This window comes from Lytechinus variegatus, chromosome 19 (genome assembly GCF_018143015.1).
Source record: "Lytechinus variegatus isolate NC3 chromosome 19, Lvar_3.0, whole genome shotgun sequence".
Taxonomy (NCBI): Eukaryota; Metazoa; Echinodermata; class Echinoidea; order Temnopleuroida; family Toxopneustidae; genus Lytechinus; species Lytechinus variegatus.
In genome coordinates, this window is record NC_054758.1 from 13,254,731 (window position 1) to 13,398,909 (window position 144,179).

Below are 144,179 nucleotides of genomic sequence, written 5' to 3' on the forward strand. Positions count from 1 at the left end.
TCAACTTCAAACAACTTTAGCACAGAGTTAAACCATCGCCGAAGTTAAACCGGACTATACAAAATACGAACATTCGAGTTTCCTCGATTTCAATAGTTTTAATACAATGTTATATGGAGAAATAATAAATATGTAGACTTAACAGAATGGCGATGCGCCCATGACCGGAAGCGCCGTCGATTGTGAATCATTGGACGAACCACTCTCGCAATCAAGCCAAAACGGCATCAGGAATCCCCGAACTTTAATTTTTGCGACCATGAATATTCAAAAGACGCTCGATTTCAAACTATTCCCAGACGAAGTGATAATAAGCCTCAACCAATAGCGAGGTTCCCTCAGATTTGGGTAAAGCACCGTCTCTCGATGCAGCCCATAGGCGCAATATCGATTTGCGCTTGCCCCCCGGGTTATTAATTGATATAAATTGATAGATCGTCGCCACGCGAGACCCCTTGTACTAATCCAAAGCCAATCTGTAATTCAGCGACAAGCTCAGAAGATGGCCAGATGATGAGGTACATAAGAGAAGATTTATGAGAAAGAGAGAGCGATAATAAGAGCCAAGCTAAGAGGCTCGCTTTTATTAAAATTCTGAGCGACGCGCCGACAAACGATTACATGACGCGTGTGCCCTCGTCGAACGATCGCCAAACCTGTTGCATGCTCGGTCGGAATTTACTTTCGTTCTTCTTTTTGCTGCACGCTTTACTTTCAAAACCAGTATCACTAGCAATAACTTACTCCTCCAAGTTAAAAAGAAATCTCCGGAAACTCTTTACAGAAATAAGAAATTATAACTCTTTCCGTTTATCGGATATCTCGTTTTAACATTGAAATACGCATTTTATTCGATGCCATAATTTAACCTTATTAAACGATTCTCATTGAACAGACAAGGCATATGAATTGCCTGTGACAGAAAAGGCAAATTATCAATCAACATTTCCAAGATCTTCCAATAAGTATCAACTGCACCGTTCACATTTTGATCATCGTCCATTTCATAAGTTTTAAAGTGAGATAAGGCCTACATCTGTGTGGATTCCAAAGTATCGTACTTCGACGAAACTGAAAGAACCGGACGAAGTTGCAGACATTCACATCGGGGACCATTTACACCATTTCATCGAGTGTACAGGTTATATTTTAAACTGAAGATGTCACTTGTGGAAGAGAACGCGAAAAGCAGCGCCAAAAATGGTGATTTTCCTGGGATTAGCGCGGTGAAGCCCCAGACCCGGTTTACGGCGGGAAAACCCAAGCGCACTCCTTTTGAGAAACTCTCCAAGTCTTTCGATGAAGTGGTAAGATCCTACGAACTCTTTTTTTCTTGATTAGCGTTCAAACTATTTTCCTTTTTCCTTACTGATTTGAGACGCTTGTCATATTCAAAAATTGGAATTTGATTTATTTACTATGTATAATTGGTCATTATTGTTAATCAAACTTGATGAATGCACGTGTTTGAATGGTGGATTGAAGGATCATAAGAACACCATTACCGTGGCAAAATTGGGTATCAAGAATGTTTTTGTTTTAGGTCCTATAAAAGTCCGAAGAGAGAACAAAATGGAAAAATATGAATTTATTTCCTGTTTCTGACTCGACTCACCCCCCGACCCTTCGTTTCTTCTTCCCACTGACATCATTTCCAACCTATATATCTCTTTTTTTTCTCCATTCCCTCATTCAAGTCATTGCCCCCATTTTCATGCTGGAAAAAACACACTCTCAGCTTCTGTCGATATTCTCCACCATTTAATCGCTTCATTGTTTACCCATCAAAACTAATCACTACCCAAACAAATGAAGGTAAGCAGAGAAGAATAAACATGCATTTATTAATGTGGTAATTACTGTCGAATTTGATTCTTACACGTGGATCAACATTTTTCGCGAATGTCGTGTTGTTATTTTGAAAGCTATAATTGCCACTTACCATTATGCTATATGTTATCAGTGGCCATTGGTAATATTTCCATTTTAAAACTTCATTTACAGAAAGACTATTTTAACACAATACATTCAGGAAATCTCCCAACCTGGAAATCTTATATTTTTGTAGAAGAAGAAAAACAAGAAGAAGAAGAGACAGATGAAGAAGAAGGAGAAGGAGGAGGAGAAAAAATGGTGGAGAATGTGAAGAAGAAGATGAAGAAGAAGAATGTTGAAGAATATGAAGAGGAATAAGAAGAAGAAGGAAAAGGAGAAATAGAGAGATACGGAAAGAAAGAAAGAAAGAAAGAAAAAAAGAAAGAAAGAAAGAAAGAAAGAGAAAAGAAAGAAAGAAAGAAAAGGGGGTTGGGTAACCAACATATATTTGTTCCCCACTTCCGGTTCTGTTTAAATCTTCGTTGCATCAACCCAAAGTGGTGTAAATCACCCAACAAACAAACTTGATTAGCTCCTCCAACCACCAGGGCCGTATAAATGAGTCTTTAATGATCCCGCTCAATTCTTCTGCACAAAATGATGCAATATTCTCTTGTGTAACCTTAATTAAAGAAACCGATAACATTTAGGGCACCTGATGGGCACAGCTGTGGGTATATTTTAAGACCGAATCAAATAAACTATTAACTCCTACAAATCCACGCGATTTAATTAAACTTGCTCATTTAAAGACCGCTTTATTACAACTTGATCAAACATAGGAATGTAACAGATGTTGTAGCTCCAACAGTTACGTGTATTGTTTGTTTGGTTGTTTTTATTTGGTTCTAAACCCTATGAAACAGATTTTTGAATACCAATTTGTAATTGAACATTTACTTGGGAACGGAAAAAAAAATCCCAATTTTCTGATTAAAACCCCATCAAAACAGAATCCTTATACAAGTAATCTTTGCTGCCTTACTTGCCACCAAGTTCGAGTGACTGCATAGGAATCAGTAGAAACGGGCGACGCAAAGATATCTTAAGAGGGGAAGGGGTGGCAAAGTTACGAAATATGATTTTTTTTCTAACTTACACTGCTAAGATAGGGATATTACTAAATCACGATAACCAACGATAACCAAATGATTAAGCATACTCTTTTCAAGAATATTTTACTTGTTCCCACTTTCTTTGCCTTATTTGATCATGTGAATTCCTTGAAAATAAGTATCATACACAACCCCCCCCCCTGCCCGTAGCGCAACATGATGCCCAAAATAACGTTGGCAACAATCCTGACAATGTAAATGGAAAAGTGTCGTTCCACATACGTCATCCGAAGGAAAATCCACCATTAACTTCTTACGACTTACAGAATTTCTCGATCTTCGAACTTCTGGGCCCCGTCTTACAAAGAGTTACGATTGATCCAATCAATCGTGACTCTATGGAAATCCATCAGTGTCATAAAAATTTTCCTACAGGAAATGTGCAAAATTTCCTTTGTAAACGAAGAATTACACCGAACTGTCTAGAAATCAATGAATTTATGGATATACATTCATATCTAGAAAAAGATTTGAGCAAACGTGCATTTTACATGTTGACTTTGCTGGCTTTCCATAGTTGCGATTGATTGGATCAATCGCAAGTTTTTGTAAGACGGGCCCCTGGTCTTTCGAACCTGTAGGTTTAAATAATGCAGCATTCTGGATGCTTTCCACGACTCCGTGGTCGAGAGCCTCTTTGCACTTGACCTCGAACCGGCATTCGAATCCAAGACCGTGAAATCAGGTTCGAACGATCACGGGAATATTCGGCAAACCCCTGTCGGAAAGTTCAGAGGAATGGGATAAAACACTTCAAGGAACATCATCCTTGACTTTCGTTTTTGTAGACCGGTGTGGATGTCGTTGGAATTTTCTTTGGATTAAATGTCAGCGTATATGCATAATTCATTTGGAAGATCAATAGAATTGATTACCTTTTCTTCAGATGTTTTTTTTTCCTTTTTTTCACAATCTTGTAATTATAGTTGACTGCGGTCGCTTTCGGCCTCAAGAATTTCACTCCGAATATTGCGCGTTCCACGCATCTAGTGCACCGGCCTATAGTGGACAATCAATTTAATACTTCGGGCCTTTTTCATAAAACGTGTTATGATAACAAGTTAGCAATATCAGTTTAAATCTACTGAAATTGTTCAATCCGATTGGTCGCTAGAAAAATAGTTTTAGAAGTAGTGTATTATTCTTATAACAAGTCTTAATGCAACCCTATTTCCAGAATAACAGCAAAATGAATACAGAGTTTGAAATTTTAAGGAAAATATCGATTCATATAAGTTTTTAAATATAACATTACATTACATATTAAAAAGTAGTTAAATAAAGTACGTGAAATGATAATCATGTAACTTTACAACGGTCTAGTGCATGAGGAAATATTGAAAGGAACAGTATGCGAATCATGTTCCCTGATATGTATAAATTACGGGGTTCTTTGTCATTCATAATTTAAAAAAAAATGATAATATATGGTTATGAAAAAATATGCAAATTTATGACTATTCGATAAAGATAAAATATCAATCTACATGACACCAACATCTTATTATGTATAAATTATTTTGTTCACTGTTAATCATAATAAAAAAAAACATGGTTTAGAAATATAGAAAAAATGTGTTAATTTATGACCTGTTCACTCTTCGATAGCGATTACAAAAATTAATATCAATAAATAAAATATATATATATATATATGTAGTTTGTATATATAACACCAACATCTTATTTTTACTTCTCCCATTGACAAGTGTGTAATTCTATATTTAATTTCCAATTTTGACAGCTCGTAATTACTCTGGATACTTTTAAAGGTTGCTGATAATGCCAAGGTTGTTGACTTCAGTTCTTGGGATTAAAGCTAACCCAACTCAAATCTAATGAGGTTGCGTAATAATCAATAATGTTTGTCTATATTGAGCAGCTACTAAGAAAAGATTTGAATTTCAAATCAGGACAGGAGACCATATAGGCTGGTAATGCCCTTTAAGAACGTTTACATGATTATGAATTCGAGACATTTGACCAAATGCTGATTGCCATTTAACGACTGTTTGTTGATTAATAATAATAGGTATCAACGAAAAAAAAACAATATACAAAGTGATACCATCCCCCCCCCCTTCCTTCATAGAAGGTTTGCGGTTCAGTGAATGAGAGTTGCACAGATATCAACGCAAAAAATAATATAAAGGGATGTCCCCCCCTTAATAGAAGCTTCGCGGTTAAGTGGAAGTTGCATGTTCAGGACCGGGGGGGGGGGTATTATCAGAATGAGCCCATGCACTTACAGATGCAATTACCAAAGTCATTGCAATTTCTACCGCCTCCTTAATATCTGGGTGAAAGGGCAGACCTCCCCCTCCCTATATCTCAAGATCCTTACTAACCTTAGAATCCTCAATATTAAGTAGGTTAATCAACAACTACACAACAAAAACTATGGTGTTAACCGGTGTACATAGAGGACCACACCAGTTATTTTACACCGTTGTGAAATTATTAGTTATTTTGCTGTGTTTCTTTTTTCTCTACTGTAACAATGATTTATGGTTAATTGATTTTCATTTGTAGAATGTGAAATCACACTTGTAAGATAAATGTATGTGCAGACAGAAAGACGAATAAATATCTTATCTTATATCTTATATATCTTATCTTAAATTGACAGTGTTATTTTAACACCAATAGGTGTTATTGCAACACCATTGGTTGTTACATTTACACTATTTGGTGTTATGGTAAATCTAGAGGGTGTAATTTTAACACCTCAGGATGTGGTCCTCTATGAACACCAACTGGTGTCAGTTTCAACACCACAGTTTTTACAGTTACGCAGACGTTTTATTGAACGTTGATGATCTATTGTCGAAAGCCCTTCAGAACCAAGAAGCAATTAGTGAATCAAAACTGTAATTTTGTCCAGAACTCAGGGCAAACGACATTATTTACCATTTTTCATCAGCTCCGAATCTTACACTCTTAAGAATGTTGGGTAACATACTGTCCACACAACAATTGGGTAAAAATTTATCCAATTCTGGGTAGCTCTAAACCACTAATGTGTGTTTTGGGTGAAAACTACACAGTATTGGGTGAAAACTACTCAGAGTTGGATAAAAAAAACATTTTGAACAATTGTTGTATGGACAGTATGATGCCCAATACTTTAAGAGTTCTGCTGTCCCGGTTCAGCAATTTTCGACAATGACCTCTAAGGATTTCATTGCGATTTGACGAGCATTTTTAATAGATTATCAACGTTCCTGAAAGCGTCTGTGTAGTGTTACCACACACAGCAAAAACTGTGGTGTTAACCGGTGTACATAGAGGACCACACCAGTTATTTTACACCGGTGTTAAATTGGTGGTGTTAGTTTGTTTACACCTATAGGTATTATTACAACACCTATGGTTGTTACATTTACACTCTTTGGTGTTATGTTCAATCTCTATAGGGTGTTATTTTAACACCTCAGGGTGTGGTCCTCTATTAACACCAATTGGTGTCAGTTTTAACACCACAGTTTTTACAGTGCAGGTACCCCTCTGCCCCTGGTTTCGCCGCCCCTTTTATAGCAATGAATATCTAATACATTAAATCAGTTGTCAATCCAATTTTTGCAGTTCTTGGAGGAAAAAATGAATAAAAACTAATCTTATGTAATAAAATACAAAAAGAACAAGTGGGAAATTACATCATCAGTTTGCTCATTTAATATTCGTGAACTTCAGACATTCACAGAAATACTGCAAATTTTTCAAACGTCATAACTTTGATATTCCTTGTCCGGTTTTGATCAAATTTCCAGTGTTTTGTTCGAATAATTTTTCCTTATCTGTTCATATCATAATACTTTAGCCTGGATAATCCCTCAAAGCGGTATCTGATCTCAACCATTTTAAAAAGTCATTTTGAACTCTTGACTGTGAAGCAATATAGAGCGTTCTAAAGCGTGCCTATAATTAATCCTTTATGACACAGTTTGGAACTCATCTTATACAACACCATCATAAACTTTGCTTAACTTTATAACCCCCCCCCCTAACCCATCACCAGTCTGTCCTCCCCTTCTCTCTCTCTATCTCTCTCTCCCTGTCTCCTTCCCTGTCTGTCTGTCTTGCCCTCTGTCCCTTATTCTTTTTTTCTCCATCTCTTTCTCCCTTCCTTAACTACGTCACCCTGCTCACCCTTTCTTTTAATTAATTCCAAACCCAAACTACAAGCCATGCACCTTTGTTTGAGAATGATCCACATTAAATGTTCCGAGCAGTATTCATTTTGCCACCTTTCGGCCGGGCTCAAACCTTGATCTTTAATTGGAGAACATTAATTTCCATCGACGGAATGTTCCAGTTAATTTGGGTAATTTTCTTAATCGTTCTTTTGTTTTTTATCTCCATCTCCATGACCAGTTCGACATTGTTTGTTTGCTTGGTTTTGTTGTTGTAATTTGAACCTTGTCGCTTTTCATTAATTGACACTTCTATCTCTGGATATACATGTATGCAGGTCATTTCAGCGGAAATGATTGACCGATCACTTCTTCAAATTAAGACATCAATGTAGCAATAATTGATATATATGTTGTGGTTCTTTTTTATTATTTTTCCCTTTGACATTTTACAATATGCGTTAATCCATGATGCACGTCTTTAATACTGCATATTTATAAACAAGTATTTCGATTACTGTCTTCAACCAAACATAATTATCGTGAGAGCAAGAGAAATTCCGCGCTGGAAGAAATTGGCATAATGTACTTTTTTCAAATTTATTTCTCCACATGCTGCTGCCTCTTGCGTATATAATTATTTGCATTTTTTGGAGGGGGGTTACATTTTTATATCCATTGCACCAATCTGAATCAATTATGTTTATTCCATAATGCATTTTTTCCTTCACATTTTCAAAAAGTAAATGCTGGTCTCTATTTAGATTTCCTGTTTTCATTTCAATCATCATCGTCATACACCCAATACTATAGAATCTATAACGATGAGAAATTAGTTTTTGAATTTGATAGTGTCGAGTAATAATGTCATGTTTTTTTTCTTTGTACTAAGTGTCATCTAATTGTATTTGTTCATTTATATGTATGTTTTAAAGAAGAAATAAATGCACTGATTATATTCTTATCGTATGATTTTATTTGATTTTATTATTTGCTTCAAATGATATGAATACAAAGCGTTATATTTTAAATTTAATCTACCTGTATGGTCCAAGGGATAGGGCCTACTGTATGATCATGCGTTTGTAAAAGATGATAGTTTTCACAGCATTGTGCAATATTATATATAGCGATGTTTAAATCAAATTGCACTGGAATTAAACAGAAATATCATACTTTAAACAGAAATATCATACTTTCATTAGAAAATTAGGAGTTCATCAAGCATGCATATTCAACACAATTGTCCTTATAGACTCGTTGTAATAGAGAAAACGTAGTTTGCGTTCTTTCTACGCGGTGAAAATGGTTGTTTAAAACTCTATACAATACTGTTCGCTATTATGAAACCTCTGAATGAATTAAATTTCGTTGTTTAAGATTTTTTTTTAAAGGTTAAAACCGTTTAAACAACGATTCATATGGTAAACAATGTTGTATAAACAACGTGTTTTCTGTGTAGAAATGATTCTCCTAACACTTTCCATCGGCGGATCCAGGGGGGGTGCGCAGGGTGCGCGCGCCCCCCCTAATATTTGAGCGGCGCCGAAGGCGCCGCTCAAAATAAAGAAAATTAAAAAAAAGTAAAAGAAAGAAAAGGCGCCGCTTGAAAAATTAAAAATAAAGGAAAGAAAGGGAAAAGGCGCTGCTTAAAAAAAAATTATACACTGATATAACATTAGCAACAGTAAAGGAAAGACTATCCCCAGCAAAGCGTAATCATATCATCTTCCTTATTTTTTCTTTTAACTACCCTTTTCCCAACAACTTCGCCGGTAGCAGTGCGCTGCCTGCATAATAACTGGCGCCAATCAAGAATAATCAGCGCCACCTTAATCTAAATCAGCGCCGGACAAGAATAATCAGCGCTATTTAGTTATAAATCGGCGCCAGTCAAGAAAAATCGGCACTGCCAGAGTCTTAAACGGCGCCGATCAAGGATAATTATCGCCACCTAAATCTAAATCGACGCTGGACAAGAACAATCGGCGTCATCTGGTTATAAATCGGCGCCGGTAAAGAAAAATCGGCGCTGCCTGAGTTTTTAACCGGCGCCGATCAAGGATAATCAGCGCCACCTATATCTAAATCGGGGCTGGTCAAGAATAATCAGCACCACCTGGTTAAAAATCGGCGCCAGTCAAGAATAATCGGCGCCTCCTGGTTCCAGATCGGCGCCAGTCGATTATGGATTGCCGTTGCCTGAATATTACGTAACATCGGTAAAAATAATCAGTACTACTTGTTTAAATCGGCGCCGGTCAAGACAAATCGGCGCTGCCTTTGTCTTAACCGGCGCCACCTAAATTTAAATCGGCGCCGGTCAAGAATGATCAGCGTCCCCTGATTTCAATAAATAAGCGCCGGTAGAATAATGAAGAAGGGCCTATTGCTAACCAAATCTAGATCGGCGCCGCGGCCAAGAATGATCGTTTTGCCCTCCCCCAATAATTCCGCATGTGCAAAAACAATAAGATGGTAATGTTACACAGAAATCAGCAAACGAGATTGAGCTACACAACTCGTTCTTTATTAAAAATCGTGCTCAAATTATCAGATTGGAACATAAATATTTTCAGCTCGCGCTTCGCGCTCGCATCATTTCTGTAGCAAAACCCCATACTTTTCATGATTAAATAGGTGAATAGAATGTCCCGTTTTTAGTTCTGAACCTCAAAAGAACTCCCGCTTCGATTTGCAATAATCTTTTGTTGGATATAATCTTGTTCTTTATTAAAACGTACATTAAACTGTAATGTTTTCAGATCGAAATATCAAAATTTTAAGCTCGCGCTTCGCGCTCGCATGTTTTTTAGATACCCATCTTAATCATTGGTACCAAGAATGCTTAGAATATCAAGCTTTCTGGTCAGAATATAAGTAAATTTCAGCTCGCCCTCGGCACTCGCATTATCTGTGTAGTGAGATATGTATCCTCCTCATGAGTTACTACAAACAGTCCTAAACAGGCACCTTTTTCCTGTTTTCAGGTCAGTATACTTTAAAAATTTCAGCTCGCGCTTCGCGCTCGCATTAATTTGTCGGTGAAATATGTGTCTCTATCTCATGAGTCATGTATATCTATATGATATGAGTCATATATATATATATATATATATGCATGTGTGTGTGTGTGTGTGTGCGTGTTTTGACAGGGTCAGGCATTACCCCTTTTTCTTTTTCAACATTTTCTTTTATCGCGCCGGTGAAGTGCAAAAATATGTGCGCCGCTCGGCAGTGCGCCCCCCCTTTCGCCAAAAGCTGGATCCGCCTATGCTTTCATCAATTCTAATTGTTATCCCTTATAACTAACGTTGATAACAATATTTACCCGGTCCCCCCCCTATTCTTCCAATAGAACTTTGTCTACCCTACCCGTAAGAAGAGCTTGATCGAGGATGCGAGGCGGGAATCGACCCGCTCGTCGCTCGACATCACCTCGATGTCGTTGGCCCTCTCGAGTCCCGAGGAAAAGGACGACGTGTTTGACGACGCCTTCGAACCTCTCCAGGAGAACGCCATTCGTCGCTTCACTGTGACGTTCGCCAGCAAGGAAGACATGGGCTTCGGGTCCCTCTCGGAGGCGTTACGTGTATTCCAGGTTAGTTTATATTTACACACAATTAAACAGATTATTTAAAAAAAAATGCAAAATGCACTTTTGTCTCTAGTTTATAATGTTACATGAGCAAGACCCTCATTTATTGGAGTAGGATTAGGGAGTCATCAAGACTAGGGCTAGTATGACATTTTAGAAAATAAGCGAGCCGTCGACATGTCATCAACAAGATGAGTAACAGAGAGCTGGAGTAGCGAAATCTTTCATGAGAGAAGGTTCGCATACCCCCCCCTCTCCCTCCTCTCAATTCAATTATTTAATTTCCATTCAAATACAAAACATTTGGTCAACATTTCGAAATTAAACGACAAATCAATGAATAAGAAATGTGATGCTAAAATATCAATCATATTCCGTTTCAAATCACAGGACAAATGGGAAGACAACTTATGTATTATCTTGTTATTCAAAATCTAAAGCTATGCATTCTAAATATATTCTTCATATCAGCTCCGTCGTTGAGTCATCAAAGTTGAAATAGCCGATTATATTGACACCAAAATGGCTTAGGAAGAGAATATGGAGCATTTATTAATTTTTGAAACATATATTTGTAATCATGTTTCATATGAAATTACACTGCAAAAACTCCGGTGTTGATTTAACACCAGCCCGAAATCTATATATGTCCACGCCAGAGAAGTATTGAAACAACAACAGTTTAGAAATCAAACCCACGCTGTTTTAATTCTAATTGGTGTTTTATAAACTCCTATCTGGTGTTAGACCGAAACCAAACTGGTGAGTTTTAACACTTATATATAGATTACGGGCTGGTGTTACATCAATACCGCTGTTTTTGCAGTGTAACTTCCTGCTGCATAAAAAATGAATCTATTAAAGTGAAAAAAAACACATATACGAATTATTATAAAGAAGAAAAATGTGTCAGATTAACAATAACATAAACGTGAAATTATTTTGTTGAAGGATGAGGTTTAATGCTGAGCTTGATGCGTGGCGGAGTGGAATTTGTAACAAAAATGGAAAATTTTGATCATCATAAGATATCGGTCAAGTTTCTATCCTTTCTCAATGCACCTACAGACTGGTCATGCTGATGGTGACATTCCCACCACTTCCAAGCATCATTTAACTCCATGACATAAAAAAGGACATATTGCCCCCTTTTTCTCCCAAAACAGACCTCCAATTTGTATGAAGTGCAGGCATAGAGAGGTGCCTGAAAGGTGTAGCCTGCTTTGCTCTTGATCACTTCTTTATTTGAATGAGTCACGTGTCCCGGTCTGTCAGAGCTATCATCTTGATGGCCAGGCTAATTTCAAAGATTAAAGCCAATAAACCAGCGATTAATTTTCCCGATTTTTATTCTCAATTTGACGACGGGTATTGGTCGTTAGAGAGCGTCTATTATTACCTGTCCTGGGGCCCGTTGCAGAAAGAGTTGCGTTTAAACGCGCGTTAAAAAATCAATCGCAAGTCCCAAATGCGCGCTGTTGATTGGTTGAAAATCAAGTTACGCGTGATTTTAGAGTTGCGATTGATTGCAACTCTTTCTACAACGGGCCCCTGAAATGTCACATTTGCGGGTTTCGCGTGTCATGATCCCGAATTCCCTTTTCGCCCTCGATTATCGATCTCATTTTTTTTCTTTTTCCTTCATAATTTTTGCTAGTATGATATTGTTTATTATTTTGTTTACTAGTTACTCGGTTTGTTGCATTATTTGTTTTTTTCCTCAATTTCTTCAACCCTTCATTCCATCCTGTAAGTTGTCTTATCTTCCTCATTCTTCTATCTTTCTTGCTCAACTTTTCTCTTTCCTTTCTCCTTTCCTATCCCTTGTTTATTTCGTTCGTTCGTCTTTTATTCTCACCTTCCCTTCTTCCCTTTCTTTCTTTCTTTCTTTCTTAATTTCTTTCTTTCTTTCTTTCGTTCTTTCTTTTTTTCTGCTTTTGTTTCTTCTTTTTTTCTTTCTTTGATTATTTTTCTTTCTTTATTTCTTTCTTCTTTCCATCCGTTGATTGACCTTTTTAATAATTGCTTACTGAATTGTATGTTTTATTACTTCCTTATCTTTTTATTCTGTCCTAAATCGCATCACTATCTGCTCTTTTTCTTGGTAACCATTACATTTCCAACAATATGATCTTCTCTATCCCCAATATACCATCCCTCATCCCTTTGCCTTTTTAGTACATGTCATATTTATTGCGCCTTATGCATGTTATGTCAACGAAATGTCCAAGTCATCATTTTTTCTTATCATATATCCCATTCGGCTTCGTTTCTATTATAAATAGTTCTTCTTCCTATTGTATTTCTCTTTCCCTTACATACATGTATATTCATATACTACATTCCATCATTTGTTGATAACCTTTTTTTATTTGCTTGTCAAAAAAAATTGTTGATCCCCCTAAAATTTTTGGCTTCCGTCGCCAATGTACCTGCCCTATGATGCTTAACATATGATAACTTCAGTCAAATTGCTGTAATCCTGTAAACACGTATTTAGCAACGATGCAGTGGTGTAAAAAGTAGAGACTAATATTTCAGATTTATCGCAAATACAAATGACAAATTCTGACCTTCGTGAGTGATAAAACGTCTTGATTGCACGATCAACCCCTTTGCTCTTACAACATACTGGCGCCACCATGAATAAGCTTTACTGTCTTGTTAAAAAAGTGCAGACGTTATTTCCCAGTTCAATATGATGTCAGACTGAGGAATATTTGCTCTCGCCCAAAATGCTCTCTGCCATCTTCCGCCGAACGTCCGAATTTTAACCATGGCCACATGTTCCGCGAGATATTTTATTACGCCTAAATCAAACAGAATAGTTAGTTTTTTCGCGCTTGAACCGCGTTCATAACCACGAGCGGGCAATATTAAACGATAGCAACCAGTACTGTCCGATAAAATTGTCTATTGAATGGACGTCATCGTTTTCACTTGTTGCATGCGCATGCGCAAACTCAGTCACGTGGCGCCAATTTGAGACATAGCCATTTTCCGCGCCGTATACATTCGCATGAAGAGCAAACCTTACATTTCATACACAACTGCACAATGTGGAAAGGTAAAAACTTCAAAATTCGGTAGACCTCTTTTCTCCTTTTTCTCCCCATCCATGCCTAAGTCAGTTTTTCAGGCCTCTTTTTAATTAAATTGGAAGCTACTCTTCTTTCACAAAGCAAACATTCTCGAGCTACGATTGAGGAAATTAATAAACTTCTGCAGCGCGCGGCTGTGATAGTTTAACATCTGCACAAGATAAACGTCCCCAGTCCCACAAATAGCCCGCCGTGTCTCTTTCCCGTGGTAAATCTCTTTGAGGTTAAGGGCATATATATTTTCTCATTTTCTATTAAGCTGACGACCTATAACTGGCATCGTGGAAACTAATATTTGTATAGATATTTTCCAAACATTTCTTGTTATTCAAATAGCCTTACTCTCAAACGTTATTATTTTTATGTGTCTCTTCGAAATACAGCCTTCAATATAGGCCTATCGCCTAAATTGTTTAAAAGGTAATTTATACATTTGATCTTATTCATAGCATATTTGTTACGATATGTATTAAGATTATGACTCCGTATTTTCTCAACCTTGAGAATATCATAAAAAAACTATTCGATGCTTTGTCTTTAAAAAAATTCTGACTTCCTTACTTTCAAACATTGTTAAATTTGTTGATACGTGACTTCTCGTTATACATTGCGTAAGACTTGAGACATTTCATCTGATCATAACGCAATGAGCCATTTTAGAGCCTTGACTATTTTCTAATCGAATTATTATTATCATTATTATTATTATTATTTACACTGGTTTATTTGGTTTCTAAATGGGTTCCATGACATTTGCTCGGGTGAAAATTGCTCCGCTGCAAATTAATGGAACGAGCAACTTCAACCCTGGACTTAACACTGTACCCTTTCCTAAATCCAGTCCGAAACCTAACATAAAACCCCATTATTACAACCCTACCCTAACCCCGTATCTTAGACGAAATGAAGACCGGGGCAAGTGTCGTGTCACCTTTAAAATAATGTTCCACCTTTCTTCTGTTTCTCTTTGAACTTGAATTAATTTGACATATTACACTGTTAGAAAATTTATCCTTAAAATAAAATAAGTTCCTGCTGCAGAGTCTCGAGAACACCTGTAATCTTTTACCACATTGCGTAATTTTACAGGAAATTGGTATTTGGTGTATGGAATCTTACAAATTTCCTTGAATAAAACACCCTTTTCCCCTGTTTAAACAGACCTGTTCTGTTAAATTGCAGAAAAATTCCTGTTTTATGAATTTACAGAATGATTCTGTTATTTCTTTATGCAAAATCTTCTGTTTATTTTTTGTAAAATCAAGGTTTTTTTTACAGTGTAGAGTGAAAAACATAAATGGCGATCATAATTTCTATTTCTTTGACTTAGCAAAACAAAATGTTGCATTGCTCGTTAGTTGTTGTGACAACTCCATTATACACGTTTTTCTCGACAAGACATGCAGTATAATCTATAGGTTCTTCAGTTACATCCATGTCCACATACCTGACATATATAGGCTTAGATCATCATCGATCTTGGTGCCTTGCCGTAGTTCAAATTGCACTATGCTGTCAAAAATGATATTGCCAAATACGATGTAATGAGTGGTGTATGCATTCAGCACTATCATTTTGTTTATACTTTGGCATCTTTGCATTTCATACAGTCTGAGGTGTCTGGAATACGAAAGATGATGAGACAAAATCATGTTTAAAGTTTTAGTAAAGGGTAAAAAATGTGAACTATCCTCAAGAAGTATCACTAATCAAACATTGCAATGTTATAAAAGCGTAGCAGTCATTGAATGCATTGTTCGTCATTGGAATATGAAATATGGTATTTCTCCGGCTGTTAAAAGTTAGATTTAGATTTACTGACCCCCTTGCTAATGTTTTTATTTATGTTCAAAATTTGCCGTTGTTGGGGACTTACTGAACGAAAGTATAACTGACAGAGATTATATCCTGAAATTTTCGGCCCAGATGGAAAGGGAGATTAAAAGAAGACGATTGGAGGAAAACAAGTTGATTATGCTCAAAAACAATACTTAGAAGGTCCCATCCACACACACACACACACACACTTCTCACACGCACACACACACACACTCAGATGCTGATTTGTTTACTAGAGACTATTATCAGCTTCGAGAACATGATAAAGGACGGAGAATAGAGAAATCCTGGGTTAATATAACCATGGACCTTCAGAGTAGTCGGTCCATGATATAACAAAGAAAAGTCAGAGTAAGCGGAGACAAGATAATGTTAGATATACAGTACACACTAAGAAATGTTTGAACCCTAATGAAGCACTTGTGCCCACCTTTAGGGGTGAAATTTTGCACCCTAAGTGGCAAAAGGTGAAAAAATTCACTTTTTTATCATTAAATGCACCAAGAAATGCTCGCTCGTACCCTAATAGGTGCAAATATGAACCTGTTAAGGTGCATAGTACTTGACATTAAAAAAGGGTTCAAATTTGAACCTTTATTACATTGTTCAATTTCGCACCCTACAGGGTACTTAACATAGCTAAATGCACCCTCAAATGAGCAAAAGTACACTCATTAGCACCCCTTTGGGTGCAGCTATTGTACCAACCCGGAGGGTTCAAATTTGATCCCCTATTTCTTAGTGTGTATAATTACAACTCATATGCATTTTCATAAAGGGCTTTATAAATTTTGCATACCACAATTTATCATCAAAGAAACAGATTTAATGTGTTTTGATTTATTTGTTAATTTAATCTATTTTCAGTTGTTAACATTCAAATCAGAAATACCAAAAAATCAAAGCAATCGGAGATTTGGAGGAAGGGAAAGAGAGAGAGGGGGAAAGAGGGGATCGGGTCTATACACTCTAAAAACGAATCAGTCAAGAATGACTAGTTAATAGGGTCAGCTGGGTGCAACTGTTATTCTAGTCATATTTGACTATTTTCTAGTCATATTTTACTAGAACGGAGTTATTTCTGAGTAGAATATATAATGTCAGAAATGTGAATATCAGTGATTGCCATATCAGTTGCTCCTAGCTGACTACTGGTCTAGTCAATTTGACTGATTTGTTTTAAGAGTGTATTCTGTGGAAGAGACTTATACCCCTTCCTCTCAAACGAAAGTCATTTATGTAATATGCAACAGTTGCGTAATACAAACCTCATTCCGCCGTTTCGCAACAGCACGCCCACATCATACGCAACTGTTACGAGACTGTCCTTAATTAAACGTTTACGGTATATTTAGTTGGACAATTAACGCTGCTGACTGCGGTAAATATTTTCCCAAGTAATTTGCTTTTAATAAACTGAAAGTCAATAAACATACAAATCTTATCTTGACGCCTTACAACATGCAGTCTTGTGAAATTGTCGATGTGGTTCGACGTCGTTTTTCCTTGTTGCGATCTTTCCTGTTTGCAAGCACGACTGATTATAATCTAAAATGTAAAGTTTAATAGGGAGTTTTCGCAACACTACGCGGACGCTTACTGAAACGTCGAGAAAATATTGGCAGAAGCCCTTGATTACGAAGCAGCTTTAGGAATGTTAAAGGCTTTCTGGGAAAGTTTCATCATATTGAAAATACAAGTTATGGCTTTCATCTAGTAAATAAGATCGCATGATCGATCCTACAGTGTCATGGGCCCTGTTTCATAAAGGACTTGCAACTGTTGTAACTTTACCATAATGGCAACTACCATGGTAACCTTGATTTTGATTGGCTGCTGAGCCATGTTACCATTGTAGTTGCCATTATTGCAAATTTATAACAGTAGCAAGCCCTTTGTGAAACGGTCCCTGATCTTATTATCCTAGTTAGATAAAAGGAAATGAATAACATCTGATAAGTCTGACAACATTTTTTGAACCAACCGGATTTGAACCTCGTATCTACTGATTGCCTTCTCAGCGACTCTAAACCAGACCATCACTGGTCCATTACTCAATCACGATGAAATAATTATGAACAAACACCACAGTAAAACTTTTCTTTTAATCTGACTTGCAATTTTTCAATACAAAACCATGCAGCCTTTGTCGAACATCAGTAAATCAAAGCAGCAGTGTTGTCCTCGACTCTGAACAAACGACATAATCACTTTTTTTGCAAGCTCAAACTCTCAGGACGATCTGGTGTCCCGATTCACCATTTCGACAAAGACCACTAAGTTGTCCATTGTGATTTTACGGACATTTTCAATAGATTTATTGGTGTTGCAGAATCCATCCGCGTTGCAAATTCGTAAATTTGTTAATAGCTAGGGCATTTTAGAAATCACTTTGTAGACACTTTCTGTAGCGCAAACAATTCTTTTATCAAAAGCCCTTCATATAACAAGGTAGCCTTTGTTGAAAATCAGTGAATTAAAACAGTAGTGAAGTCCTTGACTCTGGACACACGACATATTTGCGAGCTTCGTTACGCCCGAATCTTAAGACGATGTGCTATCCAGCTTTCGACCTGTAATCTGTCCATTGAGATTTGACGCGCGCTTTCAATAAATTCTGAATGTTGCCGAAAGTGTCTGCGAAGCGATGATAAAATATGCTAATGTCGTTGAGGAAACGCAAACCGTCAATTAGGAAGAATCAGAACAACGAAAGTTAAAGTTACCAAAGTCCATCACGTTTCACAACAAAAATAACTATATGAACAACTGTTTAAGAGGCTTATTCAGTCGCTGTATGAAACTAATTTACATTTTCAGAGGAAAATACATGCAGTAATATATAAAATATGCCATCGGCTGCCTTAATTGCTGATACCCTGTTTGTTATGAATTATTCCATGGACTTTTTTGGTCTTATTTACGTTTTAAAAGGTTCTTTTCCACCCGTGTTGCCTTTTCTTGTCTCTGTCTGTTTACCCTGTTTTAAATGTATCGACTCTTTCATAATTATTTTCGTCATACATGTATTTGGGTGAACTTTTCATGAGAAATGTCGAAATAGCTTCTTTATCATCTGGGATTTTATTTTATGCAGGGGGTGAAGCGGGTGCCTCTTTAGAGACTGGGGTTCGTAAACTTATTATTATTTGTTAGACCGCAAGTTATTAACGTATGCCTATTCATACGATTTATTTTGCAGAAAAGAAAGGTTACCTTGACTCACGTGGAATCTCGTCCGTCCAACAAAGTTGAAGGCCAGGTTGAATTTCTCGTGCAGTGCGAGACGAAAGGGAGCTCTTCCAAGAATGTGCTTACCGCCCTCCAGAAAGTCGCTGAGAATGTTCGGCTCGAGAAAGAAGAAGTCACAAAGAGAGGTGCGGTCACTGTAGATTCTTAACAAAAAATTTGATATTGTCGTCCATTGACCTCTAACGCATGTCCAACTTAAATGAAAATTTCAGAGAAGTGGTCTGTAAATGAACCAAACAGTTTAAGGGGTTGAGCCTGGCGTATGGTGCGAACAACTGCGGGCGAAGTGATCGATAAAAAGTAGCCTTTTTAATACAAAAATTTGTGATACAGCCTTTCTCTTTTTCTCTCTTTTTTTTTTTTTGGGGGGGGGGGGTCCTTGGTCTCAAGCCCCAAATCTGTACTTCAGTGCCTTACAGACAGTGGCGGACCGTGACCCGGAGGAGACAATTGATTGGAGATTGGAGACAACGCTTTGTCTCCTCCGGGTCACGATCCGCCAATGCTTACAGACATCACAAAGGCGAGATGAGGAAGAAGCTTGGTACCTTCAGATCTGAAGTAAGTTTTTGATAATTGATAACTCAACCCCCTTTCCATTTTAAAATTAGCAAACTGCATCAAGAAATGGGATACATAATAGGATCAGCTTTCTGAAAATCGCCCCTTGATTTATAAATTAACCCGAGATTGTAGAATGCTTTTACCAGGCCAAACTGCTAACCTAGATCCTTTTTTCAAATCGTTTTCTTCCATAGGTCCATGGTTCCCGACAAGGGTTTACGAGTTAGACCGATGTACCCATCTTCTTTCGAACTACGAACCGGATCTTGATGACGGACATCCGGTATGACCTTTCAACTTTGTTAATTAGGAAATGATAACACCAAAAGCAAATGAAATGAATGATTTTTGTCTTGCTGTGTAAAAAGCTATTTCAGCCAACGCTTAGAAAATGGGAGACATTTATTGCATATTATTGACCTTTCACTTGGAAAAGTTTTTTTTCGTAATGTTATGGCCATCTCGAATGTCTTTGATTTTACATTGGTTCCTATGAGTGAATATTTCCCTTGGGTGTTAACCAGTTTTCCACGTGGTTATTAGCATTCAAGCATAATTCAATCATCTTTTTTATCTCAATTGGGCAACCCAACCCACCCCCCTTCTCCCCCCCCCCCCCCCTCTCTTTATATATATTATATATATCTCATTGCTATATTGGGTATTGACTTAGGTTCAAATAAACAAAATGTGTTTTCGTATCTTATGACTTGAAAAGTTTATATTTTGCATCGAAATTAATGGTCATTTTGATCATTTCATTGTTAGTGTCATCTTTGGGAGGCTGATAGTTTAATCATTGCTTGATGTCAGTATTGAAATCACTATAAAAAATAATAATTATTATCATTATTCTCATAATCATTATTATTATCATTCAATACGTTAAACAGGGATTTTGTGACAAGGACTACAGAGAAAGACGACAGCGGATCGCAGATATTGCTTTTAAATACAAACAGTAAGTTAAAAGGATTTTTTTTTCTTCAAAGATTTCTCAAGAAATGCAGAATAGGGAAATGCAACAATTTATTCTTCCATGTATTTTTCGTTATTATTTCTACCTTTTCCTTTCATGTATAATAATACACATGTAAATTCTGTACTGTATTTCACAGAAACTTAAAATGCAATTATTATAATGTGCATTGGCGGATCCAGGAAAGGGGGGGGGGGGTCAACATATTATAGAAAAGCATCCAAAATGAATAATATTATTGTGATTAGGGAGGTACTTTATGCTAACCATGCTTTCGGCATTCCCATTTTTCATTATGTTTAGCGGGCAGCCAATTCCTCGGGTGGAATATACAGATGACGAGCTTCGGACCTGGTGAGTTGATAATCCATGTAATCGCAGATGTACTAAAGAAACAGAATGAAAGAAAAATACAAGAGATAAATAGAGAAAGAGGAAGAGAGACAGAGAGAGAGCGTGTGTGTGTGTGTGTGTGTGTGTGTGTGTGAGAGGATGTGCGAGTGTGTGTGTGTGTCAGTGTTTTCTATAAGTATAGGATGGTGAGTATAGACAGTCCTTGGTGTAGGCCGATATGTGTGTGGGTGCGTGTGCGCGTGGGATAGGAAGAGAAGGAAGAGGGGGGGGGGGTGATAATTGCAATCCAATTGTGATGGTTTTTGCGGGAAATAATCTCAGGCGATGATTTCCTTATTTTATTTTCCCCAAATTTGTACAGTTTAGTTTTGCTCAATAGGCTTTAATTTGTACTATTAAGGAAGAAGAAGCCTTCGAGATTTATTTTATTCACATTGCATGGTCTAAAAAAAATATTTTCAACAAAAGATATGTATACTTTTCCATGTAAGGAGTGATTTCTCAATCACCATACATACATACATACATACATACATACAGCGCTTTTCCATTCACATGCTCAAAGCATGTTTTGCAATGATATGACCAAAAAGTCAATTCTGCTCTCCATGCAAGTGCGTACAAAAGATATATTTAAGGGGATATTATTGAGAAAACAGATATGTCTTTATTTAGCTAATCATCTTCTCCTTTTTCTTTAATGATCAACGTATAATCTGTGTCCATTGTAACGGCGTAAACAGTAGCCACGAAGATCAATAACTCAGTTTGAATTACCTAAGTGGATTTTAAATAAAGAACTACAAAATTGTAAGCTTAATGGAAGTATTTGGTACGGTAAAATGTAAAACAGTGCCACGTACATCTTACAAAGATTTACAATTGATCCAATCAATCTTAACTTTATGGAAATCCATCAGTGTCATGATTTTTTTCGACAGGAAATTTGCAAAATGTCCTTTGACATGTTTGAAAACAAACGCGAATAAACTAAATTGTCATGAAAATGATACATTTGTGATTATGCATCATATCTAGGAAACATTCTGAATTAATATGCATTTTAGATGTGGTCGTTGCTGGCCATTCAAAGTTGAGATTGATGAGATCAATCGCAACCCTTTGTAAGACGGGACCCCGATTTCGGTTATCATGGTTATTCCATTTTCTTCTCAGTAGTTTTAGACTCGTAGTTAATTTATTTGTTTTTCCTGTTATTCAATTTTAGAAACGAGAACATTTCAAAGTAAATGAGAATAACATGAATAAGGAGGGTCCCTAGAAAATAGACCTTAATTGGACGGCCTGCTTTCGTCGTCACAAGATAATAAATACTATCTTATATTTCTGTCATCTTTTATTTTCAAAAAGGGTTTATGGCGTTACGTAAAGATGAAATCTTAATTAAGTGAAAAAGATACGAGAATTGGGTCAGTGTATTACAGAGGGAAAATAGCAATATGTAGACTTGAACTATAAATCTTGTTTTGAAAATGTTTATCTCATCTGAAGCAAAATAATATGAATCACAACCGAGTAGATTATGGAGTACCTAAGGGTTCTATACCAGGCCCGCTAATATTCGTTTACTGGTTCATACTATGGTCAATGGCCACCTTATTCTTTGTCTCGTGAAATATTGTCTTGTCTCTCATGACTGTACGGGACAATGCCATTTAAATAGTATTGTGAAATAGAAGAAAAGAAATGTTCATAATCATGAAATGAAAAAAAATACCTAACTTACCATTGTGATCTCGATCATGAATGGAACTCGTATCATGCAGTTACCGCACCAAAAAAAACAATGCCAAACAGGGCATTGTTAAATTCAACATACTTGTTTTCCTTCCAGCTTTCTATACGCCAATCGTGTTTTCATAGAAATCGAATACAAATAATCTAGTCTTCGTCATAATACGTGCATTATTTCATTCCATGGGACTTTATTACCCCCCCCCCGAACTTCTGTTTAGGATTGCCACCTTATCTTCACTCCATTCTATTTTTCTCCATTTCCATCTTTCCTTCTTCTCTATTTCCTTGTCTTTTCCGTGCCTACCTTTCCATTCCACTTTCCTTGTATATCTCCGTCTATGAATATTCAGACAGTTGCCATGAGATACTATATGTTCGATTCTCGTAATCGAATATTATCGATCCCGGTAGTATAATTACAGCGCCACCTGTCGGCCCGGGGGAACAAACACGTATTTCTTGGTGATCGCGAACGGTCTGAGTGCGTAACAACGGGGTTATTTGAAATGAAAGGAATACGTAACGGAGACGAATCTGGTTCACAAAGTGCGGGAAAATTTGGCATGGATATTTGTACACAAGTAGTCGTCTGCTCGCTTTCTGTTGACCTGTTGCACCTTAAATGAAAATGAACCACCGGTGTGTGGTACTGATGAGACGATGGACATGGGTAATTGGCCGTGGTAGATCGAAAACAACAGCAAACAGTCGGCGAGATGATCATTTTCATTAACAAACAAGGATGACGCACGGTGGACCCAGGCAGGCAAGTGCAAAGAAAATATAATCAAAGAGTTGACAGCGATCTTACAACAAGCGTAGTAAAATTCTGGAGCTGAAGTAGGGGAAAGCGAATCCAGTCACATGATACAAAAAACAACAACAGCATTGATCACATGACAATCTCCTTGAAGGCAGGTTCGTGTAAAGAATCTTGTCTACAAAAAGTCTTCATTTCTCCCTCGGTCTATTTATCTTGCATGTGTTACACCGAACGTCAAGCAGCATTATGACGTCATCTGTCATGCGAACTTGAAGAGCAGTATGGAGTGCCAATATTCCTTTTGACAGGAAAATATCAATAGAAAGAGAGATCGTGCTTGAAAGAAGGACACATAGAAATTAAAGAAATAATTGATAAGGGCAAAAAGAATGAAAGGAAGATAGAAGCATTTAGAGGGTAGTGGCAAACTGAGCCAACCAAAAATGGAGGTTGTAGGATATTGGGCGTAGCAAGAAAGAAAAAGAAGCGAGCGAGCAAAGCGAAAATTCAGCCAAATTTCACCCTTTTACTTCTATTTTTGAGGGGTACGGGTGGCCAGAGTCCATAGGCGTTTTTATCTGTACGCTACTGAGTACTGAGAGAGTGACAAGAAAAACCTTAACACAAAAGATTGATTAGATAGATCCAGACAGAAAGTATCACCGCGCCTTGCATGGTACCCCCAAAATCACTATTTCTATCATTAATCTCCATATAGCAACACATCAGGCAAATTCTTCCCCTAGAGTGCTAAAACTGGAAAATAGAATAAGAGGGGATAAGGATAATGGAAATAAAACCAAAGTTTAATACTTTAAGAATGATGGGGAAATGCAGACAGAGAGGGGAAGAGAGAGAGAGAGAGAAGGAGAAGGGGGAGAAGAAGAATACAAACTCGTTTTGATGAGTAAAGTGGCTGGATATCGATTCGATCCAGACAAAATATAATTTTAGACACTTCAGAAAGATAAATGTCTTTCGTCTCAACAAGCAGCAAGACTTATCGTTATTAAACAAACGCAATTATAGTCCCCGGTTATTGTCGTTTTTGATGGTCTGTACGCGTCATCACGTGAAGATGAGTGCCCAATCAGCACACTTTGACGACTTGTGTGTGTGGGATGGTGTGTGTGTGTTTCCGCGTTATGGAGGGATGTGTGCGTGTGAGCATGCGCGGGTGGGGGAGCATATCTACTTTGGATGAAATCTTTACTATAGATATTTTTGGAATAACAAAACCAGTGATTGATTTCATTTTGCCAAGTCACTCATACAACAACATTAAAATGAGTAGGCTTTAGAATATCCCATGAATGACGGTGTTCTATACACAGTGTGAATACGTATAATGTGTGTGAGGGTGTGTGTGTGTGTGTTTGTGGTTGTGAGTGCATGTGTAAATGTCACAGGAGAACGTTCAGTTGAATCCATTTATATTTTCTTTTAATGAATATGTTTTACTATATAAACGAAAACTATACCACACAAGCTTTGATTGTTCTTGTTCTTGTTGTTTTATAACAATGCATACGGAGAATGTCATTTTTTAAAGATGAGATTTATAAACACTGATTGCAAGTAAGATTGCCCGCTAAACCACTCTTTATCAGTCTTGTATCGTGTACGGTGTCAGAGTGTTTTTCGTGCTTTATGATGGGGATGAATATTATTCAATGAAATCAATTACGATTTTTGAACAAGATGTTATTTTTTTTAATGCAAACACAGAGTGTTCACATGTTGTATGAATATTGTGTCGTAGTCTGCTAGTATTTAAGTCATTCAAAGAAAAGAACTCGACAATATTAAATATCGCCATCTCTGGCAGCAAATAAATATGGTCTAACCTTTGGCCCACCGCACCTGTCAATTGACGTGAGTCGCGTATCCATTGCGTTTATTTATTTATTCATTTATTTTTTATTGATTTATTCATTCATTCATTCATTTAATTGTTTATTTATTTATTTATGTATTTCATCTCTTTATTCATTTATTTTGTTTGTTTGTTTATTTATTTTGGTTGTTTATTTATTTATTATCTTTTATTGCTTTATTGATTTTTCAGCTCCTGAGGACATGAGGTGTTTGATGACTGATTTAATCATTTTTTGTTTTCTGAATAATTTACGAAAAATGATAATTGTTATCATATCACCTCTGTTTTACAAAACAGCGTAACGAATGGGTTTCAGCGGACAGAAACCTATTTCGAGATTAACACGTTTACAATTAAACTTTTCTTCTGGGGCTTGGAAAAGTAGGTGGTCAATATAATTTATTACACCATGCTAGGAGAAAACATAAGGTAATGAGTAAGACTGTAATCTTTATAAAGTGATGTAAAGATTGATTCATCCAGGAAAAGTCAAATTACGATGGAAAAATAAATCTTATCATCTAGACTTACTTTGGAACAGAGAACAGTTTCACGTCCGATCCGGGACGCTTCTTCAGCTCTTATGCAATCTTTATAGCGTTTAGAAGCATTTGTCTCATCTGTTTGTTAACAAGATCAAAGCAGATAACTACAGTTATCATTAACCCCCCCCCCCCCCTCCCCTCTGAAGGTAGGAAGTAGGACTAATTTGAATCAGTCCTTCGTTTGTTATTACTTGTTAATTAATTTATTTTCTATGAATCTATCATTGCTACAGGGGTCTGATATATCGTCAGCTGAAGGCTCTATTTCCTACACACGCATGCAAAGAACACATTGACGCCTTCAACGTACTTGAAAAGGAAGGACTTTACAGGTAACGTATATTAAATCAACCCTGAACACTTCCCAAATTGTAAGATACGCGCATTTCCCACTGAGCTTTGATTTTTTTTATAATAAAGTTATAGACACACTTGTTTTTTTTCTGTATTATATAAAATAACATGCATGTCTTAAAATAGCAAGACGTGTTTTGTAAACTACATATAATATGGAGGGAGAAATCATAAATGAAACAGGATTTTCACCGGATACCCAACAAAACTACATTAATAAAAGGGTACTCACATATCTCAAAGTAGGTTAGAAACAGAACGAGTCCTATGACACATCTTACAAAGAGTTACGACTGATTAGATTGTCTTGAAATATATGGAAATCCAGTAACGTCATAATTTTTCTCGAGTAAATTTGCACAATGTCCTTTGTAAACAAGGAGAAGCACTGAAATTTCAAGAAAACAATGAATGTATGATTATACATTGTACACAAAATATTTTGAACAAAACAGTTCAGACATTGACATTGCTGGCTTTCCATAGTTGTGGTTGATCGGATCGATCGTAAATCTTTTGTAAGACGGTGGCCCCGATATGGTCAAACGACCCCTGATTCGTAACCAGAATTAAACATTTCATCATGTTTTTTGATACCCAACAGCATGATAACAACGGTTACACTTCGTAATTCCGAAGGCTGTTTATTCCGAAAGTTCGTAATTCCGAAACACGTAAATTGCCTATACCACGATGTTCGTTAATCCGAAAAAGAAATGAGGTTCGTAATTCCGAAGGTTCGTTAGTCCGCAAACGAAATGAACAACGAACCTCATTTCGTTTCCGGATAAACGAACCTTCGGAACAACGAACCTCATTTCGTTTTCGGATTGTCGAACCTTCGGAACAACGAACCTTATTTCGCTTTCGGATGAATGAACCTTCGGAATATCCGAACCTTCTGAATAACGAAGCTTCGGAATTACGAATGTATACGGATAACAACCACCTCCATCTCCACCCCTGCTTCTCCTGCCGATACGTCTATTGCCAATTGGTCCACTCATCACATGGTGTACCTTCATTTAGTCTAATGCCCGTTCGTCTAACAACCATTTGGTCCAATAACCATTTTGTCCATGATCACTTCATCCAATCCCCAGTTTGTTTGTTTTTTCGTATATTTCGTCTTGTAACAAGTTGGTCAAAAAAACCTATTTTCTTTTAATACATTTCGCCCAATTAACACTTAATCCGATTAGACCAAATGTTATATAGATTAAAAGGCTATTAGACCAACTGCCTTTTATACAGAATGGTGTGAACGAAATGGCAATTAGACCATGAAGATAGTGGATGAACCGATGGTAGACCAAATGATAGCAGTTGGTAATTGGACGAATTGGCATTAGATCAATTGGAAATAAACTAATCATGTTGACTGGGCGAAAAATTAATCAGGCGTTCTTTTGATAAATATTAATTGACCGATTAAGTGATCCAATCCAGAAAACATATTTCATCAAAAGGATTATTGATCCAGGTTTTTAGTACATGATTTTATTATAAGGCCACACTATTTATGTTATTAGAGTAAAGCTTCACTTTAATGTATAATTTTTCTTCCCTTCCTAGTGAAACATTTATTCCACAACTTGAGGATGTGTCGAACTTTTTGAAAGGTAGGCAAAAGATATTTTAACACAAAAACTACGCCTATGGTTAGAAATTCTTGAATGTAATATAATTCTGGAAAGTCTAATGTTGTTCAAAATATCTAAATTCAATTTGCATTTACAAAGAAATACGCGCTATTGTTGAAACTTATGTTATTTCGACTGTTTATGTCAACATAAATAGTCTTTTGCATATTTTAGTTATGATTATTTTCTCATTTTTTTTACATACATTTGCTAGCTATGAATAATTATATTTAATTTTTTGTATCATTATCATTACTATAGTTCTTATTAGTATCATTATTTATTGTTATTATTATTATTATTATTTTTATAACAATTATTTTTGTCATGGTTGTGTTGTCGTAATAATCATGATTATTTTTTATTAGAATAATCATTATTATCTTGGTTTCCATTTTTATAATTTTCATTATAATTGTTTTTATTATAATTACTATGAATATCATCATCATCATCGTTGATATTATAATTACTTATTGGTGATGATTAAATTAAGATTGAATAGTTGAAATTAATATTGAAATTAACGTTTAATATCTGATAATACGTACTCCTTCTCTCCCTGAAAGGTAAAACGGGTTTTCAGCTTCGGCCTGTAGCTGGACTTCTTTCAGCACGTGACTTTCTAGCTAGTCTTGCTTTCAGGGTGTTTCAAGCGACACAATACGTGCGCCATTCCTCAGCTCCCATGCACACACCCGAGCCGTAAGTCCCCTTGATTCAAATAAGTGAAGTATATTATAAAAAAAATGTTTAAAAGAATTACATTGAAATAGGGGTAACATTGGTGTTTTGAATTAAATGGGATGTCTAGATTGAAATGCGTAATTTGCTGTATCAAACTGTTTTACTACTTGAAACCACTTTAAACTATTCGCTCTTAACCTATTCAACTTTTTTTTTTACTATTCAACCATTTGAAAATTAGAACATTCACATTTCCAACTGTTTAATCTGCTAGACCAATATTTGTAATAATATAAACTTTTTAATAAAAACTACTAGTTAGCCATTTAATTTATCTATATTTAGACAACAAGAGATGGAACGTAAAAGTTTTGGACTTGAAAATTCAAATCGCTTTTACTTATTAGGCCTGCACATTAAACTCGTTGAATCTGAGTTGAAGTGTTCTCGATAAAATGATGAAAATTGATTTTTGCATATTCATACGCAGAACTAAGAATAAACATTGTAGATAGATAATCAAGAATAGATTAAAAGAAAAAAGAAAATGATGATAAGTATATAATTGTTTTTCTCACAGGGACTGTTGTCATGAACTTCTTGGTCACGTGCCCATGTTAGCTGATCCAACATTTGCACAGTTTTCGCAGGTGAGTAGAATAAGCGAAATGCCGAGTCCATATTTTTTTATATATTCATCAGCAATGGCCAATTTGCATGCGCATGAAACTTAGATTAGATTTACCTATTTCCATTCAACGAAATTTTCAAAGTATAATCAAAGTAACAAAACATATTCGATATACTTAGCGTCAAAGCAAATGACTGTATTGCAACCTTTAATTTTTATACAATTACCCCAGTGGATGCGGTTGACACCAAAATAGAATTATAAGTTTTTGGAGACTTGATTAAAGAAAGATTTTGACTTGTTCAGGTTTATCTCATTGTTAATTGTTATGTTTAGGAACAATAAGAAGTAGAAATAAAAGCGCTCTAAATTATTATTATTTTTATTTCTATTTATTTTTTTTTTTTTTTTGGGGGGGGATGTGACTGTTTAAACGTGAGTTAATTTTTTAATACTGACTTATAGTGTTATATGAATATTTGTTTGTCAGTAACATGAGGCAAGTTGGAAAGAAATAAATATCTTTGACATGGTTTCTGGGAAACAATATGATGAAATCGTTCTGCATTTCGATCATTCCAATTTGTATATTATGCCCATTGTGAGCATGCGCAGACCGATATAATGCTAACTAAATGACTTCAGAATTTCCTGATTCCCATAGGCTTTGTACAGGGATCGCCGGGTTCCAGTTGGATGTGGGTTAAAAGTTCCCTATTCCCTTCCGTCTTGAATTCAAAAGATTTGAGATAACCCTATCATTTTCATCACGACCAAAGACTTATCAATTATCATGAAATAAATACTATTGCTTTTTAAAAATATCATAATTATGGGATGTTTTCGTAATAATAATAATAATAATAGTAATAATAATAATAATATTCAACATTTATATAGCGCTTAATACAAATGTTTCTATAAGCGCTACATATCATTACCCCGGCTTTAGCACGGCTACCCTGATCGGGCGCAACGAGCATTCAAGGAATTCCTTCCTACCGGGTACCCATTTACTACACCTGGGTTGAGAGTGGCAAATGTAGATAAACGCCTTGCCAAAGGACCGTATGCCTCACAAAAGATGCATCATATCACAGGCGCAAGTTGGGCATCATTTATTCTACAAAATAAACTGATGTATGTTTTGATTCATCCAGGAAGTCATATATCGATGGAAAAAATAAATCTATTCATCTGGACTTACTTGTTGAAGCAGAGGACAGTTTCACGTCCGATCCGGGACGCTTCTTCAATTCCCGCCAGTTCAGAAGAGCTGAAGAAGCGTCCCGGATCGGACGTGAAACTGTCCTCTGCTTCAACAAGTAATTCCAGATGAATAGATTTATTTTTTCCATCGATATTCTACAAAATGTTTATATATCTATTTTTCAGGAGATAGGGCTTGCTTCACTTGGCGTATCTGATGAAGACATTACACGACTCGCAACAGTAAGATAAAAAAAATTCTTTATTAAAAAAAAATCCCAATTATCCTGACTACTTATCAATAAATATGGGTAAAACAGATTTGCGATTATCTCTTTAGAACGCGATCTTGTATAGGCTTTTGTTGATTGTACATTCCAAATATTGCACTCACTTTGATTTCTTTTAAATATCAAATTTTGCTGAGAATTAATTAGAATTAATGAAAGTATACATGTTGAAACGTAGGATAAAACGAAGAACGCTGATTATATAAAACATCCATTTTAGTTTTACCCTTTTCAGTTCTAGCTATTAAATTAAAGGTGGGGGATATAAAGGTAATTTTTATGATGTTTTCTAATAATCTAGATTACCTATTGCGTCATTATGGATCTTACCCATGACCATGGAAATTTATTAGACTATCCTATATTAAGATAAAAGAAAAAATACTAGTGATTAACAATTTATCATTAATCCAATTGTAGAGAAAGTGCATCATGAATAGTTATGATTAAACGTAGATATTTGGGTTGGGTTTTTGGCATTTGGACTGTAATGAAGTGAATACGAATGACTTCACCTGATCGACAATTATAATTTCCATTCGTCTGTTTCTGTTCGCTTTTGTTTCCGACAGCTTTACTGGTTTACCGTAGAGTTTGGACTATGTAAGCAGAACGGTGAGACGCGGGCGTGTGGAGCTGGTTTGTTGTCAGCCTTCGGTGAACTACAGGTGAGTAAGTGATGTTTTTTTTTTAAGTTTGTAAGTGATGGTTTTGTTTCAATCTGTTGTCAATCAAAAAGCATTATTCAAGCAACTTTATCTTCTTCTTGTTTTAACCTGCTATTAATTGCCAAATTGTAGTAGTACGGTGTTGTAATGTGTAATGTCATTTATGCATTCCATGCTTGTTCTGTTTGGCTCAGACATGTCAGATAAGTCATGTGCGTCATTTATTCTATGTTTGTAGTAATTCCTTTCTTTTGAAAGATTTGAATCTTGAATAAAGTGATACTTTATTCTTTTACTACTTGAAAAGAAATAGTTTTATGACATGATGTTCAGGAATGCATAACGAACAATTCCAAATTTGACTGATTTTGTTCAAAATTTTGTTTAAAATTGACTGATTTCTCTACTTATTATTTGTAGTACGCCCTCTCCGACAAACCAGAGCATCGTCCCTTTGAACCGAACAAGACGGCCATTCAGGAATACCAGGACAAAAACTATCAGCCCATCTACTTCGTGGCAGACTCATTTACCGATGCACAGTCAAAGCTCAGGTGAGGTCGGAAAAAAAATATGGTAGAATTTCATAAAATAAATAGAAGTAGTTTTCACATCTGTTGGAAGTTGTTGTAAACTACTGATATCCCTGAAGGTAATTGGCTGAGAACAAATTTAACAGTGAAAATCACGAACCATTTGCCTCATGAAACACTACCATACTATTTGATTATGGTAATGGGGATGGGAGTTTCTGCTACCCTGTTGGCGTTCAACGATGTGAGGGATAAAGCTAGACGTCGATCTAGCGCTGCATGCGCACACTGAGTGGCTGCCGTGCCCATTGCAAGATCGACTGGGCAAAATGAATTTTTGGAGTATAAAAAATGGCTATTATCTGCATTTAGCAGCCTTTATCATACAGGTTTGTAAACTTTAATGCTTGTAAACTATGTAAGTTATCAAAAGCGAACTGCACAACACACAGTGCGGTCTCTCATTGACTGTGTGCTCCAAATAAAGTAGTCTTTAAAATATACTAATTTTAGAGGGTTGCCCCCTCTACAAGCTTTTGCTTTTCTTGGCAAGTCCTTCCGTTCATTTCTATTTTCTTTTCATAGATAAAATAATTGCAACAAATTGTAGTTTTGTTTAATTTATATTCAACACTTGTTACGAAATTTCATTGATTTGTCTTTATTATCGATTATATTGAATATGTATTGTTACTTTGATTGTTTTGAAAAAAAAAAATTGTTGAACGGAAATAAATAAATATAAATCTAAAATCTACACTTTGAGAAACCATTCATAATACAGAGAATAAATTAGCCAATAAAGTTGTTCATACAGAGAAAGAAAATCTACAGTTTTTGTAAGAAAATTACCTGTTTTCCTACTTGGTAACATAGTAAGTATATTGAGTGATGAATTAGCGTTTTATCATTCAATTAGGCCTATATTACAAGACTACATAGATCAGAATGCTACATTATGCTGGAGAGTGTGTGTGTGTTTGAGTTTTGTCAGACGTGTATCAATCAGAAATGATTATTTACGTCTGGGACCGACCTTTAATGTCACCATCCGAAAGACGTGACCAGGGCTCGAACCTCGAACCTCGAACCTCTGCATAAATTTGTAACTTCTTCACAGCTTGCATTACAGGCGCACGCCACAACGCCCAGGAGACAGATGTGAGTGGTTGAGGACTTGAGGTGGCGCTATTTAGGCTGCTGGCTCGTTTCTCTCTCAAGGAAAAAAAACAGGTCAAGAGGAAATTTAACATTCTTTTTTCTCTTTCTCTACACAGGCTTTACGCCATGAAGATGCTGCGTCCTTATAACGTCCGGTACGACCCTTATACCCAGAGCATCCAGGTCATCGATAAGGTGGACAAACTCCGCGACGCCATACGGGATCTCAACGGACAAATGGTCGTACTTACCTCCGCCATCGAGAAACTTATGTAACAAAGTATATTGATAGGTGAAGTGTCGGGACATATGCCTACCTGTTTCGGCGACCGCTATGACATCTCCTTTGTTCTGTTGGAGTTCTTGGCCACTGAAACCAAAGATTTCACTCGAATTTTCAGAGCGCACAATTTTACCCTTCTGTGCGCCCCGTAACATTAGAGTTAGTGATTAATTGTGAAATTAAATGGCCTAACAAGGCCGTCGTTGCGCGCATTTTGCTCAGTAGATTGAGTAGAACCAATCAGAATTCTATCAAATACGCGATTGATCGCCAATCTTTGTATTACCTGGCCAAGGTCACTTAGATGACATGCCATCCCGATGGCCTTTGTCGTTATCTGCGTACCTTGAAATGTGTTTACAAGGTTTATTCAATGCCATTTGCATTGGCGACGATTTGCGTCATTGAGAATGTTTACATCGATACAAGAAAATCGATCTCAAAGTTATTCAAATTCAAACAAACATTTATTTTCTTCTATTTGTACGAGATACGAATTGACAATATGACCCATACAAAATGTATTTATCACAAAAGACTGTAAATATATAAAAGATTTGTTAACAGAAGAAGGCATAATTCCCTAAAAGCAAAAAGCTTGTGGCAGGATATGCCTGTAACACAAAACATTGCAAGTACTAAAAGGCGAGAAAGGAAGTAAGGCTAGGAAAGTGCAGGATAAAGAATGGCAAGCGAAGGTTAATAATTGTAATCGTTATAATCACCATAAAACTAAGATAAATGATACCTCAATCTCTTTTTTATATGTGATGCGTCATGTCAAAATAAGAAAGAACTCGCTCGATACCAAATTGAGAAAATAAGTAAAATGCTAAAAATCTTCAAAAAATTTTTTGAAGCCAATAACATTTTTTTAATGAATGGTGAGATGAAGTTCTAGTCAGGTGTTGCAGTGGTGCCTCCTCAAAACAATGACATGATGCCAGTTATCTTTTCTTCTCTCCTTTATTTTTTTGTGGGGGCACATTTTTCCTCCTCTCCAATTTTCATTCCCTTGTCAAAAAATACCTTATAACTGAGAAAAATATGTTCGACGAATTTTCATCCTTGATCTACAAATCGTTGTCTTTAAATGTAAATATAAATGTTAGAGAATGAATTTAAAAAAAAACCTTGAAAACGAAAAGAGGGTAATTAGATTTAATCTCCGAACCTCTTTATCAATATATTGTGACCTTACATTCTGGCAGGATGATTATTAAGAATTACAACATAACATAGGTCACCTGACATGAAATTTCCGTTTATCGTTCCTTCTCGTTATCCTGCGTCACATGACTAAGTCATCTATCACGTGATCAAAACAGGTGTCGTATGATTCAGCGGGTTTGACGTTATCCTTTTAAGCAAAACTAGAATTTCGCCTTTTAACGCAGTTTCGGAGATTCTTTATTACTATTAGCGTATGTCATAATTATCATCAGCTCCTGTTATCATATTCAGTAGGACAGGAAAGTTTCACATTAAAAAGTAAATCATGAATGACAGTCTTTTTTCCATTTTACGCAAATGATGAGGATTTCATTGGACCCAATGCATAATTGTGGTTTGTGGTACGAAACCTATACTTTCACCCTTATTTATGATACGGGGAGTAAAAAAAACCCTGCAAATATCAAAGTCGAGCGCCATCATGTGTTAAAAAACAGGTATATTTTTTCGGTAAGCTTCCATTTCAAGATTTGATTAATAAATACATAAATATAAATATATATTTAATAGAACTATTTATTTTCAGTGTACATAAGCAAATTATTCATGTTTAGAACCTAAAAATTAATGACAAAACAATACGTGTTTTTATATAAGTGTCAATTTATTGTGGGGATAATATAGTTGGTATTATAGTGCAATAATGTTATTGCTGTTGGAAAATACATTGTGAATCGAAAGTATATCTTGTTGTCAGATAGCTCTGATACGATATTCGTATCGTGGGAATGTGTTAAATAATCCACGAATGAACGTGAATAGATTTAAATCGTACCTGTTATTACACTGTACATTGAATAATGTGTTTTATCCAGCCTTGATCTCCATTTGTCAAAAGAAAGTTGTAAAAAAAACCCCCAGATAACCCGCTATATATCATTTATTGAGCAATAAAGTAGTAAATGCAGAATACAATTTACTCTCTAGAGTTTTCGTTTGTGGTGTTCCTTAAATCTAATAATAATGCTTTTCAAGTTCCGTTTGTACAATGTGATTTAATTTTTTTGATAATCTGAACACATTGATTCTGAATAAAATTCCATAGGAATCATACAGGGTTTTCTCTAAAAGCAACTTTTGTATGTACTATTAACAAAGAGAAAACCCTGTTCAAAGAAAACATAAGTGAATAAATTGATAAAATAATTAATAGATAATCAAATTAACAAATACATTGAAAATGAATAAGTAAATAAATAAATAAATGAATAGATCAGTTAATAAATGAATACGTGCTATAAAAAAGCTGCTTGTCATAACAATGACTTTGCATGCTTCAAATTACGTGGAAGAAAAACACAGTGTGACAATGTGATACACTCCAAAAAAAAAAAGGTTTACCTAATATTGGGTAAATTGGGAACGTGTATGTTTGCTGGATAAATGATGCCAAATACTAAAAAAAAATTAAGCAATGTTGCGTTCAGATTTACCCCTTAAACTTGCATTTTGCTCAATATCAGGAAAAGAAAATACATAGCAACATGTATGTTCCCTTTCTACCCAATAGTAGGTAAATGTTTACTTTTTTAGAGTGTATATTGTAAGAACAGGATGTGAACACTGCAGTGTGACAATATGTTTTTTTTCCATTTTCAAAGGGTTCTTTTCACATGTTCACACACTGAAAAACACTGACCACAGTGTCACATTGGCACATATTTTAAAGTCTGGTTTAACCTAGGCCATGGTCTAACTCAGTGACTATTAAAATATTGGAAAGCAAAACAAAAAAAACAATTTATATTATAATGTGTTCAATCTTCATTTGGCCCTTACTTGACGTATTCTAACGATTAAGATAACCATTTCAGTAATAATTCCCGTCATTTATAAATGATTTGAGTGTCAAATGAGTTGGCATATTGAACCTGGCCTGTTAGAGACATTTGTCACAATCGGCTATGGGGCGATTCCATGGTAGAAAAATAAGCTATTTTCGCAACATTATTCAAACTATTGTCCAAACAAACGAAGAACTTCAATTTGTTTTGTGGTAATAATAGAGTACTACTAGGTAGACATATAAAAAAATGACAACCAACAAAAATATGCCGTCCATTTGTGAATTAGAGGTGAAAAACATGCGTGTCGTACGGGACATTTCCGATTCCCGTACGACACACAACATGTTCGCCCTTAATTCAGCCAGCAATATCAAATATTTTTTGTTGGTAATTAGTTTTTCACATGACTACCCACTATAACTTTATTATTGACCAAAATAATTGTTCATTACTCAAGCAATCAGCTAAGAGCATGGGTGTCGATCACGGGGGGGGGGGATGGGGGGATATATCCCCCCAATATTGCAAGTGGGGGGATGGCCTGTATTATCATCCCCCCAATAATTTAGGGTAGAAAAATTATAATAATGATGATGAAAAATGAAAAGTTTGATCATGATGATTATAGTATGCCATCAATCAGTTTGTTTCCCTCGCAATTTGTGTATATTGTTATTAAATAAAAACATTCTTTTTCAGGACTATTAAACAGATGGGTGGAGGTTCAAGATGAAAAAGAATGAAATGTTTATATATCTGATATTTTTTAACACATGACATAAAAGGACCCCAACGAAAATCAACTTTTGTTGATAGGGTGTTCCATCCCAACAGTGGTGAATAAATTAATTTAAATAAATCATTAACTCAAAAGGGTGGAAAAATAAACGGGAGTAAAAGGGTGGCAAGATAAATAAAGGAATGACGGTAAGCCCGATGGCGCACGAGAAGCCACACAGGTTGTAATTTGTGCTAGTCTTAATTGGTCCGAATCTGCATTTTATTATCATGCATTAAGAAGAATAAAGATATTGCCAGTCAGGTTAGATTTAAGAGAGAAGTTGTATACACATATGCGCCCCACCAATGAAAATATTAGGGGGGGCAAACATATCGTTTTGCCCCCCCCCCCCCCAATAATTCCGCATGTGCAACTAAAAAATAAAATAGGATTGTAATGCTACACTGAAATCAGCAAGCGAGATTGAGATACCAACTCGATTTTGATTTAAAATCGTGCTCAAAATGTCTGCTTTTCAGATTGGAATATAAAAATTTTCAGCTCGCGCTTCGCGCTCGCATCATGTACCAAAAACCCATACTTTTCATGATTATATAGGTGAATATAATGTCCCGTTTTCAATTCTAAACCTCAAAAGAACTTTGATTTTGCAATAATCTTTTGTTGGATATATATCTTCCATTAAAGTGTCCTTTTTTCCAGATCAAAATATCAAAATTTTCAGCTCGCGCTCGCATCTATTGTTCTTCTAGATACCCATCTTAATCATTGGTACCAAAAATGCTTAGAATATCAAGCTTTCAGGTCAGAATATAAAGAAATTTCAGCTCGCTCTCTAGTGAGATACATGCATCGACCCTCCTCATGAGTTACTACAAACAAACCTAAACAGGTACATTTTTCCTGTTTTCATGACATACTAAAAAAATTTAGCTCGCGCTTCGCGCTCGCATTGTTGGTGAAGGTGAGGTATGTGTCTCTTTCTCATCAGTTATATATATTGTGATCGAGCGCCTTTGGAACGTTGATTCATAATTTTGCCCCCCCCATCTGAAAAATGGATCGACGCCCCTGTGTATACATCATGCTCAATAAACAGATCTCTATGTACATGATCAAGTCAATTTTTGTCATCTTTTTCTTGGTATGAGTTTAGAATAGGCTTACTTGTAACACAAATTGAATTTTCAACAAAAATTATACAAGTATAGTACACTACAACAATGAAGGAATTTCCAAGAACACCATGCATATCAACCACTCCCAAATGTCCTAACTTGTGATTTTATATAGTGGGGGTAATGTTGAAATATCCCCATCCACAAGAACATTTGTGTCAATCATCCCCCCCAACCAAGAATACCGATCGACACCCATGGCTAAGAGACTAGAAATTGTTGAGAAAATGTCCCGTACGTCACTAATGGAATCGCCCTATAGGCCTACATGATTATTTAAACCACAACTTTCATGACTTTAGACCAGGGGCCGTTTCATAAAGCTGTTCGTAAGTTAAGAGCGACAAGAACGACTCAGTGGTGATCCTTTCTTGTGGCAAATGATATGTTCATTGTGATATGTTCACTTAGTGCGTAAGAATTGTTCACCAGTCGTTCGTAAAGTTGCTCTTAACATACGTACAGCTTTATGAAACACCCACCAGGTTTGAATTAAACCAGAGTCCAAAATGCTCAAAATACGGGTCATTCTGTTCACACTTGTGCCCACACTGTTGGACACTGTGGCCCGTGTTCTGAAGTCGGGTTTAACTTAAACTCAGTTTTAAAGTTGTGGTTTAAGTATGGGAAGCCAATTGCTACATAAATCGCTTACAGTAGAGATATCATACTTCATCTCATTTGGCTATCAAATCATTCATAATTGTCCAGGAAGTATAAATAGATGATTGTCTTCACCATCGATGAATCAGGAAAGAGCACAGTAAACATGAGAAACATACAACTTAATACAAATTTTGATACTTTTTGCTTCCCATACTTAAACTACAACTTTGAACCTGAGTTTAAGTTAAACCCGACTTCAGAATACGGGCCTATGTTTCTATTTGTTCTTGCTGGTCGATTCCCCCAAATGAAGCATTGCGGAAATATTTCATGATGGACTTTCAAGGAAGCATTATCAATGTCCAGAGTATTGACGAATAATTATAATGATATATGATTTTCGGTCAAGGTACGACCTTGTCCCACGAAATGATGACGGGGTTCAAGGCAATTTTCCCCCATAGGTTTAGGGCTCAGTGACGTAAGAAGCCATTGGTCTTGGGAAGTCTAACCATCCGGTCACTAATAACCAACTCTCCATGAGACCGTGTCCCGTTTAAGCTGAACTTCCATTTTTTTTCTTGTATGTATGCTTTTATTAAGAATCAGATGAAATTACAATATTTACTTTTCATGATGGACTTTCACGGAAGCATTAACCAATATCTAGAGTATTGATTGATAATTATCATGATTTATGATCATCGGTTAAGGTCCTACGAAAAATGACGGGGTTCAAGGCAATTTTCCCCCATAGGTTTAGAGCTCTGACGGGAGAAGCCATCGGTCTTGTGAAATCTAACCATCCGGTCACTAATCACCAACTATTCGTGACCCATTTCAAAAGCTGAATATCATTTTTTTTTACATTTATTCATGTTTATTTTTTTAAGAATCAGATCAAATTACAATATTTACATTTCATGATGGAGTTTCACGGAAGCATTATCAATGTCCAGAGTATTGATGAACAATTATGATATATGATTATCGGTCAAGGTAAGATCATGACCTACGAAATAATGACGAGGTTCAAGGCAATTTTCATAGGTTTAATCTCTGACGTGAGAAACCGTTGATTTTGTGAAATCTAACCATCCGGTCACTAATAACCAACTTTCCGTGAGACCGTGTCCCATATAAGCCGAATATCCATTTTTTGGTATTTATGGGGTTTTTTTTAATTCAGATTAAATTACAATATTTACATTTCGTGATGGAGTTTCACGGAAGCATTATCAATGCCCACAGTATGGATGAATAATTATAATGATTTACGATCATCGGTCAAGGTCCTACAAAAAATGATGGGGTTCAAGGCAATTTTCCCCCATAGGTTTAGAGCTCTGACGTGAGAAGCCGTTGGTTTTGTGAAATCTAACCATCCGGTCACTAATCACCAACTATCCGTGTCCCATATATTAATTCTATGAAGGGGCGGGTCTACTCAATTTCCATTCTGTAGCTTCTCAGCTTTTTACCCGATAGCCTACTTTCTTGTTTTCGTATTCCCCCCCTTCAACGGTCCTACTTAATATTAAAAAAAAATCGTTATCTAAAGCAGAAGCAGATCTAGAGGGGGGGGGGGGGGGTTGAGGGATTGCAAAAAATCCGGGGACCATTTTTTTAAATCTTATCTTTTTTTTAAACTTGTAATTTTATTTTATTCTATTTCTATGTATTTATTTCATTTATTATTATTATTTCTTTGTATCTGTGTTGTTAACTGGCCTTACATTGCAGGAAAATGCAACTTAATTTTTCAAATTTTCATGGGGGTTAATTTGGCATGTTTGGCAACGACCTCTACCAAAAATAGTGGTGCTTTACATGCAAGAAAACACAATTTTCACACACAGATTTTCAAAAATTTTCCCTACTGTGGGAGGGGGGACACACACCCTCCCCCTTCGCTCGCTTGGACTCGGTCGCTACGCTCCCTCGCATACCACCCCAACCCCCCCTTTATAAAAAGCTGGATCCGCCCCTGTAAAGGGATACGGTACTGATATAATGAAATTCCTTTGACTAATATCAAGCTTGTAATAAATGTCTCTAAGCAGAGCTCCGCACCCGTCATATAGGCCCACTGATGATGAAAAAGAATGTTGCCAGGCCATTTATCAGTTGATAACTATTGGAAACTATAGAGGTCTGATATAAAACATGATATTTCATCTAATTTGTATACATACTAAACTATTACAGGGAAACACTTATACACACATCCACCATACACATCCCAAACGACGTACAGACCCATACACACCCTTCTCTGTTTCTTTTTCGATTTTTTTTCACTTCCCTGTCTTTGGCTGGATATCGATGAGTTTATCTATCTGTGCGTGTGTGTATACTTTTGTGGGTGCGTCTGCGCGTGTGGTAGGTGTATGGTGTGTGTGTTTCAAGTGATATGTTACTCTTATGATTGAATATATCCACCCCCGCAGTATCTGCGTATATATGCGTTATGTTAAAATCAGTGTCAGTTTTTGAAAGTGTGTGTGTTTGTGTGCATTTGGGAGAGACAGTGTGAGCGAGGGGACGGTGAGTGTGCGCGTGGGTGTCAAGTTAAGGCCATTTGTAGGTGTGTTCTTGTAGGGTTGTGGGAACAGAGAGGGAGTCCTTGTCAATATATTATAACTTTTGGATATGAAAACTAATATGAAAAGAAAGTCATTTTATAATCTTGATACATAATTGTTACTTGCCAATTAACATTAAAAAGAAATGATAATATAATATATAACAAACTCATTTGGCTTATCTTTTGGAAAAAAGATAAAGTTTTATAGCATTCCTTGCTCTTTGCAGCATAATTGCGGTGTGAATGTTGTAAAGTTTAAAGTTGGTAAATTGTTGTGTATGGGCGTATAATATTAAAGAGATGGTCCAGGCTAAAAGTATTTATAGCTTAATAAATAGAGCGGAATTTACTGAGCAAAATGCAGAAAAATTCATCAAAATCGAATAACGAATAACAAAGTTATTGAATTTTAAAGTTTACCAATATTTTGTAAAACAGTCGTCATGAATATTCATTAGGTCAGCTGATGATGTCACATTTCCACTTGTACTTTATTATATGAAACTAGGTTTATTCATTTTTTTTCCTCCGAGAACTAGAAAAATTGGATTGACACCTGATTTAATGCATTATATATCTATTGCTGCTACTCATTTCATTATAAGGGAGACATTATGTACGCAAGTATGAAATAATTAAATAAATAATTAAATAATTATGATTTTATGTAATAACATAAGAAAACGGAAAGTGGGGATGTGACATCATCAGCCCACCTAATGAATATTCATGACGACTCTTTCCACAAAATATTACTAAACTTTCAAGTTCAATAACTTTATTATTTGTTATCCGATTTTGATGAAGTTTTCGGCATTTTGCTCAGTGAATTCTACTCCATGTCTTAAGATATAAATATTGTCCGCCCGGACCATCCCTTTAAGTTCCAAGGCTATTTTTCAGAATGTTGCATTATGGGAAATGAATCAGGAAATAATTTGGGAATTCAGGACCCGAGCTGACGCTATGATATTGAAAGCAGCCGAGGCATGTTGCTTTTTAACCTTTATCAAAGTAATGAAAACCTTGTGGTAAATGCTACCATCACCCCGGCGAACCCGCCAGAAAATCGACAAAGGCTATCACATTATTACCAATGACAAACCATGTAATCGGTTTGGAGTCGACTTCGTTGGTAAGACAGTGGCCCAACCTTCGGAGACGAGTCACGAATGTTTGCAGAGCGGAAATCCAGTGGATGACTGTGCTTACTATATCGAGACGACGGATGCAAATCACGGGAGAGGCTCCCGGGGCTCTCTCCTCTCAGTGGCACCCTCCCACGTCTATTGTTCGGATGATCAAATCAAGTTCGTTTGAATTATTGAATTGAAATCCAGCTAAATTAAATGGTAAGTATTCGTGACAGAAAGACGAAATAAGTAATGAGACAAGTGAATAGGCTTGTCTCTTATTTTTGTCAAAAATATAATTCAGATACTTAAATCAAGTTAATTTCCATTGTTCCATGAAAATGTAACGAACTACAATCCATGACAGAAGGATGACCAGAGGTGAAATGAAAAAAAAATGAAAGACCTGTTTACGGACACATAGTAATAGGCAAATATGATTCTTGACCACATGAAAATTTGCCATTTACAGGTTAGAGGTTTAATTTGAAGGAATACTTGATTGGGGGCCTTCTGGTCTACTAGTATGATAATTAAGAATCGTCTTTCATTGTGAGGGATCTGGGTTCGATTCCCAACCATGACGTGTTTTCCTCAAGATATTGATCCACATTCTGCTGCACTCAACCCAGGTGAGGTGAAGGTTTACCCGGGTAGGAAGGCATTCATAGGCAGCGCAGCTAAACCGAGGAGAGATAGCAGCCTGAGCGCTTTCTATCCCCAGGAAAAATGCGTTATACTGTATAAGTCCAGCTATAACTGTTGTTATACATTGTTCAGACCAAAGAAGTGCCCGATACCTTGACTAGAATTATTAGGATGATTGGTGAAAATTTAGAATTAAGATCAATTATGACCAATACCAATGGACGGATTAAGATATATCGGAAAAAATAGTTTAAAACTCGTTAAAAAAACATCATTCACAGATACCTTGAGAATACCAAATGAATAATATTTGGATGGGCAGAATGATGGAAAAGATATTTTCATTATGAAAGCAGGATGTTTTGCCGATGTTAACATTCTGACAAAAATGACTGTTATCAAAATAATGATTTCCCCTCAAATGAAATTACAAAATAAATAGCGAAAAGGGTTAGGGATGCATAAATGGAAATGATTAATCGATATACAGTACCAACTAACCACAGGAGGTGCCGTGGCCGAGTGGTCTAAGGCGACTGGCTTTACATTGAAAGTCCGGGGTTCGATCCCCGGCCGCGGCACCTGTGCCCGTGGCGTGAGCAAGGCATTAATCTACATCGCTCTTTTATCTTGCTTTCAAATAAATGGAAATACTATATGCATTATTGGTCACTAGGTGTGACTTGTTTAAAAAAGCTAATCTTTCTACATGTATTTGGAACACTTTTAAGGCGTATAATGGGCGTTTCTGATATAGAACACCCCTCCTTATCTCTAAAGAGCATGCATTTCTTTTGGATAAAGTAATTTCAATAATTGATTAATGATGACGTTTTATCTGCTAAATACAGCGTGCTCGTCCAGGTGATGAATTTAAACGATTATTGAATTCTTTCCGTGACGTTTGAGTGATTTCAGGAAATTGTTTAATGATGTGACACAGCGCATACATCCGATGCCATGTTCGCAGATACGAAAAGCTCAGAGAAAAATCGGTTTAATCGATCGTCGTGACTGTTAACAGAAGTATGGAAAGCTATGTGTGTTGGTGACATTTTCTATCTTTTTTCTTCTTCTCATAATTGCGTTAAAGATTATGATAAAAACAAAATAATAATTACCGGCTTCTATGAGGTCTCTAAGTTGGACCCCGCTCACCAGATTCTGCCTTGCACACATACAAAGAATCATTTTTCTCCACTCCCTGGGGAGAATTTAAGCAAGATTTTTTCAGACTCAATTGCTATGCATAGGCCTATCACATGGGCTTGCGTAGTTACGATTCTTATTGAGAATGACAGAGTTTGAACAGATAATACTGTACATGGTCAAAGAGAGGTAACTGCGCGAATAATGTACCCGTATCAACAATTATCTTTTAATCAAAATATACAGACTTTTGTAGATAATCTACATGTATGGGTATAATGAATGGTAACGGATGACCGCTGTGGCGCAGTGGATAAGTCTCCGGAGTTTGAAACAGTGGGTCTTGGTTTTGTTAATACGACTGAAACAAAATTTGAAGCCTACGTATTTCCAACTTTCCACATTATAAATACCTTGCTTTCCAAATATGCTGTTAGGGTAGATTTGTTTGTGAATTGTGCGAAGAGAGTCACTCATCAGAGACAGCTACATTGTACCATCAATCATAACGTATATCAAAGCCACACTGACTCAGGACATCACCTGGACTTTCAAAAACTCCCAAAACAACCATTGGTCATCACCATGGCAGTCACGTGTCCTGTCCAGACGGTTTGAGAGTTGACCATGGATGACCAATGCCTAAGATCGAGCAGAAAATGACGTACGTCACTCGTTAGGGCACTAAGGTCATTTCCGTTGTGGTTCGGTGTTGACATCGCTGTAGCCGCTGATGGCAAAACAACCGTAACCAATATAGGTCCTGAGTCACACACCTTAATAGAAAGTGATTAGTGCGAAATCTCACCTCTCCATGCAAAAGAGAAAGGGATGAATTTCGATGGTTCGAAAGAGAGAATCTTCTTTTTCTTTTATCTGGTAAAAAATCCTATCAGACCTATCGTAAAGACTTAAATTTATACTACTCTGAATAGGCCCATTGTTATGACTTCTAATTTGCGAATTTGTTCGCCGGAAGTAGAAATTAATACTCTTTAAAAAGGATTAGTCAAAATAGCCAATGTTTTTTAATACGAGTCCGACGGGTAAAAATGGTCAATATAAACCAGATTTCTGGCAGTTTTTACTCAATGAATTGGACTATTCTAATTCACCGATATAGTGGTTATTTTGAGCAATCATGTTTGAAGCTCAGAGCACACAATGCGATCCGATGTAACGCGATATTTTGATAAATCGGATTTTGCATTTAATATGAATATTCCAAAAAGTATAATCATTTTCTTTAAAGTTTGGTATAAGTGTTAGGAATAATAAAATCAGAATTTGCTTTCCGATAAGTCCTGTGTTCGGAGTAAAGTCCGAATCGGCTTTACGTCGCACTCGATGGTCCTTCAGGGAGGCTCGAACTAGACTGACTTTCAATTTCAGTAGTCCTACCGCTAAACGGATTCTAATCGCTGAGATTTTATTGCTTGGAATGTTCACATCGAATTTTTTTTAAAAATTCGGATCGCAGCGAGTCGCATAGTGCATAGGGCTTAAGACTGTACTGCCGCCGTCACACCGATTCCAAACCGATCGACGATACACCATTCGAAGTAACGACATAGCTTTGATCGGTCTGCAGTCGGTTTCGTTGGTGTGACTTTACCATCAGTCACAGCGTGATTGACCTAGTAAACATGGGGCTATTTGTAAAATCTGCATGTAGTAAAATTTGAAATTCGTGTACATGTTGAAATCTTACGACTCTTTCCCACAATTCATCCCTGATAATAAATTTGAGATTCTTAGTGGAGTACTGTCATTACAAACAGACAAAGTGGACACCGTGGTCGTACATGAACATTCTGGCTCGAAACGAGTAATCTTTCAATCTCAGGGTACCCTAAACAAGAATTCTGTGGCGTTTCCAAAACCTAAACCATGACTCAGATATGTCATTTTCATGACAGTGATGAAAGATACACCTTTTCCCCGATTTCCGCAATTTTGATAAATGTCATTTTCTCTGCACACGTGTACATCTATCGGTCGCAAATAAGAAATAATTTTTAACGTGTCTGTGTGTGGTTGTGTGTTTGAGGGTATGTGGGTGAGTGGGTGTGCATGTATAGTCCCCCCCCCCCCATTAAATCACAATTAAATAGAGACATCGTCGTCATAACAACAAAAAACAACATAAATAACGTTTATTTTCAGATCTTTTCATAAAATCATTTTTAATGAGCAGATTTACGATTACTGACACCTTACAAACAAACAAATATCTATATAAGATTTGATTAGAACCTTGGGGTCGTTTCATATGACACGTTATGAGAACATATTATTTCAAAGAATATTTTAAAGCTACTGGAATCATTCAAATGATATTCATCTATTTATCTCAAGGTATATGTAACTGTTTTGGGAGCGTTTTGAAATTTCTTTATCGCTATAAGTGAATCCACCCGTCGTAAACAATTTTGTTATTAAGAGATTCTACATTTTTATCATAACGAGTCTTTGTGGGCCAAGACCTTAGTCACAGCTTACCGCAGATAGGCCGACTACAAACAACGTCCTATGACCCGTATGTGTGTTTCTTTTTAAAGTAATTGCCAGTCAATCCTCGGGCAAATGATTACCGCTGCACTTAGTCAAAGCATGATATAATTATTTGTATACACCAAACATCCGGGGTCTCCTTGCAAGACAATTGCTATTATATTAATCTTTCCCATCCATTGGTTACTACAATGTCAACACTATTTAGTTGGCAATCAATTTTAGAATCCCATGGAGTATATCTTTGGATGGCAAAGTAACTTTATGGGACCCAGGATTCAATAGCCCCGCATATGCTAAGCAGAATCAAGGTGCAATTTTTAAACCAGTAGGGTGCGTCTGAGTGACCCCTCAGGCCATCTCTGCGTTGGACGTAAGAAGTACTTGCAAGTTGTACGATGGCCTTGTGTATCACTTGCATTTAAAAGAACACGTGGCCAAACGTAACGTCTGTTAATTAGTATATTCATTTCTGCACACTTATGGACATGATGGAAATGAGTGGATCGGTGTCTGCAGCTTTCTTGCAAAATATGCCGCAGATACTAGGAAGAACGTCTAGATGTAATCAGGGCAATTAAAACATAATAAAAAAAAACCCGATGCCCATCGTTGCTTTCACTGATATTGTTGTTTTTCTGTCTGCGGGTTATTTGGAAAAAGGTCATGTAACGGGTAAACCGGAACGAAATCAGCTAATGCATTGGGAAATATTGTGCGGTAATCCAGCATCTCCTCTAGACATTGCAACGAAATCGGATCGTAATCGTAATGCAATTTGTTTACAAATAAATGCGGTAGACTGGTAACATAGGGTAGATATCCGGACCCAATAACACAGACTTGCCGTACATACTTTCCGATGCAGGGTGGATGTTCATCCGACACGGTCCACCGGATAAACCGAGCGGAGGATCGCCATGACGAGTACGGATATCCACCTGGTGCATCCGGGAAACGACTCATGGTGATCCAGTAGTGCTCATCCGGACTGTTCGTATCTTCGAGATAATATAGCAAATCCTTAGCGGTTCTGTTGTTGAGAATGAATTCCACGAATCGTCTGCTGGCGACATAGTAAGCATTTCCAAAGTATATTTTAGCATTATGAGGTGGTGGAGGTTTTACAATTCCTGTGATCTGCAATATTCCATTTACCACGCGATGGTGGTTCCGGGTCCGGTTAACAAACCATTCAGTTTGTTTCGGATATACACCAGGGATATCATTGTAACTTCCATAGGCTTTCACCTGGTGTACAATCTCCAGGTTGGTTTTCAAAGGAAAGTCTTGACCACAAAGATTGATAACATACTTCCAGCGAGACCCACTCCAGGATGCCAGATCTTCCATGCAGTTGATATCCGCCTGAAGACGAGAGAATCCCCTGTACTGGACTTTCTCAAGCTTTGAAGCTACAAAGACATTGTCAAAGCAACGGGACAATCCAAGGATCGCCGTGCTAAATTCGTCGTCCGCATTGGCATCCACGTGGAAGCAGTATACATTCTGTGGATGATAGATGGACCGGAGCAGCCTCTCCACTTGCGCTGCTTCCTTGTGCACAAGCAGTATATAGGCTAGGGGAAAGTCCAATTCTTCAAGTGACATTGCCTCAGTTGGGTACTTCCGGTTATTTCTGTAATAATCACAGTTGCGCGTCCACGTTGCAACTACCTCATCCGAAGGCATTGGCGTTCGTCCTTCGACATTTGTCCAAGTGAGGATCGTCTTTGATCTTTCCAGGGATAAGGGGTCCCCTTGGATAATCCCACTGCAGTTCACAGGATAATGGTGATGGTATTCCCTGGAAACTGTTGAAGAATTCCAATGACCAATGTTGAACCTGGCCTTCAGTTCTTTACCCACCGGGTCTCTACTTCTGACCACACTTGTCGAAATACCAATATTTCCTCTGACTGAAATTGCGTTATCACCATTCATAGATCCAGGAACATCGGGTTCAAGATTTTGTAGTTGTCCATTGGAGTTGTCCCTCTCAGTGCCGTTTGACTTCCGGAAAGCATTTTTCTTAGTGGTATTAATTCTTTCGTACAAATAGGCATATAAACCACAACACATGAACAATATGAAGAAGATAGTTGTCCAATGTTTTCGGAAATGTTTTCTACACGAACACATTGTCCCATTACCAATCATGCTTGAGTAACAGAAACAGTTCCTTCTACTTAAAATCGTGTTTGAAAGACATACGAGAAGGGTATTGGTGAACTTTGGTAATTCTACCCCCGAAATGTTTTCCACGCCAATATCTTTCTGTCAGTATCAAGAAGAAGGTGTTCTCAACCTCTGTTTGATTAAATGTATGAGGTGAAACCATCCTTAGTTCTGGTGGAAATCATCAAAGTAACACTTCTTGTAAATGCCTGAAAGCGGAAGCTCTCTGATGGATCCATAATGAGACATGTCCTCGTGCCGGAGGAAAGACCTCCATGAATCTCTCTGCTTGAGTTTACCTCTCAGTCAATTCCGTTGGACTGATTCATAAAGAAAATCCTCTAATTAACTTTAGATTATAGCCTAGTTGATCAGAGTGACACAGTGATTCGATTCGAACTTGGTTAAAGCTCACACACCTATACACATACATAGCAATGGCTAATATCGTTTCCTAATGTTATCATTATCATTATATTTATTCTCATTATGATTAAGTCTTGTTTATACACGGTAGCCTCATCAGTGATGCACACTCCCAGATGACCCAGTTACATGTAAACACATACAAGTGCAAAAATCAAAGGATAACAAAAATACAAAATATACTATTGATATTTATATGAAAGGAGCACATCATTTATGATTATTTTCTGACATCCTCCATAGGAGCCATCAACCAGATTGTTCGCAAGCCTTGTCATGCTCAAGACAAAAGACACTTACAAACCATTTGGGACCTTCAGAGGGGACGAACTGCCATTGGCCTTTAAGTTGGAACCGGAAGTCTGGAGAGGATGTTCTGAAATCCCCGAAGATGCCAGGTCATTAAGGACATGTTATCATTTTTTTTTTGCAAGACGATTTACCCATGACGGGAAGTGTATTAACGAATTCATGAACATGACCGCGCACAGCGTTCATCGCAGCCCCTACTCTACATGTTTTGTTTTTCTTGTTATTTCATCCTTTAGTTAGTATCAGGCGTACATCAATACAGTCGTGTGAACGTCGCAAAATTGCGATGAACTTTTGATAGACATCGTTTATTAGTTGATAGATTGAAATAAAATCACCAACCACTATTCGGCTAGAAGATGATTTCGTTTCAATAGATGGTAAGATTTACTTGAATGAATCTTTATTTCGTTTCAATTCCGATAATAAACAACAACAACAGTAAATCATTGCGATACAAGTAAATAGCAAAAAAACAAACGTAAATAATTTCAGGATAATATACACAATACATGTACTACTTTTTAAGGAACGTTAGTATAAAACTTGAATAAAACATGACATGAATTCATATTCAACGACCCTCTGCTCCAAAGTCCGGAGGCTATTCCACTTGTGCCATAGCGCTCCACTTGGTGGTGAATAGTAGTTCTTGGTGGAAAAGGGGGAAAAAGAGGGAGAAAGAAAGAGAAACATAGTGGCGGTAAAGAAGACATAAAAAACAATGTTATATATTATTATATATTACATCATACTACATAATATTTTTTATAACTTTATGAAACCTATTTTGCCTGGGGCCTATGTGACCTATGAGCATTCCTGATTATCGTAATTTGTCCGTTTAATGAGATGAATAATCTCGTTCAAAGGAATTAAATGGTATAAAGCATCCTGTTTTTCAAATCAATATAAACAAATTATATTTCCTCGCATTCGAGCTTTTATTATTTTATGGAGTGACATCTGCTCAGTGAAATAGTATGGTCTGAATGAATTCCTACCAAAAGGCCTTAGAATGCTCGTCTTCAGATCTGAATATCAAAGATTTCAGCTCGCGCTTCGCGCTGGCATTGTCTGTTTATTGAGACAGATACGTATCATGATTACAAGAAATTCCTCATAATGTCCCGTTTTATAGGTCTGAATATACAAAAAAAATCAGCTCGTGCTTCGTGCTCGCGTTATGTGATCAGTGAGATATACATTCTTTTAATGGCACAGTACTTAAAATGTCTCTATTAGGTCAGAATACCTGCCTGGCTATTGAGCGCGCTTGGAACGCCTACTACATGTACTAAGTGACTTGAAATTTTTGCTCGTGCTCCCGCGGCCATGCCTTGACCCATGGTACGCCACTGGTAGTAGTATATAGTAGGAGTAGTAGTAGCAGCAGCAGTATTAGTAGTAGTAGCAGCAGCAGTAGTAGTAGCAGTAATAGTAGTAGTAGTAGTAGTAGTAGTAGTAGTAGTAGTAGTAGTAGTAGTAGTAGTAGAAGTAGTAGTAGTAGTAGTAGTAGTAGTAGTAGTAGTAGTAGTAGTAGCAGTAGTAGTAGTAGTAGTAGTAGCAGCAGCAGTATTAGTAGAAGTAGTTGTTGTTGTTGTTTTTGTTGTTGTCGTCGTCGTCGTTGAATTGGTAGTAGAAGAAGAAATCGCCGCTGTCGATCGTAGCACTCACAGCTGCCTTTGAATTAAAAGTAGCTGCCATTCTACTGACATTATTGGTTCATAATCCTCTGTGAAAAATCTATCTAAAGCACTAAAGACCTTTGATAATTTTTTTGATACCTTGCACGCATGTAACTGTTCTAACACACATCAAAAAGCATCCATGCATCGAAAGACTCGTCTGACTTTGTTTGATCGTTGTCAAATTCAAGACGAAAGCATCAATCCTACCTATTTTGTCTTTACTACATTCTATATTGTTCTCAAACTAACTTCATTCCTGTCTATTGTCGTTTGGAATGACACATATCGCGAAATGAAAAGCATCTTGATCTTAACTACATGCTCTCTAAGTTCAGAAAGGGCCATCATTTAATACCAGACCAACTGCAGACACAGGAAATAAGATTTACCAGCGTTCGCGGGGAAAATCTGTCTGACTCTCGTCTCCTTTGTTTAACAATATTTCCCTAAATGCTAAATATGTATATAGAATTATCTTGCATATGTTTCGATTAGCTGTGAGTCACCGGGGCTAGCCCTCCATACCCCGTCTCTTGCTAAATATGGATGGGAAGTACATTTATTTTTTATTCGTTTGTTACACCATGATAGGAGAACACCCCCCCCCCCAAAAAAAAAGAGAAGATATTTAATCCGTGCAACACAAGTGTCTAAAAAATACATCTTACTTTCTTGAGTCATTAATGCATTAAAAAGGGTTTGGTCGAAATTGGTTATGGGTTGCTGGATATGTGTCCGACCGACAAAAATGATCAAAGTCAACCAATTTATTGGATTAGGATTAGGGTCAGTTGATTTTGACAATTTTAATTCGTCGGACAATAATCATATTCACCATCAGACTGGTTACTTTGACTAATTCTTAAAGGGAAATGAAACCTTTGGAACAAGTGGGCTTGTGTGGAAAAATAAAAAAAAATTAGATCAAAGAAAGTTTGAGAAAAATCGGAAAAATAATGAGAAAGTTATAAGCATTTGAATATTGCGATCACTATAATGCTGGAGATTCTCTCATTGGCTATGCGACAAAGTTGTGTGATGTCACATGTCCCTTTGATCGACTATAAAATGCCCCCAAAGTCTCTCTTTTTGCTCTTTATTATAAACTCTTTATCCGTAATGTAGTCTTTGAAGATCTGTATTAGATGCCCCCCCCCCTCTCCTCTATTCAGAAAGAATACATGATCTGCTGATGGATGTGATAAAAGAGGCAGTTTAAAGTAATGGCAAAGTTGTTCACATGTGACATCACACATCTTTGTCGCATTGCATATGGGAGGATCTACATTACAATAATGATTTAAACTTTAAATGCTCATAACTTTATCACTTATTGAATTCAAGTTCGTGCATATCCACGAATGTTGTGTTTGAATATCTACATTCGGATATTTTCATTCATTTTTTTAGAGTGGGTACACTTCGGCTAGTTTACCATACTAGTAGGTCTTCATGATTGAAGAGGGCTTCAACCATCGAAATGTACGCACACACTGAAATGGGTGTGTGTGCGCGTAGTGTGGGCATGAGTGTGGGTGTGCGCGTATGTATGTGGAAAACGTGGACTCTTATATCTCACAGTACTTCTCCTTTGGACCGTGTACACACAGCACACCGATTAATTCCTCGCGGACCGTTACAAATAATTTGAATATCGACCCCTTGCGTTAATCATGTTAAGGGAAGCAGATAAAAGGTCCTCGATTCGCAACGATATCAGATGTCCTCGGTTGAATGTTAAAATGACATATTGATCTCCAGTGAACAAGATCAAGCCTTTGTCTTTACCGGCTCTTGGACTTGGGGGTCCAAAGCCATTGAAGTTCTCCTCGAGATAGAATCTCGGACGAAATCGGGACGAGGCTAATTATTGTTATTATTATTACTATTACTATTATCATTATTACTATTGTTATTATCATTCGTATACTTGCTTATACAGCGCTGAACTCTTACTTTTTCAGAAGTCTCTAAGCGCTCTACAATAGTGGTAATACAGCATAATTACCCTGGCTTTAGCAGAGCACGGGCTGCGTTCCAAGGAATAAATTCCTACCAGGTACACATTCACCTCACCTGGGTTGAGTGCAGCACAATGCGGGTGAATCTCTTGTTGGAGGAAAGCACACAATGGCTTGGAGTCAAACCCACGTTCATAACCATTAGGACACGACGCCCCAAATAGGAAACCTTTCAGAAATAAGAAAAATAACCGTATGTCAATAACTTACATGAATGGAAAATTTTGCGAGGTGTTTTGTTCCTCGAGTATACCCGACCCTGGAGCCTTGCCTCCTTTCCGGCCCTGCGCAAAACATCATTTGCAAATTATTATTATTAATTCATTCGACATTTCAAACAAAATTACAGAGCAGTTTGCATGAGAACGTACGGAGAGAAAAGGAACAAGAATGTTAAAAGGTTGTCAGGGAAAGGAAAATAAATTATTACAATCCGCAAGATCTCCTATACCCGTACCGGAATAGTCAGGTAACATCAACAAGAAAAGACATACATGAATTTTATATCACGCAAAAATAATAATTTAGATAGACATAGCATTTCAGAATAAATGATATTTATGAAAACGAGAAAATATAGTAGTATGGGGAATATCATATAGGTCAACTTGAAGGAAAAGGTGTCAAATGTGATATTTTAGGGTAAAAATATATATTAAACAGGTAAGTAAATGATTTCTAGTGAAATACAAGTATTTGGGGATGATGTCAAAAGGAGTGAAAAAAGAAGGAATCTTACCATTGAAAGGGTTTGGAATGAACAACCAAATAGAATATGAACGTCAGTATAATGTGTATATTACACGTTCATACACTATAAGTGTACAACTAAGAGCTTTTCGTCGTAATTTCATTATTAATACGAGCAGCTTTTCGGCTCAAGCTGTGCATAGTGCGATTTCTTTTAAATTATAAATTTCTTTTCAAGTCTTTGAATTTCCTCACTTAAGATATCATTGGAAAAATTCATGTGGCTAACAGAATTAGTACAAGGCCTTGTGTCTTTAAGTGCCAAAAATCTCTACAGAAAAAAGGGCTAGTCCCTGTCGGTTTTTTTTTTGTGCGCGACTTGATACAATTTCTTTTAAAAAGAATGTTACTTACCGTCGAAAGATCATGTCTAAATATAGTTCCAACAGATCAGTATCTGCTATCCTGATAAAAAGGAACAGCGGTAAAGGAAGCGTGTGGGATGCATGACCATACTCAATGGGTGTGGAGGGACTAAATTTTCTCTGGAAATTTTCGCAAAATTCTCTTAAGGTGTACAAAAATTCCTTCAATTTCATTTCAGAAAATGCAAAAGCGTCCAAATTACAAGCTCGATCGCTTCACCCCTTGTTTTCGAGGTTTTGCGTACTGCCGCGTTGGTGGGTTGGTAATCAATTCTAGGGCAGGGGTGTTGAAAACACATCTAAGTTTATTGGAAAGAATGTTTAAAATCTTGATTCTTCTAAGAGCAGGGGCATGAACATCTTTGCAGGTGTATGAAGTCATACCAAACCATTACCAAACTAAAACACACACACACTCATAATAATTAAAGATTGTTGAAATCGTCGTTTTTGATGTTGTTGTTGTTGTTTGTGTGTTAAACTTTTTTTGGCAGTGTTTTATTTCATTATTTGTAATACATAGACATGATAGAAAAGTGATTTTATTGTTCTTTTAAGAGCCCATAGGAGCCGCTAAGCCCGTACACTTTAAGGTCTATTCAAGATTGTGTAAAACTTATATTTCTTATTAATTTTTTTTTTACCATTAAATGCTGCCTGGATATCCACAAATGGTAAAAATAACAAAAAGGGGGAGGAGAACATGATAAAGATAAGGAAGATGAGGAGGGTGAAAGGAGCGTAATAAGAAAAAAAAATTGCGGGCACAACATGACGTGTGTGACAAATTACTTAAAAGTCCCGAGCGAGCAAAGCGAGCGAGCAAAAATGTTGCTGGTTGTGTGAAAAGGAAGACGCTACAGAACCCTTGTGTAAATTTGGAGCAGGGAAAAGGTCTTAAAGATCTAAGGCGACAGAAAAAAAGGAGAAAATAAATGAAGATAGAAAGAGAGATATAGAGAAAACGTAAGAAAGAGAAGAGAAAATAGAGAGTGGTGTAGAGATGAATATGTAAGATGGGCCAGAGTTAATCACCACGAATCATAATGAAATATTGACGAAAACCAGTGCTAAGTTCATGGTGAAATTCAATATGTCACGTATCTGTGACACATACGAATGTGGGTGGGTGAATGAAGGGGGTGGGGTGTTATCATATTATTTGTTCTGAGGTTCTTGTATTAAAAGTGTCTCCACATTTAAATCACTGTCGGACGTCATATTCCCAGAAATGACTAATCAATTGGTTATTAAAGACTTTTTCAGGGATATTTTGTGAGCAGTATACCGTAAGGCATTAAGCGCTTACGTGGGATTTTCGTAAACACAAAGAAAACCGTGTTACTATTTCTTTTGAAACTATACTCATACTTTCAGTCACGGATTTAAGATTGGTACAGGTGTATGGATTACGAACAAGAGAGATGAAAGAGAGCGGTACCAGAGCTTACATGAATATATCTTTAATGTGATTTTGATTCTTTGTTCTGTTGACAACTTTAAATGTTGCGTTAGGCATGGAACTACTCTAGGATCCATGCGTTAGGTAATGAACAAAAAATTGAGACATTAGTAGAATAGTATCTGTAGCTGCACTCGACCCAGGTGAGGGAATGGGTACCCGGCAGGATTAATTCCTTAAATGCATGAAAGCTGAGAGGCAGCTCGAGCTAAAGCCGGGGTAAAAATGATAACGACGCGCCTCGGAATAGAATATTTCTAGATAGATGGCGCTATATAAATGCCTATTATTATTATTATTGTTATTATTATTATCATCATCATCATTAATGTTATTATTATTATTATTACTATTATAATAGCAGCAGAATCATCAATATCAGCAGCAGTAGTAGTCGTAGTAGTAGTAGTAGAAGTAGTAGTAGTAGAAGTAGTAGTAGTAGTCGTAGTAGTAGTAATAGTAGTAGTAGAAATAGTAGTAGTAGTAGTAGTAGTAGAAGTAGTAGTAGTAGAAGTAGTAGTAGTAGTCGTAGTAGTAGTAGTGGAAATAGTAGTAGTAGAGTAGAAGTAGTAGTAGTAGTAGTAGTAGTAATAGTAGTAGTAGTAGTAGTAGTAGTAGTCGTAGTAGTGGTAGTAGTAGAAATAGTAGTAGTAGTAGTAGTAGTAGTAGTAGTAGTAGTAGTAGAAATAGTAGTAGTAGTAGTAGTATTAGTAGTTGTAGTAGTAGTAGTTGTAGTAGTAGTAGTGTAGTAGTAGTAGTAGTAGTAGTAGTAGTAGTAGTAGTAGTAGTAGTAGTAGTAGTAGTAGTAGTAGTAGAAGTAAACAACTTTATCTCTTCAACTAAATGATTATTAACATGAAAAGGAAATTGAATGTGAAATGTTATTAGAAAACACTTATTGTGTTATATCGTTTCTTTTGAGGTAACGTTTAGAGGGTCATTCAATGAAACAATACACGAGATATATAGAAAAGGGCTTACCATAATCGTTTCAATAATCTTCGCCATTACTCACAGTGGCGCGAGAGATGTCAAGTCTTATTAGAGTTCGAAATAGCCCCATCCTCGTTCGGTAATTTCCCTCCACATGACATCTCGATGAAGCCCCGCCCCTTTCCTCAGGGGTATCCCTAACTGGATTTAGCAATGGATGATGACGGATGCTGTTTAACAGATGAGCCTGCGCTGTTTCCAAGCAGAAGTACGTAGAAGGAAGAGTGCTACTTTTTTTATCAAGAGGACCTTGTATAAATAGGACTGTTCCTTCATGACGGGGAGCAGATAGTGCCAACATCGCAGGTTCGAGTTGGTCATCCAGTACCCATTTTTTTTTTCAATTTAGACTTTAGTTGAGTCACTGTGATATATTTTCTATAATCAGGCCGGTAGCTGCTGTAAAGATGAGGGGTTATATTTGTGTGTTGGTGTGTGTTGCAGCGTTGTCTGTGCAAGCTCAGAATCCCCAAATCCCGGGAAGGCAACAACCGCCATTCGGAAGACCCGGTCAACCTGGAAATCAGCAACCTGGGCAACAACCAGGACAACAGCCTGGAGTTGGTGGGAGGCCTGGACAGCCGGGTGTACAACAACCAGGCTTCCCCAGGCCTGGAACCCCTGGTGCACAACAGCCAGGAGTTGGCGGTAGGCCTGGACAGCCGGGTGGACAACAACCCGGCTTCCCTAGGCCTGGAACCCCTGGTGGTCAACAACCTGGTGCTCGACCGGGCTTCCCTGGTACTGGAACTCCTGGGGGACAACAACCAGGTGTACAGCCAGGATTCCCTGTGCCTGGAACTCCTGGTGGACGTCAGCCAGGATGGGGACAACCAGGAGCTGGTCAACCTGGATGGGGACAACCCGGAACTGGTCAGCCTGGTTGGGGACAACCTGGAGCTGGTCAACCTGGTTTTGGACAACCCGGAACTGGTCAACCTGGTTGGGGACAACCTGGAGCTGGTCAACCTGGTTTTGGACAACCCGGAGTTGGTCAACCTGGTTTTGGACAACCTGGTGGTCAGCCTGGCTTTGGTCAACCTGGCACTGGTCAACCTGGTGGACAGCCTGGATGGGGAGCTGGCGGTCAACCTGGAGGAGGATGGCCTGGACAAGGTGGAGGACAATGGCCTGGCCAAGGTGCAGGAGGTTCCGGTGGCCAATGGCCTGGCGCTGGCAGACCTAATATTGAACCTGTTACCCCCGATCCCAGCAGGAGGGAGAGATGCGCTAAATATTGGATAGAGGAAGGAAACAGCTGTTATCTGTAAGTTCCAATACATTTTCCAATTTCATAATTTAGGATGTATAGTCCAAACCATGTGATATCTTTCTTGTCCGTATTCTATATGTAAAAAAAAATCCTAAGGTGATTCTATAATTTTTTTTCCAATAATCTAAGGTGATTGATTTTAACATCCCAACATGGAAATACTTTCCCTTTTTGAAAGCCCTTATGAACATGGACGATGGCACAGTTGATATGTTTTGGCCTCTTTATCGTTACAAAACGTTATTCAACCTTCACAGTATGATTTTTAGAAATATGTAGATTAACCAATAACTTCAGAAGTCAACCATGTCAACAAGTGATGGTGATAAAGCCAAATCAACTTTGCGATTGAATTAAACCTTTACAGATCATTTTGTACTAAAAAGGAGGGGCATTGATTTGAACAAATGTCGATTTCTGTCTCGAATGAGGTGACCCTATTCGCGTACAGGCTGATTTTTAGTTCAAATTTATTACAGGTCTAAACTCTAATCACGGTTCAGTTAGGTAGACGAAGTGTGCGTCTGGGTAAAGACAGATAAAGTTCTGAATGTAAAGGACTGAAAACAAAAGTTAGCCATTGTTATAGAGAAACGATACTATTCATAATAATTTTCTTTTTGTTATACAGTGCCTTTTAAATTTATTTTATCTTCGTTACCTATAAAAACTAAAAATGCCGCAAAATTGCAGTATTGAAGCCTTCACAGGGCGCTGCCACGAGCTTTCCTTAACCATGTTAACATACGAAATTTATCATCTTATCTGTCACTTGAAAATAAACTAACTTTTTGAACGATAGTTCTAGCGCATTATAGTATTCAGCTTTGGCTCTAATTAACTTTCATTGAACTACCTGAGTTGCTTTGATCTCTAATAAAAAAGAGGGCACGATCAACGATCCCAAGTATTTAAGACGGCCTTGTATTTCCAAGAGAGAAAAAAAGGAACACTATGTCTCTACAGAGTAATATTTATTCACCTGGTTTTTTTTCTGCTCAGAGGATTAGATCTTATGCTGATGGTAATCTAATGATTTGTATGGCGGCACAAATTAAATCAAATTATGTCAAACCTAACTCAGAAAAGCGACATATATAAGATATATACAGAAAGTCTGTAATGAAATTTTATTTAGCTTCAAGAAGCAGAAATCTTTAAAAAATAAATGATTCAAAATAATAGATAGATGGTTGAATGGATGGATAGATAGATAAGCTGTTAAATGAATTAATGAATCGATAGATGAAAAAGTAAGTAAAAAATAAATGCATGAATTTATAGATATAAATAGATTATTTCAAGACATTCTTAAACCTTCTGATATCTATGGAGGTAGAATGGGCTTTAATAATGCCATGGTCACATTTGTTCTACGGCGGCCGTACGGCGAGTCGAAAACAGCCGTTTCAACATTTTTTGTCCAACTACATATAGGTGGTTTGAATCAAAATTGATAAAACGGCTGTTTTCGACTCGCCGTACGGCCGCCGTAGAACAAATGTGACCATGGTATTACGAGCGCTAATGTCACAGTCACTATGAATTAACCGACTGCGATCCTACCCTTGGTCTGTCTTTGGAAATAACGGAATATCTTTGACCGATCTTGTATGGATTTCTCTGGTGTGACTGAACCGTAATATCGTGTGGTGCCGTGGCCGAGTGGTCTAAGGCGCCCGACTACACAATGAAAGTCCTGGGTTCGATTCCCGGCACGGCCCTCGACCAAGGCATATTTCTATACATTGCTCTTTTATCTTGCATCAGTGAATGCATAATTGATATCAACGTGTACATGTGTTAAAAAAAAACCAAGTCCAAAGCGACCGATTGCATGTCATTGATTATTGCGTTATACATTATAACAAAAAATGAAGTGCAGTGCTTGTGTAGTGACTGCACTACGAGTGCTGATTTTCTGGTGCAAATTTGAGCTAGAAAATCAGCCCTCGTAGTGCACTCAATATACAAGCATGAATGTGCTACATTAGCACTCTATGTTTTACAATGTAGCATTCGTCGATCTTGGCCCCATCTAACAAAGATCGATTCGATCAATCTCAAGTACATGGAAATTCATCGACGTCACATTTTTTGTACAGAAAATTTACAATGTCCTTCATAAGCACAAAATAGTCCACTTGTGTTTTTAGGAAAACGATGAATGTATGAAAATATATATGTACATTGTATCAAAAAAATATAATGTGAACAAATCTGCATTTTAGATGTTGCTTTCTTGGCTTTCCATAGTTTTGCTTGATCGGATCAATCGCAATTCTTTGTAAGACGGGGCCAGGAGTATCTAGCACATAATGCCGCTGTCACAACCATCAAAAACACTCCAAAGCGATGGAATGGAGGACACCTTAAAATGTCGTATCAACACAACAAAAAAATAACAACTTCAGGACGGAAATAAGGAAGAGAACATACAATTTTATCAAACGGAACGTGTTTCGCGGTTCAAATTTCATTATCAGCCAAAACTCATGTAACAGAGTCACATGTTCCGTTTAATAAAATGTTATGTTCTTTTCTTTATTTTCGTCTTTAAGTTGATATCGTGTCGTTCTTTTGAAAAAGAAATGACCAACTTGGTTGAATTAATTGGAAATTATTATACTTTGCAAATCTCAAGAAAAAAATATAAAATATAAATATTACTATAAAAAAACTAAACAGAAATAAAATGACATTGGTCCGCTAATACAGTCTACCAAATTACAAAAGGGAAAAACTGCCTTCACTTCGTTTTGCAATTCGACGCTTGGCAATATGTTACTTGGATGTTACCCCGAAATATGTATATTTTTGATTGAAAATGATAAAAATAGTCATTCCGTCACCATGAAGCTGGTATGGTGAACATTATCCAATAAAGTCGAAGTTACGATGCTGAAGGAGCGCGGGGGTGTGACCTCCTTTCTGGGGAGCTGTAAACCTCACCTTCTTATCTATTCCTTGAGGAGCAGGAGGGTCACGTAGGGTAGCAGGGGGGTCGCACATGAGGTACAGATAAAGAAAACTCACCTTCCGTTGGGAGAGACAGGGGTAATGAGTCAGTCCCCTCTTTTTACCCGATCCCATAATGGACTGTCAGGGACGGGAAGCCGCAAGTATGCACGCCGACGTTCCAATTACCGGGTTAACCCCGTGATGAAAAAGACCCATTTTTCTGTTCTGAAATTTTCTTTTTTAAAAGATCATAGTAGATTGCTAAGGATTAAGGAGTTCTCGCCCCACGGCGTACGCCGGATTGAAGAACATAGAAAATGTATTGTCAAATGTTCTTAATGACAATGAACAACTGTTTCACGAATGGCACTTTTCAGTTTTCGATATCTTGATACAAATATCACATATCGAAGCGTCAATATTTCTGTTACCCCATCTATCTGAATATAATTTTCATTTCGTAACAATTTTCCTGTCAATTTTCCCCCAAAACATTTGGCCTGACATTGTTTTTGTCATGATTCGTATTTCATATTCGGTATTGATAGTCTTATAATTTAATAATACCATATTTTGGTTTTGTTTAAAATGTAAAATGAAAAACTAATATCCATTTTGTATTGTGCGAAGTAGAACTCCTGGCCTCCCTGTGGTGAGACGGACGCTCTACCAACTGAGCCGACACACCGATGCATTGCCATTATAAATTACATGTCATACTTAGATCGGCAACATTGAAGAATATATACATGAATCAAACTCTAATCAAAATTGGCCTCACCGTTATACCGTCTTTCTATATTTGTTTGCTCGCAAATTTGAAGAAATGTATAACATTTTTTTCCAATTCTCAAAATGGTTCACAAAATAAAAATTTTACTTCACACCCTCCTTTCTATGACAAACAAAGAAAAGCAAGGAAAAACATAAGCCATTAATTTTGCATCTCAGAGAAAACTTACATCATCACACCTATTCCTTAATGTTGCTATTGACCATGTTGACTAGCTGATAACAAAAATAATAATAAACATTTCATTTTCAGTTCTATCAGGGAGTTTTCGTTTGACCTGAACGTGCTTAAATCATATTAAGAAACATTTTTTTTTCATTTCTTGCAGATTTGACAGTGGTGCCTTCCTAAGAAGAATATCAGCCAACAACCCAATGGTTGTAAACAGTCCGGACGGTCTATTCCAAGACACCGCCAACTTTTATTGCTCGCAGATGCACCCAAATGCCTCACTGGTGACAGTCAACACCAGAGAGGAGAATAACTTCCTTTACGAGTGGGCGGTCCGCATGATGGTCGAGCCTGTTCCTGTCTGGATTGGTCTCCACGTCGGCCCAAGCGGACAGTGGGAATGGTATAGCAAGGAACCAGTTGGTAACTACCTACCCTGGGTCGAGCTACCAGGACCCCGTCCCCCTCCAAATCACGGAGCCGTTATCTTCGATGCTGACCTGCAGAATCAGATCTTCAACAACCAGCTTGAGATCACCCCACAGTGGAGAATGGAGGAGGCCCGAGCGGAGCAGCACGCGTTGATCTGCGAGTACCATCCCGCGGATCTATATCCGGTTAACCCTACTCCAACCAACACAGTACCTCGCACCGGAATGCCGAATCCCCGTCAACCAGGGCAGGGGCCGCGTCAACCCTGGCAGAGGCCTGGTCAACCCAGACCCGGTCAACCCGGATTCGGTCAACCCGGCCCCCGTGTACCCGGCAGGCGACCAGCGATGATGAACCACCGGGCTAACCTCATGAATCTATTGAGCGGTGATTTCGGAGGTTCCCTTCTTCGCGAGGTTCCACGGAACAGGCCAGCAAACTACAACAACAGTCCCGTCTATGCCGTCCAACCATGAACACTCTGAAGGGCTAGTCACTGCATCTATACTCCTCAATATAACTTACTTTATGCAACTCACGGTGGATGTTGCGAGGTCGTCAAGCAAATAACAAATAAATCGAAAGTGGTCAGATTTGCCTCAGATCCGACTGAGGGCGCCTTGTAAGAATAAGTACATCTCTACTAATATTTCCTACAAGACTGTCTTCACTATGGAACTTGAAAACATTTTACCTTCAGCTGTTCAGCAAACTGAGAAGACACTGTGGAAAATATTGGTGTAAAGTTTCCTGTTTTGACTAGTACCAGTAGGTCCATATCCCCGACTGTACAAGACCCATTACGCCAAAAACTGACTTATAGGACCCGCATTATCAATTTAAATTGTCGTTTGGTTTTGAGACCTTGAATTAGACCAACTGGATATTATTATACATTAGACCAAATGGGTGTTCGTCAACAATGTAATGTTTTCAATTATAACTTTATGCAGGAGTCAAAATGATGCTTCTCTGCGTGTTCAATTCGAAAAATACGAACACTGCCGTCCCCACAGCCTCTTGACGGCATTACTGCGATCATGTGTGTGCATTTGTATTTGATTTGCCAACGGTCAATGGCAACTCAACTTTCTTTTAATGTCCCTTGTTTGATTTTGTAAAATGCGCTTGATTTTCGATTGAGCGTGAGTTTACTGCAACACCCCGTAGGTATATGTTACGATAAATAACGCATTCACGTTTTTCAAAGTATATTTTTCATTAAATGAGTGAGGAATATGCGGGCTAAGACTAGATGTTTCTGAAAAGAGAATGCCATTTCCATTTCCCAATGTGATGGCTATTATGGACGATAAGCCACTACCCTTTTTGCTTCAAGCTTGTTTTGTACATTTTGTTCAGTAATAAAATTAAGTTTTTTTTATTTTAATCATGACTTGTCTTGACTTTCTTTTTTGTGATTGAATTTCTATCATCCCTAAACTAATCATCTATTTCATTTCAGGTAATAAAGTAAATTCAATGCAATAAAACATTTCTTCCGGAGGATATTTCATCCATTTACATAATAAAAATACAGATCAATAATTATCATGAATATCATGAATATAGTACAAAAACAAGGAATGTAAAATACAGTATGTACATTATATACACGGAAGAAGGCGTAAAAAGAAACTGTTGTGTTAACCGATGTACATAGAGGACCACACCTGTTATTTTACACCGGTGATAAATCAGTGGTGTTAGTTTTACACCTTAAGGTGTTATTACAACACCTTTGGTTGTTACATTTACACTCTTTGGTGTTATATTCAATCTCTAGGGTGTAATTTTAACACCACACTGTGTGGTCCTCTATTAACACCAATTGGTGTCAGTATTAGCACCACAATTTTTACAGTGTACCGCTCCAGAATGCATTTTAGTAGCCATGGTAACGTGCATGCGAAGCGGAGAACGTTTTACCAGATCCTACATTTGGAATTTGAAATGAAATATTAAACGCATACTTTAGCAATTGGAAGCAGGAACTTGGATATCAAGACAGACTATCCTTATAACATGTATAAGAAGTTAATCTGAATAAATTTAGAAATTTTACAAGCATATCACTAAGTATTTCATCATATTTCATCAAACTTCACATGACGGTAACTGTATAGCTTATACTTATGTTATCATGATGATTGCATATAGTCGATAATAATGAAATGATTCATATTCCATTAGATAAAGCTAAACATAACTACTGTATAGTATGTGCATCAATCAGTTTTCAATTCCCCCCTTTGCACATCGCCAACTGCCTGCGTACATGTACAACTATATTGCGGAATGTAGCAGAATTGTCTTCAGTGGTGGAACCAGGAAGTGGCACATCCGGCTCGTGCCCCCCCCCCCCCCTTAGAGGCACAACAATAATTTTGTAGTGGAATATGTTATGCATAGGCAAGTGAGGACCTTTTTCGTTCTTTATTTATTTTTTTATGGGGGGGGGGGCTTGTCAATTTCTTTTCCTGGAGCAGAGTGACGTCGAATTGGTATTGTAAACTTTGTTGTTGCTTTTCTTTTCTTTTTATCGGAACAAAATTACCTCGATTTGGAGTGAAAACTTTTATTACTATTTCCTTTTTATTTCGTCTTCTTTTTTGTCAATTATTTTACAGTAAAAAAAAATTCCCCCCCCCCTCCCCCTGGAAAATCCTGTCTTCGCCCCTGATTAAATGATTGGTGGATTCTTTGAAACTATCCAATTCCAATTCTGGACCCCTAAAAAAGGCCACTTCGGCTAACATGGCTAAAGAGGGGTATTTGGACAATGTGTGAAGATTTTCTTGCTTGTATTAAAAGCGGGAGGTGGAAGCTCAAACATAAGCAGCAATAACATTAAATGGGCAAAATCTATGTTGGTGGGACACATACTTAACCTCATGGAGCATTTTTACCCATTTTTTTTTAGTGCAGTATGTCATTAATGTAGTGAGTAGTGAATTAGTATGCTGTCATTCAAGGGGTTGACTTCAAGACCTGAGGTGGCGCTATTAACGCTGTTAGTTCGTTGCTACTTTAAACATGTTAAAAGTCAATCGATGTGGCCTAGATAAAAAACATATCAAATCTCCGTATTCAAGAAATTCAAAGCTATCGATTTAAAATGTAAATCGTCGTATTTCGACGTCTCTATGGTAACTAGAGGCGGAGGTGGTTATACAAAAAAGAGAGAAAATTAAGTGTTCTTGAGGATATAACTAAAATTGTTTTCTTCACCATTAAAGCGTGAAAAAAGAGAAAAGTAAACATGACAAACAAACGATGTAAAAAATCGCTTTTTAAGTTTACTTAACTCTGTTTATTATTATTATTTGTTTGGCGTCACCTGTGCCTGGGAGGCAAAAAGCTTAACAGTAGTCATGGTAGTTGATTCTAGATAGAATAATTATGGTTGTTTAAGCTCTTAAACAACCACTGGAAGGTACATATAATACACAGCTTTAAAACAGAGTTTTTCGGTGTTGGAATCGTTTCATGGAAGATGCCCCCCCCCCCCCGACCTACGATAGTAAAGAAAGTACACATTCAAATCTGAATCTTATAGTAATTGCTTAAAAGTTTGAACAACCATGGTTAATTTATTGAGAATTGAATATTAAAACTTAGACTTTGTTGCTAAAGATTTCAAACACCCGGCCTGTTTAAGCTGTTCAACTGAAACAACTTCTGTAGGGTCCATAAATATATATATATAGTACGACTAAACAGCGTTGTATAAACACTTTGAGCAACGTGTTTGCTGTGTAATAGTGCATCTCAGCCGAGTGAAACCAGGGATTTTACCAGAATTTAATTTTCAGCCTGGTAAAAAAATGCCACTGGCTTCAACAAAACCAATCGTCACAAACAAATAAAGAATGCTTAGTACACTTCGAATCTGAAATTGCTCTTATTTAATTCAGCTTCAATTCAATTTACAAATTAAAAAAATAATTTTGACAATATGCATGCACGCGTTGAAAAGTATCACGCTATTTCATGAATTTTACAAAGCATGTTCATTATTACAGAAGGAGTTATACATTGTACCACGGAAATTCAAGCCGCCACATCTAATAATTACAGCTGAGTGAATGCATCATGATTACCAATATGGAACACAATGCTTTCCAAAAACCAGGAAGATGGATGTCACCACTGGCGAAATATTTTGATTTTTTGTTCTTGACTGGTACGACCATTAAGGCCTGGTCACACCGCCCGAGCGTCGTTTGAGCGGTCGTTGAGCGGAGAGAAAAATAATCATCACCGCTCGCTACCGTTCACCGTTTTCGATTGTTTTTGTGTTTTTTTCGGTTTTTCCCCCAAGTTTGTGGCGAAATTCGACCCTTTCTTCCTACCGCTCCACGACCGCTCCAACAACGCTCGGGCGGTGTGACCAGGCCTTTAGCAGCGTATTCTCTGAAGAAAGATCACGTGACCAGACTCGCAAATGGTTTAACCACAACTAATTCACACAAAAATATACACTGAAACGGTATTTTTACTTTGATGAGTGGAAATAAAATGTAAATGAAGGTGATGTGACGCACCCAATTGGCGATAATCAAACCAATCGTTATCATAAATGTATAGTATCATCAAACCCATTCACCATCGAATCATCATTGTGGTATTTGTGGTATCCTTGGGTTATCGTAATTCACAAAGTTCGGACTAACGTATTGGCTATGGCCGAACAGCATAGTATGGATTCTGTCTGTAGTTCGCAGGCCTTCGCGGTACCTCAAAGAGCCTTGAACCACCGTAGCGCCCTCCCCTCAGGACATCCCTAAGATGAGCTGGATTGTTGTTCAGCATAACTGGCCTGACTGTAGTTGTTGGTGCTACCGTGGTGGGTGCTGCAGGTGTCGTTGTTAGAGCAGTGTTCGTGGTGGCGGTGTTGATGGTGGTCGCGGTGGTGGTCGGTGCTTCCGTGGGCGTTGTCACCAGTGAATGCTTGCAGATCATTCCGAGGTACTCGCCCATCGCCATAGAGTGGGCAACCTCGGCAGTCCACTTTCCAGTAATTTCGACTGGATTTTGCGGGACAGGCCCAGTAGGGATGAGGTCAGCATCGAAAAGCATTGCGCCCATTCCAGGTGTGGCTACTGGCGCTGGCACTTCTTCCCAGTTGAAGAAGGTGGGAACCGTCCCGTCGTACCATTCCCACGTTGGAACACCGGTAGGGTTTTGTTTCGCATGAAGACCGATCCACACTGGAACCGGTTGTCCCATCATCTTGACCGCCCAGGCGAAGAGAAAATCGTTTTCCGCTTGGCTGTTGATTGTCACTAGGCATGCTCCCGCGTGTTCCTGTGCGCATTTCGCGTTGGCCATGTCCTGGGTCAGGCCCTCGTTGACAGTTTCATGAAAGATGCCTGTGGCGTTGTGTTTTCTGACCATTGCACTGGAGTAACTGAGCAAAGAGATAGGATGCAAATGAAACAACAAAACAAATAAGTATCTGAGATAACAAACCCTATTTTATGCAGGAACGAAATTAGTTTTTAAGGGGAGTGAACTTACCAACACTATGGCCTGTATTCTGAAGTCGGGTTTGATTTAAACTCTGGTTTTAAGTCGTTGTTTAACTATGGAAAGCCAGTTGTTATACAGTAGAGGTTCAATGTATCACCTTATTTGACTCCAAAGACATTATTACCTGCCTAGGAAGGATAAGTATGACAGTTGCCTTCACCATTAAAGAATTAGTAAAGAGCACAGTAAACATTCACTGTAAACAAAATATTGACGCCTTTGGCTTCCCATGATTTTAGCACAGAGTTCCACCTTGGTCTAAGTTAAACCCGACTTCAGAAGACGGGCCTATGTCGCTCATTGACCGTGTTGTTATAAAAAGTCTTTAAATACACCTCATCATGAACAAATCTGTGTTGGTTGAAAACAGCTATAGATTAAGCTTTTGATTAATCAACAAATCTTAGAGTAATTACTTGGAAATTATGGGTTACTATGGTAGCCGAAGATTTCTAAGAAATTACTCCGAGGTTTTTTTTTCTTGTGTTGAGAACAAACGCTTAATAAACATTTGAAATATAAATTTTGAAAAATAATTATGAATTCATATAGGGAATAGATTAGCTTTCAAAATTCAAAACTAAAATCCCGTCAGTTACAAAGTACTTGTTATGCTTTTTGGAATCCTGATTACTGCGGTATGAATGAACACTGCAGAAACACTGGTGTTGGTTAAACAGCAGTCCGGCATACATATATATTCACACAAGAGAAGTGTTAAACAACATCACCAGATGGGTGTTTATACACCATTAATTAGTATTAAAACAGCATCGGTTTGATTCTAAGCTGGCGTCGTTTCAAGACTTATTTGGTGTGGGTATATGTAATAAATAAAATATATTAGTGATAATGACAATTAAGGCGTTGTAAAGCGCACCTTGTTAGGTGCTCAAGGCGCTCCTATATTACCCCGGGCGTGTGCTAAATCAACACCGGAGTTTTTGCAGTGTAGTGAGTAGCACTGGTGTAAATCCAGGCGGTGTTGAAATAACACCAGTTAAGAATCAAACCGATATTGGTTTAACACTATTCCGTGTTAGCCAAAACCGGTGTTGTTGAACTCCTCTCTGGTGTGGACCGATATAGATACCAGGCTTTTATTGAATTAACACAGGCGTTTTTGCAGTATGGACCTTCTACAACACTAATTTGTATATGTATGTCTTTAAATTAAAAGTTGAGATGGAAAACGTGTAAATATTATTTCATTTTCTGTCCATACAAAACTGCTCTGATAAATTGTAAAGCCCGTCGTACGTTTTTTGTAAACAAAAGGTCGATCACGTTAACTACAATTAAGTGTCATCTAAAGGCGACCGCACACCTTACGATTGGTCATCGACTCATCTTTGGAATAAAACGTAGTAGAATTTGATGCTAATAATGAGACGTGGAATATCTTACTGTGTAATGTTCGAAATCATCGTACGATTACCTATGTTCTAATATGTAACTATGCTATCATCTTTCTTACAATAAAAGCAAATTTAATCTCTAGTCGTAATGAACGTCATAGCAGTCGTACGATTGGCTACGATTTGAAACTAATTTGGCCTTTACTCCAAAATAAAGGCTTGCAATCTTTTAAAATGGTTAAATTAGTACTCTTTCAATTAATTTTAACCTCAAATAAAATGATATGTTCCATTCACATTTTCGATGCGATTTGTTCCAAAATCGGATCGCGAACAGTCGTAAAGACCCTTTCACAATTGATGTACAACCTGTTTACGACAGCCTGTAACATTTCTTTCCTGTTGTTGCACGATCGCTCCTTTGCGAGCACTCGCAGTCGTTGTAGACGATCGCACGAATTCGAGGTGGTCGTGACTGTTCGCATCTGAACTTTGAACATGTTCAAAATCCAAACGCGATCAAATACGATCGATTTACTTGCATCAGGTCATACCATCGGTCTGGAGATCATCGTGTGAGTGTTCTTCAACGTTGTACGACTTGATGCGAGAGGTGGCACAACTAAGTAGTCGCATTTACTCGACTGGAGGTCGTACAACACTTGCACATGTGCTAGCGACCTACAGGTACAGAGACCAGTCTTGCGACTGAGTGGGATGATATATAGGCCATAAGACTGTTGCAAGACCGATCGCAACGGCTTGCAACATTGCACTACCGTTGCATTCACATGTATGCGACCGATCCACTCGCAATCCCTCGTGCAACAATCGCATGGGATCGCACGAGCACAACAAGAGCATATGCGAGTTACTCGTGCAACAGGGTTTACTGGTTTTTTTTTGTTGTACGACAGCTGTTGCATTTGTGAAAGCCTCTGTGTGATCTTATGAGATGACTAACGAATGATGATTGTTGCAGTCTGTCGCACGACCAAAAGGTCACAAATGGCCGTACGTCAATTGTGAAAGGGGCTCAGAAATGTAACACCCCCTCCCTCCCTCCCTCTCTCTCTCTCTCTCTCTCTCTTTCCCTCTTTCTTATATTGGATATCCAAAAGTTTCAGACAATTCCATGATTTAAAAAAAACATAACGATACTTCATTTTGATCGAGCATCCGATCGAATCAAATTTTCATGTAATATTTCAAAAACTATCCCTTTCTCATATCCATTTTTTATATCTACATTTAAAAGATATCTCAAGGCAATTTGCAATCGTTTTAGTTTTTGAGAAACGTTTTCGGTCGATGCAGCAAGAGAACGGAAAAAAGTAATTAGAGAGATATTTGAACGAGAAGAGCTAATCAGTCACATGTTATTGGAAGCAAAGAAAATACACGTCCATGCCCATATCCCAAATAAAAAAATGCATTATTATTATTTGAATACTTACAGGTAGCAGTTGTTTCTCCATTCGGTCCATTCGGGGTTGCAACGTCCGGGGCCATTTGAATTGGGAGGATGGGGTCGAGTTGTTGGCCCTCCGGGATTTCCTGGCATGCCTCCTTGCGGGAAATTGGGTTGTCCTCCGGGAGTTCCTGGCATACCACCTTGCGGGAAATTGGGTTGTCCTCCGGGAATTCCTGGCACACCACCTTGCGGGAAAGTGGGTTGTCCCCCGGGAGTTCCAGGCATGCCACCTTGCGGGAAATTGGGTTGTCCCCCGGGGGTTCCAGGCATACCACCTTGCGGGAAAGTGGGCTGTCCTCCGGGAGTCCCTGGAACGCCTCCTTGTGGGCTACCTGGTGGTAATGGCTGCCCACCGGGACCTCCTTGCGGACCACCTGGTGGGACAGGTTGCCCGATCTGTCCTTGCGATCGAGCAGTGAACACCGCGAGACACAGGAAAACACAAATAAAACCTCTCATCTTCTTAAAAATGGGCTAGTTTCCTCCAAAAAAGTCATGCACAAAATGGTCTGCTAAATATTCAACGTGTAAAAACTACAACATAAAATTTTCCAGCAGGGAAGCCAGTTCTTTCAACGACAGCGATTACATATCCTGCCACGCCTGTAGTGTGGTCCTATTTATACCAATCTTCCTTCGACTGTCCCTTCCTTCTTTAAGGTGACATGTAAGGTGTCACACTCAAGTGTGTTGACGGTCCGTCATTATCAAGTTCAGGGGCACCCAGAGGGTAGGGGGGCGTTTCTCTGCCTGGATGAACAGGGGCATGGGGGCAAGCTGGCGTACAATTAGTAACACCCGATGATGAATAATCAATCAGGTTTCCAAAATTATACCACGCGGTTAAGACAATGATCAAACTACAATGACGTTTCCGGACTTCTGGCGCGGTAGAAAAGGGTATTTAGGACGTTGATAATTATTCCATATTTAACTTCCTATATCAAGCCATAACGAAGGTTGAAAGGATTAATCAAGTTTTGATAATACGTTTAATGGTATGCATAGTACCACATGACAGAAGTGTGTTTCAATCAATAGAAGTATCTTTCATTGAGAAGAACCGTTTAAAGTGAGATTTAATCTAATTCGAAACATAACAACTTGTCTAAAGACATAATTAAAGAAAGAAAGGTTTGATAAAATCAAACGCTCTACTGGGCATTCCGATGAAATAAATATTTGAAAAACTATTTGAGTAGCCTTATAAGAAACTTCCATAGAAACATTAAATATGTTTGCAAGGGCATGTCACGAAAAAGGTGTATCATCAATAGACTAATTTCTATTGCCACGATCCTCATTATTTATGCTTTATCCTTCACATATTTTACCTTCTCTATTATTGTGGTTTAACATGTTTAAGGTCTCAGGGAAATACACATCTAGAATAAATAGACAAAGTATTGTTATTTTTTTTACAAAATAAAGGGTTATCTGTCTCATTCGCAGTGCCCCTTATGCGCTCCCTTACTAATCCTTAATTCTTTGGAAATAGCATTCTAAAAATAGTGAATATGTATTCAATCCAGTTTGTCCAATTTATTTTTCGATACAATAATGATAATAATGATAATAATAACAGTAACACTACTACTACTACTACTACTACTACTACTACTACTACTACTACTACTACTACTACTGCTAATAATAATAATGATAATGATACATAATACCCTGTTCATGACACTTCATACACAAATGATTACAACTTTTGTACATAACAAGTATTACATTACAGTGGTCCGTTTAACAAAAAACTAGTTATAATAACAAATTTACAATAACTTTTATTGCCATGATCCTCATTAAATTATAAACCTTTTGTGGAATCATTTGTATTGAGTGGGGACCTGGACGTTGATTCAAGATTTTATTAGAACAAATGATCGCAACTTGTTACAGCTGAATTGGCTATGTTTTACAAAAAAGCATGAAAATATACCGTACATAAAATCAACAAAAAGCAATGTTACAAAAGAATCAAGAAATTACAAAAATAGTTACGGTAAAATCATGATAATAATGAAGAAGTGGTCTTAGCTTTAGATAGCTTTGAAAAAGTACATTTGTTGGAAAAATGATTTACTCCTAAAATAAAATTATTGTGATGTAATATGGGTTTAAAGAAGAATTAGAAGGAAATTTGTTGTAACGGCTTTCAGTAGATTCAGTATTGATAATTGAAAATGAGAAAAGAGCAGCACAAATAACTGTCTAATATGAGAGTAACTTAAAGAAAGTAAGGGAAATAAAACGGAAGAAATCAAGAACAATTACCAAACAATTATGCTAAATTAATGAAATTGTAAACTAGTAAGAAACATTTTCAATATGTATGTACAATAAACAATGGATACAATAAATTGCCATGGTAATTAAAATTGTAAAAAATGATTTAAGAACAAATAACACCACCAGTCAGTCACTTCTGACTCGACACAAGCTTCGTTTCCTTTTTACAATTAGAGAATGAGTCGTGTGTGGATTGTTTCTATTCATGTGTTGTTGCAGGGTGATCTGTCTACCGTGATTGTTTGATAGTTTATGAATTAATCTGGGTGGGGTTGACTGATTGTGATTGATTGTGATTAATTGTGGGTGAATGTGTGTTGGGTGATAGGGTGGATGGATGGATGGGTGCGTAGTGTGTAGGCCTACTCTTTAAATGAATCACGAGGTTTGCAAATGGTTATGGTTCCTCTTTTCTTTCATTTTTCATTTTAACTTGTAATACTGATTCTCAATAAAATTGCGTAATATGAACTGCCATTGTCATTCTTTTTTTAGCTTATCATATGCAGCTGGTCGTATTCTTATATCAGCTTAGAATTTTGATGCAACTTTTTAACCTTTTCAGGACCTTGATGTAAAACAGTGTTTTTATACTGATCTTGTGTTTTTCCTGAATAAGTATATTTTGATAAATAAATAAAAAAAAATTATGTTTTAACCTTCACTTATTTTACCCTCTCATTTATTATGGTTTTAGGTCTCGGGGAAATACTCATCTAGAATGATTAGAAAAAGTATTGATTTTTACAAAACAAAGGGTTAGTCGTCCTATTCACAGTGCCCCCTTATGCGCTCCCTTACTTATCCTACATTTGTTGGAAATACCTTTTTAAAAATTAATGAATATGTATTCCATCTCGTTAGTCCAATTCATTTTTCGATACAATGATAATAACTATTGTATAACAATACAGTAGTAGTAGTAGTAGTAGTAGCAGTAGTAGTAGTAGTAGTAGTAGTAGTAGTAGAAGTAGTAGTATTTGCGCTCACATCAATTAATTAATTATATACTTATCCTTTTCACGATTACAAAAAGTGTTTAGAATCTCATTCTTCGGGTATAAATGTCATAATTTTCAGCTCGCGCTTCGCGCTTGCATCATTTGATAGTTGAAATATGTGGCGTTTTAACCCCCCCCCCCGGTGGATGGGGCACTCTTCCTGGCCGCTTTGGTTGCCAACTACTTTCTGGGATCTGCTGTCCCAATCCACCAACTTTCGATAAAAGCTTCTTATTAGTTCTCCACTGCGATTTTAATGGCATTTTCAAAGGAATGGATGCGTTGTAAAGAGATTCCCCATAGTAAATACGAAATCTCCCTATTACTGCTGTGGTACACCCATCGTACCGTGTTTACGATGTGTTCTCACTGTAAAAAAAATGTTCATGCGATAATCTGTGTTTTGACTCTGTAGTGACAATTTCTGAGTTTATTTTAGGATATCAAAGAAGCCTGAAATACGTTCATGTGATACTGTGTAAAAAAGAATCAAAAGCAATTTAGCCTTTTTTTAGTTAGACGCAAAGAAATATACACCTGTTATTATTAAAAGACTGTATTACCCGAACATCAGATGAATTTCAAAAGAAAGCATTTCCAACACGTGTTGTACCACCCTAAGAGACACGGACTTAGTAATAATATGTAAATAATGTTTTTCTTGGTTACGAAAAATTACCAATTATAGATCTCGCCCTGTAAGGGCGGTTTCGTGCGTTCTTAATTGACGATACGGGACTCTTTAAAAAAGCCCGGTTGCTGATACTTCAGCAGAGTCGTCTGTGTTCTTCATTTTTGGTTACATCTTTTTCTATGGGGATTTGAACCAATATCTCCCCGAGATCGTCGGCTTACCTCCCAACGGCGTACCTCACCGATGCTGTCTGGGCTGTCTTTTTGTAGAGGAGAAATGGATTCCTGTTTTAGCTGACTTTTTACCTACTTCTTTTTCCTGATATTTATCGGGTTCCACCGAGACCCTCACCATAGACGAGTTTTTGTCCTGCATGATATCGATGATTCATCTACGAGTTTTCCACTCTCCGATGTATACGGCAGGCCGATAGCTACGTATTTCATCATTCCAAGTTCTGGTCGAACAACTCAATTCGCCAAGTAGATCGAACTTTTGTAGACAAGTCAACTTCTCAACGCTTTGGCCTATTTTGGAGTTTATATCCTATTTTGTTACTTAATCTGTTTTAAACTGATAGAGCTTTTATTTCGTTGAATATTCGACATAACTTCATTTGCTGTCTTCGATTTATTGGATAAATTATACAGGCATTTCTTTTAGTTGTAAACACTCTGTAAATTTGTCAAAGAAAGCATTCAAATCATTTTGATTATAAATTGAATTCATCGAACCTTAATTATTTTGTCAAGTGCTTATTTTTCTTGAATGATCACGTATAGCTAAAAAGTTAGGATGTTTGAGTCGCCGTGTTTATTGTTGCTTGTTTAGTTTTTCCCCCCTTTTTTCCTAGTCTGATTGATTGGTGTGTTTGATTTGTCTTTGTTTTTAAAAAGAAACATAACATTTCTCCACCAAATTCACCAAAATACTCAGACCCATATTGCCTATCATTCTGAAGTCGGTCATAACTTAGACCGTGGTCCAACTCTGTGCTAAAATTATGGGAAGCAAGACATGTCAATATTTTCCTTGTATTGCATGTTTCTAATGTTTACTGTACTCTTTCCGGATATTTTTATGGTAAAGAAAGTCATCTTATCTATCTTTCCAAGACAATCAAGGTTGACTAGAGAGTCATTGTGCTGAAATATTGACCACTTCAGATATAGATTAATGTCACGATTGGCTATCCATAGTTTTCAATTCAATTCAATTGAATTTTATTTATTTCACTTCCATCAAATAAAAACAAATTGTATACCATATATAAACATAAGTATTTGTATCCATTGCAAAGAAACAAAAATAATACATATGTTGTGAAAAAAAACTTAACACAATATGGGCAACACATTAGAGGTTTGAAATAAGTATACTATTTTTCAATAGAAATTAAATTAAGATGGAAATGGAGGGACCCACTAAAAAGCAATGCTTGTACAATGTGGCCCCTCATAAAATAGATAACACAACCAATAACAAAGTACAAATACAGATATATGTAATCAAATAACACTAGTTAAACCACAGCTTTAGACAAAAGCTTAAATCAAACTCCAATTCAGTTAAGCAGACCAGGCTAAGAGAAATATCTTGTGATGTAAATGTATATCTATAGTCATGATAGTCGGGTCAATATATTGTTTGGCCCTATAAAGATATTTCAATAAATGATTTTTCAACTGTTTCTGGTACTACTTGACCTCAGAAATAACAATAAAAATCTACCAAAATACGCATCCGGGAAAGTGTTATTTTTTCAAGATAGCCGCCAATCATAAAATGTACTGTATATCGATTCTGCTGTATTAATGTATTATATTAATCAATGAATTGTAACCTGGGATTGTCATTTTTTCAAGCATCTGCTTATGATGACAATCCTTCTCCTGCAAATTGTAAATGTTAACTAATTTGGTATGAGATCAGTTTTGTTTGTAATGATAATTTTAGTACATTTAGTTATGATTCATGCCAAAAAAAGTTCTCAATATACTATGTTTGTTATATGTTATGGAAAATGTATTATATACGAATGATGTAATTGCAGAAGTAAACAATAAAATCAAAATCAAATCAAATCAATTCACTGAAAATAGACATAACGCACTCATTGTTCACGATAAACATTTTATTTCCGTGCATATTCCATGGTCTATGGGGTAAAAGATTTGTTAATACAGATTAGAGTGAACATAGGCACTCGAGGGAACCTAGAAAATCCGAGATGGCGTCCAAAATAGCTTCCGTGGCCTAAAAAAGTGGCATTTTCTATTCAGTGGTCAAATGATACACTGGGACGAGTTGCCAAGGACATTCTATGTTCTGGTATGTACAAAAATCCAAGATGGCTTCCAAGAATAGAGTCTAGCTTCTGACACTTGAATGGGTGATAAGTCACTTAAAGGACAAGTCCACCCGAACAAAAACTTGATTTAGATAAAAAGAGAAAAATTCAACAAGCATAACACTAAAAATTTCATCAAAATAGGATGTAAAATAAGAAAGTTATGGCATTTTAAAGTTTCGCTTATTTTCAACAAAATAGTTATATGAACGAGCCAGTTACATCCAAATGAGAGAGTTGATGACATCACTCACTATTTCTTTTGTATTTTATTATATGAAATATGAAATATTCTTATTTTCTCGTCATTTTCATGTGAAATGAAGTTTCATTCCTCCCTGACACGTGAAATTTCATTGTTTTAGCATTTTGTGCTACAGGCAAGGAGGTCCTAATCTTCAAATTCGTAAAAATTGAAATATTTTATAATTCAAACAATAAAATACAAAAGAAATAGTGAGTGAGTGACATCATCGACTTTCTGATATGGATGTAACTGGCTCGTTCATTTTACTATTTTGTTGAAAATAAGCGAAACTTTGAAATGTCATAACTTTCTTATTTTACATTCGATTTTGATGAAATTTTCAGCATTGTGCTTGTCTGATTTTTCTCTATTGATTCAAATCAACATTTTTCTGAGGTGGAGTTGACCTTTAATATTGATTGATTATGTTGATTGATTGAATTTATTCTTTCTCTTCATTTCAAACGGATTGACTAAGCAAATTACAAAGCAAAATATGAATAACAGGGTAATTTTATTTTGATTTCTGAACCATGTTTTAAGGGTAAAATGATACACTGGGACAAGTTTCAAGGAGTGTCGGCAATTCAGTATGTGCAACAATCAAAGATGGCTTCCCAATATAGAGTCTAAAATGACTGCCGTTACTTAAAAATTGGCAAAGTTCATTAGAAATCCTTCTTAGAGCTATGATTTTGTTCTCTATACTAAATGATTTCAAGGTTAAAAAATAAAGGGTAAATTACTTGGACTAGTATCATCAGTTCCCCCCCCCCCCCCCCGTCTTCTTATTTTGGGTTGGGCTAAGTGTCAGCAGGGATTTAAGATTTTCTTTTTGGAAGCCATCTTGAGTACGTGGGTATACCAGAGCACAGACTTTCATTTTAACATTTCCCAATCTACAGCTTAAATAGAATTTGGATTATGCCACTTAATAAGTAATAGATTTATTGTGGATTTTAAGGCTACAGCAGCCATTGAGGACGCCATCTTGAATTTTCAGGTACCCTGGAGTGTTTATGTTCACTCTTACCTGTATCAAAGTATCTTTTTTATCCCTTAGACCCTGGAGTATATACCAAAATAGGATTCGATGGATGATAAGTGAATTATGTTCATTTCCAGTGAATGGCGGGATTATTGGACGCCATCTTGAAAATAACCACTTTCCCGGATGCGGATTTTGGCCAATCGGATTTTAGTGTGGTATGCCTAAGGTCAACCAACCCTGGGCAACATACTGTCCACACAATTATTGGTTAAAATCTGTCTAAATCGGGTAATCAGAATTAATACTTGGGTAATAAATTTGCTCAATCCGATAATAATTGCCCAGAATATATATGCTTCTTTTTACCAACATACATTAGCCAACACAGTGGACAGCAGCCTATGTTACCGAACAATTTAAGTGTGTATATCTTATGGAGCTGGGATATCTATGAGAAAAAAAAACATTTGAGCGTGTGTGTGTGTATTTGAGTTTTTGTCAGATGTGTATCAATCAGATATGATTATTTACGTCTGAGACCGACTTTTAACGTCACCATCCGAAAGACGTTACCAGGGTTCGAACCTCTGCATCAATTTGTAACTTCCCCCACATAGCTTGGATTACAGGCGCACGCCACAACGCCACCACATTTGAATTAGTAGGGAGGGAATGGAAATTAGTCTATCGAATACCTACTAGATATCTATTTTTCAGAACAGTGGGATTTTTTTTCTTCAAATCCTAAAAGCTGAATGTCTTGTGTGTAGGGAAGGAATGGGCATCCCCCCCACACACACACACAAATAATAAATAGATAATGATAATAATGATAAATAAAATGAAATATCTATAATCAATAGATAGATAGATAAATAGATAGATAGATAGATAAGTGAATGACTGAATAAATGACTGATAGATAGATAGATAGATGATGGATAGATAGATAGATGAATGGCTGAATAAAAATCACATCACCCAAAAAATAGAAAGAGAAAGAAAAAACGGTAGAATTTGTGAAATGCGATGTAATTTCCAGAATTTATTTTGAAAATCTATCACAAAGATGCCTTATTTAAGGTTCAAATCTTTCACATATGTCATCATCAATTTTGGTCGTTTACATGCGAGTTACATAAAGTTCATTATGACGTCTTTTAGTGCCATCGTGCCCAATGCTGCGCATCGCATTGCTTTTCACTGTCGGACGTGTACACTCACCCGCGCATGCGCAGCGGTCTTATATGCAACGACGAGCCTATGGGACGCTCGGTCGGATTTTGAACATTTTAACGATATACTGTGGCATTGGTCGGGCAATTTATGCAGGCCAAAATACGCATTTTTAATGTAACGCTAAAACACTAAACACTAAAATGGTGATACCACGTAACAACGAAGCATAATAAACGACACATTATACTACATACATTGCCAAAACGCAAAACCCTATTTAACACATGATTTTACTTTCAAGCAAGTCTACAGAAAATATTGGAGGGCCAATGGCTTTGGATAGAATTACACTCGAGTATATCATCCATTATCATCTAAACCCTTCAAAACAAGTTTGGAAATCTGAATTTAGCCAGTACTTTCTCCCAACTCCCCATTTTACACAATGCATTTGTGACATCATTTAAAAGATCATTTAATTCGCTCTAAAATGATACCATGCTTGTTATGATCCTGCCGTCACGAAAAGAGCAGGATTCAAAAGTGTTGGACGAGGTCTGAATTGAAAAGCTGCAAAACGAGCAGAAAAGGTCATGAAGGGTCATACAGAACATGATTCTTTTGTCTGTCAATCGAGATGAAAATCCTTTAAAATCAAACCATTGCTTCTTCATTTTTTATGTTTTGTTCTGGTTTATGTAGTAATGGTTCTGTGACTCATGGTTTGAGTCTTGGTTTGAAATACCCATGCATATATGTTTGTTTCTTTGTTTGTTATGTGTTTGCTTGTACAGATAATGTTGATGTTTAGGTGCATGAAAAAAATTGAAAGAAACCGCTGAGAAACTCATCACCACGGAAAAAAAGAACAGTGACTTTCAACATGTTCAATATTGTGTCATTTCGCAACTTTTGAACTTTGACCTTGCCCCACATTTCAAGGCACTGCACCTCCATGTGAACCATAATCATATCATATAGGGTATCATTTTAAAGAACATTAAATGATCTGTTCATTGATATTAATTACACATTGATATTTACTAAAGCCGAGGATTTATCATCGATCAAAGCCAGATTTCCAAACTTTTTATATATAGAGTGTTTTACCGATACATTCAAAACGCGTATTTTTGTCCGCATCAATTGCCCGTTCACTACCAGAGCGTATCCAGACGTTCCTCAGTAAAAATAAAATCCATGTCATTTTCAACAAATTTTTCCTAGTTACTTTACCACCTAAATGTTCGAAATATGCAAAGATGTACATGGGTTCATGTGTCTGATTTTTTGTTGCTGTCTAGCTTCAAGTTCACCCATTTGAAAGGTCTCGAGAAATACGCAATAAAAAATGTTTTCGCATTTTTAGACACCACGAGATCACAAAGCTTATTTAATACCTTTATTACTCAGTCAAAATCCATCTAAATATTACCAAATTTTAGATTTTAAATTATAGTTCAGAATTATTAATGCACTTCAGATAAAGAATCCACTCATATTGCGGGATTTTTAAAGCTATTTTAAAAAAAGATTACACACACACACATACGCACCCACAAAGGGACCTCAAACCAGATTCCTTATAACATGGTCACATTTACTCTATGCCGGCCGTACGGCGAGTCGAAAACAGCTGTTTTGTTCATTTTCATACAAACCACCTCTATATAGCTCGTACATAAAATGTGAAAACGACTGTTTTCGACTCGCCGTACGGCCGCCGTAGAGCAAATGTGACCAAGTTATTAAAGAACTGAAACGGTATCTACATGTCAAGCAACGTGAATAATTCATATTAAAATAAGAATTTGGGGTTCTCGAGGGATCCACACCACCAAACACTGATGTGAGTGGACCGCAACCCAGGCTGGGTGTTAATGATATAACATTTAGTGATAACACCAGAGGGTATTTAACTAACATCGTGAATTCACGGCTGGTGTTAAATGCTTGGTGTAGCCATCTTGCTCAGGGGCGAAGCTACGGGGGACAGGTGTGCCCCCCCCCCTTAAAATATATTTTGCGTTGGGAAAAATGGAAGGGCCCCAGTTTCAGCATCATTTACATTTCTTGTTTAACCCAATAATCACTTTGCCTATATGTTTTTCACACATTGGCAGCCCGAGGCACCCCTCCCTGACAGAGAAACAAAAACGAGAAAATAGGGGGAAAGAAAAAAAAAGGTAAAAGAGGACATAAGAGGAGGGAGACGAGTTAATTAAATAAGGTGAGGGAAAGACTTTAAAAAAAAATCATGTCACGATACAAAATCATCGCTCACACTTTGTGCTCGCATCGCCTATTCGATAATGGTCTAAATATCAACGTTTTCAGTTCATGCTGAAATTATATTATTTGCCAAGTTCCTATTTTCTGCTCGCGCTTGGCGCTCGAAGTAAATAGTTTGTTACATAGGCATCTTGTTCAGGTCATTAATATTGCCCAGAATGTTAGATTCGAGTCAGAACAAAATACATGAAATCACCCCCCCCCAAAAAAAGAAGAAAATTGCCCGCGCTTCGCGCTCGCACTATTTAGATAAGGCTTATAAGATTAATTCATATTAACGTTGTGTTATATGAAAAATATAGTTAAAAATTAATTGTGGGGGCATACTTTCCATGAAACACACACAAAAGGAACTTTGAGCTGCCGACCGGAGAAAAAATGGGTGAAAAAAATTCACCCCCCCCCCCCATTTGTGAAAGCTGGATCCGCCCTGTGACTCATCCGCACACATAAAAAATGCGCCCCCATTAAAAAAAGAAGGACCCCAATGCCCCCCCCCCCCCGAAAAATCCTAGCTACGCCACTGATTTCACTACACGTACGGACTGGTGTATCTTCACAACGTTTTGTTTTCAGTGTATTCACTCTGAGTCCATTTTTTACGATTGATCCCCAATCAGTTTAAAATCGCCTGCAACATTTATTTGTTTTTTTTGGGGGGGTGGGCGATCAATCACTTGGTGTCCTGGAAGCACCAATCGAAGACCGTATGCACGAACCCAGGGTGGTCGTGACTGGCTGCATCTGAACTTTGAACATGTTCGAAATCCAAGTGAGATTAAATGCGATCGATCCACAGGCATCAGATCATACGACCATTACTACCAGTCGCAAGAAACAAGAAACCGACTTTATAAGCAACATTTGAAAAACCCTACGGATATAAGTCTAGTTGTGTACAAAACGTATCGTAACAAATTAACAAAGTTAATTCGTTTTTCTCGCAAGTTAAATTTCTCAAACATATTACAAAAGGTAAAATCCAACTCAGGAGCTACATGGAAAGTTATAAAAGAAATAATGGGAACAAAAAACGAGACTATACCTAAAGATAACCTTACTTTCAATGGTAACAAAATCACAGATTCATCCCCCCCAAAAAAAAAAAAATATTAATAATCAAAATAGCTCGCGTTTCGCGCTCGCACTATTTAAATAAGGCTATAAGATTATTTCATATTTACGTTGTGCTATATATAAAATATAGTTAAGAAGTGACTGCGGGGGTCATACTTTAAGCTGCCGATCGGGGAAAATATTGGTGAAGAAAAATTCACCCCCCCCCCATTTGTGAAATTTGGATCCGCCCTGTGATTCATTCACACTCATCCAAAATTGTGCCCCCATTAAAAAGAAGGACCCCTAGTGCCCTCCCCCCCGAAAAATCCTAGCTACGCCACTAATCTCACTACACGTACGGACTGGTGTATCTTTACAACGTTTTGTTCTCAGTGTTTTCTCACTGAGTCTGTGAGCCCATTTTCATGATTGATCCCCAATCAGTTTAAAATCGACTGCAACATTTTTTTTTTTGGGGGGGGGCGATCAATCGCTTGGGGTCTTGGGAGCACCAATCGAAGGCCGTAGGCACGCACCCAGGGTGGTCGTGACTGGTTGCATCTGAACTTTGAACATGTTCGAAATCCAAGTGAGATTAATTGCTATCGATTCACTGGCATCAGATCATACGACCATTACGACCAGTCGCATTGGTCATGTTGGTTATGGCCTATGGTGACTCTCACGGTCGTGTCACTATCGACGTTGGTGCGCAACGACTCGCAAATCACTTGTTCAATACTCGCATATTAGCGCAAGCCCACTCGCACGAGCATTACACCTCGGTCACATTTGCACTACGGCGGCCGTACGGCGAGGCGAAAACAGACGTTTTATTCATTTTCTATTCAAACCACCTATATTTAGCTGGTACAAAAACAGTTAAAACGACTGTTTTCGACTCGCCGTACGGCCGCCGTAGAACAATTGTGACCGAGGTATTATGCGAGTAAATGCGGCTAATACCTTGGTCACATTTGCTCTGCGGCGGCAGTCCGGCGAGTCGAAAACAGCCGTTTTATTCGTTTTTAAAACAGCCGTTAGTTATTCATTTTTTATTCAAACCACCTATATCTAGCTGATACAAAAATGGTAAAACGACTGTTTTTGACTCGCCGTACGGCCGCCGTAGAACAAATGTGACCATGGTATAACTTGGTTGTTTTTGTTGTATGACAGCTGTTGCAATTGTGAATGCCTTTCTTCGATCTCATGAGATAGATCGGAATTGATGCTTGTTGCAACCTGTTAGTCGCAAGCGATCGCAGATCAATTGTGAAAGGGGCTTTGAAAGGGGCGTTCTGTATTTCAAGTTGTTGTTCTTCATGTTCTTGAAGGTTATTATTTTAAACGAAGCAAAAGAAAGAAAAAATCCTTGTTCATATTCAAAGTCATTTAATGATAGACGAAACATTTCTCCTTTTCATAATATACACAACGCATTTAATGTTTGAATAAATAAAAAAACGAAGGAATAAGTTTTCAAAATTCACAGATTAGCTAGAAAAAGAGCAGAATGAAAGGAGGATTTTGTGCCGCCAAATCGCAAGGCACATATTCGGCTGATTGGTATAGAACATTACAATCATCAGTCGAACACCCCTCGATTTTCAAGTACATGTGAATATGGTGGTAAAAGATGTTTCATATAATTTGCTATAATTCACTTTCGGGATAACTGAAAGCAATTTTCTCTTTCCGTCCATCACAGTCAAAGTCGATGTATAACACAAAAAAACTCCGTCGCTTACGAGTATAATTGGTCGCTTCATCTATTGCCGTACGAGTGTATACTCATTTCTCTAAAGTCCTGAAGTAAGGTCCCGTTTCTTTTCCAGAGACATGATATAAGGAAGGAATAAAACGAATTTAGTCAGACGCTTGTTAAACGGAGGACAAACAGAAAAGTTCATAAGTCTATGGATAATAACCTGATTAAGAGCAGATATTGGTACAATTGTTTTTTCGGAATAATCATCCTTGATATGCGTGTTGCTGTGTTAAAACCCGCGGGGTGGAACAAGCCTTCGTTGTTGCACAAGACCATCAGCGGGACCAGGGGACCCGATTCAGCATGTTCAGGTTCGACTTGCAGTGGACATGGTGGATGATGCGTTTCAATATGCCTGAATGAATGTAAGTAATAGTTCATGGTAAGATCACACCAACGGGTTCTACTCCAGAACGATCAAAGCTATTAGATTGCTTCGAACGGTATGTTATCGGTCAAATTAGAGTCGGTTTTGTTGGTGCGAATGTAGCATTCTTATCACAGAGAAGTTCAAGGGGTTGCTATAAAGCCTCAAGGCCGTACTGCTAGGTACGGGCTCATTCTTAAGTTGGAAGGTTTACGAAGAATCTCATGAAGGCGGGATCCTCCGAAGGCCCCTTGTCTGCGAAAGCCTACAGGATTGTTGTTGAGTAGGAGTGGTCTTTGAGTTGGAGGGGGTTCCTGGGGTGCGGATGACGCTGCTGGGGTGTACTCACAGATGAAGTGTCGGAAGTTTTCAACATCCTCTCGTTTCCAAACTGGCTCCAGGTCAAGCTGGTTATTCCATTGGGTCCGAGCTTGAACGTCGAACATAACCGCACCTTCATGGGCCTGCGGTGGTTCTTCCCACAATCCTGGGGTCAGGCCTTGTTGTCCGCCGTACCAGTGTTGCCGGCCCATGAGGTCGGTGTAAGCACCGATCCAGGCCGGGGGAGCCTGGGTGCCCATCATATCTACCACCCACTTAAAAATGTATTCGTTCTCTGCTACGGAGTTGATTGTTGCAAGGTGGGCACCGGGCATCATATTTTCACACGCCCGCTGGGCATCTGGCTGCATGAGTCCTTCAAAATACCCGGGAGCGGCCCACGGCCTACTTTGGCGGGTACGTATTGGTCCGCTTGCAAAACTGAAACAAAGTGAGAGAAAGATTTGCCTTTTCAGATAATGAAGATTGATTTAATAATTATAACATTAATATATTTAGAGGCGTACCGATGGGGGGGACTTGGGGCACTTCTTCTCCCCTAAAATAATTACGGCCATAAAAAAAGAGGAAAGAAAAGGAGAGAAATAAGGGTCAAATAGGGTATTATTTTTTAAAATATTAGGTCGAAATCTGTCACAAAACTGAATTTTTGTAACAAAAATTTTTGGAGATTTTTCCTCGCTCACTTAGCTCGCTCGCAACTTTTTTTTTTATTTTGCCCTGTACAACATATCTAGCCCCCTCGTTTTTTGTTCTCATTGCGCCGCTGTTAATGCTAAATAATAATCATCATAATAATACCTATTATAATATTACAATATTAATAGTCGTATAGTAATATCAAAAAAATAATGTAATAATAATAATAGTAATAAAGAGTATTAATTCAAAGCGATCGTGTGTTAGCCTGCCGAATTCTGTATAAATATCTTCATGGACATCTTTCTTGCTGGTGCCCATTTGACGTTCAAGAAGTTCGGGGTCTCCTTTCAGAAACAGTTGTTAGAATAACAAGTTTACTATCAGCCATTCAGATTGAAAGATTTCAGCAGCTTTCATCTGTTATTACAAATTCGTCATTATAACAAGGTTCATAAAGCGGCTCACAGGCCAGGCCAATATGGACAAGTGTAACCCGCACATTTCGTCACATTTTTGGGGAGAGTGATTATGCCAGTTTCTGAAATTTATTCCACCCCTTTAAAGATAAGTACGGGCAGAATCAAAGACTATTTAAACTGCTGTTTTAATTCACCAGTTTTCGACGAAGACCTTCCTGCTTTTCATTGTCAGTTGATGTTAATTTTTCGATACATTTACTTCTTCTTGAATCTGTCGTGCGTCGCAGAGCGAAAACTATGATCTCGCCTTCACGAGAGATCGGCATTGCACCATCGCCAAAATGTCACAGTCACACAAGCGATCAAAGCCACTAGATTTTTTCAACGGCGTAACCTCAGTTTGGTTTTAAGTAGATTAGTTTAAAGGTCAAGTCCAGCCCAGAAAACTGTTGATTTGAATCGATAGAGAAAAATCGAACAAGCATAACACTAAGGATTTGATGTAAAATAAGAAAGTTATGATATTTTTAAGTTTCGCTTAATTTTCACAAAACAGTTATATGCGCAACACATTGATATGCAAATGAGACAGACGATGATGTCCCTCGATCACTATTTATTTTGTTTTTTTATTGTTCGAATCATACAAAACTTCATTTTTTACAGATTTGACAATAGGTAGCCTGGCTTAGCCGGTTAGTAATAGCAGGGCCCGCTGGGAGAACAGTTTTCGGAACTGAAGTGGCTACCCTGGGAAAAAATACCTTATCATTATCATTATAAGGACCAACCTGACTTACCCATTTAGTATTAAACAATGCCAAATCCACATGTTCAACGGAGGATTACAATTTTTTTCACAAGACAAGGAGGAGAAAATTAGAATTTTTCACATTTCATAAAATAAAATAAAAAAGGAAATAGTGAGTGGTTGACGTCATCAGTGAACTCATTTGCACACCGACAAGGATGTGCATAATGTTTTGTGAAATCAAGCGAAAATGTCATAACTTTCTTATTTTGCATCCGACTTCGATGAAATTTCAATGTTATGCTAGTTGGATTTTTCTCCTTTTTATTCTAATCAACTTTTTGTTGGGGTGGACTTGTCCTTTAATGTGACCTCATCCTGAACAAAACTGTGCAGGGTGATCACTGGAAGGTACACTGTAAAAACTTTGGTGTTAAAACTGACACCAATTGGTGTTAATAGAGGACCACACCCTGAGGTGTTAAAATTACACCATAAAGATTGAACATAACACCAAGAGTGTAAATGTAACAACCAAAGGTGTTGTAATAACACCTATAGGTGTAAAACTAACACCACCAATTTAACACCGGTGTAAAATAACTGGTGTGGTCCTCTATGTACACCGGTTAACACCACCGTTTTTGCTGTGCAGTATTGTTCGTTCATGACGTACCCTTGAAAAATAACTTACAAAGAGTTTGGTGACTCACTTTTCATTTAAAAAATGAAACATTATTTTGCAATATTATCAGAAAAGTGATTTTCCCCCGCCGGCATTGGAAGCAATGCAATTCGGCAGTGAAACATAATTTGGGAAGAAGGGGGGGGGGGGGGTAACATAATTAATGTAGTCTCCAATACCCTGTGGTGGAGGGGGAGTCCCATATCTTGCATTTTCCAGTATGCATTTTTCTTTTTTTAAAGGTAAAGTAAGTAGGCCCTATATATATCCTCAGAAGACAACTAGAATCTTTACTAAAACCATGAAAATATTAGCACAATGTAAATCTCTCTATGGTGAATATGTGGAAATAAAAGTGCGTTTTTGTCAGTATTTGTATTATTGTTTTGAGAAAATAGAAGAGTTGGCCCTGCCCTAAAATCATGATGATGATGTCACTATATATATATATATATTCGTTTTCCCAATTGATATTCACCCAATCGACTTTTTTGTGTTCAATGTTTTTCTTTAAAATAAAATCCGCTTTTGCTATAATTCCCGTCTGTGTCACTGAATGGTACTGCAGCTCCATTGCTGCAGAATGGCGTAACTAGTCAGATGTGACTGCGATCACGTACCCATTGTGGGTGTAGTCATGGTAGCCGTCCCTGGTTTAAAGACCCTGGTTTGCTCAGCAAACTGATAAGGAACTAAATTGTAGCCTAGTACCAAAGGCCCTTGAAACAGCAAGTTTTGCATGTGCTAGTCTTTGCGTGGAGAAACACTTGTAGAGCAAAGTTTCAATCAGGGTCTGTGCCTTCAGACTACGGTTTAGGGTCATCAATAATAGTAGAGTTTCCGCTGCCACGACGCATCCGCTTCTAGAACATAGAAAATGTATTACCAAATGGCCTCCATGACAAAGAATAACCAAGAAGTCTTTGTAAAAAAAAAGTTGTGAATTAAAGCAGCAGTTTCGTCCTAGACTCTAGACAAACGAAATTTTCAATTTTTCGTCGGCTCCAAAATTTAGGACCAAACTGTTGTTCTGGTACATCATTATTCGACAAAGTCCTCTCAGCTGTTCATTGTCATTTGGCGGATATTTGCAATACATTTATTGATAATTATCTTAAATTCATTCCCGTTGTAGTTACGAAAACTCTCTACCATGCACCATTTATGTACAAATGTATGTGGATGTTTTAATTTAATTCCAAACAAGATTACGAAGGAATGTGTTGCAAACTCGGAATGAGGAGAGAGCATAAAACTTACCGATAACAGCTTCCACCGATTGACACATCGCCTTTTATCCACATCGGTGGGCATGAAAAATTATTCGGAGGAAGCTCTGGCTGTCCACCTGCAGGTTGTTGTGGCTGCCATCCCGGTTGCCCGCCTGGTTGAAAGCCGGGTTGACCTCCGGGTTGTACGCCAGGCTGTCCACCGGGTTGCCCGCCAGGCTGTCTGCCGGGTTGCCCGCCTGGTTGCAAGCCGGGCTGCCCACCAGGTGGCACGACTGGTTGTCCGCCTGGTTGTCCGCCGGGCTGTCCGCCTGGTTGTCCGCCGGGCTGTCCGCCTGGTTGTACCCCTGGTTGCCCAGTGGGTGGTCCCCCTGGTTGTCCGCCGGGTTGACCACCGGGTTGCCCACCAGGCTGTCTTCCCTGCTGCCCTCCCGGTTGCCATGGTGGAACTTGCCCTCGAGAATGAGCAGCTAAAGCCGCCAGACATAAAACCACGAAAACAAATGCCTGCATCTTTACGACTTCTTTGATTCCGTGAAGTTAATTTCTCGAAGAGTGATTTCAAGAGGACTCGCTTAAACCATCCACGATGATAATACTCTATCGCATCGATGCTCAGATCTTATTTATACAATATCCCTTGGCTTGGCTAACATTTATCCTTGTAAGTAGAGGTGACATCGCACAATAAACACACTCTTTTGTTGAATATATGTCACCAATTGATGCCAGCACTTGGGGGAAAGCAGAGGGCTCAGGCTGGGTCTTGGATTAAAAACAATGGATTTTGTGCAAGGAGAGCACAGTTGGGGTGGGGGTAAAACGAGGTAATCCCCGAATGAGTAATATTTAGTCACATTACAAAACTTTCATTGTTTTAATTCGAGAATCGTGAGTTGAATTGCACGAGATCTGACACTTCTCAACTTTAAAGGAAGAATTGTTTCAAATCAGAAGCAGCAATGTGAACCAATGATCACATTGCTTTATCTGCTTTGACGGAGCTTAGTGCTTTTGGCATCATTGGCGTAAATCCTTGCGTCACACCTACTGTTCAGGGGGAGATGATTTATCGTTCCACCCCCCCCCCCTTGAATACCATGACGTCACGGATTTGCACCCGTGTTGGGCATGGTCGTGGGTCTCATCAACTGAGTACACAAACAAATCAGTGTTGTTTTTTCTGTAAACGAGTAACTAATGTTTATAATTTGGAATTTGTAATGTGCAAAAGAAAAAAATAATAATTGTCATTTTGTCGTATAAACTCTAAAAAAAACACTGAGTGAAAGTTTATCCAATAATGGGTAAAGAGGGAATATGCATGTTTGCTTGGTATTTTGTTACCCCATATTGGGCAAAATGCATGTTGTAAGGGTTAATTGCAACGCAACATTGCATAGCATTTACAATATATTTGGCATTTGTTTATCCATCCAGCATGCATGTTTAACCCAATATTGGCCCATATTTTTGAGAGTGTATAAGAATCCCCATTCCATAGACGTGAATTCATTTGCACGATATCTTCGTGAATTTAAGGGAAGATAAGACTTCACCAGAAGAGAAATATCCCCCAAATAACAGGTGATATTGTTTAATCTATGATTTTCACAAGTAAATGTTACGGGACAGTACAAGTTTCATCACTCTTATCCGAAAAAAAAAATAATTTGCGTGTGCAACATGTCTTGAAAGTTAGCATAATTTAGGTTGGTAATATATGCACTAAATCTTATTCAAGAATTTTTTAACTTTAATATTTTTTTCTGAAAAAAAGATACCAAGCAGCTAAGCAGCAAAAAATGCATTTAACTTCTATTATTTTATAATTCTCCTTTTTCATATCGTTCCGAAAGTGTGAAGTGGTTTCGACTTTCTTAAAAAAGGACAATAACTGTGATTGTCATGCCATTTAAAAAAAAAATCATAAATTTACCATTTCCTTATGAGGGTGGATTGAATGGCACGCATTTTCATGAAGGTCTCAAATAAAGATATTCAGCATGAAATTATGGAAATACCTCCCCCCCCACTCTTCATCTTTGTAATGATTACAGCACTTAAAACTCCTTAATTATCGCTGTTAAGATTTCTGCTGTGTTCTTTGAATAACAGCATGCATGGACAGTATCAAGAAAACAACGTTAAAATAGGTCTTTTGTAATTTCAAACTTTATATTTTAACAAAAAGTTTTGAATTGATGTCAGTGCTAATTGGTTGGTGTGCAATTTTTTTCATGTATAGCAAGAAATTTCAATGCCAAGATTCCATTTGTATCTGTTAGTGTATCTCTTGAGACGTTACAAGAATGAGAAAATAATAGATGATATGATTGTCGTTGATATATATATATTTTTCATTATTAGGACGTAGGAGCAAATTAATGGATTTGATCACGGTATATGATACAGGCTACACAAGTTAATAAACAGGTTTGGGCTTGGCATAGGTTTCAAAGAAGGATGAAAATACTCTGGGCGATTCCATACGTGTCGTACGGGACATTTTGTCAACAATTTCTAGTCTCTTAGCTGATTGCTTGGGCAATGAACAGTTATTTTTGGTCAATAATAAAGTTATAGTGGGTAGTTATGTGAAAAACCGATTACCAACAAAAAATATATGATTATGGCCGAGGTAAGTGCGAAAATGTTGTGTGTCGTACGGGACTCGGAAATGTCCCGTACGACACGCAGGATTTTCACCTCTAATTCCCAAATGGACAGCATATTTTTGTTGGTTGTCATTTTTTCATATGTTTATATACCCAGTAGTTCTCTATTATCACCACAAAACAAATTGAAGTTCTTCGTTCGTTTTGACAATAGGTTGAAAAATGTTGCGAAAATAGCTTATTTTTCTAGCATGGAATCGCCCCTGTATTGAATGCTGAAAATGAAGAAAGGAATGTCACTTTTATCCAGATAATAACGAGCGGAATCAGGCGTGACGCAAGAGGATAGGCCAATAGGGTTTTTCGTATTTCTCTGTTCTAAGCCTTGGGAGCGTATCATGGAGTGATATTCACCGACAGATGTTTTAAGCTACTGTAATCCTTAAGTATGATTGGCTGGGATCAAATTAGTCTGTGAAAATCACTGACTAAACTTAAACGGATTTGCTCTCCGGAGGACAAACGCGAGACTGTCGGAGAAAAGGGGTGGGGTGCCTGTGACAAAATGCATCATCTTCTTATCCGGGTTGAACATTTGTGAGATGACATTTACATACAGCCATCTTGCCCCGTCTGTCTTAATCTAAGATTTTTGACAATTCGTTTTCTCCTTAATGGTGATGATAAACGGTATTACATTGTGAGCGCATCCACATTGGTAGGAACTCAATGGCCCGTATTCTGAAATCAGGTTTAATTCAAAATTCGGTCCCGAGATGTGGATGGACTTGTGGTACAACCATGACAACTATGGATTTCCAACTAATAAGGCACTGTCCGTAACAGTACAAGTTCTATTTTGTAAGCTCATTTGACACTTAAAGGGATACTCCGGGCTGAAAATATTTATCTGTGACTGAATAAATCAAACTTCACAGAGCATAACGCAAAGAATCCCATCAAAATCTGAAAACAAATAGCGAAGTTATTGATTTTAAAATTTAGCAATATATTGTGATAACAGTTATATGCACGTCGTCATGAATATTCATTAGGTGTGCTGATGATGTCATATCCCCACTTTCCTTTTTCTTATGTTAATACAAGAAATCATAATTATTTGATTTTCATACATGTGTGAATGTTATGTCTCCTTTCTTATGAAATAAGTTGCAGCTGATGCACTGAATCAGTTTTCAATCCAATATTTTTAAATTCTTCGAGAAAAAAAATAAACCTAATTTCATATAATGAAACACAAAAAAAGAGGGGATGTGACATCGTCACTTTGCACATTTAATATTCGTGGAGACATTCCTAAAACAATGCAACTCTTTGAAATACCATAACTTTGTTATTCCTTGTCCGATTTTAATCAAATTTTCATTGTTATGTTTGTCTGATTTTTCTTTATCTCTTCAAATCATACTCTTGTCAGCCTGGAGCATCCCTTTAAACCATGCATTATCTGAGTGGGGATAGTGACTGAATTAGAAAACATGAAATATAAGTGCAGTTTCGGAATTTTAGCCTAACCATAACTTTAACACAGAATTACACCAGGGCCTAAGTTAACCCGGAATTCGGAATACGGGTCACCAAGACCTGGGAAGCTAGACTACCGATTTCGACGCGACGTTCACAGCTTTCAGTGGAACTTTTACAACACCTGGGACCCGTTTCATGAAAAGTTGGAACTGTTGTAACTTTGCAATAATGGCAACTACCATGATAACCTTAATTTTGATTGACCGTTGAGCCCTGTTGCCATGGTAGTTGCCATCATGACAAAGTTACAACAGTTGTAACTCTTAATGAAACGCGCAACTGGTGGGCGTTTCACCAAGCGGCTTTCAATTACCAACGCCCTTACGAACTTCTGGTGATCCTTTTTTGTGGTAAGTGATTCACACACGAAAGCTAAAAGCTCGTTCCCATTGCCGTGCGATCCGTCACGATTGACCTTTTGAATCTGATCACGATTTTTTTTTAGCAGTCCAAAACGTCTATTACAATCAAAACGATTGGCACGACTGACCTCCAGATCTGATAAGACCTGACGCGATCATTACGACTCCTTCATGATTTAGACCACGGTTTCAATCGTGGTGTGCCTCATGACAATGGGAACTGGGTGTAAGCAGAGATCGTAGAACATTTTTCTACGATTGATTGCATTCACTACGATGTCCAATTTGATCGTGAAAATTAAGCGTACGATTCATCACTAACATTTGTGTTGGGCAGTTGGGGGACCCAGATCTCCACTGTCCTCGATTTAGTTCGTATAAGGAAAGGTCACCAGATGTTTGTAAAGTGGATCGTAACTTACCAACAGCTTAATGAAACAACTACCTGGGTCGGGAGCAATACGATGAACGTGATGAAAGTGAACATGTTGCTAGACTAGCATTCGAACTGGTCTGACGTGCAAGCCTTTTACTCGAGTTTTATAGTATGAATGCGCAGCTTACAATACCTTGTGTACTGCAGGCCCTCCTGGAATTGAAACATTACATATGTTAGTCTGATGTGAAGCCCCACTAGTTGATCAAAGTTTCAATTAGATTCTATTCATGTAGATTAGAATCACACAAGACCTGAAAACCATATCAACATAAGGCTGACCGCCCTTTCACACGGTAAAAAAAGTAATTTGAATGATGATTCCAGAGAAAAATAAGGCTGAAGACGAATATTTAGCACGTGTGAAACCAAACTAGAACATGATTAGAATCACGAACGCTAATCACATTCACGATTACAATAGTAATAATAATTACAATGAAGACTCAAGATTCAAATGCCCTTTATCATAATGAATGATAAAATTGCCAAGTATAAGGTGGAGATGGTGTTCTGTATTCTCTCAAAGTCGCTGTGCCTTGGTCTTGTATGAGCCTACGATGTCATACAGGCAATATTTATTGTAACCATGTAGGTGCCTCCTTGTGTTCACAATGACCATATCAAAGCTGTGTATAAGGTGACATAGTCTCTCTAAGAAAACTGGAAGGATACAATTGATCAGGTCAGATCATCTGCATTCTTCTGTTAGTAGGCATATTATTTATTCATTACGACTCATTATTTATTCCTTATACCATTGGCTAAGTATATTCATACCAAATACGTTTTGACACCCATGTGACCGATTCCGAAAATGGTGTGCCATCAACATCCTTTCAAATACTGTTGGAGTGAAAGTTGAAAAAGCATCATCGATGACTTAGGAACTACAAAGGGCCCAACATTGTGCCTTGTGGAACATCCATTTTTATATATGGGATCCAATTATCTAATTTTTCTGTTGGAGATGTAGGTTTGGGGAAGTCTGAAGTATAGATAGCAATGAAACTTATGTTTTGGAGGCTACAATTAAAAAGGCCATCAGAGGACATATTCTCTTAGTTTGGGGAAGGAGTGTAGGCCTAGAAAGATTGGCTAAGGTCTTCTTTAATTTAACCGGAATATATTGGAGCGTAATTTACCTCACATGATATATAACCCTGGACCGCGGGGATGCTGGGGTGCAAAGTACCCCCAAGATTTTCAGGGGGATGCAGCGTGTATTATTCTCCATAAGCAGTACCTTCTGGAATTCTGGTAGGTCTGGCAAAATTAAGAAATATAACCAAAAATGACCTACATTTTGTAAAGAAATCCCTTTTCGTATTTTTTTTTCTGGGGGGGAGTGTTTGTTTGCTTGCTTGTCAAATTTTCGGGGCCAAAGTGACCTTCATTTTGCAATGGACTTTTTATTCTTTATTATTAGTTTATTTTTTGGGGTGTGCGGGGCTTTCAAATTTCTGGGGACCAAAGTAACATTCAATTTGGTATAGAAACCCTTTTTTCACCCTTGTCAATCTACATCAGCACCCCTTTAAGTAAATTATGATTGGCTTATATTAGTCTGTGTCTGTTTTAGTATACTGATAACCCATTACTGGTCTATTTTATATCACATGTGATATAGCTAAAATAGACCTAGAAAAATATACCGTGTATACGTACTTAAAATGTTGGGCAACATATTGTCCACTGTGTTCGGTTATGTATGTTGGTAAAAAAAATTACATTTCTATTCTGGGCAATTATCATCTAAAAATAAATAAATAATAGATAAGTTCCAGCTTTTGTGCGTGAAAACAGTTAAACAGAAAGTGGTGTGCAAATACGGGAACTGTGGGATTGTACTTCATCGGACGTCATACGACATATTTTATTTATAATGTTTCTTACATAGTTTGCATTGTTTCACTAATCATGCTAATGGGATAAGTGTCATCTTCGTGCGTCTATTTTGACTAGTTTTTATTTTTCATTTTAAGTCAGAATTGCGTTGTTATTAGCTCGCATTATTTGTTTGGTAAGTTCCTTTTGATTAGACGGAGTGATCAAAATGTTTTGTTCTCAAATTTCTGAATATCAAAACTTTTAATCTCGCGCGTCGAGGTCGCATTACATAAAACAATACATGCAATTTGTATCCCCCTTCTCTCCCTCTCTAGTGCACACTATCTTGTCTCCTAATTCTCTCTCTCTCCCTCCCCCCCTCCCCCTCTCTCGCTTTCCACTCCGCCCCTCATCTCACCTCTTCTCTCTCTCTCTCCCTTTCTATCTCCCTCTCTTTTCTCTCACTGTGTATGTGTATGCTTTCCACATCTTACCTCCAAAATATGGAAATAGCATCAATGAAAAAAACAAACACTGCAACACAGTTATATCTAAAGTAAATACTATATTTATTCCTGAACGAGCTGTACAAAGTATTTAAGTGAACAAGTACCACAATCAATAACATGGAAATAAAACGTTCAATGGCTTAAAAGATAAACATTGAATATCTCGAACGATTTAAGGTCACATAAGTTAAACTGTGGGTTTTCCAGACAAACCAGGCCTGGCAAATAAAAAGATGTCCTGCGTCTCGTTTGGGGAAGGGGTGGAACTACGTAATGTCCATCCCAAGCGTAAAGAAAGACGAACTTGAACAGACCGCGGACTAAAATCTAGATAATAAAGTTAAGTGTTAATTCAATAGGCAGTCCCGAAAATATGCATTGAAAACCTGAGTCTTGGTTTAGATAATGATCACTTCAATCTACTGGGGTACCTCTGGGAAGGAACATAGATGGGTCTCTTTTAACGCAATGAAGCCGTCGAAAGCGCCACTGTTATTGTTTGACATGGTGGGGTAGTTGGTATGGCTGATCAACGATTGTGGTTTCGTGATGGATTTGTAAGGGCAGGCATCTCACATTATTTACCGAATCAATACTCAAGATCATTAGGGCTAATCGACTGATTCTTTACATGTTCAATCAATATACCAGAACTAAGCTGCTATGTTCAGTCTTTACGAATTGCTAGGGTGTCAGACTGAATAAGGTGATCCGGGTATTAGGAATGGGAGTTCTGGAAATGTCGACCTCAAGGCTGGATGGCGTAGTATGGGTTCATCCTGAGGTTTGATGGCCTTTGTCTTCGTGGTACCTCGTGTAGGAGGGATCCTCCAAAACGTCCTCCAGTGAGGCGGTTGACTAGATTCCTGGGGTTGTTCTGGTACATGACCGGCCCACGGGTACCTGGAGCCATTGTTGTTGCAGAAGCTGTGGCCATCGCAGGAGTGGTTGGAACTTCGGGAGCTGGCGTAGGCCCACCTGTAGGTGCGGTAAGTCCTGATGGGTGGTACTCGCAGATGATCGCGTGGCGGTCGTTCCTGGCTTCTTCTGGAACCCACTGCGGGGTGATCTCCACTTGGTTGTTGAACATCTGGTTGCGGATATCAGCGTCGAAGATCATGGCTCCAAGACCTGGCTCTGGCATAGGTGCCACCATACCTTCCCAGTTGGTGTAGTTGACGGGTTCTCCGCTAAACCACTGCCACTGCCCAGTTGGGCCTACGTGAAGACCAATCCATACAGGGACCGGTTCGACCATCATCCTCACAGCCCACTCGTACAGATAGTTGTTCTCTGCCAGGCTGTTGACTGTAACAAGTGACGCACCCGGGTACATCTGGCCGCAGTACATGTTCGCTGCTCCCTGGAATAGCCCATTTTCATTATTGACGATAATTGGACCGGTAGCAGCAATCTGCCTCAGGAAAGCACCACTGTCGAATCTGTATCAAAAGACAATCAGAAGATATAAACGTAATATTAATCAAAAGAATCGTATGAAAATGATATGAATAAGACAATCAATTGAGGTTGAAGTACACTATAAATAAAGACATCGGTTCTGAATAAATATAATTTTACAAATAATATACTATGAATAAAAGAATCAATTCGAGTTGAAACGTGGTTGTAAACGCGCACATCAATGAAATTTCAGTGTCGGCCATTAAAAATCGCCATAATGACAAAGAGATAATGATAAATGTATATATTAAAATTATACAAAAGCAATAATAATTCAGACGTCTTGAAGCAGTCGTTTAACTCTGTTTGTATTTTCAAAGTGTAATTGTATTTCACAATGAAATAGATTGTATAAAATCATCTGATTCTCTTAATATGATAAGAAATCTTTGAGAAATATCGTCCATATCGAAAATTTAATTCATTATATGAAAATTGTGCAGCGGCCTCTCTGACTGATCATATTTTCTTTTATCGATCATTTTCTTTTATATCCAAGTGATGGATTCAAAGATATGAGAGATATGAAATCTAGTTACATAGAAACAAGGACATAAATGTATACACTGTTAAAGATACACAAGTAATAATGGTAAAATATATAAAAACAATGAGATGACGTGAACAACAGATTTATACATGTATAAAGAGAAATTATAAAGCTAATCGGATTATTAGTAATTATGTTATCCTGTTTTGGGGGCTCTATTTTATTTGGGGGGCGAGGGGGTAGGGAAATAAATAGTTTTCATTTATTCTGGAAGGATAAACATATGTCTAAACAAAATAATCACACTTGTAAATTCTGCATGATTTTAAGTGAAGAGATAAATGAACGACGTAATTTAATTTCCAAAGATTACAGTTAACTGGAAACTAACAAGTAGTTGATGAATCGTATTTGCTGTTAGCATGATCATGCGTGTCTTAGTAAAAATATTTCTTTTAAAAAGGATACTTTCTTATTTTTAATAAGACCTGTTGCAATCATCCTTTTGTAATTCAATAACGGATTAAATTAAATATTGGAATATAACAATGATGGAAAAGAAAATGAATCAAAACAAGCATTAAATCCAATATGTATAGCGATCTCCGGAAGATTATACTATGATTAAAACCCTGTATTTTTTAATTGATAAATTATATATATTGTTTTAATTGCTTTAAGAAATACATATAAAAAACAGAAAAGTAGTTTTTGTACCCGTATTGATACTTTACAATTTAAGGAACACAAAATCGGATAATGCCTTTATAATTATTCAAATAGGTGAAAATTTGATGTAATCAAACGACAATCGTATTTTTCAAGTAACTGATGAAAAAAAAATCGCAATATTCAAAGTTTAACCCTGCGCTGCTTTATGGTATTTTGCAGAAACATTACATGGAACGCACATCAATGGAGATTAAAATTTAAAATGCTATTAAACAGAATTTGTCGACTAGACTTCCGTTATTTTGTTGCGACGTTTCAAGTCCTGTCATTATCTTAATCTTTCGTCCTAACGACATGGACGAAGTGTTCAGGGATCGGTTTCATTAAAAATATAATGATTATAAATTTTCCAAAAAATAACACCTCCTGAAATCCTTCATGTGGATTGACTGATCGTTAAATTGGAGAAATTATATAAATTATGAATTTGTTATCATAATAAGTATTTATAAAACGGGACCGTCAAGACGACGTGAAACGTCCCAATAAACTAAATCAAGACCAGTTATCAAGTTTAATACTTCTAATTCAATATTAATACCCTGATGATTGGTGGTGGTGGTATTTATTTAGTAATTATGAATGCTCGCAACCAAGCAACCTAACGACCGAAAGCTTACGGACCTAGTATTGAGAATAAATAAATGCATTACCAACCGGCGCTACCCCACCAAGAGGGGAATAAATCCTGGGTCATCGAAATCCGAACCCCCGCTCTACCGATTAAGCTAGTAGCTCACAGACATATCAAACAGAATTTTGAGCTAGCTCAGCGCACACTATATGCGATCCGATGCGATGCGATTTTTGTTGAATCGCATTTTGCAGTAAATGTGAAGGTTCCAAGAGCACCAAGAAGTATAAAAAATCTTTTATTTAGAATTTGGCATTCGAATAATAAAATCATAATTTTACTTTGCGGCAAGCCTTGTGTTGGAGTTAAGTCCAAATTGACTTCAGGTCGCTGCCTATGATGACGCAATTGCGATTTGGATTTGAATTTGCTTTTATTCCTACAGGAAGGCTCAAACCGAATTTTGATTCCAGCAGTCCTTACCACTATTCTGAACTCTGATCACTAACATTTTATCGGCTGGAATGTTCATCTCAAATGTTATATTTTTTTTTTTAAATCGCAACGGATCGCATAGTGTGCGCCGGTCTTTAGTTCTTAAAACTTACAGGTAGCAGCTATCTCCTTCCTGCATCCAGTACTTGGCGCATGGTTCTTTCCTGTTTGGGTCTGGGCTTACCGGTGGTATGATAGGTCCACCGCCACCTGGGTGGTGGTGACCGGGTCCTCCGTGACCATGTCCTCCTTGACCTCCACCTCCACCGGGTAACTGGGCACTGCTGAGGGCGGCCAGTGCCGCTACATACACTAACACGCATACAAAACCCCGCATCTTCTAGGACAACGCGCAAGACTTCTTGACAACTGAGTGATCCTTAAGGCGATTCGCTTGGAGCTCGAGGAGAGTCTGCTATGCAGGTGGATCCTGATGTAGTCACTCAAGCTGATTTCAATGGTAAAATCCTACCTGGGAAGAAGTGACAACCGCTTTTATACCATTTATCTAGGTCAGTAAAGTGTTTCTGCTGTTAGGTATAAGCCTTTCTTGAAGACTTTGTACACTCATTATAGTCACTTCCTGTCACTTCTGTATTGTCCTTGGTCAAACGCAAGTAGGCGTGCCTACTGACCACTATTAAAGTGTGAATCGGTAGACGCTGGAGTGGATAGACAGGATTGTTATGCAATACCTGATGATTAATTATCATTCATTTGTCAAAGATCTCAGATCTTTATTTAGCCAATTGAATGATTAATTGCAACTGGACAACGTCCTTTAGGAGTATCTAGACTTGTATAAGACATCATTTTTGTTTATCGGGAAACAAAATTTTGTCATTGAGCAGATACAATTCATAACAAATGGAATTACATTTGACGCTGCTTCTGTCATCCCGTTGTCCCAAAAAAGTAACATTAATCATATTTATAACAGTTAATCATAATAAATATTCACCGCAATCACTGTCAAGGCCATGGAAATGGTTGGGATTTGTGGATATATGTAGCCGAACTACTTAGTTCCTCGTTGAACATGGGATGTCAGATTTCTACCATTCTCGTGTATTGTTATACATTCGTATTCAAATCACCTAATATTGATTATATATATATATAGGTGTGTGTGTGAGGGTGTGTTTGCACATATATATCATCATCATTCATCACCACCATGTCATACATGTGACCGAAAACGATCTAATATTATTTCTGGCTAAGAGTAAGACAGAATGATGAACTCGATACATGCCCTATGTTTCTATTTCGTGTTTCGATTGCGTAATAAACATGGTAAATTTAGTTTGCCAGATGTTTACCAAAATGTTTGTGATACTACCTATTCACCAAGGACCAAGCTTCATACCCGAATTCGTAAAGCTGGGTGAGTGGATGTGTGTGTGTAATTGTGTTTTGTGTGTTTTGTCAGACGTGTATCAATCAGATATGATCATTTACGTCTGGGACCGACCCTTAACGTCACCATCGAAGAGGCGACCAGGGCTCGAACCTCTGATCTTATCATCCCCACTCTAGATTTGGATATTAGTTATTTTTCAGAAAACTTTGTACCCATTCATGCCATACAGTCATACACACACACCGTCTTTTCAGTGAAAAGAATTGAAAAGCCGGGTTATGTGAGGGTATGTGCGTGGATATGTGTTGGTATGTGTGAGTGTGTGTACTGTCCTCCAAACAAATAACTACTAAATCCAAATCTAGACTATTTCATCCCTGGTCCAGGGTTCGCAACCATTCGAATTGCTGGTCTCTCTTCAGAAATGCATTTCTTCCTAGTGAATGTGCCATTAGCAAATGATCTAACGTCGGAGACCACATGTATGCTTAACTATAAGCACATACGCGTTCTTTTAGTCAGATATTTGTATTTAAATCAAGATACCCATATTTCACATAAATTTCAAGTTCCCCCTAGGCTTGAGTAGATTGAGACAAGTACAAATATCAAAGTCATATTCCATTATTTTTCATCAAATATCGGGGTGCGATTGAAAAGATTTATTAAAAAAATGATTTCCCCCTTTCTTTCTTTTAAAGTTATAATTGAATATTGCATGGAATGTATGCACATTAATTCAGGGGACATATGAGCTGATGGTGCAACGCATTTTTTTTTCTGTTCAAAAATGAATGTTCATTTACTTTTCCATTTAAGGTTTTGTTTTCGCTCTTCCCCCCTCCCCTTTCCTTCCCTCCTTTCTCTCTCTTTCTCTCCCTCTGTCCATCGATCTTTGTCTTTCGATCCATATCACAATACACTGTTTTATTGATCTTTATTAGCATGATTAGGCTACGACGCTTCACACATCCCCTATGAAAAAGACACACATTTAACAACAACGACGGCGACGATCTTTACCTGATAATTAATCCCGCCAATTCCAACTCCTATTCTTTAGTCTGATCTTCAGTCGTCATTGTACTCCATCTTTGGAAATCATCAAACCCAAGCTGACTGTCATTTTGGATGACATATTACTTTGTAATTCAATTAATGCCTTAAGGGAACTTACTCAATCAGTATAGGCAGAATTTCTATCGCAAATACAAAGCGATAACTATGTCTAGTATAGTATATATCCATGCAAAGCACGGCCTTAGTGTCTTCTTTGCCACATGGAGTAAACGCAGTTTGATAAATGTTGTTGAACTAGCTCTCTGATGCTCTTCTTTAGAGGAGAGGTTCAACCAAAAATTTAACCTTGACAAATTAAAAAAAACGTTTTAGATTATTTAAACATCTACGAAAATATTCAAATGATGTCATCGCAGGAAGTAGATGCTGTAGAGCTCCATATAAAGAATGGAACTGAGCGAAACAAAAGTCAAAATACATCTTTCAGGAATTATGAGAATCTTCCAAAGTGTTAGAGTTGTATTCATCACTGTGCATCGATATGAGTCAACTTTAGGGATAAATGAAAATAGTTGTATTAAATACTTATTTCATGACGAGGTCTGTAAAAGCAGTATTCTATGATAGGCCATTATATCTTTTTAGATTTAGATCTGGTATATTTATATCATTCTTACTCTGTGCATAAAATCACGAAATCTTAGCTGAAAACGATTACACTGAATATTACCAACAGAAAGGAGCACGCGTGGGACTGAGTTTCTTTATTGCTTAGAAAATGATCCGACTCATGCTCGAATTTCATGCTTGTTTTGCTAATTTCTCAGCAGGTACACAATTTCTACCAGAATAATTTTATACCACATTTTTTGTTGTAGCTAAAGACACTTGGGTGGTCATTTTGGCTGGATTCTGTAGGAATAATTTTGAAAAAGTTAGCACAACTAGCAGGGTTGCATGAGACACCCTTTGATCCAATCATTTTCGCGTCTGATTCCTGAACAGGGATTTCTCGTTTCGTTTTCCAATCTCATTAACACCCTTAACTTGAGATACTCTGTGGCGCTTTACGATAATAGGATCGGAAAAGCAAGGACTGTATTTGATCAAATGTATCTCTGTGTCATCTTATTTCCATGACTACCATGTTGTGTAGCTATCTTAGGAAAACGAGAAATGTTCTTCATTACAATGCGAGTATGTCATTTGATATTAGTAGTAGGAATGGTGATATGGTAATATCAAGGAGATATCTCCTTGGTAATATTATCATTATCGGATGTTGTTTGAAGGTTTACATGGTGGTTTGAGTAATCGTTAAATTTGTTAACGGTACATCATGTGTAAGATCCTGGAAAGGTTGTGATAAAAGTGGATAGAGGTACTTTATATCTCAGTCTTTCCAGGACTTTACACATGGTGATTTTCTAGTTTAAATTTGAACTAGAATATCAACACTCGTAGTGCAGTCACTATACAAGCACTGTAATTGCTAAATTAGCACTTCATTCTTTTTTACAGTGTATTGGAAGTTGGACCTGTATAATTGCTACAGGCAGTAACACTGTTGATACAACGTGGGTACATTGCAGAAATAAATAAATACAGGAAAGTGGAATTAAGATTACAATGAATATGCGTTCAGCTTTGCGTAATGGACCGCTCTTATTAATTTACATCCCTTTGACAATGGAATGAACGATGCACCGAACATACGCGTGCTTGACATCTTGGATAAAAGCCATATGTTATCATTGTTTATTGAAACAATGTTTAGATAGAAATAGACCAACCTTCAGGGTAAAATAATAATGGGACTTTAATTGTCGTACCTAACTTATTTTTAGATGTTACTGGGATGATTGAATTATTGGCTCTGACTGCTTGCCAAGTTGGAGTTAATTCAAAGAAGACAAAAAAGGCGTTTTCTTCCATCAAAATACCACTATAATTACTTTGTATCTACTAGTATCCTGACAATTACCACCACTACTACTACTACTACTACTACTACTACTACTACTACTACTACAACTACTACTATTACTTGTATACTACTACTACTACTACTACTACTACTACTACTACTACTACTACTACTACTACTACTACTACTACTACTACTGCTGCTGCTGCTGCTGCTGCTGCTACTACTACTACTACTACTACTACTACTACTTACTACTACTACTACTGCTGCTACTACTGCTGTTGCTGCTACTACTACTATTACTACTACTACTACTACTACTACTACTACTACTACTACTACTACTACTACTTACTACTACTACTGCCGCTGCTACTACTACTACTACTACTACAACTACTACTACTACTACTGCTGCTGCTGCTGCTGCCGCTGCTACTACTACCACAACCGCCACCGCTACTAATGATATTACAACAAAACAACAACTACTACTACTACTACTACTACTACTACTACTACTACTACTACTACTACTACTACTACTACTACTACTACTACTACTACTACTACTGCTACTACTACTACTACTACTACTACTACTACTTCTACTACTACTACTACAACTACTGCTACTTCTACTACTACTACTACTACTACTACTACTACTACTACTACTATTACTTGTATACTACTACTACTAGTACTACTACTACTACTACTACTACTACTGCTGATGCTGCTGCTACTACTACTACTACTACTACTACTACTACTACTACTACTACTACTACTACTACTACTACTACTACTACTACTACTACTTCTACTACTACTACTACTTACTACTACTAGTACTACTACTGCTGCTGCTACTACTACTACTACTACTACTACTACTGCTGCTGCTGCTGCTGTTGCTACTACTACTACTACTACTTCTTATACTACTCTTTATTCATACTTGTTAGATGTCGTTTTTTTTTCCTGCTCATCATTTTATTTGGCCATAACATTTCTTTTTTATTCCTTCTCACTCCCATTCACTTTCACCGTCTTTCTTCCGCTTTCCTCTTTGAATTGGTGGGACAGATCAGGACCCCCCCCCCCACTTCCGACCCTTATTGTATTATATTACTCACAGTTTATCCTTTTCCCCTCTAAAACCTCTCCGAATTTTTCGATTTTTTGCCACCTTGTCAGTATAAATTAGAATCAAATGTCAATGAGAGGTACACCGTACACCCCCATACGCATTTCCATTCCTTCTGGCATTTTCACAATCCCCCTTTTTAAAAGTTCCCCCAAATCCTGATAGTTATATTTTTCCTCGAAATACAAGAGGCATGTTTTCCGAGAATTGAACCTACACAGCAAAAACTGTGGTGTTAACCGGTGTACATAGAGAACCACACCAGTTATTTTACACCGTTGTTAAATTGGTGGCATTAGTTTTACACCTATAGGTGTTATTACAACACCTTTTGTTGTTACATTTACACTCTTTGGTGTTACGTTTAATCTCTAGGGTGTAATTTTAACACCTCAGGGTGTGGTCCTCTATTAACACCAACTGGTGTCAGTTTTAACACCACAGTTTTTACAGTGTAGTCAGTCACCTTGATGGTGGTGATCCTTACATAGGCCTACCCTTTTTATCATCAGAAAAACCGTGACAGCCCTCTTTTCCTTCAATAAATTCTTTATTCGTAACACCGCATTTGTCTACTTTTTCTCCGTGTATGTAACTCCTTGAAAAAAAACCCTTGCAATATTCGTGTTCTTTTTTTTCATTTGTAATTGGAATAATTGTTTTTCATCCTTTCTTTGAAGAAAAACACCTCCGAAAATTTATAAAAATGAATCTGTCTCAATACGTTTTTCCTTCGCTTTCAAAAAGCGTTTTTTCCGTAACCCCCTTGCCCATGATTTTTGTCGTGGCCTTTTCAAAATCGTATGTAGTAAATCACTTCGAACACAAACCACATTTACACGTCATCAGTTTCTTGTAGTCAGTGTTACCATGGTAACTAAACACCAGATTATCTAGATCTATACCCTCCTGGAAAGAACACAGTGTTATCACAGTGTGTTCACATAGTGGACTATATGAAAAAAATATTATTAACTCTGTAAAAATGCTCAAGTTCAACCGTGTGGAGATATTTTCACACTGTGGACACCTCGACATTGTGACTGTTCAGAGCATGTTTCACACGGTCGAATATTTGAACATGTGTTTCACACTGTTGAAATGCTCAGATTTGACAGTGTGAAGGTGAGTTCATATTGTGTTCCACACTGTGAACACACTGTGACACACGTGGTGAGACATTTTGTTCTTTCCAGTAGAGAAGGGCCATTGATATTGAGTTATAAAGAAAAGTCTGCCAGATAATGTGAATTCCTGCATCGAGAATCGGTGCCCTCTTTCCGAATTCGAATCTTGACTGCGTCTTCGGACCACTGGCGTACTAATGGCGGTGGTTGGTTATTCATGGACCCCAAAACTTTTCAGGACGAAAAAGAAAAGAAATGAACGGAAATGAGTGATATGATGTTGTTTTTCTGAGTATGTAGGTCAAAATCTATTACAAAATTAGATTTTCGCATTAAAAAGGTCTAATATGCCATGCCTGGCCCCTATTTTTGTGGGCCCATGACGCTACTACTTTGTACCATAATGGTTTCATGATGGGAGCGAGAAGAGCATTATTACTAAAAGCATATTACGTTTTGCATGGCCTGCTGAAAAAGCAATTCATAACTGATGTAGTTAGCCCAGGATAATGTAGCTTATAAAATAATCATCACTATGACAAATATCATTTTTCAAAAGGGAGTCTAGGGATTTTATGTATTTATATCTGTTAAATTAAAGTTATACATGTCTATTGATTTTGTAGTATCAGTACACAGTTGAGACTTAAATCACTGAATAAGGTTGGGTAATCATGGTGTATTATGAATAACAGCAAATCAATATGAAACGAAGGGGGAGGTGGAATGAATAAGTTTGTATACTTGCAATTGCAATTGCTTTGGGGATTATTTTGTTTTGATATTCATTGAGCTATCAACTATCAATTTAGATGCTTTAATGAATAAAGTTCTTACATCATTCGATGTAAAGAAGAAAAAAAAGGGAATAGAATCTCCATGGTCATAAAATCGTGAATTGCGTGGATGGACGGAAAGCATCGGGCCTCAGTTTTCCTTTGGCTGACGTCATTACAAATCACCGCAAGATTCTTGCATAACCTAGGCCCCCAAATTTGCAGGTGTCTCCTTGCTACAAGTCATCATCCACAACTGTTCTCCTTGATAAAGATGATTGACATGTTCAGGGGGCTCCTGGTTCTTCAAGAAGTGACAAAATAAAAGGGGAAAATGAAGAAAAGTATTTTTTAAGAAGAAAAGAGAGCATAATGTCAAAATGTGAAATATATACCTTAGCTTTGATACAATTGAGAAATGAAAATGACGTCCAATAATAGATGTTTTACAACCCCCCCCCCCCTCCCCACCAACAAAATATAAGAGAAGAGAAAGGAGGGAATGTGGAGTAAAAAAAAAGAAAAAAGACAGAGATAAAGTGTTTCAAAAGAGGAAAGCGTTGAACTATATACAATATTACCCCTGTTATGCATTTGGGGGAAAAATGGAGTCTACTTTGCCTCGTCTCCCCCCCCCCAGTTGTTCAACTGTAAGAGAAGAGAAAAAGTGGAACTGTGAAATAAAAAGAAGAGAGACAAACGAAGATTGTCAAAATAGAAAGCAATGATCTACGAAATTACCTATGGTATTCAATTTAGTCTAAATCAAAATTTAAGACAAAAGAAAATGAGAAAAATTGAATTAAAAAAATCAGGAGAAAGAAGAATGTAAAAAGGAAAGCATGAAAATATTACCCCTTTAAATTTATTGAGAAAAAGATATATACTTTGTGCTGTCTCGTCCACTATCAAATATCAAGATAATAGGGGGAATGTGGAATAAAAAGAAAAGAGAAAGAAGATGAATGTCAAAAGAGGGATTCGATTGTTTTTCGATGGAGAAAAAGTGCATTCAACTGTTGATGCCCCCCCCCCCGACAAATACACTCCTGTATCGCCCCTGGATAAGTTTAAGTGCCTCTTAAGTCTTGGCAACTGCCTTGTCTTAATTTACCTGTCATAATTTTGGTGAGATTTTATCATCTTCAGATCTTGATGATATTAGAAAGATAAGACTTTCCAGGGCACTCGATCAAAGAGGCCAGCTCTAACAAAATTATGTACTTTTCAATGACGAAGTAGGACATGTGCTCCCCAAGAAGGGGGATGATGGTGTCCCAGATTTTTAGAAACCCATCACCTATTTATTTTCATCTCTTCATTTGTTATGTGCCTGGTTTGATCTCCTCAATTCTTGGCAATGAATTTTTTTCGGAGAGAGTTATCTGGTTTAGAATATTATTTTAAAGTTGAAATATTTTTTTTAAAAAAAATACTTAGCACCGTGGAACCCGCGATCCTCTTTTACTGGAAATTAATATTGGAAAACAGTCTTGGAACCACGGGATTTCCAGTTGGAAAGAAAACCGTGTCACACAAAGTGATCATAGTGTGTCTACAGTGTGGACTATGGGGAAATATAATTCACACTGAAAAAAATGCTCAAATTCAACAATGTGAACACATTTTCACACTGTGGACAACTCGATAGTGTGACTGTTTACAATGTGTTCACATAGTCGCATTGGCGCACAGATGGGGGCACTCGCATTTCTTTATCCCTTTTTTAAGTTTTAGTTTTACGCGATACCCCCTCAAAATTTCTGGCTCATTACGCCACTGCATGGTCGACTATGCGAATATGTGAGGTGTCCACAGCGAGAAATTATCGTCACTCTGCTAAATATAAGCAGCTGGACAGTGTGGATCACGCCCACTCATCTTGGTGGTAAGATCACAGTATCACGCAATGCGATCATAGTGTGTTTACATTATGGACTTTGTGAAAACATCATTCACGCTGCTAAAGCGCTCAAATTTAAACAGTGCGTAGAGGATTTCACATTGTGTTTCACACTGTGAACACACTGTGGCACACATTGTGTAAATTATATTCCCATATATGGGACTATGTGAAAATATTATTCACACTTTTTGAATTGTCAAATTTAACAGTGTGGAATGGATTTCACATTGTGTTTCAAACTGTGAACACACTGTGACACACACACACATAATGTGAATGATAATTTCCATTACGAGACTATGTGAAACTGTTATTCACACTGTTTTAATTGTCAAATTTAACAGTGAGTGGATTTCGCAGTGTGTTTTAAACTGTGAACACACTGTGAAAGACACACATAATGTGAATGATATTTTCCATTACGAGACTATGTGAAACTATTATTCACACTGTTTGAATTGTCAAATTTAACAGTGTGGAGTGGATTTCACATTGTCTTTCAAACTGTGACACACACTGTGTTCTCCTGTGTTCACCCAGTTGGGTTGGGCATTTCATTTTGGCACAGTCACACCAACGAAACCGACTCCACACCGATCGAAGATATGTCATTGGTAATAACGTAATACCTCTGATCGGTCCCTATAGTCGATTTCCCTGAAATGATTGCAGCATAGAGATAATGTCGGTATCCACGACATTTGCTCCGGCGACCATTGCTCCGCTGCAAATTTCACACATCAATGGAATGACCAACTTCAACCCTGCATTTGACACTATACCCTATCCTAAACCTAACACAAAACCTAACATAAAACCCTATTGCAACCCTAACCCTATATCTTAGACGAATTAAATCCCGGAGCTAGTGTCGCGTAACCTTAATTTCTTAGTTATGTGCTTGCTGGCACTGCACTAGACGTAATGTTGTATATTCACAGTGTATTGACATATCGGACTATGTGTGGGAGTGATTCCCAGTGTATAATTGCTGATATTACCTACTGGAAATAACATAGTGTCCACAGTGTGTGCGCCATAGTGTGGAACACAATGTGAAGTTAACTTCACATTGTTGAATTTGAGCATTTTAACATTGTGGATCACGAATTCACGTAGTCGATCATGCATGTGAACACGCTGTGAACAGTCACATTGTGTGGGAGTGATTCGCACTGTAAAACTGCTGATATTACTGACTGGAAAGAACACAGTGTCCACAGTGTGTGTCACGGTCAGGAACACAATGTGAAATCACCTTCACACTGTTAAATCTAACCATTTTAACATTGTGAATCACACATTCATATAGTCGATCATGTGAACACGCTGTGAACAGTCACATTGTGTGGGAGTGATTCGCACTGTAAAACTGCTGATTTTACAGACTGGAAAGAACACAGTGTCCACAGTGTGTGTCACGGTCTGGAACACAATGTGAAATCACCTTCACCCTGTTAAATCTAACCATTTTAACATTGTGAATCACACATTCATATAGTCGATCATGTGAACATCATTGCTGCGATAAGTCACACTGTCGAGGTGTCAACAGTGTGAAAATATCTCTCCACTGTTAACTTTGAGCATTTCAACAGCGTGAATCACATATTAACGTAGTCGACCACGTTAAAAGCCTGTGAACAGTTAAACTGTCAAGGTGTCCACAGTGTGAAAATATCTTTATACTGGTGAATTTGAGCATTTTCACAGTGTGAATAATATTTTCACATAGTCCACACTGTAGACACACTGTGATCGCACTGAGTGATGCTGTGTTCTTCCCAGCATGGATATTGGACAGTATGTTTGTGTGTGTGTGGGGGTGATTCACACTGTTCAACTGCTGATATTTAACAGAATGATAATAGTGTGGATACCTCGAAAGTGCGAAAAATCGCGCAAAATTAACAGTGCGAAGGGGACATTTTGCGTTTCACTCTGAGAACACACTGCAAGACACTGTCTTTGTTCTCGTGTTTGCAGCAACACCTTCACAGGGGCTTAAATACAATATCGCCACACCATTGTACGGTGCTTCTCGTTCTAAATCTCATTCTCGACTCGCTTCTTTTGATATCAAAGTTTCCAATTGCAGATAGGGATTGATTTAACGCAATTATTTTTTTTCTCCTTTTCGCAATCACTTGAAGATTCGCCACTCGCTGATTAAATTAATAAAAGTGTGAAAGAGGTAGAAACCATTATCAATCAGCTGGAAATGGTTGGAAGTATAGTAGGCCTAATCGTGAATAGGATTATTATCATACCATGGACTGACCTAAAAGCCACTCTTCCTTATTCCCTTAATCGTAATGGTCACTTGGTCAAGTAATCCATATCTTATACACGTATCTATAAATGTTGTTGGTCATATCATAGAAATGGTCAAAGTCTGAATACCGACCAGATCGCAGAGGCACGGAAATACTTAATCTCATACTAAAATTGCTTTCCCGACATTCGCAAGTGCAAGACTGTTAAGCCTTCATTTTCAATCAATTGCTAAATCGTAACAATATTAGGAGTATCCACAGTCATACTTAAAAACACATATATTTAATCAATACATGTAACATGCAATTCAATAGTGGCATATAGGCAGTAGGATTTATAGTTTGGCGATACAAAAATTTTCGCTATCAATAGTAGAAGTAGTAGTAGCAATAGTAGTAGTAGTAGTAGTAGTAGTAGTAGTAGTAGTAGTAGTAAAAGCAGTAGTAGTTGTTGTAGTAGTAGAAGTAGTATAAGTAGTAGTATAAGTAGTAGTATAGGTAATAGTAGTAGTAGTGGTAGTAGTAGTAGTAGTAGTAGTAGTAGTAGTAGTAGTAGTAGTAGTAGTAGTAGTAGTAGTAGTAGTAGTAGTAGTTTTATTATCATTTTTATTTATACTATTATCATTATTATTATGATTATTTTCATTATTGTTATTATCATTAAAGCTATCATTATAATTTTTATTATTATTATATATTATTATTGTTGTTTTTATTATTGCCATTATTATCATTATTATTGTTGTTGTTGTTGTTGTCACGGTTGTCGTTATCATTATTATCACTATCATCATAATTATCATTTTGTGAATTAAGAAATAATTTTTATGGAGTTGAGCATGCTTAATTCATTCACGCGATATGATATTCCAACTCCTCCACCTCGAAGATATCCTCTAATCCCTTGTCATTATCATTTTCCCGGTGACTAATTAATGAATTCATCGTCTTCGGTATATGGGTTTACGCGTCATATCCTCTCCCTACAAGCGCACGTGCCCGAAGGTGACTCTTAAAACAATTATGTCTTACTCAGTCTCGTTCAAGATTTGGGTTTGTGTGAAAAACTTATAAGACGAAGTAGTTCATGGTCGCGTGTATTTAAGATGTGATTGAACCATCATTATAATTATAGCGGAAATTTTGATTCTCCAAGGACATTGAAAAAAAAATCGGTCACTTTTTATGTTTATACCCGATCCAGAATACTAAAGGTCATTCGCAAATGGGTCGTTTGTTTTTGAACTCGTCATGCTTTAAACAGAAAGATTATAAATGTAATTGCTACATCGTGTAATGTCATTAATAATAATAATGATAATAACGATGATGATGAAAATGATAATAACAATAATGATGATGATGATAATAATGATAATAATGATATGCACATTGTGATTCAAAAACAATTTAAAAGCATCTAACATGAAAACAAGATTATGTACGTACCCATTTGATTAGATAAGTCTCAAGTGTGAAAACTGACACCAGCTTCTTTACTGTCGCAAACTTAAAGAGGAAGAAAACTAAAAGCCCATACATTATTAAGGGCCTTTTATGAGCAGAATTTTTTTCCCTTATTATGATATTTTGGCTACCAATAAAAGATCCTGAATATCGACGATCGGTGGTGCGTTTATATGAAAAGCTTTATCCCAAAAGGAGCTAAATCCACTTTGGAGTTTTTTCTGAAAATCAAGTTATTTTTTTTAATCACCACTTTCCCTTATCCACTTCTGTTTTATTTTGATATATTTGATAGTGCTCTCATATTAGATTGGATTGGTTTAAAAATCTAGCATTCAATATCAATTTTTGAGAATTTTTTGAAATTGTATGTTTTATGGATTTAGCTCCTTTTGGAATTAAACCCTAGTTGAATGCCCATTATTGCCAATTCAAACTTCATTTAACATTGAAAATTGAACACGAAACACATAAATATTGTTAGCATAGTGCATTTTACATCATTTTTTATGTTTATCCATTGAAAATCTGAAAGAGAACCCCAAAAAAATCATCTTTTCTGCCGACTTTCCGATGTTTTATTAAAATGGCATGCAGCTAAATAAAAAAAAAGATTTGATTGTATATGTTATAAAAAATATTGGATTTTGTTTTACAGGTTCCAAACATTGTACTGTCTTTGTGAATAAAACCAGGGGATCAACAGTGTACATCCGATTCGAAGGACATTCAGAAGGGCCCTCGTCTTATCAACGGAGGCTGAATGACAGATTAAATCATGTTTTCTTTGGTTTTGACCACTCATATTACGTCATCATGACCATTACTTCTTCTTTTTTTATTTCTTTAATTTCTACTAATCGATTGTGGTTTGTGTTCTTTATTCCCGTCACACTTTTCCTTTTCGTATGAACATTTTCATGATCCTTTTTATGACACCAAACAGAACCCCCCAAATGCTCGTCGGCTCGGAAAGCGATGATTTAAAGTGACCACTTCCTGAATCGTGAATATGTGCAAGACAAGAATAGCTCCACGTCAAGGTACTTGCTGGACAACTGCTTCGGTGATTCAAAGCGACAGGGGGCAGTGGGCGATAGCGCCACAAGGAGGGGGCAGGGGCGACAATCCTTCTTATTTTTTGAGAAGTAAACAAAAACATGGGAAGGAAGGAAAGGGAAAAGTGAACAAAAGTGATCATGCATTTTTAGTTGAATTATGTTTTGAAACTACAAACCTCCTTATTATTCAATAGTTTTAAAATGTTAGGCCAACTTTTTTGTCGTATTGCCCCCTTCCTTCTTACATACACTGGTACGCCCATGTTAGAGGATGATCATTTTCGTTAACCCTTTGACGGCTCTCTTGAATTAAAATCCTCTAAAATTTGTGTCACTATTCCTCGTCATCACATCATTACGTGAACCGCATATTTTAAGAAAAAAAAAGTCTTGGGGCCTTTTCACACGCGAATCTTAAATCATTGCAATTCGTCTTTAGAATCATCAGACCTTTCACATGAAAAATTCGTACTTGAGTGAAACTTAGTATAACAGGAATTCACATTTGGATTAGAATTCTCAGTCGTGATTGTGATTAGCGTACGTGATTCTAATTTGGTTTCACGCGTGCTAAAAATTCGTCATTAGCCTTACTTTCACTGTAATCATTAAAAATTATGATTTATTTTACCGTGTGAAAGGGTGATTAGAGTAGATAGCATTAATAAATGAAAATGTACTCAAGTGATTGTATTTTTGCGATTTTTTACTAAAATATTTTAATCAGGATTCAGATAAGAATAAAGATGCATGTAGATGTTTTTCTTTTTGGTAGAAAACAACATTTCAAGAATGGAAATGGTTGACAATCGCAGGGTGCGATCTTTCTTTGTACACACTTAAATTGTTGGGCAACATACTGTTCACTAGCTGTTCACTGTGTTTGGGTACTGTATTTTGGTAATATATATATATATATATACATTCTGGGCAATTATTATCCAATTGATCAAATTCATTGCCCAATCATTACATTTTATTCCCCAATTTGAGAAGACTTTAACCAGTATTTGTGTGGACAATGTGTTACCCAGGGTTGGTTAAAAGTTGGGAATTTTTTATCGAACTATTCTAAGAGAGTAGATATATAATGCAAAACCGATAGATTTGTGAGGGCCGTTTAACTAAAAATAATAAAGATATTGCCTCGAAATTGGCATTTAATATCCCCGCAAGCAAATTACACATTTTCACAATATAAGGAATGCTGATACTTCATGGGGAGGGGTATGGGAGCCTTTTTAAGATGATATGTTTGCTAGTTTTATTGAAGTTCTTGATCCGTCTTTATTAGAGTAAATTTTTGCAATAAAACTAGCAAAAGAAATTCTAGTGACATCAGCCCAATTACCAGTAATTACCTTAATTCATAATTTCCTTTTCAAATACAAGGTGACTATTGCGCTTGGGTAAGATATTTTCTTATTTCAAATCAAATTGAGACTGCCCGATTATCGGTCAGGCATGGCTAAAATAGCCATCGGCGCCTTGACCATTGCTGATCAATCGCTTATTTAGTTATGAAGAGCGTTTTTGACCCAATATTTCTTAAGAATTATTCCTTGAAGGCTAGCTTTGAAACTATCATTTCGAATCGAAAACTGATAATGTGATTTAAATTTTTAAATAGCATGGAATCAGATTAAAACTAATGACATCAAGCCAATAGTCCCGGAGTGTGTTTAAGATAGATTACACACTGTAAAAACTGTGGTGTTAAAACTGACACCAATTGGTGTTAATAGAGGACCACACCCTGAGGTGTTAAAATTACACCCGAAAGATTGAACATAACACCAAAGAGTGTAAATGAAACAACCAAAGGTTTTGTAATAACACCTATAGGTGTAAAACAAACACAACGAATTTAACACCGATGTAAAATAACTGGTGTGGTCCTTTGTGTACACCGGTTAACACCACAGTTTTTGCTGTGCAATGTCTACGTTTACGACCCTCTGCCGAGCCCAAGTAAAGTCCAAATAAGTTATGGAAATCCAGCTACGGAAAAATACCAATCGAGAACTTAGGAGAACACGACTCAGAAAAAAAAATGTAAAACTGTGTAGATCTACGTCTTGTGTTGAGAGCGCACTAACACAGGACATACACAATTTAAAGGTGAAGTTCGACCCACGAAAAAAATGTGATTCGAATCATAAGAGAAATATCCAACAAGAATATATTTTTTTTAAATCATGAAAATCGGGTGTAAAATAAGAAAGTTAAGACATTTTAAAGTTTCACTTAATTTTCACAGAATTGTTAAATGCATGCACAACTCATTGATATGTAAATGAGAGAGTTCATGATGTCACTCACTCACCATTGTTTTTTTTTATTGTTTGAATCATATAACAGGCCTATATCAATTTTACAGAATTGCAGAATTGACAATAAGGGCCATCTTAATAATAATATAGGATATTTATATTGCGCACATATCCACCTTGTTAGGTGCTCAAGGCGCTCCTATATTACCCGGCTAAGCTAGGCGTTCATAGCGCACACAGCTTCTTAAGGAATTACTTCCTACCGGTACCCATTTACCTCACCTGGGTTGAGTGTAGCACATTGTGGATCAGTTTCTTGCTGAAGGAAATTACGCCATGGCTGGGATTCGAACCCACGACCCTCTGTTTCAAAGGCCGAAGACTAATCCACTGGGCCACAACGCTCCACATTGAACCACAGAATGTTAAAACAGTGGTAGTTTCACGTTTTCAGCAAGGTATACACTTTGTTTCAGATGACAATTAGTAAAAATAGAATATTTCATGTTACATTGAATAAAATCGAAATGAAATTGTGAGTGGTTTACGTCATCGCGGTATGCAAACAAGGGGACCGATGCATCGGTCCCTTTATTTGCATACCAAGCAGGATGTACCAATGATTTTTTTGTGAAATTAAGGAAAACTTTAAAAAGTCATAGCTTTCTTATTTTACATCCTATTTTATCGTTGAAATATTCAACGTTAAGCTTGTTTAATTTTTCCTCCTTATTCACATCGACTTTTGTCGCTGTTGATGTCGATTGGTTTAAACGGCGGTCTCATAAAAAAGAATATATGCGCCAATCAAAATTATTTAATCATATCAAAATAATGCTTTTATTCATTATTTTCAGGAGAAAAGTCCATATATTAAGAGATTTTGCAAGCGCACGCAAGATTTGTTACACTTAAAATCTTGCCGGTGTCCAAACTAAACCGATTCGGCAACGTCAACTCAGAAGCCGCTTGAAGGCGTTCAATTAGATGTGCATATACAAATGCAAAATATACCACGTGGGGGTATAACTAAAAAAAAATATCAACATCATATCGCATTGGTAACACTAGATGTAGGCGAAAAGTGCAGTGCAATACATGATATTATGTGATATGTAATAATAATAACAATAAGACATGTCTTCTAAATTATCAAAAGTATAGTTTTGCATCACTCGCCGGTCATACCGAGCTACATCCTGGTGGGGCCTGGTGCCCCCATCCTTGCTGCTCTATTCACCCAAGGTTTAAGGGACAAGACTGGTCAGCACACTACTCACATGAGCTCTAGCAAAACAATAAGGGCACACAGCCCCCATAGGACGCCAGTCAGACCAGTGAGCGATGACAAAATGTTTAGAGTAACAATACAAATTATGAATCATATATAACTTTTATATTTTTTTCCCATATCATCGTGTGATATATACAAACATGTACATATGATGTACATAATGATGGAATATACATATGATGTATATGATATGATGAAATATAGATGATCTATAGAGGGTGGACCTGTCCTTTAAATTATTATGTAGTCGATCGCTTTCCAAAGTCAATCCATCTCAGATTTGGAAGAAAAACTGAGCACACCAGATGGTACAAAAATTGAATTGAAAAGTTGATAATTATTATCATGTTCCGATTTTTTTCTCTGTGTGTGTGTATCTTTTTTTATTTGTAATCCGATTTATTCTAGGTACTTGGGGCCTATCTTGAAATAAATTTAACTCTTCTTTCGACGTTAGTTTTAATATCTATACACACTTCATTGTTGGGCAACATATTATCCACTGTGTTGGGTAATCTACGTTGGTAAAAAATATAAATAGATATTCTGGCCAGTTATTATGCAATTCAGCAAAATGATTACCAAATAATTAGCTTTTATTACCCAATTTGGGCAGATTTTAACCAATAGTTGTGTGGACAGTGTGCAGTGTGTTGCCCAGTGATAGTTAAAAATTTTGCATTTTTTGCCCGATCCTTTTAAGAGTGTAATATTACTATAGCCGCAGAACAATAATCACGATAATGATAAAATAACGCATTGGAAGGAAAGCTTTAATTATATATAGATAACAGCTGCAATAATTACTTTCATTGAAAGGGTCAGTTGCATTTGTGTTTGTAATACACTTGCGATATGAATCATCATAGCTGAAACCGCATACTTTGATGGTGTATTGATATTATGAGTGATTAACCCCGTTGTTAAAAAAAAAAATGTATTCCCACTTTTGATATTTCCAACCAGAGACGTCTGCAATTTTGATCCCTCATGTAACAATAAATGGATGACGAGCCAAAATTTACTGTCAAAGGTTCAGGAGTTCATTTTGCATGACTGGGACGCTAAGGTTCCCCCCGCCCCCCCCCAAAAAAAAAAGAAAGAAACCCCACACTACCTCGACCCCACACGCACTCACTCCCGTATAAGATTATTGATTGCAACATAATACGATAAGTCAGTCACTGTTTTGTTTTATTTTTTAACAGATTAAACGCATTAAAATTTGTACTTTTTAATTAGTTTGGAGAGTGAACAAACATATCATTTGTTGATGAATTGGTAATACCATATACCACAATGCAAAAGGAAAGTATTGATATATTCTTCATGTCAGGCTTTTTTTTTCTTTTCTCTCCCTTTTATTTTGCTTCACGTAAACTTTTTAATGGCATTATTTTGTTTGACGAAATTACCATATATGTGATTTATTATTGTTACTATTATCATCATCATCGTTATCATTATCATTTATTGTCATTATCATTGTCATTTAATGTTATCATAATCATTATTATTATCATCATCATCATCATCATTATTATTATTAATTATAATAATAGTGATAATATTTACGATCTATAGAAGACCATGCCTGTGATTAACACCGAAATTTGACAAGCTTACTGTAATGATTACAGTAAGCTTGTCAAATTTCGATATGACTGATTATCATTTATTGTTTTGTGGTATACACACATAATCTGAAAATTATTTAAGGAAAATAACATGACAATGTAATTGCAGCTGAGTTACAACAATTTCAAAAAATATTATAGAACATAACAAACCAGATAAATTGCATCTGAGTAGACACATGGTCAAAATTACAGAAAAGGACATTTTCAATTACTCTGCAGCTGAGCATTTAAAATATAACATAGCACAAATTGCAGTAAAAACGAACAGGATCAAATAAACTGAATGAATGATGTATAATTATTATACATCTTACTGCCCCAACCGAGACCTACATTAATTTCAAGCTCCAAGCATAAGATGGTGGTCTCTCACATTTCAATTTACGATATTATATCATTTTTTACTGTTTATATACACGTTTCAACATTTTTTAAGAGAATATTATATGTTAATCATTATGTTCTTATTATCTTTATTGTTATGAAATGCTGAAAAATGATTATACTTGTAGGCATATATACTATGTTATTGAAATGTGGAATAATAATAATAGAAACAAAATATTAAGAAAAAAAAATCCAATACAAGCAGACATTGAAGACACAAACAAATACAGAGACAAAAAGGACAGCATGAGGATTCATTAATTGATTGGTTTTAATCTTGATTAACCAGAGTCACGTGATCACATGTGATTGAATCTGAACAGGGAGTGGTTCGAATCACGTGCAAAAACCAGAGGACCCTCCTTTCGCGTTACGTAACACTTCCCAATGCCATTTTTAAACACGGAATTGTCTAATTATTGGGATTAATGGAGTTATTCCAGATGTGTCACTGTGGACATCGCCGATCGAAGGATGGACTCGGCGTTCTATTAATACACATCAGAGGGTATGAACTGTTTACCTTGGCGGCGGGCTGCGATCTCCGAAAACGCTGTCGCAGCCAAGAGCCATTTCATAAAGGTGTTCGTAAGCCCCTTTCACTGTTGGTGGTGCGATTGCGTCCAACCGTTGCGATTCTGTGCAACATAAATTGTGACCAAATGATCGCAAACGATCGCACGAGCAATTGTGAAAGCCCCTTGATTGTCACACCGCGATGCAGAAAGAATCAAGACTCCCAGTAAATGTATGGAAAATATTCCCGTCTGATGGCAAGGAACAGCTGAGAGGTCTTTGCCGGTAACTGTTAAACCGGACCAGCAGTTTCATCCTCAGATTGGAGCTGGCGATAAATTGCAAATATGTCGTTTGTCGAGGTCTAGGACGACACTTGCTGATTTGATTCGCTAGTTCGTCTCTAAGAAGATTTCTTGATTGCTCTTTTATCATCGAAGGACATTTGGAAATTTATTTTTTGTCTACGTTCTGCATTCTGCTCGCTCTGCGATAACTCCCCAAAAACTAAAAACACGACCGGTTGCCATTTCTTGAGCTAAATGCATGTCGCGCGTTAAACCATACGTGACAATATACCAACAGTTTTAAAGCCACCCCGCACCTTACGACTGATCCACAGTCCGATTTCGTAACAAATCGCATTTCTCTCATTATCTGAAATTTTGAATGAAAAATATTTGTTTTCATATTTGAGGTTCAAATTAACCAAACGAATACTAATTTAAATATTTTTGGATGATTGCACGCCTATATTTTGCAGTAAAGGCCAAACCAGTTTCAAATCGTAGCCAATCGTAAGATTGCTTTGACGCCATGATACCCAGATATCAAATTCGCTTTTATTTTTACAAGGATGATAGCATAGTCACAATTTTATAGGGATTCGTTCGATGACTTAAAACAATGTATCTCAATATTAACAACGCAGACCGATCGTAAGGTGTGCGATGGCCTTCAGGGGGCGTACTGTATGTCGACGTATTGTACGCGCAGCCAGTCGTTTTCTCAACCAACCATTCCATTATTGACATCAAGAAATGCATCTTTTAACAACACAAAACAAGAATAATTCAATTGTATTTTATTTGGAAATCATTTTGGGTTTTTTTTAACGAAAAAAATCATCTTGAATCAAGAAATGGATTGCAAAAAGTGGCGTTCTACACCCTGTCTATACGTCGTCATATAAGCAGGTGGAAACGTTCGGGGGCCAGTTTCATTAAACATGTCATGGTAACAGCTTTGCAATAACAGCATAAAGATACTGAAATCCTTCGTTCTGATTGGCTGGAAATTGGTCTAGAAAATATGTGTTTGTTATTGTAGGCCTAACAAGCCTTTATGAAACGGGGACCGGGTATGACACTGCATTAATTGTTTCCTTTTTAGAATTCACACCGATAGCCGTGGCTGGTTCATAGGTGTGCTTATCAAAAATAGACATAAAATAACGGATGTTATTAAATTAGACATACAAAGCATGTGTTTTAGGAGTGGGGGGCTGTTGGGGTGCCGCAGACTCAGTGGTGATCGTGGCACTCGGTCACGTAGGCTTTTTTATGGCCAATCATCGCACTTCCAAGCGGCAATATTTGCGCAGGCGCATGCAGTGACGTCAAGTTCCGTATGACGTCATACTACATGTATTACCTCATGGGGTGGGGTGAGGTTGAGAACGATGTAATGGATGTTATATTGATAGTGGCAAGATTTTGGGTTGAAGAGAAATGCCAGTGAGTTGCAGTAAAGACTGATTTCATGAGAAAGTCTGTAAAACCAGGCTTAATTGTCAGTATATCATCGAGGATCTAGATCTGGTACAGTTACATAAACTGAACTTTGTGAAATCTTGAAATCTAAGCTGAAAAATGTTCACACTGAAGATCACCAACACAGATAGGCACACGTGGGACAGTGTATTATTATAGCACTTGAATAAAGACCCGACGGAAGTAACTGAATCCGCGCTTATTTTGCTGATTTCTCAGCAATTACACAATTTCTTCCAGAATCCTTTGGCACATATTTTTTATTCATACAAACAGACACTTGGGTGGTCATTATATTAGATTCTGTAAAATGAGATCGTTACCAAAACTGGAATTTATCTTTAACTTAAATTAGACCACATTTTCAAGGAGTGCCAGTTGCCATGTATTTTGCTGCAAAAAGTTGTAAAAAATAAATGAGATGTGAAATCGGAAGAATAAGAAAATACAAAGATATTTTGAATTTCAATTAATTAATCAATAAATGAGAAATGCCATCAATATGGTAAATATGAAACCCAGCTAACCTAGTTGTGTGGTCTAAATTTTTAGTTTAGACTTGGGGTAAACCCGGGTTTAATTATCCGAATAACACCCGATGTAGACAATATATCATCCGAGAAAATGTGTGTAGTTGGATGCTCGTAGTATCCAGTTTATATTGTATTTCTCTTTTCTATTATTTTAATCTCTTGAATCGCTCATACTTTTTTTCAAAGTATTAAGGAATAAGTATATTTTTATGTATGCGTTTATTAGGAGGCCATATTGGTGACCTGCGTGAATATATGTGATTCACGATGCCCGATAATCCGTTTACTGATCATCCCGTCATATCACCAAGTCTATTCCTTTCAGTAGATTCTTATGTTTCAGGTTTTTAAGCCAAGTGCTTAATCGCAGGTCTGGCTTACCTTTTCCAGTGTTCCTTAACCCTGTAGGTGCTAGAAACAGGCCTACAAATGACGGTAAATGTTGTTTTATTCCTCGCGTGGGGCTGAGAGGGTTAGTTCTGACCCACTTGGGCTACTGATGGAGAATGCGCCTCAGTCACAACTAACGAAACCGACTCCTAACCGATCCAAGCTATTACGTTATTTTCAATGGCATATCATCGGTCGGTTTGGGATCGGTTTCGTTGGTGTGACTGCAGCCTCGGAAACCCTCAACATCTGCCCCGGGATTTTATGTGACGGGTCACCAAATCTGGAATCTGGTTGATCCCCGGAACGTTTCCAGCTTTAGTTTCGAACGATAAACCTTTACGAATAATGTGTAGACCCTACGTAATTCTGAAATCAGCTCATTACGTCCATATGTTCTCAATTAGATCCCGAAAGCAGATATTTTGAGGGAGGACCCGAATTTATATTTTTGAAAAGATTGGGTATATGCTGTACTAGATTTATTAGAATATATATGCGGATGTCGGAGATTGATCTGAGATACATAGGTTTGATTAAAAAAGTTGTTCTAATATTTCACATGAATGAGTGAGATATACTTCACATTAATGTTTGATTCCTGTTTCCTCTCGTATTGGACGTCTTGCTCGGTGCCAGAAGAAGCAAATTATTGGGAAAATTGTGTATTGGATGTATAGACACCTGTTATTTCCTTCTATTGAAATCTAAGAAAATGACCGGACGTGCATTCTGTTTCGTAGTGTTCGTTGCCATGGTGATATGTGGAAGTTGCACTGCTACAAGATGCCCTCGGTTTAGCACTTTGGAAAACGGGAGTTGTTACTGGTAAGTGAAACGGAGCTTAATTAAATATGAAATGAATAGGCCTACTTGTAACTTAATATGATTTGTGGAAAACTTGTTTTACCATCACCCAACTCGCAAAAATGTGGACAATGAATAATAAAAAAGATCATGATAACAGTGGCTGCTTAAATAGCACACAGGTCCATCTCAAAGCGCTTCAAGAAAGTAAATTATACACTTTGATCAATAATTGAAATAGCATCACACAATGTGTGAGCATGCAGTGTTCACATTCTGGATTAGGATAAGCTGTGGAACAGGTTCACGGTGTTGACATTCCCAAGTTTAACAGTGTGAACGTGATTTCACACCGTGTTCCACACTGTGAATACGCTGTGGCACACGATGTTTTCTTTCCTCTTGGGAAATCTATGTTTGTAAACAATTCCGCATGGTAGGGACTCGTGAGAATTCCTCTCTCATAATTGGTTTATATTATCATTTATAATAATGGCATTATTAATAGAGATAAATAATAACTTTAATAATGGGTTCGGATATCGTTAATGTCTCCTGAATATGATGATGCTCTCAATAATTCATTTCCCGGTTCAGCGTAGCTGCGAGGAAATTTTCAAAACAGATCTAGATAAAGTTTTTTCTTCTTCTTCTTCATTCTTTTCTTATGTAGCATTTCATTAACCTCACCAGGGTTTTGTAATTTTCTAATTTGTCATTTTATTTTTAACAAGGTAACTCTTTCATTTATAAAAAATAATAATAAACAAGGGGCCCTACGTGTATTTCAACCGAAATTCACGAAACATAACAAAACAATAGTAAGCATTCAATTATAAAAACAAAGAAATACAAATAACTTGCAATCTAATATCTAAAGTGAAATATTCATGCAAGTCTCCGAACCATGTCTGTGTGAGGAAAATAATTTTGCACTTTTTTTAATGAATCAAGTAAGTTTAGTCTCAGAGAGAAGGAGCTAATGCATTCGAAATGATAGAGCCTTGACAGCACCGGATTACGCAATTTCCGATGAGGGATTCGAACCCCGGACCTTGTGATATAATGAAAAGCCTAGAATCATGGTATTTTACTTAATTTCAATAACAACATCGTTCCCATTAGAGTTAAACTGGGGGCAATCAATTAAACTCCAAAATTACTTGCTATGACAACCGTAATTATTGACGTATAATGTATCTATTAAGTACTTCCGAAGAATGAGAGCCGGAGGAAAATAATCAGTGATGGCTGCCAATATATGATTACGGAAAGCATCTTGAGGAAATGATAAATGGCCACTGTCTTGGTCTACAACTTTCCCAGACCTTCCGTTTGGTCTCCTGCCATATGGTCTATCCCTAATTCCATTATAGCCATTTCGTCTACTATTTGGCCTTATTGGCATTGTGGGAGCGCTGTGGCATAGTGGTTATATGACTTTCTTCTTTCAATCTGAGGGATGTGGGTTCGATTCCCAGCCATGGTGTGTTTTCCTTCAGCAAGAACTTTACCCACATTGTGCTGCACTCCACCCAGGTGCATGAGGTGAATTGGTACCTGGTATGAAGAAATTCCTTGAATGCTTTAGCGCCTATACGGCAGCACTGAGCTAATTTCGGGGTAATGATAGCAGCATTTTGTATCGTGAGGCAAAATGTTCTTAATAAATCCAGCTATAATTATTACTATTATAATTATTGTTTGTCCCATTAATAGATTTGTTTAATTTCCAATGAGGTTATACCCATTTCGTCTATTGTCCACTTGCTCATCCACTTTACATGTTATGTCTAGATTTTTTAAAGTGCAAAATACTAAGCAGACAAAGTAAAAATTAGACCATCGCAGCGTTACACTAAACCATAGTTAGGCCCAGCGGCGTAATGAGCCAACAGTTTTGTGGGTCCAGATATGGCGTATTGGGCAATATTCATAAAACGCTGCGAGCTAGCGATGCGAACGAACAAAAACTTCGACATTTTTGGACAGATTTTGATATGATATTACAAAAATAGTATCATAATTCACACTTTCCCATTCCTTCTTTTTGGGGGTAGTGATTTTTTTTTTTTGGGGGGGGAAGCGCCCCACCCAACCCCTTCCCATTTTTAAGCCAATGGTTAGGCCAAGTAATATTAGACCAAGTAATGGTGGGATTGAACAGAAGTCTGTATCTGATATCATCGATGATATTTTGACATCTATATAAATGGAGAAATGATCCTAGTGGAAGTGATACTGAAGATTAATTAAGAGAAGAATTATAACATTGTAATGCAGAAGTGCATATTCTTGCGACATAGATCACATTTTTCGAATCTCTTATCGAAAAAAAAACCATTGTTAATTATCCTAAGAATAGATTTAAAAGAAGATCTTTATCGTCAGTATTTGTTAATTGCAGAAATGCGTCATCTTCTCAATTTACTTAAATTTATTTCAACTGCTTTAAGCGATTGATCTATTAGTTTAATAGGGTTTATGTTAGAGTAGATCCGATTCATTACCACGCTAGCTTTCAGTATTTAAATGTTTCATCTATTGATGGGCTCAAGAGACGTTTTCAGCGTCATACCACAACTTAAAGGGACGAAACCACATTTTCTTAAAATACAAATTATAAATGTTAAAGTCAATGTTATCCGACACCCAATCCCGATTTGGGGCACCTAATCAAAATTGATGTTCCTGTAAAATCGTCAAATGCGTTCACTTGTTTTGTTTAAAATCATCCACACTAAATCAGTTCTGGGACATAGGCGTTCATATCATTTAGAAATGGAACAAGAACGAAAACATCCAAATAAAGCATGTTAAGGGGTTTTGCCAAAACTGGAGAGGCCTTTTTCATTTTTTATTTACTTAATTGTTCTCACTCCAGGATAATACCCTTCAAATACAACAGGTCACCTTACGTTGGTGGATTCCAAGTTGCTGCCCACCAAGAATGCGGTCTTGAGCAACCTGGCGCCGGTTTGGTCACCATCAACACCGTCGAGGAAAACAATTTCATATTCGAATGGATCACTCGTTTCGCATCAGAGCCAACAACAGTCTGGATCGGTTTGTTCCAGCCTAGGGTAGCTAGGCAAGGACCTGTTTGGTTCAGTGGCGAACGCGGAATCCTAGATCTGGTAGAACCTTTGGATTACGGAGAGGGCGCTGTTCTATTCTTAAACGACCGCAGAAGATACAGTCCCAGGTGGGAAGGTGAGGATCCATTCGAATGGGGGAGTCGACCGTCAGCTCTATGTGAGTACAAGGTCACGCAGGCGCCACCGACTACGCCTCCAATTGCTCCCACCACTAAACAGAAGACAATTCCTATTCCAGGGCCAAGCCAACAACCGCCAATATTGCCTAAGAGGAATTTTCCTCGCAAACCTTACTTTCCGAGTTACCATCCCTTCGGTCCTGGACCTTTGTCGCTACATAAACCAGTGGGTACAGACGGTTTTCTTTTTGAGGTGATCAGACGGAGGGCTATGTCTCATATTGATAAGCGTGGTAACAATCATTATAAGTCGGGATACTTTCCAATCGCACTACCCTGAGAAAAAAATGCATAGTCTGCCAGTATCTTATCACTGATACCTCAGATTATGCTACAGTTACATTTCCCCTTTCCGCGGCCGTACGGTGAGTCGAAATCAGCCGTTTTAACATTTATTGTACCAGCTACATTAGGTGGTCTGGCCGCCGAAGGGTAGATTTGACTGAAGCATAATCTTGAACTTTCCTCATATATTTCTTTCAGGGAAATCAGTTTTTTAGAGAACTCACCCTCCGAAAACCATACCCTTACCTTTTGTACCTTGTGTGAAACATATACGAACTAATGTCAATGTAAATCAAGTCGACCCTTTCGATTGCAATCTGCTTCCCTTTAACATCAGGTCAAGATCTATCTTCTATTTCATATGGCCAGATCAATTCGATATAAACTGTGCCATCACCATAATGAAACATTTCGAGTGAAAAAGAAGAAAGATCAAACTTCATTTTGTAAATAATGAAAGAAAGTAGGGCAACGTACAGTTGGATTGGTTTAATGAAATTATCCTTTCATAAATCAATAGGAAATATAAAGTGAATATTGGTTTAAAGTTATGTGTGTTCACATAGGCATAGAGGGAAATATTTGAACTTATTATTCACACTGTTAATGTGCTCAAATTCAGCAATGTGGACATATTTTCACACTGTGGACACACCAACAGTGTGACTGTTCCCACTGTGTTCACATGGTCGACTATGTGAATATGTGATTCACACCCTTGAAATGCTCCAATTTAACAGTGTGAAGGTGATTTCACATTGTCTTCCACACTGTGAACACACTGAGGAGCACTGTGTTCTTTTCACTTTGTGAATGGAAGCACACAATAAGCATTCTGCTTCTATTCAAACAAGGGGGGTGTTTCATAAAGCTGTTCGTAAGATACGAATGACTTTACGCACGACTGGTGATCCTTTCTTGTTCTATGTGATATTCCTATGTAATTGAGTTATGAGCTAAGAACATGTTCCAGTTGTGCGTAATGTCTTTCGTAACTTTACGAACAGCTTTATGAAACACCCACAAGGTAGTAAAGACTTTGTGAAGGGTAGTGTTCTTTTTAATTAGTTACTATACACGATCAATATGCTACATCTTGGGTAATGATTCAGGAGGTTTATAAGTTCTTGATCTAGTATTGTTCATCGTGGATGTTGAATTTGCAGTTTTTGCAATTGCCACGGGGGTTGGATTCTACAACAAAGTGAATCTATTGGAAATGCCCGTCAAATCACAATGTGCAGATAACAGGCCTTTGTTGAAAATTGGTGAACCGCGACAGCAAATCGTCCTAAGATTTTGAGCTGACTAAAAATTGAAAATATATCGTTTGTCCAGAGTCATGTTGTTTTGATTCACCGATTTTCGACTCAGGCTTCTTTGTCATGAAGGGCTTAATTTTGACATTAGATTCTCAATGTTCGAGAAAGCGCCCGTGTTGTGCTGCTAATACTCCCTATGTATGTCTATAAACACTATGTTTGTATATGAATAACCTAAATTTTTAATTTAGAATATGAAGTTAATTCCCTAATTAAGGAATAGAGGATTTTGTATATATTTATGGACTAATAGATAGAAATATTAACAGCTGTTGTTTGTACAATGTGTGTTTGAATTGAATAACGCCAATTCGGGGGTCCGTTTCACAGACAGTCATAACTATGGCATATTTGATAACTTTGCCATTATGGTAAGTAACACGGAAACCTTGATTTTAATTGGCCGCTGGGCGCCTTTACCAATGTAGTTGCGATAATGGCAAAGTTTCATTAGTTGTAACGCTATATGTAACGGGCGTCCGGTCTTAACCGCGACCTCGAGGACCTATTTCAAGTAAGTTGATAGGAGTTTAAGTTCTCTGGAAGAGATCGCTATCACATGGTCTACCAGCCCTATATAATCTTTAGCGCTTACTCGAAAGTAACAGGATCAGACGGATGGTAGACAGGATTGTTAAAAACCTAATTTTGATACTCTGTTATGTTGTGTACAAGTTTTATTTTTCATTTTTAACCAAAATGACCACACAATTACAAGTTTATCGTTGTAGAAATTTCTAAATTATGGTCAGGTTTTTTGTTATTGTTGTTGTCTGAGTATTCTTTTTCTCACTGTGCTTTTTAATTTTATTATTGTTATTATCATCATCATTATTAACAGTATTTTTTGTTAATATTGTTTTATTATTATTGTCACCACCATCATCATCGTTTTTACTGTTATTATTATTGTTATCATTATTATTGTTGTCACTATTATTGTTATACCCCATTCCCCCCAAATTTATTCCTATCTCACCCTCTCTCTCTCATTTTCTGTCTCTATGTCCCTATATCTGTATATGCAGATATGTGAGCGTTTCTTTCTGTCATGTCTGCCTTTACAAAATCATGTCAACGTGTCAAGGGCCTCTGTCACCATGGTCACTCCCTAATTATCAAGCTGTCCAAATCTTAACTTGTAACATTCTCATACTCTCTCAAACATTTCCCGAGCTTACCATAATCTCTGAATCACTGGCCCACGTGGATTCAGACTTCTTCAGGTAATGCCACCGTACCGACTGCGGTTTTGGGAAGGTCAGTAACGGTGAGCGCGATTCCGTTTTACACCCTGGCGAAGGCATTTTCCGGAAAAGTAGCCAAAAAGCGACTAGTGAAGAGTCTACACACGTCGCTGGTTGCATGCAGCGTGCGACACAGGCGAGTCCACCACCGCATGCATGCACAGTTACTCATCAGAGCACAGAGTTCCTCGGCACTTCATGTACAGAGAGAGCGGCAGTCAGGAGTGAAATCCGAACATGCTTTTGCAGTCGCGTTGTTTATGATAGTTTTTTTTCTAAAAATAAATTATTAACTAAATGAATAGAATGACAGACAAAATCAAAATAAACAGATACTTATAATGGAAAGACAAATTGAAGTTTGATGGATTGATACACTTAGAAGCTGCCGAAAGATAGATATAGAAGACTGATAAATAGGTAGAGACAAGATAGACAGATAGATAGATAGAAATAGAGAGAGAGAGAGAGAGAGAGGTGGATAGATAGATAGAAAGAGAGAGGAAGAGGGAGAGATGATGGGTAGATAGATAAATAGAGAGAGGGGGAGAGACAGAGATGTCGATATATAGAGGGAGAGGGGGAGAGAGAGAAAGAGAGAGAAGGATAGATAGATAGATAGATAGAGAGATGTTATAGATAGAAATATGGACAGACAAAGAGAAAAAGACAGACAGATATGCTCGAGAAGGAGAGAGATAGAGAATTTGAGAGACAGATTAGATAGATAGAAAGATAAAGAATGAGAAAGACGGAGAAGATAGACAAATTAACAAATATAGATAGATACATAGATAGATATATAGATAGAGAGAAATAAAGAAAGACAGTCAAATGGATAGATAGATAGATAGATAGATGAGAGATAGATAGATGTTAGATAAAGAGGGAGAGAGACAAAGAATATTAACAAATTAACAGATAGATAAGTTAAAAAAATAGATATATAGATAGAGAGAATAAGAGAAAGACAGGCAGATGGATAGATAGATAGAGAGAGAGAGATATTAAATAGATAATTAACGAATGAGAGAGACAGAGAAGATTATTAACAAATTAACAGATAGATAAATACTCTAGTTAAAAATAGATAAATATAGATAGAGAGAAATAGAGAAAGACAGACAGATGGATAGATAGATGGATAGAGAGATAGATAGAGAATATGAGAGATAGATGTCAGATACATGTAGATCAAGAATGAGAGAGAAGAGCGACAAATTAACAGATAAGTTACATAGGTAGGTAGAGAGAAATAGAGAAAGACAGACAGATGGATTGATAGATAGAGAGAGATAGAGAATTTGAGATAGATAGATGTTAGATAAAGAATGAGAGAGTACAGAGATTATTAGATAGATAGATACTGCAGTTACATAGATAGATAGAGATAGATATATAGACAGATAGAGAGAAAGACAGACATAAGCAAATCGGCAAGGCAAATGATCAAGGCAAACATTCGTATTGAACCATTTGCAAGTACGGCATGTTCTGCGGGATAACTTCGGTGCGGACTTTGGATCGCGCGCCCAGCTGATAATGTAAACAAACGTAGACGTAGACTCTTCACTAGTCGCTTTTTGGCTACTTTTCCGGAAAATGCCTTCGCCAGGGTGTAAAACGGAAACGCGCTAACGGTGAAAGGTATAGCTTTGTCTTTGTCGCCCTCATCGTCACGGTAAATAATTACTATTCTACGAATTCTCCTGACAACATATTTGCTGAAATGTTTATTTCAGGATGATAATTAGAAGCGATCGTGCTCCTGTGGGGCGTTGTGGCCTTGTGGATTAGTCTCCGGACTTTGAAACAGAGGGTCGTGGGTTCAAATCCCAGTCAAGGCGTAGTTTCCTTCAGCAAGAAATTTATCCACATTGTGCTGCATTCAACCCAGCTGAGGTGAATGGATACCTGGCAGGAATTATTTATTCCTTGAAATGCCGAGCAGTGGAAAGGCTGCTTGAGCTACAACCTTGGTTATGATATCCAAGTCCTTTGGAAGCGCAAAGAGACGATATTCATAATGTTTTATCCGCTATAATAGAACTGACTATTGTTATTATCATTACTAGGAATTTTAAGAGGGATATAATTCATTTTATCTATATAAATCAGTAAAGGTATGATCAAGCCACACAGTACACTCACACTAACGAAAGTGATTCCGAACCGAGGGATGATATGTCATTGGTAATAAATGCCATACATTTAGTCGGTCAAGTCCATTTCGCTCATACGTGATTGTGACATGATGCTTGTTATTGTCCATATTTGATTTCCTCACTAAATCATGATTTTTGTTGTTATTATTATTGTCATTTTCATTATAATCACTGTATTCAAATAAAACCAGGGAATGAACTCGACGTATAATAACAAGCATGACAATGTCATACAACATCGGACGATGTCTAGTAAACATCAACGAGTTCTATTATAGTATCCATGATTATTCTAGTTATCTCTCACGATTCTGAAACATTATCCAGGTGCTTATCTCAAATCTAAACCTAACTTTTAACTTGTTTCATGCTCTCGGGATCTGATAAAGTGTTTTTTATTGAGGGTTTGGGGGATTTATTTACTTCTGTAGTTGGTTTGGGACTGCAGTATCCCGTCTATTGCCTTTTTTAGACTATATGTTTCCTGGGGGCCTCCCATAAGAGAAGGCCGTTCGGGCATGAACCTTAATACCAGCTAAGAATAACTTTTGAGTACTAGTATGTATCTAGTCGCTAGCTAGTCTGTAGGCACAGACACTTGTCTTTTCGCAATTAGCATAGTGCATTATGCAGAGTCTGGAGAAGTGAGACTAGATGCACTATGTATGATGACTTGCTATTACTTGACACAGACCGAGGAGTAAAAGCTTTTGGCGTCTCGTCGTCACTCTAGATATGGTAAAATTGATTAAATCGTCAAACAAGAGTCTGAACTTGCAGACTAGTCGTTAGTGGCTTCTGTTGACCAAAAAATCCTCCTCCCTGCAAAATCTCGTGAATCATGAGATTTTCATTCGCTAAGAATTTACCTAACACCGCCTAAACCGACTCCTAACCGATTAACCGACCGATGATTTGTCAATGGAAATAACATATTAGATTTTGTCGTTTTGGGGTGCGAAACCGACTCCAAACCTGTTAACCGACCGAATACATGCCATTGGATATAAATAAGGCAACATTTTTGTTGTTCTGTATTTTTTTCTTGATAAATAACTTGTTTTGTCTTCTTCTTCTCACCACCCTTCTTTTCTTTCATTCTCTTTTCTATCTCTCTCATTTGTCATTATTTTATTTTTTCTCCATGACATATACAGTCGAAATGCAACAAAGAAAATGAATGGAGAAATGCATAATTCATCTAGGCCCTATAGTGAAAATTCTTTTGACGTTCTGTTTTTTTTTCACTGCTCGGCTAAATCGATTTTTTCTGTAATCATGATATTAAGGGGAATTTCGCCTTTAAGAACAGACTTCAATTTCCTCCGCATCCATGATGTTGAGGGTGGATTTTGTCTTTTCCACGTGTAGGCAAGCGATACCAAATACATGAATCCATGAAAAAGGGAACATTTTATTGTGCCTTGCCGGTAGCCGTAAAGACGTTCATGTGCTGCTTTAATCCCTGGTGGATCTTGGCGTTAATCCTTCTTCTAAATTTGGGGGCTAGAGCTAATTCCGTCTTAGATCAAGAAGAGGGGAGAACTGATGTTCTCTGTCTGTCTCTTTGGGGGCAACTTGTATTTTCAGTGGCTGGGAAAATGGGCGTGACTCGAGAGACAACGAGACATATAGACTACAGAGCTCTGTGGGGATTAGGCATGTACAGCTGAAGCGAAAAAAGGAGGAGGAGGAGAAGAAAAAGAAGAAGAAGAAAAAAAAGAAGAAGATGTCCACACAAAAAAACATGTTCACATTATCAGTCGAGACTCACAAATATTCTGTGATTTTATTCACAGTCAACACTAGTTACTTCATCGTGCCGGGACGTCCCTGATCTTGCTTACCCCATACTTCACGAACATTATGGTTTAGATATTCAGAATATGAATAAAGGGGCAAATTGAATAAGGTAGGCATACATATTTAATGTATCAATTTCGCCGTAAATTCGTCTACCTGTAAGACTATTTTCCAATAACACCCCCCACTTCCCTCTCCCCGGGTACTCTATCCATTGGTTTACGCGCCTGAGTGTGGGTGTGGGGATACGTGTGACTGTGTGTGTGTAGGTGATTCATCCAAGTTTAATTGATTTTCAAAATTAGGCCCACACTTAGTGAAAATCGGTGAGAAGCTGAAAACAAAGAGCTATCTTAATAGTCGCGCGTTGTTGTTTTTTTTCAAATCACTGCCTTGATGCAAAATTCTGCAATCATCTCTGAGCTGAATAAGATTGGAAATATATTCCCTAAAAATCTTCTGGAAGTGCAGAGTATCAAAGTCTCGATTCACTTCAGTAAGTACCTCTTTTTATAGCCTCATATTCCCCCATAGGGACGACTTCAGGATACGCCAAGAAATAGCGTTTGGCAAAGGATGCGACAAGGAGGCCTGAAATAGTAGGGGTGAAAAGTCTACCCCGTTTCACATTACTCGCCTCCCTATTTGCGGATAATGACATCAAGATCTAACTTGATTCTGTGGTGAACATTAAAGGTCCCCCCCCCCTTCCCCATTCCCCTTCTTCAACATGTTTACTTTGAACGAAGTACATTACCCCCCAAACGTTACCCCCATGGCTTGTTTCCGGAGGGGAAATGAGGGGTAATGAGGCTACCCCCTTACGAGGTTTTGTGACGGAGCGAGGAGAAATGAGAGTTGATAAAGGGGTCATAGTCAAGCAACGAGAAAAAGTTATCGGGGAAAAATGTTGGCTCATAATCGGTATTTGTTGGATTAACACTTTAATTCCAACGGAAATGTTATAGTTATGCTTGCTTTTTCTCGCTTCATTGCTGTAGTGGTAAATTGTTGATTATACATTATACTGTTGATTGTTATGAAAATCTTTGTAAGTTTTCAATTTAATTTGAGGGGAGCTTGACAGTCTAAAATAATGTTGGCAGAAGATGGCTCGCCCTTCTCTTTACAGAGAAGCTAACAGCGCCCGCATCGGTGGGAAGCTTGCATGCGCCAGTCACGACTCCCTTCAATAAGCAATGTTTATTACTTCATCTTGCTGAGCAACTTCATTTACTATTCAGGGATATCAAATGTTGATTAAGAAATAGACCATTACGGTGAATTTGCTGTTTCGAGCATTATCACTGCATAAATTGGATACATTGATAAGGAAATGGAAAGTCCTACAGAAAAAGTTATGTGAAGATGGCAGAAGGTGACAATGATGCAGTAAAACAGATAGAAAAGAAACCGAAACAGGGAAACATTTAAAATGATGTAAACGAATTAGTGAAGAGAATAGAGCGATGTTAAAGAGAGGATGAGACATGGAGAGAGAGAACGAGAGTGTTCAAAATCATATACTGTTCCATATGAACTTTTCGTTTATAGAATACCATTATGAATAGTGCACTCGTATTTTTTTTCTTAATTGTATACTTCCATGTTTTAGTACATTTAAAGATAAATGAAAGTAGTTGCAAAAAACACTGAAATCACGAAAAAGTGTGTGAAACCAATCGTAATTGTCACTATATCATCGAGGATCGAGATCTGGTATAGTTACATAAACTGAACTTTGTGAAATCTACGCTGAAAAATGTTCACACTTAAGATCACCAACACAGATAAGCGCACGTGGGATATAGTGTATAATTATTGCTTTGAATGTCGGCCCGACGCTTGACCCGAATCCCGTGCTTATTTGTTAATTTCTCAGCAATTAAACAATTACTTCCAGAATCCTTTGGCACATATTTTTTATCTATACAAACAGATACTTTGGTGGTCATTTCATTTGATTCTGCACGAACTCATTTTGAAATCGTGACCACAACTGGAATTTATTTTGAAACGGGAAGAAACACCATGGCATCAGGATTGCTTTGATAAAAGTGGAAATGGGAAAAAACGAATTAATCCTTTAAAGACCAATAGACGAGTTAATACTAATTAAATGAGGCCAGGTGAGATCTTCCATCATATTTAATCATAAGAATTTCATACGATGTCATTTTCTCAGAAGGTTGAAAGCATTCAAACATGAACAGACACTTTATAATCACATGTGTGTAATTCATGACGCCTATCTTAAAGGAAATCAATTGTCTTGAAGCAATATAGTATTGCAATTCAAGAAAATCATAAGGGGTAATCAGGTGCTTATATGTTACGTTCCAATGTTAAGATTGATAATGACAATTATTAATAATTCAAAGAATGATTATGTTAATCTATCGTGAAATCATGCCCGACCTTCATCGTTATTACTTAATCATACTTCGTTTGTTTGTTGTCATTTGTTGTGGTTGTTGTTGTATTTAGTTAGTTTTTACAAATCCGCCTTGACGGCAGGGAAGATTTTCTATTAATCTTTTCTCCATTCATCCTCTTCCGCAATGAGAAGAAAATTTGCTACATTTTGCAGGCCTATAGGCTTCCTAGAACATTTGCCGCAGTTCTGCCCAACTGTTCATTGCTTTATAGAACTGACTCATGCCATGACAAATGAATAGCACGTTCTCTTCTATGATTCAATCCCTCCTGACCTGGACTTTTTGTTTTCGAGGGCTAAATTTGTCCCCCTCTTTACCCCCGTTTACGTCCGTTGCTTTGAGTCATATTTAAAGGTATGAAAAGGTAACGCCACGGACCTACTACAGCAGAGCTTTGACAAATTACAGAATCAATGTCATTTTGATTGCATACACTACTCTACAGTATTTCCATAATGTTGTTTTACGTAAGAGATTCTAGCACAATTAATATGTGTTAGTAACCGGTTAGCCCATGTGGTACACGTTGGTGATCCTGTTTGTGTTTCTCGTCATAGCTTCATCGCATCTTTAAAACTAAATCATTTTTCAATATAAATATGAATTAGGCAAGCCCAATAAACTTATTTTGTTCATTGAATCACAATTTATCCCCCCCCCAAAAAAAAAAACTAATCATAATTATAAATATATAAATAAATAAATGAATATATAAATAAGTAATTAAATGAAATCCGCTTATATTTATTCCATATCGAAAAAAAGTTCGCAGACAAAGTAAATACGTAGAACGTTACCAGATTCTAGGACATTTGCTATCCAATTGACCTTTCCCCAAAACGGGCTGCGTCAGACTTTTCTGTAAGCAATGAATAATACGCGAGCCGTTTGGCAAAATAGTATTTGGATAAACTGAGATTATTCCAATCAAAATGGATTAATCAGAGCTTTGTTGGGCAGCAGATTAAAGGATTTAAATTGGATTAAGTAAGAGGACGTGTTGTCAGTGAGTCCAAAGAAGTTCCAAATCTGGCTGGTGACGTTGAATATTTCTTCATTAAACTTATTTATTTTGCTTTCTTATCTGACATCCATATTTGCAAGACAGTGACGTAAACGTCTTACACATTTTTTTCTCTCCATTTTTCGTGTGTTGGTTTTGTTTTTTTTTCCTCACACTTCCCCTTATTTCATCTGTATATTGTTCATTTTCATCAGCAAAGTTCCCCTTCCATCATGTTCATCCTTAGAGGGGAGGTTCACTCTGAAGGAAAGTTTGTTGTAAACAAATACCAAATGAAATATAAATGAATTCAAAATATTAGTGAAGGTTTGAGGAACATCCATTAAAGATTAAGAAAGTTATTAGAATTTGAAGGGATTTTTTACGTGTGACGTCATATACGAGCAGCTGTCCCGCATATCATGCATTTTAAAACGCACTTCCAGAGTAAAACATCAATTACCTGTTTTTGATAATATAAAATTTGCACTTCAGAATTATTTCAAGAATGAAAAATATATCGCAGAGTCAAATTGTAAAATGGTAGTTTACAAAGAAATGGTTTCAATTACGTGCCATGTTTACATGAAGTGATTTATTCAGTTCCCTTTCCATGTACAATTATACATATGAATATTATTGTTCATTTACTCCTCGCTTGTTTCTTTTAAATTGTTTACTATTATGTGAACCTGAAAGTTCAATTTATATATTTGTTGCAATTACTGTTGTACTGTAATTCGTTGTTATTAATTTGATTTGTCATTGAAAAGATATCTTGTTATGTTTGAATAATAATAAAATCCCTGTGGAGGGGAAACAAATTGAAAAACAAAAATTAAAACGCATTAATTTCAATTTTAGTCAATGTTGATAATGGCTAAATATTTTTCTGTCTTTATTTCTTTTGTGAAATGATGTATCTGTTGATCTGGCTCAAAATCAGATCGTAATCTGCGTTTTTCTAGACGGTTCTGACAAAAAGCGGGCTGAAACCTACGACCCCCCCACCCATCCCCGTTTCCGTGGCACCTGTAAAAATATATAATTTTGTTTTAAGAAAATGACATTTTCGCTTTTTTTAATACACGATACATGTAAAGCGGGTCGCACTTGACGTTACAAATAAAAAACAATTAATCTAAAGATTTTAGTTTTTATTATTTTTTCTGTTTTCACAATAATTTTTTTTCAGGGTGAGCTTCCGCTTTAGTTAAATTAAAGAGTTATTATAGAGTAACATGCTCAATTAAGCATCTCTTATTTATACGCTTATTGCTTATGTTCTTATTTTTCTCACCCTCTTTCGCTTCCGTTCTCATTTTCTGCTCATTACAAACAAAGCTGAAAACTTTGCACGTTTGAATCAAAAGTGGCTTCGGTCCCCTCATTATTTGGGGGCTAGTGCGGGAAAATGGTGATCGTCGACGTGGAGAAACTTCTTATAATCACCTTTCCAGTTATTTCCAGCAAGAAATTTGTTCTCACCCCCATTTAGAAGCAAGGACTTCCGTAACTTAAAACAGTGTCAATGAAAAGTCATTGATTAATGGCTTTGTCAAACGCGACCTTGATGTTGAACGGAAGAGGGCGACATTTCTACCAAACTTAGCTAGTCGTCTATGATTCTGCAGACAATTTATTTTAAGATAATGACGATGATGTTGATAATCATAATGATTATAATAATGATGTAGCTGCTATTGGCGGTGGTGGTGATAATGGTATCAGGGGCCGCGGGACGGTTTTGAAAGAGGGGGATGCAAAAAAAATAAGAATCAGATGGTCGTTTTTACATTTTTGTACACGGTTTTGGAAAAAAGTGGGGGGGGGGGCTGAAGCTCACCAATCCCCTACCCCCAGTTCCGCTGCCCCTAGGTGTTGGTTGTCATAATGATAAAGATAATGACGGTGATAAAGAGAATGATGATTTATTCAATTATCTATTAGAATATATTTATCCATGAGATCTGCATAAAGCTGTTTTTCATCAATGACCCGATGAAAGGATGATGATGACGATGGTGATGATGATGATGGTGATGATGATGTTGATGATGATGATGATGATAATGATGATGATGATTATGATGATGATGACGAAAATGATGGTGGTGGTGGTGTAATGATGGAGATGATAATGATAATACTACCTACTGTAGCAGCAATTGAAAAAATATCAGACTATGATAATAATAGAGAAAAATATTTTGCAATGTTTTAAATGTTAAAAATGAGTGTAATAATGATAACAATAATAATTACAACAACAGTAGCAATGATATATATAATAATAAAATAATAAAAATAGAATGAATATCATAACGTTGTTATTTAACAACATAATTGCAAAGAAATTTAAATTTTGCTAACTACTTCGTATGACATGTATTGCGATATAAAACGATATGTGTTTATATATTTAGTAAGTGATAATAAATTTGGCGGTTTGATTCCCTGCCCTGTTAAAGATAGTAATCTTTTGCAAGATGATAATATATATATATATATATATATATATATATATATATATATATATATATATATTATATATATATTATATATATATATATATATATAGTAAAGAAATGGATGAAGAAAACAATGGTAGACGTAGCTTAAATCAAGGTTCCCCAGAGCTATCTACCCTTTGGAAAAATTGGTTATGCCGAAAAAATGTCTCTGCCGGGAATCGAACCCGGGCCCCCAGCTTTGAACGCCGGTGCCTTAACCACTAGACCACAGAGACGGGCTAGTGGATAGGCCGACTGAGATCCGATTGACCGTCAGAAAGACAGATTTTCGACACTATACCAATTACCTTTGTCGGGTGAAGGTGGGTTTTGAACAATGACAAGCCGTCATGCCTCAGCTGGATCAAAGCTATTGCTTCGATACAGTACACGTATGTGAGAATGTCTTTACAATATTTAAATAAAAGAGTTGCCAAAGCTGTTGTACATGTATAGCTTCACACATTTGTATATACTTTCTCACATACGTGTACTGTATCGATTATTATTTACTTTCCGTGACGGGGGACATACTTCGTTATTTCATCGTGTTTATATATATATATAATATATATATATATATATATATATATATATATATATATATATATATATATATATATATGTATGTATAAACAATAATAATGGTTTACTAAAGATTGATAACCAGCTGGTGTCTGTTAATATCGCCATTAATTATTTTTGAATTATCTCATAATCCCACCTAGTAAATCGTTTTCTTTCTCATGAAGTTATTACTCTGCCACCTTTTGGAGGAGGGGAAAGGGGAGGGGATATATTATTTACAGTCCACATAACGTTCTTTCTGTTTCTTCTTTTTTTCTTAGTGTAACCACTCCGTGTTTATGTGCTTTGCAATGATTTAATAATCGTTTATAATTTTTGTAATTGACTTCAATTCGTTATAATAAAAAAGAATAAGAATAAAAATGGTTTGCGAAAGATTTCACCAAGATTGTATATATGGATTTATAAGCATATCATCACCAACATTCGGAATTTACTACCTTTATATATACGAATTTGTAACAACATTTTATTATTGAATAAGAATATGAATAATTTATATCTCTCCAAATACATTAAATAATACTTCTTTAAATTACTCTCATAATTGAGGTGCCTAAATGATGTCCATATCTGAATATGCTATAGGGGCATTATTGTATTTTTTGTGTTAATTTTTGTTCTGTTTTTTTATGAATACTTATTTCGAGCCATGTTTTAGTTAAACGAGTAACTTACATACGATGTTATTTAAGGGAATCTGCACTTCAAACATTTGGTATGCTTAGTTCCTACTCTGTATTGATATTATCAATTTAACATTTTATTTTGTCAAACTATTTCTTGTTATACATGGTGAAAAAACAAGCAAACAAAATTTATTATTCCTACATTTATTCTTTATGGTAACACGAACATTGAAGGTCTTATCAACATTTGGAGGAATTTGACAAACGAATGAATGTCTAAAATAAAATAGATATCAAGATATCGAAAGACTACAATCCATACGTAGATTTATTATTTGAGTATTATGAGTTTGGCAGTTTAAGTAAACTTTACTTATTTTTTGGCATTCATTTCACTCAAGAAACAATAACTTAATTCAATTTGGTAAAACATTCACTTAAATGCTTGGAAAAATCAAATGGGGAAGTGGACTTTCGTTATTCGAAAGTCCGCTTCCCCATCGTCCCACTTTTACTTTAGTGGCATCATATTCATCTTAGACATCTATTATCCAAATATTAGAATTCGTGCATTTTCACTTACCTGTTACATATATAGGTACTTACAATGATATTTATACGCGCTCGTTTTATTCTTACAAATAAAACAATGCGAACAATATAATCATTTTCCGAAAACCTAAAAAGACATCTGACATTTTCTGCTAAATGACTATTTAATGTTGCTCTTTCTTTGATTCAAGAAAAGAATAAAATAGTTAGCACACCCTTATCCAAAAAGTATTCAAACACAAATAGATATGACAGTTATTATAAAAAACACACATTTACTGGCTCTAACATGTCTAATGAATATTTATGCATTATTTAAATAAGACGTTAATTTAAAAATATAGGTATATTCAACAAGAATTTATAAGTAATACTCATCATGCTCATCTTAGCCTAATTGAGTTAGATTAACTCAATCAAAGCAAGCCAGCAATACGTGAATTTTCTTGAATGTATATTGAACCCAAATAAATGAAGTAAATTAAAAGACAAGTTAAAACTACTTAAAAATGAAAAGTAATGACAAATTATAAATTTTACTTATATTCATTAAGTATTAACTACTGATTCATATTTTTTTACAGTGTATTACACAATGTTTGTAGACAGTACAATTAATGGTAAATTATAGGTTTGTCTACGCCCTCTTCGTTTACTTTCCATTTTGGTCTCATCCCACTCATTCTTCGTAAACAAGCCATCTGGTCTAACTGCACATGCTGATTGGCCAATTTATCATTTGTCCGATTTCGAGTTAGACTATACCTATTTCATCTAATATGGTTGAGTGAACGGTTAATCCAATATACATTTGATAAATGCGCATACATTCGTAATTCCGAAGCTTCGTTATTCCAAAGGTTTGGTTATTCCGAAGGTTCGTATTTCCGAAGGTTTGTAATTCCGAAGGCTCGTAATTCCGAAGGTTCGTTAATCCGAAAACAAAAAAAAAAAGATTCGTAAGTCCGAAAACGAAATAAGGTTCGTAATTCCGAAGGTTTGTTAATCTGTAAACGAAATGAGGTTCGTAATTCAGAAGGTTCGTTAGTCCGAAAACGAAATGATTAACTAACGCTATTTCGTTTTCGGACTGACGAACCTTCGGAACAACGAACCTTATTTCGTTTTCGGATAAACGAACCTTCGGAACAACGAACGTTATTCCGTTTTCGGATTATCGAACCTTCGGAATAACGAACCTTCGGAATAACGCCACAAATGTTCGGATTAACGAACCCTTTTACGTTTTCGGATTAACGAACATCGAGGAATAGGCAATTTACATATTTCGGAATTACGAACATTCGGAATTACGGAGTGTAACCTGACAAATGATACACAAGTAGACAAAGTGGAAAATTAAATCAAATTGGCATTTGACTAAATAATGATTATACTAAGTGAGTATTAGAAAAAGTATATTCCAAACTAAAACTAGGCTAGAGTTTCCTTAAAGTTTGTACAGGTGACTCACTGTGTTCCCACTGTGTATAGTTTAATGCATAAAGATGTGATTCACATGGAGAAAATAGACGTACACTGTGGATTGGGCTCTACCCTGTGTGTGAGAGTCCACAGTGTGTTCACAAAGTGGACCCCTCAAATTCGAGATTGACCTTCTTAAGGGTCAAGTCCACCTCAGAAAAAAATCTTGATTCGATTCACAGAGCATTATGCTGAATATTTCATCAAAATCGGATGTAAATTAAGAAAAAATGGCATTTTAAAGTTAGGCTTATTTTTCACAAAATAGGTACATGCACAATTTAGAAAAATGCAAATGAGAGAATCGATGTATCCCTAAGTCACTATTTTTTTCATTGTTTGAATTATACAATATTTCGTTTTTAAGGATTTGACAAGAAGGACCAACTTGACTGAACCATAAAATGTTTAACAGTGGTAATTCCACATGTTCAGGGCAAACTGAAACCTTTTTTTCACAGGAAAATGGTGAGAAAATTAGAATATTTCATATAATAAAATACAAAAGAAGTAGTGTCATCATGTTATCAGTCTCCTCATTTACATACCGGGATGTGAATATAAGTATTTTGTGAAATTTAGCAAAAGTTAAAATTTCATAACTTTTTTTATTTTACATCCGATTTTGATGAAATTTTCAGCATTATGCTTCTTTGATTTTTCTCTTTTGATTCAAATCAAGAATTTTCTGAGGTGGACTTGACCTTTAAGTATGAACATTTTAACAGTGTGAAAACAATTTCAAACTGTGTTCCACACTGTGAACACCCGGTGAACCACACTGTGGACTTATTGTGAACACTCAGTATATCACACTGTGTGACAATGCATTCTGTATTCGAGGATGCAGCTCATTTTCCTTCAATGTCTTGGCCCAAAT

General features: G+C 37.1%; 7 protein-coding genes across 8 annotated transcripts; 3 read left to right on the plus strand and 4 right to left on the minus strand.

Moving 5' to 3' along the window:
- The first annotated feature begins 451 nt into the window (after positions 1–451).
- Positions 452–35,357, plus strand: LOC121405946 (tyrosine 3-monooxygenase-like). Of its 2 annotated transcripts, none has more exons than XM_041596936.1 (14): positions 452–1,307; positions 10,482–10,724; positions 18,864–19,038; positions 19,672–19,760; positions 20,371–20,438; positions 20,760–20,810; positions 25,989–26,087; positions 27,685–27,731; positions 28,322–28,457; positions 29,020–29,089; positions 30,466–30,522; positions 31,142–31,237; positions 31,658–31,791; positions 33,048–35,357. In XM_041596936.1, exons 1-14 carry the CDS (start codon positions 1,161–1,163, stop codon positions 33,205–33,207), a joined length of 1,572 nt encoding a protein of 523 aa, XP_041452870.1. In that variant the 5' UTR covers positions 452–1,160; the 3' UTR covers positions 33,208–35,357. The 2 variants fall into 2 exon arrangements, with proteins under 2 accessions (XP_041452870.1, XP_041452872.1); XM_041596938.1 differs by lacking the exon at positions 452–1,307 and adding an exon at positions 7,182–7,314.
- An 11,085-nt stretch (positions 35,358–46,442) lies between these two features.
- LOC121406338 (beta-1,3-galactosyl-O-glycosyl-glycoprotein beta-1,6-N-acetylglucosaminyltransferase-like) lies at positions 46,443–49,451 on the minus strand. Its single transcript, XM_041597366.1, has one exon. It carries the CDS (start codon positions 48,949–48,951, stop codon positions 47,410–47,412), a length of 1,542 nt encoding a protein of 513 aa, XP_041453300.1. The 5' UTR covers positions 48,952–49,451; the 3' UTR covers positions 46,443–47,409.
- Positions 49,452–57,220: 7,769 nt separating this feature from the next.
- On the plus strand, positions 57,221–64,009 carry LOC121406111 (uncharacterized transmembrane protein DDB_G0289901-like). Its single transcript, XM_041597127.1, has 2 exons — positions 57,221–58,256; positions 62,345–64,009. The coding sequence occupies exons 1-2, from the start codon at positions 57,397–57,399 to the stop codon at positions 63,093–63,095; spliced, it is 1,611 nt and encodes a 536-aa protein (XP_041453061.1). The 5' UTR covers positions 57,221–57,396; the 3' UTR covers positions 63,096–64,009.
- Positions 64,010–66,855: 2,846 nt separating this feature from the next.
- On the minus strand, positions 66,856–71,690 carry LOC121406359 (30 kDa spicule matrix protein alpha-like). Its single transcript, XM_041597395.1, has 2 exons — positions 70,970–71,690; positions 66,856–68,032 (listed from the first exon to the last, which is right to left on the minus strand). Exons 1-2 carry the CDS (start codon positions 71,443–71,445, stop codon positions 67,303–67,305), a joined length of 1,206 nt encoding a protein of 401 aa, XP_041453329.1. The 5' UTR covers positions 71,446–71,690; the 3' UTR covers positions 66,856–67,302.
- Positions 71,691–85,034: 13,344 nt separating this feature from the next.
- LOC121406029 (30 kDa spicule matrix protein alpha-like) lies at positions 85,035–89,957 on the minus strand. The gene is made up of 2 exons (XM_041597034.1): positions 89,275–89,957; positions 85,035–85,937 (listed from the first exon to the last, which is right to left on the minus strand). The coding sequence occupies exons 1-2, from the start codon at positions 89,754–89,756 to the stop codon at positions 85,340–85,342; spliced, it is 1,080 nt and encodes a 359-aa protein (XP_041452968.1). The 5' UTR covers positions 89,757–89,957; the 3' UTR covers positions 85,035–85,339.
- Positions 89,958–96,589: 6,632 nt separating this feature from the next.
- On the minus strand, positions 96,590–100,787 carry LOC121406020 (30 kDa spicule matrix protein alpha-like). Its single transcript, XM_041597022.1, has 2 exons — positions 100,415–100,787; positions 96,590–97,988 (listed from the first exon to the last, which is right to left on the minus strand). The coding sequence occupies exons 1-2, from the start codon at positions 100,636–100,638 to the stop codon at positions 97,295–97,297; spliced, it is 918 nt and encodes a 305-aa protein (XP_041452956.1). The 5' UTR covers positions 100,639–100,787; the 3' UTR covers positions 96,590–97,294.
- Positions 100,788–120,692: 19,905 nt separating this feature from the next.
- On the plus strand, positions 120,693–127,549 carry LOC121406288 (30 kDa spicule matrix protein-like). The gene is made up of 2 exons (XM_041597303.1): positions 120,693–120,775; positions 126,877–127,549. The coding sequence occupies exons 1-2, from the start codon at positions 120,693–120,695 to the stop codon at positions 127,547–127,549; spliced, it is 756 nt and encodes a 251-aa protein (XP_041453237.1).
- The last annotated feature ends 16,630 nt before the right edge of the window (positions 127,550–144,179 follow it).

What these genes read in the sequence shown, in the direction of transcription:
- LOC121405946 (XM_041596936.1), top strand. Translation starts at nt 1,161, where the DNA reads ATGTCACTTGTGGAAGAGAACGCGAAAAGCAGCGCCAAAAATGGTGAT. An exon ending in ACATTACACGACTCGCAACA is followed by an intron (nt 30,523 to 31,141) that starts GTAAGATAAAAA and finishes TGTTTCCGACAG; the next exon opens with CTTTACTGGTTTACCGTAGA. An exon ending in GATGCACAGTCAAAGCTCAG is followed by an intron (nt 31,792 to 33,047) that starts GTGAGGTCGGAA and finishes TTCTCTACACAG; the next exon opens with GCTTTACGCCATGAAGATGC.
- LOC121406338 (XM_041597366.1), bottom strand. Translation starts at nt 48,951, where the DNA reads ATGATTGGTAATGGGACAATGTGTTCGTGTAGAAAACATTTCCGAAAA.
- LOC121406111 (XM_041597127.1), top strand. Translation starts at nt 57,397, where the DNA reads ATGAGGGGTTATATTTGTGTGTTGGTGTGTGTTGCAGCGTTGTCTGTG. An exon ending in GAAGGAAACAGCTGTTATCT is followed by an intron (nt 58,257 to 62,344) that starts GTAAGTTCCAAT and finishes CATTTCTTGCAG; the next exon opens with ATTTGACAGTGGTGCCTTCC.
- LOC121406359 (XM_041597395.1), bottom strand. Translation starts at nt 71,445, where the DNA reads ATGAGAGGTTTTATTTGTGTTTTCCTGTGTCTCGCGGTGTTCACTGCT. An exon ending in TGGAGAAACAACTGCTACCT is followed by an intron (nt 68,033 to 70,969) that starts GTAAGTATTCAA and finishes CTCTTTGCTCAG; the next exon opens with TTACTCCAGTGCAATGGTCA.
- LOC121406029 (XM_041597034.1), bottom strand. Translation starts at nt 89,756, where the DNA reads ATGCAGGCATTTGTTTTCGTGGTTTTATGTCTGGCGGCTTTAGCTGCT. An exon ending in ATCGGTGGAAGCTGTTATCG is followed by an intron (nt 85,938 to 89,274) that starts GTAAGTTTTATG and finishes ACTTTGTTTCAG; the next exon opens with TTTTGCAAGCGGACCAATAC.
- LOC121406020 (XM_041597022.1), bottom strand. Translation starts at nt 100,638, where the DNA reads ATGCGGGGTTTTGTATGCGTGTTAGTGTATGTAGCGGCACTGGCCGCC. An exon ending in GAAGGAGATAGCTGCTACCT is followed by an intron (nt 97,989 to 100,414) that starts GTAAGTTTTAAG and finishes CTTTTGATACAG; the next exon opens with ATTCGACAGTGGTGCTTTCC.
- LOC121406288 (XM_041597303.1), top strand. Translation starts at nt 120,693, where the DNA reads ATGCAGAAAGAATCAAGACTCCCAGTAAATGTATGGAAAATATTCCCG. An exon ending in CAGCTGAGAGGTCTTTGCCG is followed by an intron (nt 120,776 to 126,876) that starts GTAACTGTTAAA and finishes TTCTCACTCCAG; the next exon opens with GATAATACCCTTCAAATACA.